General features: G+C 41.5%; 1 protein-coding gene across 2 annotated transcripts; it reads right to left on the bottom strand.

Annotated features, from left to right (window-relative positions):
* Window positions 1-28,624: 28,624 nt before the first annotated feature.
* On the bottom strand, window positions 28,625-119,991 carry CNKSR3 (CNKSR family member 3). 2 transcript variants are annotated; one of them, XM_004440697.3, is made up of 13 exons: window positions 119,350-119,988; window positions 64,738-64,901; window positions 57,493-57,695; window positions 56,864-56,951; window positions 49,946-49,987; window positions 47,314-47,433; window positions 45,264-45,323; window positions 41,158-41,226; window positions 40,746-40,892; window positions 35,966-36,090; window positions 32,409-32,617; window positions 31,832-31,921; window positions 28,625-29,975 (listed from the first exon to the last, which is right to left on the bottom strand). In XM_004440697.3, exons 1-13 carry the CDS (start codon window positions 119,399-119,401, stop codon window positions 29,677-29,679), a joined length of 1,668 nt encoding a protein of 555 aa, XP_004440754.1. In that variant the 5' UTR covers window positions 119,402-119,988; the 3' UTR covers window positions 28,625-29,676. The 2 variants fall into 2 exon arrangements, with proteins under 2 accessions (XP_004440754.1, XP_087281242.1); XM_087425116.1 differs by lacking the exon at window positions 31,832-31,921 and having other exon boundaries at window positions 119,350-119,991.
* Window positions 119,992-138,950: the final 18,959 nt, after the last annotated feature.

Below are 138,950 nucleotides of genomic sequence, written 5' to 3'. Positions count from 1 at the left end.
TAAATATGAATAGTAGATTTGTGTTAGCTACCTGAGTCTAGAAACAAAGTATGGTTTGCATGGCTTTAATATACATTAAAATATCATTACTTCCAAATTTATCTTGTAAATTTATTTTGTTTGGAAATTTGTGAAGAATTGCTCACCATTTCAGTAAGTCACAATAGCACTGGAAGCCATGTTTATGGAACAAGTCTTGTATCAACCTGTATTAGTAGCTGTCAGGTTCACAGTGATTTGACGTATGTGTGTGAATATGGTTAGTTAGGCGTTACTTCAAAAGCCAAATATTTTTTTAAGTATCAACAATATTTAGTTAGATATTATCTTACTTAGCTTAAATCAAAACTTATCCCTTATAAATAGGAGTAAGAGTCTGAAAATTTTTTTTATAAATACTTTATTTTTTTATTTTATTTTTTTTTTATAATTTTTTATTTATTTATTTTTCCCCCAAAGCCCCAGTAGATAGTTGTATGTCATAGCTGCACATCCTTCTAGTTGCTGTATGTGGGACGCGGCCTCAGCATGGCCAGACAAGCGGTGCGTCAGTGCGCGCCCGGGATCCGAACCTGGGCTGCCAGCAGTGGAGTCTGAAAATTTCATTTGTTTTTCTAGTGTGGTCATGCCTGAGCATTTATATATTAAAATCCGTGTGATTTTATTATTAACTACTTTTACTTCTCCTTTATATTTTATTTAGGACATTAAGAGTTAATAGAGAGCTTATCGTGTGCCAGATACATTCTAAGAATCATTCGATTTTCACAATAACTCCTTGAGGCAAGTATTATTGCTCCCATTTCAGAGATGAGGAAAACAAGGCACAGAGAGGTCAAGTAACTTGCCCAAGGCCCCATGGCTAGCAAATGGCAGAGCCTGGATTTGAACCTGGGCAAGCTGGCTGCGGGTCTCATGCCCTTAGCCAAATTACTGTATTGTATTACATATATTTTAAGTGTATATGTAGGTAGGTTATATTGTTTATGAATCTCATTTCAAGATTGTAAAAAGGGTATTTCAACAACTATTTTATAAAGAAAAGGGAAGCATTGAGTCTGATAAAGATGAGAATCATCAGAATAGCTGGAAATTGAAGCTAATGTGAAGGAAAAAAAATGAGAAAGAAGACTTAAAGGATGGCTGAGGGTTATATTGAGGCACATCTTGACTGTCAAGCTAAGAGCGTGGAATGAGTCATTTGGAAGGATCCAACCTCCTTGAATGAAAAGCATTCTGAATAGAATGTACTTTCCTAACCTTCTATCATTTTTCTACACATAAATCTTCTCCTTGTTAAAAGAAGCAAAGGCAGGGGCTTTTTTTTTTTTTTTTTTTAACTCTAAACCCCAAGTTACACCATCTGGCACATTATGGTCGAGTAATGTTGGTTGAATTAATTATGTTTTCCAGTATTAAAGACTAGAATGAAAAAGTTTGGTTTTTCTTCCTCTCTCTCTATGCCCCACGCCTCAGGTACTTAATTAGGAAAACCAACAGCTCCATTCTGATCCCTTTGGGGTCTTCCTCTTCACAAGCAAAGATCCCCATATTAGTCTCACCTAATGGGTTATTTTATCACCTTAAGATACCCCTATGCCTAAGAATTCCCAAGTTTACAAAAGCCATTCCCTGTTCCAGTAAATGAGATTGTAATGGGGCAGTCTTAGCCTGGATTGCTTCTTAATAGTGACCTACTGACAAACCCCGTGGAGTCTGCAACGTTGTCGGTTAAGAACCTTGTTTTAGTATCTCTGAATCAAGCTTTAATCAATAAGGACAGGAAGACCACCCCACATCAAGACACAAAATCTCAGCCATTTATCCCCCCAATTGGTCTTGAGGACAGCACAGCCAAGATTTCAGAAGTGAGGCGAGGGCCCAACCAAGGCATATGAGCCCCAGCCAGGCTGTAACTTGTTAGCGAAGCAGGCCTTTGACAAGTAGGGGTCTAGTCTCTCACCCATAAAGGCTTCTCCCATAGTACCCCTTCCAACCACATGTAGTCGAGTTCTGCTAAGCAGTCTTTCCCTGTCTCCTACATTTTCAAATATGATTGTGTCCACTGTCCTGGCCCCGGCAGAGGCTCAGCCTCACTGGATCTTCTAGACTGAGTGCCATCCATCAGCAGACACTCGGGGAACCCATAAAGATGAATCACAGTGGAGGTAAGATGAGAGACTCCCACAAAGTGGATGATCAAAGAATTGGAAACACAGGTAGTGGGGTAGGTGCTGGAAATATTTTAAAATATGTATCTGCAATAAAGTTTCCAGTATAAATTATTTGGTGAATTTTCAAGATATTACTAGCAACTTGGATTGGTATAGCGTGGAGTCAAAAATGCTGTAGAGCAAGATTTATCTAAAAGTAAGGAGTTGTTGAGAGTTTCTTCAACATCTACAGGTCCAGAAATTCACTGTATTATAAATTGAAGTACTTCTATGATTATAATTCCCTCTACGCTGTAAATTCTTGGAAGCCAGGGTCAGTATCTTGTTCATTGACATATCTCACAATGCTTAGCACATAGCAGGCCCCCCATAAATATTTGTTGAAACAGGGAAAGATGGAATAAGTGAAGAAATGATGTAAATGGGTGTACTGGTTTCCTATTGCTCTTGTAACCAATTACCACAGACTTGGTGGCTTAAAGCATCACAGATTTATTATCTCACAGTTCTGGAGGTCAAAAGTCCACAATGGGTTGGCAGGGCTGTGTTCCTTCTGGAAGCTCTAAGGGAGAATCCGTTTCCTTGCTTTTTCCAGCTTCTAGAGGCTGCCTGAGTTCTTTGGCCTGTCGGCCCACGTCACTCCAACCTCTGCTTCTGTTGTCACATCACCTTCTGTGACTCTGACCTTCCCGCCTCCCTCTTATACGGACTCTTGTGATCACACTGGGCCCATCAGGATAGTCTAAAATATTCTCCCCATCTCCAAATCCTTGACTTAATCACACTTGCAAAGTCCCTTAGCCATGTAAAGCAACATACACACAGGTTCTGGGGACTAGAACGCGGACAGATTTGGGGGGGCCATTATTCAGCTTACCAACAGTCTACCGGGGTAGACTTTTTTCCCCTCACATACTTCTGAGAGTTTGTAACAATACACACCTGCTTGTATATTCCGTAAGTAGCTAGATCTCATCTAGAATACGAGATATGATAATGTCCTCCAAATCCCTAGCTCAGTTAACGACACCAACAGAACCAACGCAGGGGAGACTTTAGATTTTTCCAGATCTCTATCTAACTCACAAGTAAATCACCAAATTTTATCACTTTAATCTTCTAATATTTCTCAAACCCATGCCCTTCTTCCAACTCTGCCGCCTCACTCCTCCTTCAGGCCTCATCCTCGGCAGAACTGCGATACCTTACCAGCCAGTCCCCTCACCTCCAAGCGGGTCTCCCCAGGCCATCCTCCATGGTGCAGAGCGATCTTGCCGACATGCAAATCTATCTCGCCCCAGGAGCTGCGCATAGCACCTCAAGAAATAGTGCTGAAATAATTAAAAATAGAAACACCATATGATCCAGCTATCCCACTACTGATTATTTACCCAAAGAACTTAAAATCAACATTCAAAGAGATTTATATACCCCTATGTTCATTGCAGTGTCATTCACAGTAGCCAAGACATGGAAGCAACCCAAGTGCCCATCAACTGATGAATGGATAAAGATGTGCTATATATAGAGAATGGAATACTATTCAGCCATAAAAAAAAAATAAAATCGTCCCATTGCAACAACATGGATGGACCTTGAGGGTATTATGTTAAGCAAAATAAGCCAGACAGACAAAGACAAACACCAAATGATTTCACTCGCATGTGGAAGATTAACACATGGATAAAGAGAACAGATTAGTGGTTACCAGAGGGGAAGGGAGCTGAGAGTGAGTGAAAAGGGTAAAGGGGCACATATATATGATGACAGATAAAAATTAGATTATAGGGGTGCCGGTCTGGTGGCATAGCAGTTAGGTGTGCGCCCTCTGCTGCAGCAGCCCGGTGTTTGGATCCCAGGCGCACACCGATGCACCACTTGTCAAGCCACGCTGTGGCGGCGTCCCATATAAAGCAGAGGAAGACGGGTATGGATGTTAGCCCAGGGCCAGTCTTCCTCAGCTAAAAGGGAGGGTTGGTGACAGATGTTAGCTCAGGGCTGGTCTTCCTCACACACATACACAAAAAACTAGACTGTTGGGGGGCCGGCCCAGCCCAGTGACATAGTGGTTAAGTTCACACACTCTGCTTCGGCAGCCTGGGGTTTGCCAGTTCGAATCCCAGGCGTGGACCTATGCACTGCTCATCAAGCCATGCTGTGGCAGGCATCCCACATATAAAGTAGAGGAAGATGGGCACAGATGTTAGCCCAGGGCCAATCTTCCTCAGCAAAAAGACGAGGATTGGCAACAGATATTAGCTCAGGGTTAATCTTCCTCACCAAAAAAAAAAAAAAAATTAGACCATTGGTGGTGAGCACGGTGCAGTCTATACAGAAACTGAAAAATAATAATGTACGCCTGAAATCACACAATGTTGTAAACCATTATGACCTCAACAAAATAACTTTTTAGAAAATAAAAATATTTTTTTTAAATTCTAAAAGTCAGAAAAAAAGAGCAGTGATAATAGATATTGGTTTGGAAAAAAAAAAATTCTTCAAGAAACGGATCCTATAATCTGGGATCTGCTGCTTCAGTCCTTATGCGTGAGGGATTACTCTGAGGATCTCACCTGTTTCTACCACGTGTTTCAGTTTTGGAAGGAGGCCCGTGACCCTGGTCAGCTAGTTCACGTATAATCCACGGGAGTCACATTTATAATACCAGATTTCTAAGATTCGGAAGGTAAATCACAGGAGGTTGTGACTGACTCCTCAGCCAGGACTAACTCATCACTGCCACCCAGTGGCAAATGTTGTCACTGGAATGACAAGCCCAGGGACACAGCAGCCTCTTTCATCCATTTTGTTATAGTCTTAGATATATAAGGAAGACCAAGAAATATCTCAAACCTTCATTGGCCCAGTGACAGCTGAGGTTTAAAACAGCAATTTGCAGAATTTTTATGTCGAAGCAGGAAAAAAGAAATAAAAATACTTGTAAGCGTTACCATAGAGATTAGTTATTTTTTCCTTCTACTTTGCATCCCATATTCAACTTTACAAAACACAATAATAGCTTGTTTATTGATATGAAATGGAATATGACAATGTGGACAGTTATTTTCAAGATAACTCAAGCTTAAGTCTTTAAGAATTAAAATTTAGTTTGACAATGTAACCATATGTAACGGGCGTGCATAGATGCCTCCTTGCAATAGAAATTAGAACAAAATGATGCACCTGTTTGTCTTAGAACAGCCATGGAAGGCCAGTGGCTGCTGAGAGGGCTGGCTCCTGCTGTGTCACAGTGTAAATTCACCACTGTCCAGGGTCAGGCCCATCCTTGCGGGAACAGAAACTCCATTTTGTCCCTATCTTGGGGTTTCTTTGACCACAGGGATTCTGCCTTCTCCTAACCACGTCGCACATGAAAACCAGAAAACAGATATATTCTTTTGAGATAAGAAATATAACACATTATATGTAGATAATAGCCTGACTACTTTTTTCTAGACCTGTATCAGGGGTTGGGGGCAGGGGCAGGAGGAAAGAGGAGGGGAAGACACAGATGTCTCCTGAGAGAAGCAAAGCTGGGTTCTGACGGTATTTCTGCTCCTGGTCTAGTTCATATAGCTTAGCAATAAGCCTCTTTTTTCTGAGGTAAATTACATGAGTCTCTGTTCCTGGAGAACAAAAGGATGGTGTTTTGCTTTGTTTTTTATTTTTGTTTTTAAGTTTGGCACAATTGAGCATTTTTTGTTATTGTTTAAGTTTTTGCTAATCATTTCTAGTTTTATTACAAAATAGTAAGAGAATGTCAACTGAATAATTTATGCTTTGCAAAATAGATTTACATATTCTTATTGTCCATGGTATACGATTAATTATTGTAAATGTTCAATGAGGACTTTAAAAAAGGTGAATTCTCTGTATTGTGAGTAATTTATATCTATTAATTCAACTTTCAAATTATTATCTTAACTAAATCCTTATTTCCTTGGTCTACTTGATCTGTCAAAGACTGAGGGAGGGAAGTATGTTAACTCCTATGTCATTTGGGTATTTGTCAATTTCTCTTTATATTTTCAATAGAAGTTGTTTTGCATGTTTTAAGTTCATGTACATGGGCTCATACAGGTTTTTGACTATTGCATCTTCCTGGTAGATTGCACCTTTTATCTAAAATGACACTCTGTCTTATCTAATGCTTTTGCCTTGAAATTAATATTGCCACTTCTTATTTTCTTTTGTTTGCACAACTAAACTTTGTCCATCTTTTTTTTTTTTTATACCTCTAAGTAATTTTATTTTTGATGTTTTTTTCTTGTTTGTAGTATACAGTTTGCTACTTTATAAAAATATACTTTCCAGCCGTGGTGGTCTAGTGGTTAAGATTTGGCGTTCTCACCGCCAGAACCCAGGTTTATTTCCCGGTCAGGGAACCACAGCATCCATCTATCGGTTGTTATACTGTGGCGGCTGCATGTTGCTCTGATTCTCAAAGCTTTGCCACTGATATTTCAAATACCAGCAGGGTCACCCATGGTGGACAGGTTTCAGTGGAGCTTCCAGACTAAGGCAGACTAGGAAGGAGGACCTGGCCACCCACATCCGAAAGAACTGGCCATGAAAACTCCATGAATAGCAGTGGAGCATTGTCTGATACAGCGCTGGAAGGTGAGAGGATGGCGCAAAAAGACCAGGCAGGGTTCCACTCTGCTGTATCCAGAGGCACTAGGAGTTCAAATCCACTAGACAGCACTAGCAAAAAAGAAACATACTTTAAGACTTTGTATCTGCCTGTGTTTGTTAAAACTGCTGTATTTGCTCTTCTGTCAACTTGTTTTATGCTGTCTGCTCATTTGAGCTCCATTGATGCTTCAGGCTCCCGAACTAGAGCATGTGACTAGGCCGAAGCCAATCAGAGAATTCCACGTGATCTGAGCTAATCCAATCAGCGTGATCCCAGCATGTGTACAGGAGCTCCTGGGAAGAGAATCTCTTTCATGATGAACTTAAACTTGTCAAGATGTGCCATTAGAGCTGCTATGGCCACCTTGCTGGACTGAGAATGGAACTAACACAATAGAAAAAATAGTTGAGAGGTAGAAAGAAAGAAGAGTCCCAGAGGCTTTGTTCAAACCCCTGAATTCAGCTATACTTGGAGGTAAGTCTACCTGTAGGCCCAGCACAGTCCAACAGAACTTCCTGCAATGATGGAGATGTTTTGTGATTTACACAGTCCAATATGGTAGCCACCAGCCACATTGTAACTAATGAAATGTGCCTAATGCAACTAAGGAATTGCATTATTAACAGATAGGGAAATGCAAACAAAGATTAAGCATCTTGACTAAATTTAGAATCAGTGGCAGAGCCAATACTAATAGCCGGGTCTCCTAGAATCTATTCCTGTGCTCTGAATATACAAGCTGAGATTTGCAGTAATTAGTTACAAGGTAGTAATGAGGAGCTAAAAATTAAAGTCTGCATTTGATGTGTGAATTTCTGACCATATCTTTTCTGTTTCTCATTGCTTATGTCCACTAGCATCAAATATAAATAACAGTCTTTGGAGCTAAATTGTCTCTAATTATGCCAAGTATAAACAAATTGCTGTTACTATGTTTCCATCTATAAAACTGATGTGCCAATTGTTGCGTAAGATATTCTTAAGGGTCTTGTTTAGAAAACTTTAAATGACTCTGATTCCACATTCTAATTCCTAATTTACATCAAATACTTACTCTGACATTTAAAATTACAGGATGGAAAATGTGATTCTTGAAGAAGCAGTTATGGAATAGCCTCTCTAAGCTCCTTGGAAGTATCTGACATAAAGAGTTGCTAATACACACTTTACATAATATTGACTGTACCAATGTGCATAGCGTCAGAATAGCAACCTGGTTCATTTTCCCTCTAACACAGGCTCTGTCCATTATCTTTCGCCTTTCTCTTGTTTGAGTCTATTTAGAAATTTTTTAAATATTTATAATAATATTGCATATATTTGGATTATAATTCTTGGTACACTGCTAGCTCTCAATTTTGTTTGAAACATAGCTAGTAACTCAGGAAATTTCTGAAGCTCACGATATTCACCTATGACCTCTTAGTGATTATGCTGTTACTGCCTCAAATGTGTCTTAAACGGCTTGCCAAGAAGCCAGGAAATCCAGGTAGCAACAAAAATTGACACGAGCTAAAATGTAGCTGCCTTTTTTTTTTTTTTTTTTGACATGACATTTCTGATTTAAATTTTTGCAGATCCAAGTAAAGTAGAGATTTTTACATGTTGATAATTGGGGGGAAAATTGAGAATCAGAACTAAACCAAAAAAAAAAAGAACTAAACCAGCCAGGTCTAGGGCCCATGCTGCATCAGTCAGAGAGCAGAGAAGCAGGAGAAACATACCTGAAAGAAACTGGAAGGCTGGAAGGACTGCACCCCTCTGCAAGTTGGTCAAAAAAACATTCAGGATTTGCAGTCATTCACTCTCAAGTTAATTGTCAGCAATTTCTATAATGAAATCTCCCTTAGAAAAATTTCCCTTTTTATCTTCAATGTCCTTGCCATGGGACAATCCAACCCTGTTTTTCCCACAGATCTGACTGTTGCTCTAAGTTCTGCATTTCAAGGAGAAAAAAATACCAGAGCATCTTCCTGAAGGCTCACTGCTCTTAGCCCTGCATGACCGCTGGGTTGTGCTGCTCTGACATCCTTCCAGACAGCACGAAGGGAGGGAGAGGGAACCAGACACATGGATAAACTCACAAAACCCACCCCAAACATCCCCACGGAGACGGAGGCTGAACTTCTGCTCCCATCAAAGGGTGCGTGAGCTCCCCGGATCTGTGCTGCCAACAGCAGATGGCCCTCTTGCAGGGTGGTCCAAGAATCTCTCTCTGGAATCTGCGTATGCTGCTCCTGACAGGAGTTTACAAAGAGACCCTCACAGGCTCTGGGAGAAGGAAAGCAAAGCCTAAAAACCCTGGCTCTGTTTGAAAGACTGAGTCCAAACAAAGATTATAAATAAAAGGCCATGACTGGTGGCAAAGAGCATTTAGGGACAAATTAATATAAAGTTGAATGTGGAATTCAAGATCACATCTCTAAGTTTCATCTCCGTTTTTGAAATTAGGGGTACAGGAAGAAAAATGCTTTGGGGATCATTTTTGACCCAGAGAAAGAAAAAGTTTGGGGAGAAATTGTGTCGGAGATTAATTAATCTAATAAAATTTTATCAGTAATGATAGCTTTTTGCCAATAAACTTAAAAAATGTACATTAGGCTGGTAATATGTAGATGGCTTGATTGTCTGATTGTCATTATAAAAGATTAGGAAATAAACCCCATCCAGATACTGCGATCTCATATACAGGTAATCCACACTTTGCATAGTTCAAATATGCATGAATTTCAGTCACCACGGTTTAAATGACACCAGTCCCACAACAATGCAGTGCAAATTGCAGTTACCAAAGTAGATTAACTGTGAGCAATTGCATAAAGTACAAACTTTGCTGCTAGCTCTTCAGTACCCAAATCACTACGTAAATAGCAGATGCACATCACGATCAGTGACCCATCACACTACTTCTCCCATAGTCTATTGGTGATGGCTCACTGCGCATCGTTACTTACTTCACAAACAGGCAGCAAAGTGTGTACAAAAATGGATAATCAAAAGCATGAAAATGAAATTGTAGCAAAGAGACAAAAAGTAATAAGGCTAGAAGTAAATTTCCAATCAAATGTAAATGGAATTATAGGAGAAACAGCTGACCGTGGGAAAGAGGACACTGCCTGGGTCCTGAGTCTGAAGATATGCAGCGTGAGGATTAGTGAAGGTGAAGTCAGCCACAGAAGTGAGGAATGTGGGTGTGACACAAAACGTGAAGATGTCCCAAAAAAAGTGATGTGGGGGAAAAAAATCACATTAAAGAACTCTCCGATATATTCCTCATTAAAGCAAAGAGGATAAAATGCTGAAAGCTGATTCAAACTCAGAAAGGAGTATGACAATTCTCCAAGACGTAGATAAGATACAGAGAGGGCGGGCCCTGTGGCTTAGCGGTTAAGTGCGCGCGCTCCACTACTGGTGGCCCGGGTTCGGATCCCAGGCGCGCACCGACGTACCCCTTCTCCGGCCATGCTGAGGCCACGTCCCACATACAGCAACTGGAAGGATGTGCAGCTGTGACATGCAACTATCCACTGGGGCTTTGGGGGAAACATAAATAAAATTATTAAAAAAAAAAAAAGATGCAGAGAAAGCAAGCACTGCACAAACTATCCTTGGTAAGTTTTTTACAAAGAAATAGAAGATTTTAATTCTCAATGTTTCTAACTTTTTAAATTACACGGTACTAAATTTTTATCGTTTTACTACTTTTTTTGCATTTCCCTATACATTTCTGACAGACAGAGAGCATTTGATGTTTTGACAAAAATTTTTAAAGTTCACAGAAGAATCAGAACTGTTCCCTTTGATTATTAAGATCACTTTGCAAAGTGTCAGCTCGCATTATGGTCCTGCACTGCCATCTCATTCTTTTCCCCCAAAAGCCTCTTCCGAAGAGAGCGTGTGTCTGCATTTGCTGAGAGTTAGGTGACTCCTTGGGCCACCTTTACCTCCTTTGAGTCCTAAGGGGTGAGACTTTGTGTTGTATGAGCAAGACTCAGGCTCCACATCCCAGGGCTGATGTAAGAATTTGCCCTCAGGACCACTTTCCTGTCCGTTTTTGACCCATCACTCTCGGCTCACTGCTGGAGGTCCCGTACATTCTTACAAACCATCCATACCTTATAAAATATCTTGGGGCCCGCCCGGTGGCGCAGGCGGTTGGGTGCCCACACTCCGCTGTGGCGGCCTGGGGTTCACCAGTTCGGATCCCGGTGTGGACCGACGCGCTGCTTGCCGGGCCATGCTGTGGCGGCGCCCCATATAAAGTGGAGGAAGATTGGCATGGATGTTAGCCCAGGGCCAGTCTTCCTCAGCAAAAAGAGGAGGATTGGCAGATGTTAGCTCAGGGCCGATCATCCTCACACACAAAAAAAATCTTCACTGTGATTAATGCAAGATTTAGTTGTAGTGTAGCAGGAGGGTGCTTCATAGTACTTAGTAACTCAAACTGCTGTGAGTGGAAATCCGTGGTTTCATAATTCTTGCCTCCTGTCTTGCGATAGTATCTCCCTTCCTTGCTATATTCTAAGGAGGGATTGCAACAAATCTAGTTTCAAGTGCTACTATCCCTTAAAAATGTTATTATCTATGACAGTTTCAAAATTCCATCTTGAAGAAGTTGAGATTTTTTTCCAAACTCTTCAGGAATGCATGCTCAATTTCTACCATGAGTGGGCATGCGATGAGTGACAGCATAACAAGAATTTAGCCTTCATAGGCTAAGGTCCAACCTCTGCATTTTTCAGATGAATGTATATTGCTTGGTATCTTACTCTTCAAAGATTAGCCCCTGATTACCTAGATCTACCTTCTGAGAGCTAGTCACTAATAAGACTGTAAGAATTTAAAAAAACAAGCATCTTCTCTCCTCCTATTTCTTATCCCATCCTTCACTCATTCGTGCCCTGCTGTAATTCATGCACGGCTTACAAATCAGCCTCCGCAAACACAAGCTCCTTGCATCATCTTGATTTCCCAAATCCTAGCAAAAATTATGCAGTGAAGAAATACTTTATTATTTCAGGTGCCTCATCTCAGGTCCTATTCTGATCATTCTTAATGACTAATTCTGATTCCTAGTTAATAATCATCACTTGGTATGTTAGCTATCTATTGCTGTGTAACAAATACTCTAAAATTTAGCAGTTTGGAAAAGGAATAAACATTTATTTTCTCATCCAGTTTTTGTTAGTCAGAAATTTGGGGATGATCAGTGGGTGGCTAGGGATCTCATATGAGGTTACTGTCAGGATGTTGGCTGGGGCTGCAGTCATCTGAAGACTTGACTGGGTCGAGGATCCACTTCCAAATTGGCTCACTCATATGGCTGGCAAGTCAGTGCTGAGTGCTGCAGTAAACCTCAATTTCTTGGCACGTGGTCCTCTCCACAGAACTGCTTGAGTGTCCTCACAACATGGCAGCTGGCTTCCCCCAAATTCAGTGATCCAAGAGAGAGCAAGATGGAAGCCTAGCATCTTCTATGACCTCAAAAGTCACACGCTGTCATTTCCACAATACCATTATTGGTATCGCAGGTCCTCTCTATTCAGTGTAGGACGAGCACTTGGTGATGGAGATCATTGAAGGTCTTCCTGTAGGCTGACGACTATGCCTGGCAAATATTTTTCCTTAGAAAGGGATGTAAAGGCAAAGATCCCCAAAGCCTGAAGCTTGATAGTTTGTAATTATTCCATCATGCTGAGTAAAGAACAGAAAGAAAACTTTTACATTTCCTGTGCAGAAGAAGATGATTTTGTATTTTTGTAAGAAATCTCATAGCTTTTGGGTTCACCACCTTACATCTTTTTTGAGATTCCAAAAATGAAATTACATTTCATAACTGTAGAGTGAGAAGCAGCAGAGTGGATAGAAACAATGGGGTCGGAACATAAACTTGTTGTTCAAAAGTTTCTAAGTGTTCCTCTTGGAAGTCTTTTGGTTTAGCTATTTTGCACAGAATAATAACCTCCATTCAATGAACGATCTTCTTGTCCTTCTACTTCTGACAGTAACTGTCATCATAGAATAATAGTAGACTATATTTTGTTTTGTTTTGCTTCGCCTTCTGGAATGCTTGATATGATGGCACCCACCAAGTTTCTGGAATTTCCTTACAATCTTCTAAGGAGGTGGAAAGCCATAAAGTCTAATTATAAAACAATGTTAGCCTTGTCACTGTTAGGCTTAGCAAGCCAGAACTCTGGCAAAGTTCAACAAGGCAGTGGTTTAAAAATATTTATATAAGACTTTGTTTAGTTGCCAAACCATTGAAGAACCAGTGGATTTTTTCACAAGGTGCATCAACATCACCAAATAATCTTCTCCAAGCCCTCTCCTCCCCGTGAATAATCAAATTCAAGAGATGTTTATGAGAGAATCTACCACCAGAATGTGCCAGACATTTTCCTATACGTCCAGAAGACATCAAGAAAGCTAAGATCCTGCCTTCCAGGAGCTGGCAGATCTCTGCTCAGTGTAGGAAATCTCTTAGGCCTAGTGGTGGGTTTTCATGATTATCTCCCCCCTTTATCAACCAGCAGTAAGATGTAAAATCCAGTGATACAGGAATTCAACTAGGAGGCCTCTTCCTTACTCTTTCCCTTCTACCTCTCCACACCCCCTATTTTCCTGGGAACAGCACACCGGGGGATGGCAAGCGCCTGGCTCTAGGAACGTTTCTCTCTCCAAATCGTATATGTTCAGAGTCTCATTCTGTCTAAATCTTCCCCAAATCCACTCATCGTGTATTGTGAGCCTGCTCAGGCATCACTTTCAGATTTTAGCCCCTTCATCCTGCTGGTATTGCAGTTTTATAACATAATAGCAACCGGAAGCAAATCTCAGCCCCCAGTAATTTACACAGGAGGGTTGTGTCCCCGACTCCACCACAGCCTGGAGAGCTGGGAACAACTGTCCTGGTGACAGAGAACATAACCTTCCGAGGAAAGGAGAGGAGGAGTGGCAGAAACAATGGCTTTTTCAAATGGATTCTCTGAGCTTACATAATCCTAGGGACTTTCTTCTTTTCTTGAGGAAGAAAAAAGTAATCCTATTCCATCCAAACTAAAGACTCACTCAATTTTTCATCCTATTTCTATGCATCGACTTGCCTTCTCCTTCTCTTATCTATCCCTCAAATCACTCCGAATTCTTTGAAAAGGACAAAGCACAATGCAAAAGCGGCTTGGGTTATGAAGTGGAGCACTTAGTCTATTCCGTCTTGAAATATCTAAATTTCTTAAAGACATCTTTTTTTAAATTGAGATATAGTTGACATATAACATTATGTTAGTTTCAGGTGTACAACGTGATGATTTGATACTTGTATACAGTGCAAAATCATCACCATAATAAGTCTAGTTAACATTCGTCACCATATGTAGTTACAAAATCTTTGTGTGATGAGAACTTTTAGGCTCTACTCTCTTAGCAACTTTCAAATATGTGATACAGTATTATTAACTATAGACACCATGCTGCATTTTACATCCCCAGATCTTACTTATTTTATAACTGGAAGTTTGTACCTTTTGACTCCCTTCATCAATTTTGCCCACTCCCCACTCCCTGCCACTAATCTCTTCTTTGTATCTATGAGCTTCTTTTTTTTTTTAGATTCCACATAGAAGTGAGATCATACAGTATTTGCTAAAGACATCTTTCTACATTATGGATTAACAATCCTAAAACCTTCTATGTAAAAACAATTTTAAAGCACTTACAGATTACATAAATGAAAAGATTCATACACTGTTATTAGCATTCCGCCCTCCTTTGTCCCCTTCCCTAACAAGGAGCACACATTTCCTATTCCATCCTTCCGCCTGTCAGTCCCTAGGATCAAAAATGACAACAGATGTCCCCCAGCATCCAAAGGCAAGTTTCCCCTGCGGAGTGCTTCACTTTTGAAATGGGACTCATTTATCAAAACCTAAAATTTTAAAAGAAAAAAATCTCCAAACAAATATGACAATTATCAAAACATGGGAGGTAAGGAAGTTTTTTCCATTTGAAAAAGAATTATTAAAAATGTGTTTACAGCTGTAGCAATTGCCCTGTGAGTGTGCCAGATTGTCTTCTGTTTGTACCTTCAAATCTACTCTTCCCGAACCCCCGAACTGCCCCTCTAACCGGACTCCTGCTTTGGGCCAGAAATCTGCCCTCCATGCACCACTCCATCAGTGGGGCTCTCCTGGCCTCTGGCTTCTGGTTGGGTCCTGCCAACAGCGGGTATTGACAGAAGGAAAGAAAGATCAGGACACATATAATCCCCTCTCTCTTGCGCTCTCCCCCCCCCCTTCCTCTTCTGAATTGGCAGTGATCTTCTACCAAAGTTCATGGCTCCTAGTGGGCATCCTCTCCCTTCTCCTACTGCAATGTTCTCTCTGGGTTCCAGGGACCTCTCTCTCTCTCCTAACCCTCAGTCCTTCTTGCTGGTCCTGGGATGCTTCATGGTCCCTTGTGGTATCTCTGCATCTGCCAACACTTTTGTAAATAACCCGTTCATGAGATTCTCATCAATAACCCCTTTTGAGAATGTCATCTGTTTCCTGCAATGACCATGACCAGTACTGTGCATGATTGACTTTTTTAGCCTTGATATCAATGCATCAAGCATTTCACAATTTTCCATATGAAAAGTAAATTACCAAAGAAAAGAATAAGCCAACCACAGGGTGCACGACTTTACATAACTAATAAAATAATTTAGGCATTGCTGCAAAGAAAATTAAAGAAAGATGTTTTATTGCGTACATTATTTAATCAAGGCAGTAAGAAAGGAATGTTAAGAAAAGCAGGAGTGTTTGTCAAGTTCAGGGTCCATGATAACCAAAGATTGCTGCACATTGTACCCACACGAGTAATTCACAGTGGACATGAACACGTATATATAACAATTCTACTTTTAATGAAACACAAGAAACTGGCAAGCTTTGGAAATTAGAAACATACATATTCAATTATTTTATTAGGTCTTATTTAAAAAGAAAAGCTTTCTATAATCAAATGTGTTGTACATTTTTTTTAACATCTAAAATAATAGCTTATGAATAAAAGTGGTCAGAGACTTAATGGTTGAATTTTTACAGGATTTGACTCTTTCTCTCCGCCAAATAGGTTTAAAGTAGCTTTACAGAATAACCAGCTCATTTCTTGGATGTAAGAAAAGAGTAAGGGGTTCTCAGAATTGAAAAGCAACTGTTATTCTCTTTTGTGCAGAAAAGCACTCAGAACACAGAATTGAAGTACCAGTAATTTAATCTTTGATTCTTTCTACACCATCATCATCATTAGTCCACGTGTCCTTCTTTTACTTTTTTATTTCATTTTAAAAATAATAAAATGAATACCTAGGTACCCACTCTCCTAACCAAGAACTAGAATATTCCTGACTGGTCATAAATCTTGCATACCTCTTCCCATCCCCTCAACACGATCCAGGTCTCAGATCCTCTCCTCTTTCTCTGCCTCAGCTCCTGCTCACACCTGATCAACTCACCTGGACTACCTGGTTCCCCTGTCTAGGGCTGATCAGGGCAGGGTGTCCCCTTGACCATCAACCACGCAGCCAGGTTGACCACCTGCACCTCCAGGTTTCTAGCTCCTCCTGCCCTTTGTGGACTCAGAGGAAAGGCCACACTACATGGCATGGGCTCTGGCATCTCGAGCAGCCACCAAAGAGGCTACATGACACAATGTGAAGTACGGGGACTTGAACTTCCTGTGGGCAAACCTGGACCAATGGGAGTCAGGAGATGGGAGGCACCCAGGAAATAATTTCCCTCTTCATCCTCCCTCCTTAAAGCTTTACAGAGAAGCCCCACTGAGTGAGACACAATTGCCTAGTGACCCACTGTGTCTCCTCATGTCTCATCTTGAAATAGTGGCCGAAAAGGCTGGGCATCACTTTGTGTATTAGTCTGCTCAGGCTGCCCTAACAAAGTACCACAGACTGGGTGGCTTAAACAGCAGAAATTTATTTTCTCACAGTTCTGGAGACCAAACATCTAAGATCAAGGTGGCAGCAGGGTTGGCGTATTCTGAGGCCTATTTCCTTGTCTTGTAGATGGCTGTCTTCTCCCTGTGCCTTCACGTGGTCCCTCCTCTGTGCGCACACATATCTATGTCCAAATTTCCTCTTCTAAGGACACTAGTCATATTGAATTAGGGCCCTTCCTAAAGACCTAATCACTTCTTTAAAGATCCTATCTCCAAATATAGTTACATTCAGAGGTACTGGGGGTTAGGACTCCAACATATGAATTTGGGGGCGACATACTTCAGCCCATAACACTTTGTATCACTTCACATCTTCTTTTGCCTCACTTCCCTTTTTTCTCACTCTAGTTGGCCTGGGTTTTTACGCTCCAAATAAAGCATCAATACTTTTATCCTTGACTCTGGCAAGAATTGCTCTAACACGACAATCCATTCCATACATCGTCCCGCGGGTTTGCTTTCATGGTCCCATCTGAGGTAACCAACATCCTGAACTCAGTGTTTATCATTCCCTTTCTTTGTACTTTTCCCTTGTGTTGTGTCTAAATAATATTTTCTTCAGTTTTACCTGTTTTAGAATGTTATAGAGTTTTATACTATATGTTGAACTCTGGCACTTACTTCTTCGACTCAACAGTACATTAATAAAATTCCTCTCTTTGACGTGAACAGCTATAATTCATTCACTTTCACTTGCTGCAGATTATTCCATTGTAAGAATACACCACAAGGTAAACATTATTCTGTTGATGGACATTAGGTGGTGTCGTGCAAACACAGGCAGATGGCCAAGCAGCACATATAACAGGCCTACAGGAGACCATTTGCTGGGGACTCTCAGAAAAAGAAGCAGTAGAAGGTTCCTTGTTGTCAATTTCATGTTGGGCAGTGGACAGAAATCTAAGAGAGCCCAAACTCCGACTCCAGGAGAAGGTCCCTAACCCTTGTGGGGCTTTTAAGCTGCATGAATAAGGAAGCACCAGGCCCTCCGCTGGCGTTATCAGGGGTTATGTTAGCAGCTGAGTGACACTGCCAACTAGCAGCAGGATTTGCTTCATTAGTATCCATGGTGGCGGAACAACCAGCCATTCCCTCCCCTGGTTGCACTGAAAAATAGGATTCAATCAGACTTTATTGACCTAAATAGGATCATTGCCAATTTCCAAGGAACCCTGCAGGAGTCCAATTCCTTTTCTGGGATTCCAGCTTGTAGGAGATCTGTCTTTGACATGTTAGCATCTACCTCTCAGGTAGTTACCATTTTATTCTCCAAAATATATACCCAGGAGTGAAATTGCTGGGTCTTATGGAATATGAATACTCAAAGCTAATTTAACCTCATACCAGCAATGCATATGAGGTCCCACCAATCCTCCTAGTATTTTCTACTTACTTCATTTTTGCCAATCAGGTGTAGAAGACTATCTCCCTGTGGTTTTGATTTAGATTTCCCTGATGACTAATGAGTATCTTTTCATGTGTATATGGGCCATTTGCATTTCCTTTTATGAAATGCTTTTTTGCCCATTTTTGTATTTATTTGTCTTTCTCTAACTAATTTGCAAGAATTATTTATATATTCTTGATGCTTACCCTTAGGATTTGTTGTCTCAATTTATAGCCTTTTTATTTTCTTTACCGTACCTTTTTTTTTTCTTTTTCTTATTTTTTTTTTTTTGTGAGGAAGATCAGCCCTGAGCTAACATCCATGATAATCCTCCTCTTTTTGCTGAGGAAGACCGGCTCTGAGCTAACATCTATTGCCAATCCTCCTCCTTTTTTTTTTTTTCCCCAAAGCCCAGTAGATAGTTGTATGTCATAGTTGCACATCCTTCTAGTTGCTGTATGTGAGACGCCGCCTCAGCATGGCCGGAGAAGCGGTGTGTCGGTGAGTGCCTGGGATCCGAACCCGGGCCGCCAGTAGCAGAGCGTGCACACTTAACCGCTAAGCCACGGGGCCAGCCCTACAGTACCTTTTAATGAACAGATGTTCTTAACTTTAATGTAGTTGAATTTATCAATTTTTTCTTTCATTATTGGCCTTTTTATTGTCTTATATAAGAAATCCTTCCCTAGCCAATGTCATAAAAATATATAAACTTCAAAATGATGCATAAGGGCTGGCCCCATGGCTTGGTGGTTAAGTGCGTGCGCTCCGCTGTTAGCAGCCCGGGTTCGGATCCCGGGCACTCACCAACGTACCGCTTCTCCAGCCATGCTGAGGTCTCATCCCACGTACAGCAACTAGAAGGATGTACATCTATGACGTACAACTATCTACTGGGGCTTTGGGGGAAAAAAATGATGCATAGATCAAAGAATAAATCATAATGGAAATTAAAAATTAGTTGGAATTGAATGAGAATGAAAACTCTACATAACCAACCTTGTAAAATACAACAAAAGTAATGTTTCAAGGGAAATTGATAGTCTTAAGTGTTAATATTAGAAAAGTTGTATGTTAATGAGCTAAGTATCCAACTTAAGACACATGGCAGAGCCCATTAGTCCTCACCAATATCTTTTCCCAACCTCCCTTGCAGTTAAGGTGGCTATGATCGTCATTTCTAGGCCAAGTTGTTTAACTATGCAGATTCACTTCCCTGTGTCCCACACCCCAATCTACCACATGGATAATACAGAGTAAGCTTGAAGCCCCAAGTTGGAGAAGTCATAAGATGGTCTAAGTTCCTGAGTCCCTAATTGGAGGAGGGCCATCAGAGAGTATTGCCCAACTTGGTACATCCACAGGGGACTTTGCATGAGGAAAATATAAACTCTTCATGTGTTAAGTCATGGAAATATTGGGGTTGTTACATCATGAGCCTAATATAAGAAGTTAAAAAAAAAAAAAGACAGAATAAACCCAAAGGAAATAGAAGGAAGGAGAAAATAAAAGAGCAGACATCAATGAAATGGAAAACAAAGCAGCAACAGACAGTCTCAACAAAGGGACAGCTGTTCTTTCCTGAATCTTAGAAAAGCCATCAGCTAAGAACCCAACTCGGTTCTTAGTCTCCTTGCCAAATGTGTTTTCATCTCCCCACGCTGCTCAAAAGAAGAACACACTGAGAGCCTACATATATGAAGCTGTATGGGCTGGATTATTTGTTGCTCATTCCTCCTATTGCCAAACAAATGTACTGCATTTTCTCCCATCACAGGAACCAAAGGCTGGGAGACAGACTGAGCATAGACAGCAAATCCGGGAACAGAGGTGACTGTGGTTTGAAGGGCATCAGGAAAGCACAAGGGCAAAAGAGCAGAGCAAGAGGTCAAAAGTCAGACAGCAAAGGTGAAAAAGGGCAAGAGGAAGAAAGGCAGGCAGAACAGGGGAGTAGGGTTTCCTGGGGAGCTCACAAGTGCTCCTCATGAAGGAGAAAAGACAAAAGCAGAGTATTATCATTTGTGTGCACCAAGTATTTTCCATTGCCAAGAATAGAATTCAATCCCATTTTCGTATAATAATGGTAGCCCACATTTCCAGTTAATTCCACAAGAGTGCTTTTGGTAAAAGTACACAGATGTACTCATCAGGGAAAACAACCATAAGGAGGTCCAATCATTATCATCATCATTAACTATGATTTGCAAAGAAGTTTCTTTAATTATTTGATATTTCTTCTTCTTAATCTTTTTTTCTTTGTTGAACCGCATCATAGTTGAATGCCTCCTGCTACTTGTCATCCTTTTGGAGTGCAGGGGTCCTGGCAGAGCAGAATTTCTGCTGGTTTTCGTACATCAACAAAGTAGACGCCCACAGACTCAGGTGAGCCCAATGTAACAATGAGCAAAGGACAACACTATTTTAGGACTAGACTTTCACTCACGTCTCTAATGATATCAGCATCATTGTTTGTTGTCTCCAAAACACAGCAACAATATTCTCAGTAGGTCCATCACTCAACCCCTTGGGATGAATGTTCTTAATAATATTTCACTCTCTAGTCAACAGCCTTAGTATTTATACATTTGGTTTTCTTGGGTCCAAATCTTGTTCAACCAAACGTCATACAACTGGCATGGTCTTCCATCTTGCCTGAATTTATAGGAACATTCCTTTGCCGCTATTCTCCACTATTAATTTTTCTTTTCCTAATTTGAAACCGCCTGTATGAGTCTTGAACGAGTCCTCTGTGGACTTCTGAAAGAGCTTCCATTCCCAGCAGTTACTGTACTCTTGTAACCAAAGAAGCTGTTGTTGACGGCCAAGGTTTATTCTTCCTACAAATATGATTGAGTTCTGACACCTGGTATAATGTTTTCTTTAGAATGAGAGCCAATGTAATGAAATTCTATAGGTAGTAGTCTGCAAAAAATGTTAATATAAAATCTTTTTTTCATGGAAAACTTTAATAATCTTTTCTAGTTTTTTTCTGACTGCACGGTCATTAATTTTGCCATGCAGTTACTTCCATAATATTTGCTCTACCTACCATGTGAGTTATACAGTCCCTGTTTTAGAAAGGCTCATAATCTAAGCTACAGAGCCAAACATCTAACTAACAGGATGAGTCAATGCTATAGCAGAACAGGGCAGACCAATTAATTCTGTCCAGAGTAGGGTCAAGGAGAGCCTCATAGGACGACCTTGGGACTCACTTTGGTGACTGGACTTGGAAGCATGAGTCCATCCTCAGGCTTTAAGAATCCAGAACTAAGTGCTAAGTCAGAGTTTAAGGAAGAGTATTAGCTAAAATTAACTAGTTGTTAATTAAAACTAACAAACAAACCAAATCTTACACCCTCGCATTTGTATTTTATGTTGTCTAAAGAGTATAATTGGGTGGCCCAGTGGCGTAGTGGTTAGGTTTGTGTGCCGTGCTTTGGCAGCCTGCGGTTCACAGCTTCAGATCCCGGGTTTGGACATACACACTGCTCATCAAGCCATGCTGTGGTGGTGTCCCATATACAAAAAATAGAGGAAGACTGGCACAGATGTTAGCTCAGGGCCAATCTTCCTCAGCAAAGAAAAAAAAAAGTGTAATTCAATTAACATCACTGAATATCCTCTAAGGGGGCTTCAGTGGCATTCCTTCATTGAGGAGAAATATGAAAAAGGCAGCACTTCCAAATAAAATATAAACAAGATTAGCTTATATGTCTTTCCATTTATTTAAATGCCCTAAGGGCAAAAGGAGAAGCAAACCCTGAGAGGTCTTGGTTTAATTCTTTTCTTCTCCAAAAATTGGGTTCTTGTTTGTTCGTTTTAATTCTCTCTGATGTGAACTCCCATAGCCAACCCTTGTCTATCCTTGGCATTGGCGTGAGCACAAATAAGGTAAAATGCCCAAGTTAGTCAATCCACTGTGGTTGTTTTCCCATTTCCCTATGAATTGAACAGATTATATCGTAGGAAATAAACAGATGAGTAGATCAAATTTGGGGGTCATCAGTAGGTGTTCAGGGTAGTGGGGGCTGAGAGATCCAGGGAGGCAGACAGTTAGTACAACATGCAACTGTGACACAGGGCACAGAACAGAATTGAGTTTTGCTAGAGAGAAAGGAAGAAAAAAATATGATCTCTGTCCTTAGGGCATTTGCAATTTACTAGGTTGAATTGTATGACTGCTGATGACGTATGCTTTTATTTTAATATGGCCGACTAACCACACATTCGTACGGTTCTGCCTAGGAAGACAAACACAAGAGCTCAAGCAGTGATGGGGCCAGGAAGTTCACCACAGAAAGTGTAGTCACTGTCCCCCCCCAGTCTCATGGCACAGATAAATAAATCTTTACTGATGGGCAATCAGAAATGAACTCTATTCATGCAAGTCCTTCCAGAAACAACATTTTCACAACTACTGTGTCTGTATTAGCTAAGCATCTGTTGGTCTGTGTGCTCAGTCTGGCTGATACACTGCACCTGCCCAGATGGTTGGAAGTCAGGCACGACTCAATAAACCAAGTGAAAGCTGAGCCTGACAACCATTTTCCAGTTCCCTTTGTCCCGCTTATAGTTTCTTTTTCCCTATTTCTCCCTGGACCTACCAAGCATCAGTTAGGGGAGGCACTTGAGGATGGTCATTTTCAGCTTCCGCAAAGGCAACACAATCTATTAGTTTTATATTCACGGAAGAGTTCCTTTTCATGAGAATTTTCAAAATAGGTGCCACTCTCCATGATTCTTTTTTTTCTAACCATATGAAACACAGAAATAAGTTTGGGAGTACCAGTTCAAGCCGGGGATGGGAGGCAGAAGTCCTTCAGCCAACAAGGAGATGGGGAAGATGCTCAGATTTCCTTTGTTTTCATACATCATTTTGTTGAAGAAAGTTGGGGGAATTAAAGAAAGAAGACGCTGATGGTAAATCAAGCCAATGTTAAAATAACACTCTATTATTCTGAATGTGTCCAATCATAGACAGACTTTTACGGTTTCTTGAGTTCTGACTCAGCCAAAACTTCTGAGTAATAGAGATGTGTGCCAGTAAAAACCACATTTCCAGGCCACAGACTACACAGCAGCCTTCTGACAGTGTGACAGTGGTATTATTTTGCTGGTTATGGACAAAAGAATGAGCAATTCTCTGTTGACTGGCTCTGAATGACTTACTCACTAGAGGTTAAGATGGTGTAAACACTACTACTAGAATATTCCAACAAAAGTCAACATCTATAAAGTGCTGTGTGCTAGACCATACTAAGGGCCTTACAAACATTATCTCCTTTAATCCCCATAAGCCTAGGACGTAGATTCTATTATTATCCTCATTTCATAGATAACGAGGGAGCAGAGAGATGAGTAACTTGCTTCAAGTCAAAGAGCTTATAAGTGGTAAATTGGAACAGCTGGATTATCTGACCTCAAAAGCTGAGTCCCTGTCTGCTTCTGACTGCTGGATACAACTTCCAAAAGTCAAAGACTTCTAAATTAGTACTAATTCCTGAAATCTCTCCCCTCTTATCCTGGCACAGCCTCAGTTGGAATGACAGACGAGTATACATGAGTAAGAAAACAGAACCCAACACTACAAAATTCAAAGGACAATTTCTTACTTCAGAGACAAATTACTTTCTATTAAACTTCATTTTTAAAGCTCTTTCATGTTTCTTTAAAATAATCAAAATGTTCAGACCAAGATATGTCAAAACGATGAAGGAGTATCTCAAAACCCAGTCTCATGACCCTAACAATAAAGTTAAACGTTAAATCTCTTTTAATGGATCTAGTCAGTGGAAGTACAAGGGAAAAAGGGTTTTTTTCCCGATGTTTTCTCTCCGTTTAGTCATTCCTTCACAAACATTTGAGTGCTTACGATACTCCAAGCAAGGGGAGAGAAAATGATGAGAATATCCCTATCCTTGGATCCCTGGATTTCAGGAGTGATGTATCCCCTCTTTTTTTAAATACCTTTGAAGATTATTTCTTAATTTTCTCTATAACTTCAGTTTCCAAACTTTTCAAAGAAACAAGAAGCTTGGTAAAGCAGAGCGTATGTAATATCTGGCTGCAAGCATGACGTGAATGTTCAGATTATGAACTGTCTTCCTCAGAACAGTGAATCCAGAGGGGGTTGGTGGGATCCAGAGAGAATGTAGGATTAAAACCCACCTTCTTCAGTTGCAGCCTCAGATGTTTCAAATCTCTAAGGTCCACTGTAAATTGGCAACACATGAACAGTTGATCGGCTCAGAAGATAAGCTTCATAAATGTTCCATAGAATTCTAGAACATGCCGAGGGATGATCAGGTTGCAACCACAATCTTGTCCTTAATAACCCAATACCACATGCATTTCCATGTAAGGCGAGAGGAGTAGGTGCCCCAAAGGTTCTGAAAGGCTGTGTGTGACAGCCTCCTTACTGAGTGACATTATTTTGTTGATTATGGACAAAATCTTATCTCTCTTCTTTCCAAATCAGTAGGTCATTATTGTAGAAAGACTTTTGTTGTAGGAAAAAATTCTCTTCTACACACACACACACACACACACACACACACACACACACACAGGGTTTGGGACAGACTTCATATCCCTAAAACTAGAGAAAAACATGGCCCTCTAGCAAATCTGAATTTGATGTAATCTCTTACTTTTATTTATGTTAAACCTCATGTTTGTCAAAACTTTGTCAAATCAGCACACTTCTAGCAATAATTCTGGCCCAAAATAAAACCCCTAAGGTAAAACTTAAAAGTTGAGAAATTTCCAGAAAATTATAAGGTAAATTTTACAATAAGATTAATGTTTTTCTTTTTTGTTTTTTGTGAGGAAGATTGGACCTGAGCTAACATCTGCCAATCCTCCTCTTTTTGCTGAGGAAGACTGGCCCTGGGCTAACATCCATGCCCATCTTCCTCTACCTTATATGGGACGCTGCCACAGCATGGCTTGACAAGCGGTGCATTGGTGCGCACCTGGGATCCGAACCGGCAAACCCCGGGCCACCACAGCAGAGCATGTGCACTTAACCACTTGTGCCACCAGGCCGGCCCCTATTTTTTCTAATCCTATATACTACAGGTCATAAAATCTTTTTTTTTTTTTTTCTGGTGAGGAAGATTCGCTCTGAGCTAACATCTGTTGCCAATCTTCCTCTTTTCTTGAGGAAGATTAACCCTGAGCCAACATCTGAGCCAATCTTCCTCTATCCCGTATGCGGGACACTGGCCTCAGCATGGCTTGACGAGTGGTGTAGGTCTGTGCCCAGGATACGAACCCAAGAACCTTGGCTGCTGAAGCAGAGCACTCCAAACTTAACCACTACACCACAGGGTTGGTCCCATAAAATCTATTTTTTAAGTCCCTTTAGGTGTCATCAAACATGTACTATGGTCTTGCAAGGCTTGATCCATCATGCAAGGTCTTCCACATATTTGAAGAAACATCAGAAGGGTCAGCTTTTGTGTAATCTTTAAGCCAGGTTTTAATCAACATATTTTTAAATACTCACCTTCCACGGGATTAGCATGAATGTATAAAAAAATACACAAGCAGAGTAACTCCAAAAATAAATAAAATCAAATGTCATGGGCCAAGTCAAAAAGTGGCCATACCAAAAGTAGTTTATTATTTTTCAAGATGTCTACCTTACAGATAACCTTCAAGGAAGTAGCTTGCAGTAGGCTCATCCCAAAGGAAATGATGCAGTGATTCTATTCACAAGGGTGGGAGTAAAATGCAAACCAATCGTCTGCAAAGACCAATCACAGATACATGGAAACATCGAAATGAGGCTGAAATGGCCATCCTATTGATGCCTATGGTGGCAAAAAAGCAACAGAATGTTTATTCTTTGCTGGTAATATTCAAATGTCAAAGGGAGAGATTTACTTACTCGAGCTCTTTAGGGGATGAAAAGTTATGTGTAAATACCTCTTAGGGTTTTCTGAGGGTCAACAAACTGAAACTTGAGACTATTCCTGGTCTTTGGGCCAGAGGAGCCAACAACTGCTTGGTCTTCAAGGGGAAAAAACAAAAACAACCCCCACAAAACAGATTCTAAAACTTCAGGTTTGGTGAGGAGAGAACTGAGGAGAGAGAAGCAGAGACAGACAAGGACAAATATATAACATGAAGACTGAAACACTACTCGATGAAACAGGATTTCTTTTAGATCCCTTGTTCTCAGAGAACAGAGGGATGGTACTGCCCCCTAGAGGCAGTTTTGGAAATGTGAGGGCTTCTGAGGTGCCAATGATGGGGAGGGCATATTTAACAGGTGGAGCTTGGATGCTACACAAACCCTAGGGACTAAGCTCCTCACCGTTAGGAACCATCCCCCATCAGCACAACTTTCAATTGCCCCACCAAATATTCAGGAAGATGGAAACTCAGTTTAGAATTATCTGAGTCTATACTTTTATTTTATATATAAACACACGGGGAATTTTTAGCCCAGTTTTAATATACATTGGCTTTTTCAGGTATGCAGTTAGAGTATTCTATAAATTGAGGGAAGCCTGTACAGCAAAGTTATTATGAGCAAGGATGCTAGAGCTAGATTGCTTCGATTTGAATCCCAGCCCTGCCGTTCTCAGCTGCATACCCTTGGATAACTCCCTCTTACGTGAAATGGGACTAACAGTGGTGCCCACCTCATAAAGTTGTTAGGTGACTACAGTGCCAGGAACCCGGGAGGCACTTTATGTGTGTAGCTATTACAGACCTCTGTTTTGTGTAGAACTTTATCAAGAACTGGCCACATTTTAGAAAATCATATTGCTGACATCAATTCTGTTCCTGGTCTTGAGTTGCCAACATAGCAGGCCTGCACTGGTCTGCATTCGTAGCTGCCATGTGCGTGGTGATTTTATATATAGATATAAGCATGTGCCTTCTTTCATTATTTCATTATATCTTGTAATATAATCATGCTAGAGTATTTACATATTAAAAAAAATTATTTCATTATGAAATATTTATATTTCACTTAGGACATTAAATTGATGTATGTGTATAGAGTTCAGTTATATTACCTATAAATTTCATTTTGGAACAATAAATGGGGGTGATGCTTTTACATATGAAGGTAGGTTTTATCATCCATGACTTTCATTTGATAACTGTAGTGATGTTATAAAATATTTTTTATAAAAAGGGGTGGGTGTTGAGTTGGGTTTGGTAGGGTTAAAAAAATCACTGTTTTCAAGTATCATGTCAAAAAGTGTCATTCTGCATCTTCATATGTTAACACATGTCCACCATTAAACCTGGATTACTATTGAGACAAGCAGTTTCCATTAATTTCTAAGAAATTAGTATGAAACTATTGTTTATATATCTCAACAGTAGAGATAGATACCAACTTTTTTAGCAGCAATCTATCTCTCAAACACAATTCAGGAGAAAACCCTCAGTAAAAATAAAAATGAAGCTGTGGAGGCTAACTAAAGATAGAGGACTCAGAAACTTCTCTGGCCTTCCCCTAGGGTTTCAGGGAACAGAGTCTGAAAAACACCCAGTGGGTACAGTAATTTAAGTTAGGCACTGCCTATAGTTAAGACTGGCTTCTGAAAATTCATTTTGAGGATGGTCATTTGATCACAAGTGGCATTTTCTCCACAGAAAAGGGGCTAACCTCCAGCTAAGACCTCCAAAGCTGTTTAACTCATTACTCAGCTGAACTACAGCATTAAGAGTCCTCCCCTAAACCCAAGGAGTGAGAGGAAGTGTTGCCACCCCATTTTCTGGGCATAAAGCCAGCTCACACTAACAGTAAAATGGGCCCAGCTGGTGCTCCTCCTTTCCCATAGCCCCCTCCCAGCCGCCAGGGCCCTATTACCAGCCCTCCCCGCCCCCACATTCTGCCCTTACATTGTGTTAAGCACCCAATGAATCACACATTCCAACCCTCTTCTACTCATTTGCCAAACTCCTTTCCATCCCCCATGAAACACCCATATCTTCGCTGTAGTTCCTTAGAGGCTGACAGGAAGACAGCCTGACTGAATTCTGTCACACTAATATGTGAGGGCTGCTGGTTCCCTTAACCCAACTACAGGCATTTTAAACGGAAGATGTGTACTAACTCCAGGGATCTCCAATTCGTTGAATTTCAAGTCAGTTCGGCAAAGTAAACAATTCCAGGGGTGTGGGGGAGAATATTTTTGAGTAGGGGACACCAGCGCTGCCTAGGAATATACCTCAGAAAATTCCCTGAATGTAATTTTACTTTCCATGTGCTTCCTCAATGCCCCTATTTCTAATTCATAAAATCCCAAAATGTTTGGGAGGGTTTATTTTGTTTCTTAATAGCATCCCTGGTGGCAACAGCCACGGTGGTCACTTGTGAATCTGAAAACACCTTGAATGCGCATTTCGTTAGCTTCGTGGGTGACGCAAAACAGAAATATTTCAATTACACGTGACTAGGAGTAAGAAAAATATACAACTATATTTAAAACACTTAAATTAACAAGATAGTACTTTTCCATTCTAACAAAATATCATACATTCAGTTTAAACAAGAGTTAATATCCTGACACACTTTTCCAAAATACCTGATGCTAGTTGAAAATTAGTGACCGTGAGACTTGCCAAGATATTTCTAATTAGCAAAATGTGTAAAATTTTGAAGAACTGTCCGTTCTTCTCTGGAAGATAGACATTGAACAGATCAAAATGCAAACTGATGTATCTCTCATAAACCTAAGTATTGTTGCTTCATTTTTCTGAATGACACTTTGGCTGTCAGCAAATCTTACAAATCTTTCTTTCCCCTTAAAGATAATAATATATAACAATAACAAAGACACCCCTCACAAATAACCATAAACTTCTTGGTGTGTAATAGGCCCTATCTAAACGTGTTCCTGTGTTTCTGTGTTAACTGACCTATACTGAGACTGTTATGCAAAGGGGATGAACCAAGTGTAACAGGTCTATACTTAAACCTTTGCTTTGAAAGAAAATCAGACACTTGCCCCATGTTACTTCAAAGTCAAAGCTGCTACACTTACAAATACGGTATACAGCTTGAAAAATCAAAACAAAAATGTTTTCTCCACTAGCTTTTCAGGTGAAGAAGTTGGACCACAAACCGACACATCTGTGCGACAACGACCACCAATGTTAGTCCCACCCCCAAAACAAACAATGCCCCAGTTCCTTCTAATGACCAAAACATTCCTGGCGAGGCTCCAGTTTACAGAGTGTGTCTCCATGTTCTGACTCTAAGGAAGCAAGAGAAGCAGACTCTATCCATTTCTCTCCTTTTGCCTCCACAAACCAGCATCTAAGATCCTCTGGATTTGTTCCCACCCAAACTTCAAAATTCCAAGAAGGGCAGTATGCAACTTGAAAAAGAATGAAATTGTATAAGGTCGCTACATAATACTGTGGATGAAATCAGAACAGGTTGTCAGCTGGAGAAGAAAGGCACTTGGTAGCAGAGCCAGTGAGGGGTCCGGGAAGGCTGGGGCTCAGTGAGTCAACAGTTTCAGGCGAGTAAACCAGCTGACCAGCAGGGACGGTTCCGTAGACGAGGACTTGGCTGCCGAGGAGACGGATTTCTTTTTGGTCCCTTCCTCCTGGAATGGAATCGTGGCGCTGCTATGGAGATCTGAATTGATGTAGCACCTGCTCCCTCGGATGTAGTCTGCGCCTCGGACCAGCTGCCTCTCCGTTGTGGGTCTTGAGAAACGGTAGGGAGGAGAGGAGCTTTCTTCGATGGTCGGAGGGATCCGTTCATTACTGAAATACCGGCAAAGGGCGTCCTCACCTGTTTTCAGACAAAGCCCACAAGTCCGTTAAAATAACCCATCCACTGCGCGGTGCTGTTCAGCAGGCCTGCAGCCTGCTCAGACCTCTGATGCCCTCTGAAAGGGGGCACCACACCCTGCCCTCCTCCCTGAGATGGGCTACAAGGCCTCGCTGACAGCCAGGCCCACCCCACTGGGTGTTAGAAAGCAGAAATACATCGATGACTGAATAAATAGATGCTATAGTTGTAAGATGGATGACTAATGCAGCTATTTAAAAAAAAACACACACACCCACATATTCCAGATAACAGTCACCTTACATAGTATTACTGAACATCTATTTCTTCCATTTTTCACATTTTTTCCAACTATATAATATGTAACTATAGCAAACTGGAAGATACACAAAAATTCAGAGTGATTATTTCTAGGTTAGGAAAGCAGATTAGAGTTGAGTTTTATTTTCTCATGTTATAGATGTTTTTCAATGTACTTGTTTTGCTTTTGTAATCAAAGGGGGGGGGCTTACTTTTAAAAAGTGCTCATTGTCAAAAAGCCACATATCGTATAAGTGTATCTATATGAAATGTCCAGAATAGGCAAATCCATAGAGACAGAAAGATTAGTGGTTGCAGGGGCCGAAGGAGGAAGGAATGAGCACTGACAGCTAATGGGTCTGGGGTTTCTTTTTGATGTGATAAAATGTTCTGGAATTAGATAGTGGTGATGGATGCACAACTCTATGCATATACCAAAAACTACTAAACTGTACACTTTAAAGGGTGAGGTTTATGGTATGTGAGTTATACCTGAATAAAGCTGTTATTTTTTTTAAGGGCCCATTGTGCAGAGATCTTTCATTCTAAAATGACCATACAAGAAAAACGTGGACAGTGATGTGGGGGTCCAGTACTTTTCCCAGTTCTCGATTTCACACACCCCCACCCCCATCTCTCAAGACAGAAAGGAAATAAAAGGCTACAAGGAGGCTTAAAAGGCTAAGGGAATGGCAATGAAGATATTGATGTTTCTAAATCTAAACAAAGGACAGCCCTGCCACCTGCTGACTGCTCCACAAATTTTCACACGTCAACTAAGGGTATCTTGGACGTTAGAGAGGTGTCTTCTTTCTTTTTCCTATTAGCATAATCCAAGTGGTAAGAGTACTTGGATGACAAAGTTTACCCAGTCCCGGGGAGATGTCAGGGGTTGATTGCTTTGAAGTCGGGCCTCCAGAATTTATTTCTTCTTCCTTGTACTATCTAAGGTCTACTATACTCTAACTTTTCACCTGTTATTTGTTTCGGCACTGCAAAAGCAATCTTATACTGTCCTGCCAGAGTTGATAATCAAATGTAACCTGGCAAAAAATAAGAATATTTATAAACATTTCCCTCAAGACTAGGGTAATAACCACTAACTTTAATTACAGGGTGAATTAAATTTCTTTTCCAACAGTAATTACTCTCAAACACAGGAAGGAATTGGGAGAAAAAAAACTCATGTCTGTTCATCAAAAATCAGACAGACTCCAATAATAATATAGAAAATTTAGGATGAGATTGTTTAACGAATAATGTATCTCTACTTGTTCAGAAATTGGACCATCAGTGTCTACAGCCTTCTTAAAGCACACAATACTGATTAGGAGATTTACGACCACTAGCTAGGACTATATAATTCTGCCATTCTAGAAAGAGGTGGGACCTTAGAGATATTCAGCACTCCTGATTTTATAGACGAGAAGATGGGACTCAGAAAGGCGAAGTCCTCTATCCAGTTATTACAACACATTTAGGAATAGGGCTGCAAGTAAAGCCTGGGTCTTTTGACTCCCTATAAATTTGGTGCTGTTTGCTTAACAGAAACTTACCTTTCCTCCCATGACCTCGAGGTCTGGCAAAAGGGTCTACAATCCCCATCCAGCCCCCATCGGCAGGCATGGACAACGGCCGGGGCTTGCCTTCAGAGGGATGGAAGGAAAGTGACAAGTTGACAGAGTCTCGAGACTTGAGAGAATCTTTCCCGTTATTTATAATTTAGACCCCACCACCACCTCCAAGATCACACTCATTTAAGTAGAAGCAATAACATATTTGAAAATTGGAGAAGTATTTTAAAGCATCGTATTTCCGTAGCAAGCAATTAGGACAGAGGCATGCTGTCCTACACAGCAGAGCAACTCCAAGCTCAAATCCAGGCACGGAAAGTTAAAACTGTAACATGATCTCACCCCGCTGGGCTTTGATGCCAGGCAGAGTAATGACTCAACAAGGCTTTGCTTCAGAGAGATGAAGAAAGGTCTCATACTTAGAATTTCATTGAGGTTTATGTTTTCCTCAGATTACCCTTAAAGTCTGCCAAATTCATCCAACAGTTCCAAATAAGGAAGGGGGTGGGAAGAGAAGAAAAAGCCAATCGCAGAACAAAACAAACGCTCAGAAACGTACCATAAGATGGTGTTTTCTCTCTCATTTTTGTGGGCAGAACGTTGGTTTCCAACGAATACCCAGGCAACTGATCCGAGTCAGCAATGGTAAATCTCCGTCTTCGGCTTTCCTGGTCCAAGAAGGAATTGGGGGACTCTGAACCCTTAGGACCAGGCATTGGTTGTTTACACTTACTGAATCCTCCATAAACAAAACTTCCGTTCTCATCCCTGGAAGATAATGGGCAATAATTAAGTTGCTCTTGAAGATCTTCTCATACTGAAGAAGTAAAGGAGACATGTTGCCTCCTGCACACATAAGAAAATTTAAATCCTCCTTTTCCACTGGAGGAAAAAGCATGATGTTTTCAATCCCAGTTGCCCCTCAAATACATAGAGATCCTATTACATAAGAGTAGATACCATGATCCTATTAAATAAGAGAAAATGAAATTTTTTATCTATGTTTAAATGGTACAAATATACCTTTGAAAAGATAGCTCTGTTTTCCCTGTACATCTGTCCTATAATTGAATCTCCTATTTACTACAGGAATCACAAGTTAAGGTAGGTTCTATCGAACCATTTTTCTCAAGCCAAGAGTAGTGTCTTTACAAAGATCTAGCCAAGAAGACACCTGATGTATAACGGAGTTGTTAGATTTGAAAGTTATGTCGAAATATACAAATGGGCCTTTATAGTACTCAATGGAGAGTATCTATTTTCTGAACTAGGTACAGAAACCAGCCAAAGTTGGATCACTGATTCCAACTTAATTCTACCTAAATGTCCACTCACAATAAAACTTAAAATTAATTTTAGTTGAGTCCAAGTTACTGGTTGGTTAAATGTTTTGCATTTAGTAAATTCCATTAGATAATCACTGCAAAAACTACAGAATCAACTCAGTCCAAAAACAATCTAAAAATCACCCCTGCCTCTTGGTATTTCCTGGAAGCCTGCTGTCTGCATACCCCTTCCCCCCATGAATCTAGCTCCTACATTTTAAGTCTGGCATATAACTTCCCCATTCACAAAGCTTTCATGACTCACAGCTCTTTCTCTGTAACCATTTGCATTTTTTTTTTTTTTTTTTTTTTTTTTTTTTTAAAGATTTTATTTATTTTATTTTTTCCCCCCAAAGCCCCAGTGGATAGTTGTGTGTCGTAGCTGCACATCCTTCTAGTTGCTGCATGTGGGACTCGGCCTCAGGATGAACGGAGAAGTGGTGCCTCGATGCGCACCCGGGATCCAAACCCGGGCCGCCAGCATCGCAGCGCGCGCACTTAACCACCAAGCCACAGGGCCGGCCCAACCATTTGCATTTTTGTTCCTCAGAAAATATTCATAGAGATTAGACTGGTGGTTACCAGAGGGGGAGGGGGGAGGAGGGAGGGCGAAAGGGGGAAAAGCGCACATGTGTGTGGTGATGGGTGGTAATTAGTCTTTAGGTGGTGAACATGATGTGGTCTACACAGAAATCAAAATATAATGATGTACACTTGAAATTGATATGTTATAAACCAATGTTACCTCAATAAAAAGAAGAAAATAGCCTTCATTAATGGTGGGTGTGTATGTGTGTGGGTGCACATGTGTCTCCCCCAAGGAGATTAAAAGCCCCAGTTTCCCTTCTCCCTCGCTACGTACAGACTCTTCCTCTTACCACTGCTCCTGTGACCCCTCACTGAGACCCACATGAGAATAATCAGGGTTTGTGAGGTTGGGAGGGTCCTCCCTACAATGTCTGATAGAATAATCCACACACTGGTCATCAGTGAAACTCATGTTCTTTATGTTTTAGAGGCAACGACTCCCTGCAGCTTTAGACACACCATCCCATGGCCACATGACTCTGGTCTGTGAATACAGAGAAGAGTCTTGTCTACCAACCAGAATGCCTCTGATCACCTAAGGTAACTGCTCTACAGGCTGTAATAAGTTCTGGGCAAACCAAGACTCAAGGAAGAGGAAAATGACTTTACTTCACCTTTCTGCCCAGGGAAGAAACACAACAGAAGCAAACAGCTCAGCTTAAAACAAAAACAACTCCAAAGTAAAACCACTGTTAAGTTCAGCTCATGAACTTGTCTTATGAAATGTTATAACATAATTACGTATTTCTCAGTTTATTCTTGAACAGTTGACTAAGAAATTGGCAGTTCTCTGCGGGCACGAAACACATCTGTTTTATGTAAGATGGTAACTCAGGCCAGAAGCTCAGTAAGTATGTTGAATAAATGAGCCAGATTCTCTAGTTTTACCAGCATATGTAAATATGTAAGATGATATAAATAAGCCTTTATTTCATACCTAAATCATCCCCTATATAGCATGTAGTATGACCATGCTCATTGTACCATATTACATTTAAGAGAGCCATTAAGAAAGCAACAATCTTTAAGAATTTATAATAGACACACACACACACATAAGCATACATGCACGTGCACATACAGTGTCCACACCTACATTGGCGTGGTTTTTTCTAAGTCCTACGAAGAACACATCTCTTTCAGCAAAATAAAGCTGTAACTTTAATTAACCTCACAGAAATATTTATTATCTTCCTCCCCAGAGATGAATTTGCCACACAGTTAATGAAACTTCAGCTTCAGGGACCCTCAAACAGCCCTTTCTGAGGCCCTGGGAAGAGCCAAAACAATGTGTTCCCAGAGCACATACTTTTCCAAAGAGCCTGCTTCCCGCCAAACTGTATAGCTTCAGGACCCATAAAACCTGAATCTGTCCCTACACTTCCTCCTAAAGGATCACAGTTCCCGATCCCTCCAGTTTTTTTGTTTTTTTGTTTTTTTTTGGTGAGGAAGATTCACCCTGAGCTGACATCTGTTGCCAGTCTTCCTCTCTTTCGTATGTGGGTCACCGCCACAGCATGGCTGACAAGCGGTGTAGGTCTGCACCAGGGATCCAAACCCATGAACCCAGGCTGCTGAAGCAGAGCGAACCAAATTCAACCACTACACCATGGGGCCAGTCCCTGCCCTAGTTTTATTGAGATATAATTAACATAACATTGTATTAGTTTCAGGTGTACAACATAATGATTTATGTATGTTCGGTCAGCCCTCTACATCCATTGTACTACGTACGCCATTTTATATAAGGGACCTCAGTGTCTGTGGATTTTGGTATGGAGGGGGTTCCCGGAACCAATCCCCCACAGATACTGAGGGATGACTGTATTGAGAAATGATCACCACAGTAAGTTTAGTTAACATCCATCACCACAGATAGTTACAAATTCTTTCTTCCTTGTGATGAGAACATTTAAGATCTACATTCTTAGCAACTTTTAAAATATACAATACAGTATTGTTAACAAAAATCACCACACTGTACATTACATCCCGAAGAGGAAGTTTGTAACTTTCGACCACCTCATCCATGCCCTCAACCCCCCACCCCCAGGATCACACTTCTTAACAGAAATTTCAAGACTGAGCCCTGTCACACTGGAGTTCAGCACTTCTCCTCTCAAGATCCTCGTGGTCTTCACACCACCACTTAGAATCTCCACACGCAGAAGAAATGCACACCACAGAAACGACACTGACATACCGGGGGGAGTAGGGAACTGCTGGTGGAGGAGGAATATACAGATCCAGGATGGCTGGTTTCTCCTTCTTCAGTGAGGTATCCATAGTGCTTTCAGGGGACTGGGTTGTCGTGGGGGGAGGCGAGGTCTGAAACACGCAAAAGAGCGGAGGTTAAATCAGAGATTACTCTTGGTACACGTCTCCTCCTCCCCAACACCAACACCAGCCCCTGTGTAAACAGAGGTGGAGGTCATTCATGTGGTTACAGCTATTAGCAACACTCAACTTGCATTCTTCTTTGAGACACAGAATTCACTGGGAGTTTTGAAATACTAGATGCACAGTGAGAAGCAGAAGTTCGAGAGCCAGCAGCCTGGCTTAGAATTCCAGCTCTGAGCAAATCACTTAAACACCGTGCCTCAGTTTTCTCCTCTGAAAAACAGCCACACCGACAGTACCTCTCACATAGGGGTACAGCGAGGATTAAATGAGTTAGTTCATACAAATCACTAACAAGGCTGCCATTGACTAGGAGTGTAGGCTCAGGACTCTGTCTGGGTGCAATCCTGGCTATAACTTTTATTACCTGCATATCTCTAGGTAAATCACTCAACTTCTCTGTGCCTCATCTATAAAATGGGAATAAATGGGAACAAGAAAAGTACCCACACAGGGCAGCTGAGAGAATTAAGTGACATAATACACATTACCGGCTTAGCATACTGCTTGTCACAAAGTAAGTGTACAACCTTATGCTGTTTAATTTAGTATTATAGACATATACACAGACCTACAAGTTGATTTTAAAAATTTAAAATCACACACAGCTTCATTTTAATTATTTGTCTCAAAGGACCTGTTTTTTAAAATCTTGTGTAAGAACTTCAATCTTATCTCTTTTACAATCTAACAATGATCAGCATTTTCTGGTTGGTACAGGAACAGCAAGGAAATCTCAGAGCTGACACATGGAGATGTCTGGTGAAGGCCAGTGGGAGGCACGGCACGAGACGGTGCTGGGCCTGGATGGACATAAAAAGGCACCTCAAATACCTATCTAGCCCGGACGGTGATGGAAGACCCCGAAGTCTCCCCGAAGTGAGACTGTGAACCAGATCTAAGGACCAGAAAGACTGGGATAGCCAGAGTGACAGCCCCGTTTTCAGGGGAGACACCAAGGCACAAAGAGACAGGGGCTTCGTCTTCAGTCTCCTGTAACATAATCCCCATATCCTGGACGTTGGCCACTAACGTAGAATCTGTCGACTCTACTCAATACGTAATAGATTAACATCTCAATCTGTCAATCTTGGACGGTGTCTGAAACACAGGCCAGGATCCAGGCCCTCAACAAGTAGAAGCAAAAGCAGACTGGAACATTTCCACAGAACAGGCACTCTCCAAAAACAACAGTGATGACTACTTCGGCATCAATAACCCTCATTTACCAGGATTGTGGCCCAAAAACAGAACGATGAACCCCTTTTCAGTGACAGGACAACACTAATGAAGGTGACAAGAATTAAAGAGGTTCCTTCCCAGGAGAGGGGGTTGCCCAGGCATAACGGGCCCTGAAGAATGAGACACAGAGCAACGCCCAGGCTGGGGGCTGAGAAAGTCTGCAGAGTACTGGTCGACGGGAGTTTACATTCTGAAAATATCCTGATGCATCGTGAGAACACTTGGTAGCTAAGCTATAACACAGCCTCTGCATTTTGATGGAGGTTCTCTCCCTGGGTCAGAAGCAAAGTTCAATGTCTCATCTTTCACCATCACCTCTTCCCCCAAACTGCAGTTGGTGAAACTTGGCAGGAAGGTAGACAAAATAGGAGAGGGGGAACGTGTGTCCCTTCCTAAGTGAATTTCCAGAGGTCAAAGGACTAACTCTAGCCTATTCTTTTTTTTTTTTTTTTTTAAAGATTTTATTTATTTTATTTTTTCCCCCCCAAAGCCCCAGTGGATATTTGTATGTCGTAGCTGCACATCCTTCTAGTTGCTGTATGCGGGACTCGGCCTCAGGATGAACGGAGAAGTGGTGCCTCAATGCGCACCCGGGATCCGAACCCGGGCCACCAGCATCGCAGCGCGCGCACTTAACCACCAAGCCACAGGGCCGGCCCAACTCTAGCCTATTCTTAAAAATAATTTTCACTCACCTTCTGAACACATCCACTTAAGCTTTCCTCTATCACTTCAAACTCAGTGATGCTCAAAAGACTTGTCATCTCTGCCTTCCAGATGGCTGTCTCCTGACTTTCTAATTTCTGTCACTGATATCACAACCATGTTCATGGTCACATTTCACACCTGCCTTGCCTGCCTTCCTCATCCCTTACCCCAAAGACTTTCTAATAGTCAACACTGATAATTAGGAGTGAGGTGTAGAAAGATTAAACACCTTGTCTAAGGTTCCATAGCTAATAAGCGGCAGAGCTGGGATTTGAACTCAAGGGGTTCAACTCCGGAGCCCCCTCCTAACCACTATGCTGTGCTGCTTTGCGAGTCTTTTTAATGCTTCTTCCAACTGGCCTCATGCATTAGTCTTTCACTGGAATCGCCCCGTCACCAGCCTTGCCCAGAACCACATGAACCATCATCTAGATATGCAACACCTCCCACCTGGTGTTTGTTGTGTTTAGATAGCGTCATGGGCTGAAATGTGCCCCCCTCAAAATTCATATATTCAAGTCCTAACCCCCAGGACCTCAGAATGTGACTGTATTTGGAGACAGAGTCTCTCAAGATGTAATTAAGTTAAAAGGAGGTCATTAGGGTGGGCCCTCATCCAATATGACTGATGTCCCTATACGAAGAGGAGATTACGACACAGACACACAGAAGAAAGACCATGTGGAGACACTGGGAAAAGGCAGCTGTCTATAAGCCAAGGAGAGAGGCCTCAGAAGAAGCCACACCTGCTAACACCTTGATCTCAGACTTCTAGCCTCCAGGACTGTGAGAAAATAAACTTGTTTTAGCCACCCAGTCTGTGGAACTTTGGTATGGCAGCCCTAGCAAACTAATGCAGATATTAATGTAAGAAACAACTACCAACATGTTACCTGTAGCATGAAGTCTATGCTCCTTAGTCTGGCACTCTGTGCCATCTCAGCCCACCAGCCCAGCTTTCTGTCCAGCCCTCTGCCCAGGGAATCTGATCTACTCATTCCTACAGTGGGCTGTAGTGCCTACCCAGGGCCCCTCTGCCAGCTAGCAAACCCAGCTGCCATAAGTGTCGGTTGCTGAAAGCTCACAGCTGCCCCCTTCTCCGGAGACTGGCCCTCAGCTGACAGCTGCCTCTCCCGAGTACTGGAGCCCATCCCTGTGTGGTTACACCTGTATAACAGGCCAAGGCTAGACTTTACCTGAGACAGCACCTTGCTGGCTTCCTCTCCTAATTCTGCCTCCCTCCCTCCCTCCCTTACAAGTTTTACCTAAAGCACACGCCTTCAAAAACCACTTTCACAAGAACCCCTGTCACACATTCTGCTTAGGAAATCTTGCCTAAGACACCATCTTTCGCTGATGGCAGCATATCGACGGTGTGTGGGTGTGTGTCTAAAGAAGAGCATTCATCTCCTCCGTGATATGGCCTCCCATCTGCCAAATCCCACCCAGCCTTCCAGACTCCTAAGGGCTCCCACCTCCTCAAGAAGAGGGGCCTTCACCTACCCGGTCCATACCTATCTCCCCTTCTTCAGAACCCAACATGTATCCCGTGCACCAAGCAGCTAGCAGAGCCAGCACGCTGCAGGCGCTCCATCAACTATTGATGATGAACTACGATCTCTACGATGTTAAGTAACACATTCTGAGAATGCCAAAAAAATTTAAAGATGGTACCCCTTATACAGAGTGACGCAAACAGAAGCAGCTAGGGGGTGATGGATATGCTCGGTTATTATTTAAGAAGTGATTTTAATTAAATGCCCCCCCTTGCTCTACTCTCCACAACCTATTATTTACTTTTAACCCTTATTTACCCTCCCCCATTAAGGTACACATGCAGGTGTAGTTCTTTGTATCACGAAGTATCCAAACGGATACCTTGAGACTACTACCGTTCCTTCTATTTGAGGATGTACAATAAAATCACAGTTACTTATAAATTGCAATCTCAGTTTTATAAAAGGGCATTAAAATGTTATTGCTTTTCATTCATAGTTTAAGAAATAAACACTAAGGACCGGCAGCATAACGAGGGGGTTGGCCAGGGAGCATGGTCCACCCAGGCGTAAGCAATAAAGGAGTGTATGTTTGAGAGAATTTAAATAATAAAATTCACTAAAAGTCGGTCTGCTTTGTATTATCACCCAAGACTGCCAATTCTAAACAATGGGGGGATACAGCTCTCCACCGGGTGGATTATTCCCACAGTCCCTACCCCTGCCGTGGCAAACCTCTGCTAAGGACTCAACCCCATGTGGTCGCTCTAAGGTGAGTGTTCAAACTGTACACATTTATCTAAGTGTGCGTTTCAATTGAGAGAGAAGAAAGACCAGAATGAATTTGCTGCAATGATCCTGACAGCCACTAGCCACACGTGGCCAGTGAAACCGAAGAACTGAACGTTTAATTTTAATTATTTAAATATTCACATACAGCTAGTGGCTAACATACTGTTCAGAGCAAATCCAGAATGTATATTTTCATATAAGTAGGATTATCGGATAATTGTGCATACACAAACTCCTGAAATCAATCATCTTCAAATTTTAATCTTTCTTTTTGGAGATAAATCAGATAGTTGACACCATTCACTTGCTGAGGCCACGTGAAGGTTTGCAACCAATAGGAGATACCTGCACAAGAGGCGGCTTCCACCGTAAGTTTTTCAGGGGAGCAGGAGTAAAGTTGAAAGTACCCGTGGGACGCTTCTTAAGCAGTAACACGACTCCTGTAGGATTCTCTCTCAATTTTTTCACCAGATTTTTTAGCTGCCATCCCACCTTCAAAGACAGAAAATGAGGAGAGGAGAGGAGACTCATGGATACTGAAAAGTCAAACCTATGACTTTATCTCAAGGAAATCAGTTGCGAGCAAACAGGTACATACAAATAGGCAGATACAAATATGTGCATCTTAGCACTACTTCAAATTATGGAAAACTAGATATAAATTGCAAATTTTAAAAATGCAAGCAAAATGGCTTTGGATTTAGTTACAGGTTCTAGATGGGAATATTAAGTCTTCAGTTTCAATGAACAAACTCACCACAGTTTGCTGATTCACCTGAATGACTTCATCACCAGCATGAATCTTCTGAGATCTGTCTGCAGGAGACTATTAGAAATAAACAGAGAGATCTGTCTTATTTTTTAAACCTTCCATTTCTTTCTGCTTCTATTTCTTCTTCCTTCTTCTTCTGTAGACAACGAGCAATGGAAATATAACTTTCTCAAGAAATATTACACAGTGTACTTGAGTTCCCTGAAATGACATACTCTGTACAATCTGGCACGAGAATACTTGTGTTATCTATTTTATTAGTGGTCTGTTACAATGGATAATCTGTCAGAACAGTTGGGTTCATCTAATCCATCAGGAAGAATGGGACACACTGTTGACATGACGAGCTGATGAAAGCCATTGGTTCATCTAAAAAATACCTTACATATATCCCTATCCAAATTAACCTTGTAAAAGCTGACCAACTGTTTAACATGCAAAGATCATCACTGTAACTCTGTCATCCCATTTCCTTTTAGGTAATTATTAAAACTAAATCTTATTTTTACTCAACCTTGTCTTCTACATGTTATCACAATGCTATTAAAATAGAAAGATGGTGACAATAGAAAATGTCTTTCTTTAGGGAAAATGAATTTAAATTTTTTTCACTTTCAGGTTGAATTCAAAATGAATGTGTTTTCAGTATGATTAAAAGTCCAGACTTTTTTTTCCCCTAAATAATGCTTTGCTACATATCTGCAAATAGATATACACATATATCCACGTGTGTGTATAGAGATATATAGATGTAATCTATTTGTCAGATGTTTTGCCCATAGTATTCTTGTTCATTTAATCAAACTAGAACTCTTTATGTTTAAGATATCTCATATGAGCAAAAGAGAAGGAAAGAAGAAACCTTGATTTCAAGTTATAATCAAATGTTATCTAGGTCAGAGTATTTTATTTGATAACTTATGTAACTACCTGAATCTTGAAACAATTTACAACTATCCTTAAAAATACAGCACCTTTGAACATGGTGAGGAGGCAGCTATAAAACCCAAGACACACCTGCTGAATTTTCTCCCTCAACTGTTGTGAGAGGTTCAGCAAGAAATGAGAAACGGCATTAAACTGTAGAAACATTCCCTGTGATTTATCTAGGTCCAAAGCAAAGCATAGGTTACTGTGACAGTTATTTTTAAAAACATTTAACCTGTCGCCCTAGCAACCAGCAGTGCCTCACCTCAGAGACTAGCTTCGTGGGTACCACAGGGAGACGGCCTATCTCAAATCTCTTCCTCTTGAGGCACTTAAAGAAAAATGAATGTATCAATGCTCCTTTTTGCCCTGGCATCAGATGCTTAACCCATGTATCTGCTTGGGTTACTGCTTGACCAACTTCAGTAAGTCTGAGCATAATCAGTGGGGTCCAGTTAATCTTCCTGGGCTAGGGAGTCACTTAAGGTAAGCTTCGCTCTATAAAAGATGGCCCCGAGGCCAGGAAGTCCCTGTTTATAGATGTGCTATCTTAAAAAACAAGCCTCAATGACCCGAATTGAGTTCCCTTCCTAAGGATCCTCATGCATTCATTTCTCAAATGTCCTATTAGTGATTAAGAGTTGAGATTGGCAGAATATGTATAGAGAGAGCTTGATACCAAAACTCTCCCTAGGGCAGTAGATCTTGCCTATCTTCACCATGAGCCGGACTCCTGAAAAACGACGCTTGTTCTGGCTTGCTGCAGAAGGGTGATGACCTGAAGAAGAATGCCTCCATTCTTCAGAGGCTAATTTAATTCCCCCTCATCTTGGGGGTGGGGAATAGGAGTATGGATGGGATCCTGTCAAAATTCCTTTCAAGATCTCTAACAACATCAAAAAAGAAGTCAGATAGAGAATCACCGGATACTGTTAGTCTGACCCTGGAATGATCGTGGCTTCTCAGGTAACCTCAAAAAAAAAAATGGACCGGAGACCCGAGATGGCCTGTTGGCACTGCTTCAGCTTCAAGTCCAAGACAGAGGAATCCGGAGACAATTCCCTTGGGAATGTAATGTGTGATTTCCATCCACTACCACCCACCGTACCAGGCTTCCATTAAAACATTATGACTCCAAAGTCATAACAACCTCAAGTGAGAGCTGGAAAGCTGTCCTGGAGCTGGCACTTCCTACTGATGTTTAAGTGTAAAATATCCAGATTAAGCCCTTGAGACGTGGGTTCTTACCCAACTTCCCACCCTCATGTATCAGACATAGCAAGTGTTTAGCCTACTCCGGTTACTCAGTGAACACAAGTTGAATGACTGAAAGAATGAATGACATTTTCAAATGGATTACCAGATGGAATAAGACAAGTTTTCCCTTTTTTGATCTTTAACAAAATGGAAACCAACTCCCTCTGGGATGACTTATGTACAGTCCAGTATGGGAGCACTGAGATTGACTATATCCAGGTAAACCCTGAAGCTCTCACCCAGTCTTATGAGTCTAGAAATTCTAGGAAATTTACCATTGTATTTTCCTATACAATAGAAAATATAGGAAATTTCATTTCATTTGATTCAAAAACAGCTTGTTTAGTCCTTCATTCAACCTCATCCTTAAAACAAAAGGGGGGAGAGTTCCAAGAAGAGAAATCTGTGTGCCTTCTGGTAGTAATATTACAGCGTTCTACACGTTTATCCAAGATTGAAATTGCTTCAAGAAGACCACAGAGAGAGGCTGGAACCACAGAGGGTCTGGTTGTTAAACAATGCAATCACCAAATTGCTAGATGCAAAACTTCAACTCTTTAAAAGCTGAAATGACATTTACCATCCTTCTGAACCCATCCAACCACAAAACAATGTGCTGACTGGGACACAAGTATGTTCTTGACACGGCTCAGCTGAAACAAAAGAAGTCTCTGACAAGGATAAGGGATGAGCCGTGTAATGCGTTATGCGTTTTTTTCTTTTGCACCATCTCCAGCCTAAAAGCAGAACTTCCTGTGCTGTTATTGCCTACTAATGACGTGTATAAAAATTCCTAGTGGTTCGTAGTGTATTTTCTGTAGCTCAACAGAGATGCAGAAAGACACTACCATCTTCCACTCGTTCATCTGCCAGAACCAAACAACTTACTTATAATTCATTGACTGCCTTAAGCAATGCCATTTTTTTCTTACTACAAAAATCAAGTGTGTCACAAACCCTCATCAACGATCATGCCATTTTATTTTATCAAAAGACCTAACAGCTGAAGCTCAAAGTTCGACACATATTTCTGCCAGATTAGAAAAGTAGTTACCAAATGTCCTCTATTTTTAGGAATTATTTCCTCTTGTCTTAGTTGATTAAATAGTAGATTAATACCACATATACATGCTTCTTTTACACAGATCCAGGAAGCTATGTAAACATTTTTAGCTTCATACCAGTGTCATTCAAGAGCTACCCATATTGTAGGTTGCAAAAAGAAAGTATTCAACTGGTTTACTTTTTACAAATTCAAAACGTTTTGAGGGGCTAAAGAAAAATCTTCCAAGTAGCAAAATTTCCAAAAGGAAGATAAGAGTGTACAAAGTCTCTTACAGTAGAAAAAGCCCAGATTTTTCTGTTCAAAGGATTAGGGGGAAAACAACTAAATTTCAGTATCGTGCCAAATATTATGAAATACAATTCTATAAAAAGACTCTGCGTCATGCAAAAATCCCAAAATAGTTGCTTTGGTGACACATACAAATTCCATTAAATAAACAAACAAAAAAATTGTATTTTACACATATGGCTACCATTCCATTCTTCTACCATTAGAAGAACCATTCCAGTTCTTCTAAGAGTGATTCTCAACAACAAAGAGATCATTGTTTTTGTATTTATGGGTTAACACTTCCAGGATGCAAAAGGAATAATTAACACAAGGGTGGGCATAAAAACTGGGCAAGGTGCGCGAACAAGAGCAATAAAGGACAATTTAAATAATAAATTGATAACAGCTGGTGATAAGCAGCATGCTAGCAACAGAAATAAACAAAACAGGCACCCACGCTCTTATTACAGACAATAAAACGGCACACACACATTTAAATCAAAAGTATAGGGACTCTGTCAAATTTGCTTAAATATACAATAGCTTTGACATTTAACAGATCCACACTTACATTTTCTGTGGTTCCAGTAATTACGTGCAATCCATCGTAGGTCGATTTGATGTACATGCCCTAGAGTAAGCCACAAATATATTAACTCATTACTCCAACATTTAGAAATACAGCCGCAAGTGAGATTTAAACTTACAAGACATTAAAGGCAGTCCCTTCAGAACAATAGTCATTTTTAAGCCTCCTGAAACATTGTGAAACAAGATCCAAAGAGCGGTGAAGGGGAACTAAAGAAGTCGAAATACTAGTGAAAGAAATCAGAAATGAGATCTCTTTGATATTATAATTTGCACACCAGGCACACAGAATTTTGCCATCACTCTAGGGACTCAGAAGGCATCTTGTCAGACCTGCTGAATGAATGAGGCATTTCAAACAAGGACTGTTCACTCCTGAGCATCTCTCTGTCTAGTGACACAATACATTCAGTTAAATTTGGTATCAGCAGTCACTGCAGGGTAACGTATTCAAGCCACTAACAGCGAAGACTGTGAAGTAACGACACAGGAAGTAAATTAGAAACAGCATCCCTCAATTTTAAGGGAATCATAAAGATAAATATGCTCCTTCCTAAAAAGCCTGAGAGCTAAACTCAGCGGTGAATGCCGTATCATCGAGGAAACACTTCTGCAGTTTGACACACCAAGCATAAAAAATTTTTATTAAACTTTTATAAGATGGGGAAAGAGAGCAAAAAGTAGATTGGGTAAAGGAGTTGGTCACCCTGGTATCTACGTGGCAATAACACAGAGCCTCCTTAGAAATCATTTGGACCCTGACCTTGCCCTGCTCAGCACCGACCCCATTCTATAATGAGAAACTCACCAAACACCAACACCTTCAAGGTTCTCCCCATTCCTGTGCTTGCCTATTAGTTTCATTCGCAGAGAAATCTCTACATACAATACTCCTCTTTCCAGACCATTGGCTTGTGCGACTTTACCATCGGAAATGACAACTCCATTTCTGCCCACTGGGGGCATTTCTCCACTTCAATACTTGACTGTAAACTCACTTCCAGGAAGTCTTCCTTGTCTAATCTATTATAATCCATCATTTACTTTGAAGCCTGAGCAGTCTCACTATGCATATTTCTTACTTAGAAACCCAGCTACTAAGAATGTGGGTTTGTCGATATTTGGTCTATTTTTGTTTTCCTATCTGAGAAAACAGAATGACTTGATATCTCCACACCCCTACCTACACCCTGGGCACTCCTCCTCGTCCTCATCATCATCTATACCAGCAACAGTAGCTGCAGCCACCAATTACTGCATATGTACTATGCATCCAGCATCCGACACTCAGCATTCATCATCTAATTTAATACTTTCAACAACTCTGTGAAGCAGGTATTATCATGATTAACTTTTGACAGACCAAGAAACTGATATGCAAAGAGGTTGTCACTTGAAAGCTGGGATTTAAGCCCAGCCTCTGACTCAAAGCCTCTAAGCTCATCCATGGGCCTCAGGGTTTCTTCACCTAAATTTCAGCACACTAATGACACCGTATGCATGCTAGGTACTGGGAGAGCTAGGGATCTAGGTAGTGATCTAGGTAGCTGGATATCTACCCGTACGTATTCTCAGGGCCTGTTATTATAGATCACATACATTACTGATGAAATATTTCTGAAGTTGAAGAATCATTTCTTTCATCCAGCCTCTTCTCACACTCATCCGAAGTGCTAATAGAGACTTTCAGAGCTGACGTTGTTTCATACCCTGAGACCATCTCTCCTTTGTAAATGTTTTATATCTCCTTGCATTGCTAAGTTCTAAAAATAAAACTGTTAAGACAATTCCTTCAAGATATGTGCATACAGTTTTAAAATTGTGTTTATTTTTATACTTTGAAAACACAGAACATATCAACAGTTCAAGATGGCAAATTCCTAACTACATGATGGAAGACAGTCTAATTTCATTCTCCTTTTCAGAATGACAGGGAAAGCAATAAGGAATTATTAAAAAAAAAAAAAAAAAACTTTAAAAAATGACAATGTGTCATTATTTGAAAATAAAACAAATGTTGGCAGAATTCTTACCAGGCCCTCCCCAGGTTTAATGTTGGGTAAGTGAACCTCCTCCAGACACGCGCACTGGCTCATAACAGGATCCGTAGTAGATCGCATTGTTTTGTCACAGATGCCATTTAAGACCTTGACCTAGAGTTGGAGAGGCAAATAGTCAGGAAAGGTTCAATCATTAACCAAGTTTATCTCAAGCTGAATTTTAAAGAAATGCACTTCACCTATAATCTTTAGCTCTGGCAGCAATCATTTTGATAATACTGCTCAATGAACGCATAGCATTTGGACTCCGCATTTGCAATCCGAGGGAATGGTGCCACGATCACAGCTTTGTTTAAAAATGCCGCTTTTATATTAACTCATTTACGACCACTGAAGAGCACAGGCTGGGCAGAAACCCCCTTTGGGTAGTTAAGGACAATCATCTATTTCCAGCCATTTGTATGGTTTTTCAGCGATCACTCACATTCTCTGCATACCAAATATTGACAAGGTCAAAAAAATATTTTTTACCTGCACCATGTTTTTATTTTTTAAAGCAGTTTTAGTTTTGCAGAAAAACTGAGCCAAAAGTGCAGAGTTCCTATATACTTCCTCCCCCACCTCAACAGTTTCCAACACAGTTATATTATTATAACATGGTTAATAATAACATGATACTGTTAACACCTTGCACTACATTTGCTACAATTGATGAACCAATGTTGATACATTATTATTAACAAAAGTCAGTAGTTTATGTTAGGACTCACCCTTTGTGGTGTACAGTTCTATGGGTTTTGACAAATGTATAATGTCATGTATCCACTTTTATAGTATCACACTGAATAGTTTCACCACCTAAAAGTCCCCTGTGTTACATCTATCCATCTCTCCCCCTGTCCCATTCCCTATGAACTCTTGGCAATCACTGATCTTTTTACTGTCTCCATGGTTTTGCCTTTTCCAGAATGTTAAATAGTTGGAATCATACAGTATGTAGCCTTTTCAGATTGGCTTCTTTCGCTTAGTAATATACATTTAAGGTTCCTCTTTTCATGGCCTGATAGTTCATTTCTTTTTATTGCTGAATAAGATTCCATGGCCTGGACATAACAATTTGTTTATCCAGTCACTACTAAGGACATCTTGGTTGCGTCCCAATTTTGGCAATTATAAATAAAGCTGCTATAACATTCTGTGCAGGTTTTTGTGGATATAAGTTTTTAATTCATCTGGATTTGCTGAATCGTAGGGTAAGAGTATATTTAGTGTTAGTATGTTTAGTTTTGTGTCTTCCAAAGTGGCTGTACCATTTTGCATTCCCATGAGCAATGAGTGAGAGTTTCTATTGCTCCGCATCCTGACCAGCATTTGGTGTTATCATGTTTTGGATTTTGTTATCATGTTATTCTAACAGGTGTACAGTGGTATCTCCTTGTTTTAACTCGCAATTCCCTAATAAAACATGATGTTGAATATCTTTCCATATACTTATTTGCCAGCTGTGTATCTTTTTTGGTGAGGTATCTGTTCAGATCTTTTGTCTGCTTTTTAATTGGTTTGTTTGTTTTCTCATTATTGAGTTTTAAGAGTTCTTTGTATATTTTCGATACAAGTCCTTTATCTGATATGTGTTTTGAAAATAGTTTCTCCCAGTCTGTGACTTGTCTTTTCATTCTCTTAACAGTGCATTTCATGGAGCCGAGTTTTTAATTTTAATGAAGTCTATCTTATCAACTTTTCTTTCATGAATCATGCTTTTATCGCTATACCTAAAAACTCATCGCCAAAGCCAAGGTCACCTAGATTTTCTCCTGTTATCTTCTAGGAGTTTTATAGTTTTGCATTTTACATTTAGGTCTAAGATCTTTTTAGTGACGGCTCATATTCCCTGAACACCGAACACTGACGAGGTAAAATTTTAGAGATGTGAGGATTCCCCTTAAGTGGCCTCCATTTTCACAGTGGTTACCTCTCCCAATCAGATTCATCTAACCTTTCAAAATTAAACAACCAAAGAAATCAGGAAATTCCAAAGAGCGTTTTTTTTTTCCAAGGGGGGACAATCCAAGAAGTGACACTTCTTACATTCCTCTAATTTGTTTAGCCTCTCTATTTATGGAAAATATATTTATAGCAGTTTCACTGCTCAATTCCTCAACATCAGTAGGAGGAAGGCCTTATCAAAAGAGCACAGGCTGGCTTATGTCAAAAGGAGGAAGCGATGATGAATAGTTACAAAATGCTCTTTAAACAGTCACAGTACATCCCCCCTCCATCCTAAGATTTTTGCCAAGAATTTTTTTTTTAATCAAAATGGTCCTAAAGTGAAATTTGCAGATCAGTTTAACCCTGATTAATAGGCCAGCTAACAATTTAAGTATAATCGTACCCTCGTGAAATGTTCAGAGGAAAAAAACACCCCAGCAAAAGAGAGACCCCAATATACCCAATTTAAGCACAGGAATTTTCATGGTAATTGGTCTTATTTTTAAATAACTTTTATTTTTCCCTTTCTACCTAAATTAATAGACTCCTACCCCAAAAGGCAATATTTCAAAGTACATCCTGAAATAATTAACCACACTGCATTGACTTTAATTAATGTGATTCCCACTGTTTTGGGCAAAGGAATTTTACAATAACTTTTAGAATGTGTACTTACTACGGTTAAAACTTTATCCTCCATTTCTGCTACAAGGCAATCCTAAGGAAGGAAAGAAGAAAATGAAAACTTTAAGAGCTAAGAATTTTCAAAAACTGTCGGCTTAGCTCTCTAGATGTTTCCTGGAGCCCAAGATGGTCCCTGACATGCCCCCCACCCTAGAGCCTGAGTAGTCCTGGATGGTCGGGAGGAGAGCCTTGGACTGGAGAAAGAGGGCAGAGTGGGGACGGAGCTGACAATCAATGACTCCTAAGGCTCTGCTCAATCCTGACCTAAGGAGCTTATCATCCAAGGAACCCATTTGACAGGTTATTTAATCCATCAGAAAACCTACAAAAATCATTGAACTGAAATCCACCTACTGTCCAGACTGTGCAGAGAGTAGTAAGTCAGAAGTCAAAGTCCAAGAAACCTGACAATGGCTCCCAAACGTGACCCTGGGCTCAGCCAGCACTGGGCCAACAGGCCAGGACTCTTTAGCTCTGGGCCTGCCTATAAGAACAGCTTTCAAATAAGAGCTTGAGCAAACTTAGCCACAAAAGTTTATTTTAAGCACCACTGAGATTAAATCAGATATTTCAGGCCTTAATAGAGGAAAAAGGTTCAACAAAACATTCATTAACACACTGCCAAAAAAGTGGTCTTGAGGTATGCTATTGATGACATTAAATAAAGGGCTGGAATGCAAAGCTTTATTTACTCAGCTTAAGAACAAAAGACTTGGAACCGTATGAACCAGTTAGCTGCTTATAGGAATCACCATTGTCCTGTCTAAAAGCAGCCAAAGTGAAACCGCCATTGTGAAACTCTCACAGTTAACCTTCCAGAACCTGTCAACAGAGGAGGATTTCAATCCACACGGCAGAGTGCATGAAGAAGAAAAGGGAGACCAACTGGATTCTTCAGAGTTTATTCAGCACCATTAAGTATAATCCCAAAAGGGGACATCCTAAGGAAAACACTAATTATTTTATGTACATGAAGGATATTAATCAACTCTGCTGGGATTGTCAGACAAAGATTTTCATTGCAATCAAAAAGTCATTTTAGGTCATTTTTTACTACATTTTTTACACTGGGAGGCAGGGGTGGAAATGGCTACCAATTGCTACTCCGTGTGGGTTTATAATCAGATTTTGCAGGGTCTTAAAAACTTTTTAAAATTTTCCCTGCTAGGTAAAAATGTGGGAAAAAATAGTTACTCTACTGCTCCCCAAATCTACACTGGCTCCCAGGCAAAGAGAAGCCAAATGAGAAAACACTTTAAAAAAGAAATTTAGAAATGTATTTTTACATGCATGAACCTGATATAAATTCAAACCAAAGGAGAAACTTCTGTAAAATATGGATAACTACAGCTCAAAAATATGCTTTTCCTCCTCCATCTTGTGTATGGAACTAAACCGTCGACTCCCATGATGGCTCATCCCCTATTAACGCCATCTGAAGGATCTGACATTATTAAATAAATGTCAACTTTAGCAAAATAGAATACTCATGTGGTCCTGTGCCAGAAATAAAACTAATAATTTATGTTTATGATTTTTCATTACAAATCCCAAAACGATATGAGTGCCATCACCCTCGTGAGATAATCACCCACAGGCAGAGAGCTCCTCTTCATAAGCCAGGGCCCCAGATTCAAGGTGGATGTTTGACCCCATGGTTTCTGATCCCTGATTCCTTGACAGATCTAAGAAGCCACCAAGAAAATGGGTTCCTTATGGTGATGGAGCCAATGGGCGAGGGGAGCTCTCCTTCCTCCTCGAATTGTTCAAGTCAGCGTGTGAAAGGGCTCACTTTCTACCTTCCGCCACCGTGAACGTGGGTTTCCACACCCATTCCTGCTGGGAGGAAGCAGCTGCAGGCATGACGTCATGATGTTTGGCGTGAAGGCAACAGAATGGAAAAAAAAAGTAGTGGAACCAAGTCACCCCCCCCCCCCGCCCACCATGAGCCAGACAGTGGGGCTGGGCTTCGCCACATTCCCTGGTCACCTGGATCAGCAGACTCAGGCCAGCCTACCTGGCAGAGACCCAGCCAGGGCAGCTAACAGGTGCCCCTTCCCTCTGCGGCTCTCCTTATTCTACCTTCTTACCAACTGAGAAGCCTTGGGCAACCTGTTTAACCTCTCCATGCTGCGTTTCCTTCTCCGTAAAGCGAGGATGCTAAAACCTACCTCAGAGAACTGTTGAGAATCAAATGTGATATCACATATCCAGCATGTAGTTCACACCAGACACACAACCCGTGCTCAATAAACGGCCTCGTGGCTTTCTCCTCCTCCGCTTCCACGGCTATCTTTCTTCCCGTTCAGTTCTCTTGGACTTTACATTGCTTACTCCCCCCATTTCTCTCCACAGTGGAACTCAGCACCTGCCACTGTCACTTCGTCTCTCAGCATCGAGATTCCAGTGTTCGTCTCACCACAACATTAGGAGGACAGACTGAAGATACAGCTCACAATCCCCTCCCACCTCGGTTTCCTTCGCCTGAAATTCTAGCCTGAAAACTGGATGGAAGATCTATCCGAGGACCTGGTGTGGGACTGTAACCGAAGCATGCTTAAAAGCAGGGTGCGGTTTCCTTACAGGGGAAGAAAAAAGGAGCAACTATTTATCCTTCAAATCAGGAGACGGATCATTAGAGGGAAGCACACAGAGAAAGTGACATGAAAGAGGAGGGGGAAATGGCAATATGTGGGATAGGAGAAAAAGGAGGAGCAAATGTCTCTCTTCGCAGACAGAGACACAAAGAATAAAGACGCGTGGAGAACACGTTCCTTCTCACTGGACAGAAAGACACAACTGTTATTCCTTCAGGTCCCCAGTTAAAAGGAACAAATGGAAAAGACAGGTTTCTTCCCAGTGAGTCAATAGATCCTCTGCCAAGAAATTTAGAGGAAAACTGTACTTCACCTAGTCGTAAGGGAGTGTGAAATCTCCCGGCTCATTCGGTCTTATTGGTGCCGTTACTCTGGACACTGAAAAAGACATTCAGCTCATTCATCAACTTTGTTATTTCCAATTTGTGTGCGCGTAAATATTAGCACTTGCCAAAGCACCTGCCTTCTTCAATTACTACAGAAAGCATATGTTCAGCAAGAGCTAAAGATGTTTTTTCAGTCTAAGTTCATAAAATGATATTCCCATATGTATTTATATATCGCCAGTCTTAATCCTTAAAAACTGTTCACATTTAAATAAACCCAAAAATACCAGAATATAAGAGCAACATATTTGTTAATTTCCTCTCCTTAAACAATCAAGTTTCGTTCCAGAAAACCAATACAAGGCAAGATTTTATATTTCCTATTACAGACTACTATTTCTTAGGTGGGCATAGTGCTTTACATATGTTATATCTCATTTAATCTTCCTAACAATCTTCTGAGCTAGATATTACTTTTAAAAGTTTATATTGTCCCCTTATTTTTGATTTTACATGAACACATAAATGTCATCCACATGCTTTTTGTATATTAAAAAAAAGAATTTTTTTTGGCTTGACTCCCATGTTCCCTCCCCACTTCTCTCCCTGTGAAGATAAACTCAATTTTTCTTCCAAATTGCCCACTGTACCTATATATTCCTTTGTATACAGGTTTTTGGATGTATGTGTATATTACAAATACATATATACACATATTTTAAATGTTTTTGGTCACTATTTGTCTTCATATTACACGTTTTCCTCCTTTTTTCTTCCTTTAACTTGTAGAAATCCCACCAAATCATCTGGTGAGGTAAATACCAGTATTCCCATTTTACAGATGAGAAAAATTGAAGTTAATAGTTTTAAGTGACCTGTCCCAGGTCCCAGAGCTAATTAATGGTAGAGGTAGGATTTGAACCTATGGCTGTCTATCTCTGAAACACACGCTCAATGAACACCAAAGGGAAACTAAGAACAAAAAATAAACCACAAAAAAAAAAAAAAACAATACCTCTTGTGTCCCTTAAGTTTGGGTTAAATTTCTCTTAAGACACAACTTCTCATTAGCTTATTTGTCAAAAGCATTATTTCATTCTTTTAAACACACATTTAAAAATCACCATGGGGGCCAGCCCCGTGGCTTAGCGGTTAAGTGCGCGCGCTCCGCTGCTGGCGGCCCTGGTTCGGATCCCGGGCGTGCACCGAGGCACTGCTTCTCCGGCCATGCTGAGGCCGCGTCCCACATACAGCAACTAGAAGGATGTGCAGCTATGACATACAACTATCTACTGGGGCTTTGGGGGGGGGGAAGTAAATAAATAAAATCTTTTAAAAAATATGTTTAAAAATCACCATGAATCATGTGCCAGGTGTCGTGAGGCCCCAGCAAACAGGGGCCAGCGTGATGAGGATGCTCGGTGGGCACCCTTCTCCTGATGTGACCAGATCAGAATCTGTAGCTCCCATGGGGAGACTTTCTTATCATCAGTTCATATCAACACCTCTACGACCACAAGAAAAAACACCACTTGAGACAATGCAATAAGCCCATTCCGTCCAGACAAGCACAGAATCAGACTGGTCGGATTACTCAAATGTCACCTTCTCAATGAGGGCTACTCTAGCCAGTATGTCAATCCCTCCCGTACTCCATTCTCCTTAGACATTTCTCCAACTTCATATAACTTGATGTATAGTTTGCTTATTTATCTTTTAATTTTCTCATTCCCCCAGAGACTGTAAGTTCCATGAGGTCAGGGATTCATTTTATCTGTTTATTCACTCTGGTATTCCCACTGCCTAGGAGAGCAGCAGACACATGGTAAGCGCTCAATAAATATTTATTGAAAGTACCTACAAAGTCAACATCAACTGCTCAGGCAAAGCAGCATCATCCTGTGAAAACAAACACTACCACCTCTGCCTTCGATCACATCACTTTCTCCTCCTCTCCCTACACTACAGCAGGAGCAGCCTGAACCACTCAGTCTAGGACCCTCTAAATAAGACACAGATGCACCTATGAGCAAAACTTTCCCATTTGCTAATTACAACGTTTAACTTTTACACTGTCATTTAATTGATCACAAGTAAATTCTTTTTTTATTTTGTGAGGAAGATCGGCCCTGAGCTAACATCTGCCAATCCTCCTCTTTTCTTTTTTTTTTTTTTTTTTTTTTTTGCTGAGGAAGACTGGCCCTGGGCTAACATCCATGCCCATCTTCCTTTACTTTATATGGGACGCCGCCACAGCATGGCTTGACAAGCGGTGCGTCAGTGCATGCCCAGGATCCGAACCGGCAAACTCCGGGCCGCCGCAGCCAAGGGCACACACTTAACCACTTGCGCCACCGGACCGGCCCCACAAGCAAATTCTTTTAAAAATCAAAATAGGTGGCAGAATATTGTGGCAAGCGGGAAGCAGAGGAAAAAAAGAAAGTTAAATGTATCAGAGAAATAAATGCCTTTCACCACCAATGCTGGGTGGGACTTGGTGGTATCACAATTGGTATCAGACTCTTTTTGTCAAAATTATTTTACACATCATAAAAAAAGAGCAGAAACTCAGAACCACTTCAGATGCTCCAAGCTCCTTTCTGAGAACACAGCCTCAGAAGCATATAATGACGTCACATGTGCCTTAAGTTCAATGGCTGCTCAGGTCTGGACCTCATACAGCTGTCACGTGCAAAGCCAACTGCACTCTTCATGTTCCAGAAACACACAGAAAGCACACAGCTTGTCAGAACTGCGTCTATTATATGGCATGGTTGGGACCGAGGAAAGGATATTCTTTACTTTTTGCCAAATCAGCAGTGGAATCATAGAATTTTAGAACCAAGTGAGATGGGAAAAAATAACAAGTTCTTTGTTACATTTTATAGCCTCAAATCAATTCAAAAATATTTTACAAGTCTCTGCCACATGCCACGTAATATGACAGGAAATGATCTTAAGAGCCAATGGTCTAATGAGAATTTTTTTTTTTTCCTGAGGAAGATTGGCCCTGGAGCTAACATCTGTTGACAATCCTCCTCTTTTTGCTTGAGAAAGATTGGCCCTGAGCTAACATCTGTGCCAATCTTCCTCTATTTTGGATGTAGGACACCTGTCACAGCATGGCTTGATGAGTGGTGTGTAGGTCTGCATCTGGGATCCAAATCTGTGAACCCCGGGTCGCCAAAGTGGAGCGTGTGAACTTAACCACTACACCACCAGGCCGGCCCCTAATAAGAAATTTTTTTAAAAGTTCAGGTCACAGAAGCCAGTTAAGTTACAGATTGACTGATATAAATCTTCCTGGCCCTTACTAAGATTCTTAGGTCTGGCCAATGAGCTGTGAGTGAAATGGACATGTGTCACTTCCAAACCAGTACATCTGTCAGTGTGAGAATCTCGAAGATTCTCTGTACCTCTGCCATGGGCACAAGCAATGTGAGATACTGGTTGTTCTGCCAAAACTGTTCTGAAGTGAGGAGAATTAAAGCAGACCCCCAGGCTGACCCATTTGGATGTAGATAATCAAGGAACAAACTGCTGAGGTTTGGGGGTAATTTGTTACTGCATCATAACCTAGCACACCCTGACTGGTAAACCTAACCACCAGAGGTCAAACTGAAAAGAAAATTAAGAAGCAGATACAGTGAGGTATTCAAAACAAAGATGATAGTGAAATTTAGTTACTCCAGGATTTCTATTAAAAAAATTAAGTGCTGTAACATTTTGGAAGAAGTATAAGACTCTTAGCTCAACTATTTTAAAACAAAAGAAGGTAATGTTTGATGGAAAGGCCACTGGTCATTTTTCAGAAACCATCTAAACAATACATCTGACTTAAAGCCTTTTATCTCTCCCCAATTCTGATGGAAAAAAAAAAAAATGGAGAGAAAGAGAAAGAATGGTACTTTATACCTACATGTAAATCCCTTGATGAAGAGAGAAAAGGGAGGAAAAAAGCTTAGAAAGTGACAATGATATACTGACCTTCTGGACTGTAGTGGTCAGATCCAAGCAAAGCTGAATGATTTTGTTCTTCGTTACTGAGAAATCAGTGATCCCTGTAAATGGAGCCCTAGAAAGCAACAACAACTCTTTTAGGAAAAAAAAAAAGCATGGGGGGTGGGAGAGGGGAATCCACTGAGATCCCACACTCTATGCTGACAAGCATGGCTACACAACAGGCTAGTCTAAATTATCTGTTGTGTAACTGTTCTCTCTCAGGTAACACACAAAATAGGAATTTGAATAGAAAAGAGACAGAGAACTGCTAGATAAAAACATCAAAAAATGAGCGAAGAGAATTAACATCCCTTCTGAAGTCAACTAACAGCCTTCATACCAACTGAATAATCATTAATGTTTAACTTCAATAAAACACAACTTGAGCACAGTTCCACTCTTCTCTAAGAGGAAGTTAATTTGTTCCTGCTGTTCACCTTTTCAGTAACTTCCAAAGGAACCGTACAATCTACCACTGACCCAGAACTGCTGGAGAGGTCCAGTGGCAAAGATATGAAAGGAGCAATGGTTCATTTTCTTGAGACAAAGCCTAGGCTATTCTATGCATCTCAGACCCTCCTTTTATAGGACAGTAAAGTACACCCACAACTTACCGGTCCAGCCAAGCTAACAAGGCCTTGGCAGCGCCTATGAGCTCCACCACAGAAGTCAGGAACTCATTGGGGGGCTTGTGGGAGGTGTTCCCATCATAAGCTGGACTTTTCCGACGGCTACTTATGTAATTCTGTAGGTTGTGGGAAGACGCTCGCAGTTTCAGAACCAAGTTCTTCATATTATCAGTTTCAAGGCCATAATTCTGTGGAAAACAAAATCAAAGGGAAAAATTCAAAACAATCAGCAATGTCCAAACTCTCAACAGCTCACTGAGGAACTTGAATAACTCCTACAATGGCCACAAAATCCTACATGATTTACCCACAGTGCTGATCTCACTCACTGGGGCCACACCAGCCTTCTCTCTGTTCCTCCCACAGCTTTACTCTTGCCTCAGGGACTTGGTTCTTGCTAGTTCCTCTTCCTGAAATGCTCCTCCCACAAATCTTGGCATGGACAGCTCTTTCTTACCACTTGCTTCCTAGCCCAAATGTCACCTCCTCTTCAAGGCTTCTCAGACGATGTAGAGCAGAGTTTCGCAACCTGGGCCCTACAGACATTTAGAGCCCAAGAATTCTTTGTTTGGGTTGTGGGGGAGGATTCCTGTACATTGCAGATGTTTAGATGGCCTCTGTCATTAGATATCAGTTATGACAACCAAAAATGTCTCTAGACATTGCCAAATACCTCCTGAGGTCACTCTCTAGCACGTCACTTATCTGTCATCTCTCTGAACCACCTTCTTCACTACTGTCTCCCTCACTGGGATGCAAGGTCTGCAACAGCAGAGCTCTTAGTATATTACTCACGACTATATACCCAGCACAGCGGACAATAAAGTAGTCATCCAATGGACGAATTTCCATCAGATGGACTCGCTTACACAGAAACAGAGCAGCACTGACTAAACATCAATTCACCTGATGTAATTTCCGTCTCGTGAGCTTCTAACCTGTGTTCTTTCTTAACAATGTTCAACTTACTTGGGTGCTTTAAAAAAATCAATTTCATGTGACAATATTGCCCTACACCCCCATTCAGATAAAGAACAAATCCCAGGAAGCTACACATAAATCTGAGATGACTGGGGCGCAGGGATGAATTTTTGTTTTCAATTGCATGTAACTCAGTTGGTCTTTCATCATTTTAACAAAAAGCGAAGATATTTCTGGGGTATATTAAACTGTGTCGATTGCATCCCAAAGCGGGAATGGGGTACCATTTAAAAATTGGGAAGAATGCAATGGCAGACATGAAGGAACACTTACTCTATGCCGGGAACCGGACTAGGTGTTTACAAGTTTTATATCAGGTAAACACAGCGTGTGAAGGTGGGAACGATATTATCTCTACTTTACAAGTGAGGAAAATGAGGCACAGAGACTTTAAATAAATTCTCCAAAGTTACACCGCTAATCAGCGGTAGGGGTGGGATTCTAATCGAGGCATCTGCATCGAGGGCACAAGCTTTTGATCACGAGGCTGTATATCCCGCCTTCCACACTCCCTGGCCAAGGAAGGGCAAAGTGATAAGACAGAGAACAGGATAAGTGCTAGAAAGAAGAAAAGTAAAAAGAAAAGTGGCCAGTGATGCTAGATCTAGCAAAACTAACCAGCGGCTTACTTCCCCCAAATTCTATCCCAACCTACTCCATCCCCTCTGAAGTGTTAGACACGTCTTTCAGCTGGTTTCAGCCATCAGGACCTCACTGTTCTGAGAGCAGGGGCACCTCGCTTGTCTCTTAGCCCCCTCCTCTCTTACAGCCCCATCACTAATGTCCCAGGGAAGGATGAGCCATGTCCCAAAATCAAGATATATAAAGCATAAATATACCAGGGAGTTTGTGAGAACTTTTTTTTTTGGCAAGATGAAAAATGGTAAGTAATAACAACAAAACACCTTAATCTTAATGAAAACAATTCTAACTTTAACTAGATTTTATTTGAAGTTTAAATTTATGTTGCTTCCTAGTCAAATAAAAAATATTTTTGAAAAAATTTAGACAGAAATTTTTTAAAAAGTAAGTATAAATATAAAAAAAACTTTCCAGATCTATTAAATGAAAACTGTCTCTTGCAAGCTTTAAAAAACACTAAATTTCATAATAAAAATGAGTGTTCTGTATTAATAGTAATGTTCTATCTAAACTTTATTTTCATTCATTTTTTTCTCGCTCCTTCTCAAGAGACTAAAATATGATATTGTCCTTCAATAGAGAAACAAAAATGGAAAGATGGATTTTCATCATGGCTTTTTAAAGTTAGAGAATCAGACTCAAAATTGAATGGATAAAGAGCCACATGACAGAGCTTGTTTTGAAGGACTGTGATTAAAGAGAAATGTCCCCTTATTCAGTCAATTACCCAGCCTGCCAACTTATATGAAGCGTTTTGAACTAAAAGCAGGAAAGTCAGCTCTCTACAGTCAATGTCACCATAAATTACTTGGAACTTTTATTACTTTACACAACATTTACTTCTTGAACTCAAAGAGGATTAATGCATTTTAGTGTTGCGAGAAGTTTTAAACTTCAATCGTCTACAAACCTACCACTTTTTTTTTTTTTGGTGAGGAAGATTAGCCCTGAGCTAACATCTGATGCCAATCCTCCTCTTTTCACTGAGGAAGATCGGCCCTGAGCTAACATCCATGCCCATCTTCCTCTACTTTATACGGGTCACCGCCACAGCATGGCTTGACAAGCGGTGCGTCAGTGCGCGCCCGGGATCCAAACCCGCGAACCCCAAGGCGCTGAAGCAGAGCACGCGCACTAGACCGCTACGCCACCAGGCCGGCCCCACAAACCCAGCACTTTTAATATTAAAATAAAGGAGGAGTATAGCTCCTTCTTAACTGGTTCTTTTCGTTTCCATTCAATTTGCTGATTCTTTCTTTTATCCCCCCGAAACAAATCATGAGGCTGAAGAGTGGCCAAATGTACTATAATAAAGTATAATTTTAAAAGAAGGAAGGAGCAAAGTAAGGAAGGAAAATTCCTTCCCCATCCACCCCATTCCACAATAAGCAGAGAACAAGAAACTGATTATATTAGCTCAAAAGAACCTCTCCTGTAGAAACATAATCAGGAAAGGATTATTGAATTAAGTGCCCTACAATGAAAGACAGAAAATGAATAATTTCCCAGAGCAGATTTGATTATTTTCACTAACCTTCTTCCCTCAAAATCTGTCTCCTTCAGAAATTGATATAAGATAAGGTATCAAGAAGATACAAACTAGGGAGAAGGTCAAATACCGTATGATTTCCTTCATTAAGTAGTAGATAATAACAACAATAAACAAACATAGGGACAGAGATTGGTGGTTACCAGAGGGGAAGGGGGGAGGGAGGAGGGTGAAAGGGATAATTCGGTACATGTGTGTGGTGATGGGTTGTAATTAGTATTTTGGTGGTGAACATGATGTAGTCCATGCAGAAATAGAAGTACAATGATGTACACCTGAAATTTTTACAATGTTATAAACCAATGTTACTGCAATAAACAAAAACAAACCAAAAAAAAAAAAAAAAAAGAAGATACAAACTAAATAAGAAAAGAAATGAGTCTCCGAAAATCTATATATATACTCAAAACCTTCCCCTGAGATCTCATTTCATTAGAAGTTAGCCATCGGAGTCATTTCTTGGTCTGGCTAGAGAAATGACACACGAGACAGAAGAAAAGGAAAGAGGCAAATGCTCATTCTTCTGGTGCCTTAAGATTATACACATTTTAACTAAGGACAAATCTTAACTTCTCCTCTACCTTCTTTTCCCATTCCTACTAGCTCTGTTCATGGTGGAACATAGGTGATTAAGGAGTATCAGAGACACGCAGTCAAAACTTTCTTATTGACTTGGGTCAATTGAGTTACAGCCTAAGAAACACACTTCACAGTTTCCTAAAGCATTAATAAGCTTAGAAGCAAAATCAAGTTAAATACAAATTGCTAGCAAAGATTCCTCTTCCTGCATGATTCCTACCCATAAAAAAGGATAACATTTTTTAATGGTTTGCTATGGACAGGTAAATGATGAAGATGAATCATCTCAGGGGTACGCAAGTGCGCAGCAGCACTCCTGGCAGGTGGACACATCACAGGTGTTTCATTTAAGTGGACATTTAGGTGACATCAATTAACACGTGTATTGATTCCAACTCTGTTCACTTTCTCAGCCTACTTCAACCTTAAAAACACATCTACCTGTCCCTGCCTTGGTCTTCAGGAAACTAGGATCTGATTGATTTGGCAAAGAAAATGGGTTACAAGTTACAATCATATTTTGCTACTCTCGACACCCTCTAGACCAATGCTATTCAGTAGAACTTTCTGCAACGATGAAAATATTCTCTATCTGCATTATCCAAATATGGCGGCCACCAGCCACACGTAGCTATTGAGCACTTGATATGTAGCTAGTGCAACTGAGGAACTGAATTTTAATTCATTTTCATTTAAATAGTCACACATGGCGAAAGCTATCCTATGGGAAAGAGGAGCTCTAGAGTCTATCCCAGTTACCCTGTGCCCCAGAAAGAGGGAGAAAAAGTTGGGATCAGACTCTGAATTCAATCCTGGGAAGTGGTCCCGGTTCTGCCTCATAATACAAGTCACTCTCTTACGCCACTCTAGCCAGCCAAGGTCAATGTTCACAGAAGGGGTTTCTCTCCCTGCTCTCTAACCATGACCAACTATTTGTGGTCTGTCTGCTCACTGGTTTTGGAATCTTCAATAGCTGTTCCCGCTTTTAGGCTCCTATCCATTCTATCTGCCCTTTTCTTTCCAAAACTTTCCAGTGCTTTTGTTTTTTCCTGCCCCTTTCCTTACTTCTAGTTCTGTTCGTTTCCTGTCCATCATAAAATCAACATCCACGAAACTGAGTTTACATAAAAACGTCTTTCATAACACCAGAGACAACTGCAAATACACATTAACTGTCCAGCGGATGGACTGTTCAAGGCAAAAAATTATCACCAGTTTGTATACATGAAGATCTATATGGTACAGATGGATTAAATAGATAGTATAATTAATGGATGCATTACAATAAGAATATTTTAAAAGGAGACTATATTGAGACTAAAGGTATTTTAGTACAACTCAAAACCCTCCCCAACCCAGACAAGGCACATCCATTTGAGAATCCTCCCGTGACCCTGCTGTCAAATGCGTTCACCAGCACTCTACTGCACAAAACATGTCCAGAATGAGTCTGAGGTCAAAACTTTGTCTACAAAGGAAATTAGAAGGAAATCGTAGGAGATAAAACACAGCTTTAGGTTCTGGCATTTGTCCAGCTTTGTTCCTTTTGGTGTAATATTCTAAGAGGTACGGAAGGGGAAAAGCACAGAGAGGCAGCTGTTATGTGTGTTACCCATGTGCACATGGGCCTCTAGTCCATCTTTCTTCCTCACCTCTCATACTGTGGCTTTCACAGGAATTCACCTGTCCTCAAAGTCCTACCACAAAGTGAAAGAGATGATTCAAAATAGCAGAAAAGACCAAAAAGCGATGCTTCCAGAAAGCATCATAAAAGTAAACTCAAACATGTTTTACCGTACGAAAAACATACAGTTTTAATAATAAATAGGACTCTTAGACACCTTCTGGGCAGTGCAAAACACTTACACGTTAGTACATGGCCACATCTAGGGAAATGATGGGGAAAACAGAACCACCGTTTCCCTGGAGGGCACAGAGTGAGGAGAGTGTAGCAGAGACAGGATTAGAATGCAAAAAGCCTGCCTCCCAGACCAACGCTCACACCACTTGGCCACAGCGTCTGCCTTGTGGCAGCTCATTTATCAACCACAAATAATTTCCCCATTACTTTCCTAAACAAGAGCAGCACATCTCAGAGCAGAAGACAAGGCTCTGTCCATTTTAAGAAGAAGAATACACACAATGCAGTAAGTGTTATATAATCAACAGAACGCAGACCAGCAATGGCAAAATAATTGGGAGCACATTCTTTCCCAGCATTCTCAGTGATGTAATTGTATATAGCCCTGGCTCAGGTTCATAGCATTACTAAGCCAGCCTGAATGCTGCCAAGTTTGTCCAAATCCTGACAGTTAGGGAAACTGCATCCTTAGCATGGCACCAGGACAGACAGACGTGGATCCTGCCCTATGCCAACCAGTTTATAAACACAATGCCCTTACAGGTGTTATTAGCCCACTCCTGAAAGAGCTACTCACGCAGCCACAGGTGTGATGCAAGAGTTAGAACGTGGAAAAATTTAACTCACTCACTTTCAAGGCCAAGCTCAGCCATCTATGAAATGTAACTAAGTTGACATTATTTCCCATCTCGCCACCACTTCATAGCTTGATTCTTTCAAGCACAAACATCACTTATTTAAATATCATAAATATCTGTGAAACATAAAAGTGATTTTTAATCGTTTTTTTTTTTTGGTGAGGAAGATCAGCCCTGAGCTAACATCCATGCTAATCCTCCTCTTTTTGCTGAGGAAGACTGGCCCTGAGCTAACATCTATTGCCAATCCTCCTCCATTTTTTTTTTCCCCTTTTTTCTCCCCAAAGCCCCAGTAGATAGTTGTATGTCATAGTTGCACATCCTTCTAGTTGCTGTGTGTGGGACACCACCTCAGTGTGGCTGGACAAGCGGTGCGTCAGTGCGCGCCAGGGATCCAAACCTGGGCCGCCAGTAGCAGAGCGCACGCACTTAACTGCTCAGCCACAGGGCCGGCCCCAAAAGTGACTTTTATAGTAAGAAAAACAGACATGAAAATCACAGCCCATTTCTCATTTCAGTTTAGAAGATGACATTCTCATTCAGGACTATCTCCATCTTTTTATTCTTTATAGAAGATAAGAAAATAAGACTAACAGAGACTTTTTCTGTAACAGGCAAGATAGTAAATATTTTAGGCTTTGGCGGACCACACAGCCCTTCATCACAACTACTCAACTTTACCATTGTAGCACAAAAGCAGACACCGACAACACATAAACGAATGGGCATGGCTGTGTCTCAATAAAACTTTATTTACAAAAATAGACAGTGGGCCAGATTTAACTCACAGGCCGTCGTCTGCCAACTCTTAATTTAGAAAATGATTTCCTTTCTTCCCTTCTTATATTATCTTCACCTCATGCTTCATTCCAATGGATCATTTAAGAAAATGATAAGTTAAATCGCAAACAATGAAGATTTAAGAGAATAAGGTTCTAAAGAATGTCATCACAGTACAGATCACCTTTTTCTGAACTAACCAGTGCACAGAGAAGGTCGACAGCCTCCAACACAAGTTCCTGGTGTCCAATTCGCGTGACACCCAGCTCCTCAAGATCCTGATGGGAAATCTGCAGCAGCTGCTCTCCATTTATCTTCTCCCGTTCAAACTTGTGGACATACTGCTGAAGGCAATCATCTAACCCTACCAAAAAAGCAAAAGAGTCCATTATTGTTATTTTGTTCTTTTACTCAAAAAATTGCCCACCTTTAAATCAACTTCAGGAATCATCAATTATGCTCCGCTATTTGATTGTCTGTACAACGTGTATCCCACCTGAGGGACATCCTTCAAGTGTGTCCTCATCTTCTTATCTCAAACAGATTTTAAACGGGCAGTTTAAAATTTCCAAATGAATCCAGCAAAGCTTTATGACGGTTACCTTCCCATTCTCTTTCAACTAAAAGCATAAACACTAACCCCTGCTGACTTGAAATGCTAGTTATCTGTCCCAGACAGAAGTTTGACTGTTTGTTAAGCAACAATTCCTTTGGGACACCATCCCTCTCCCAGCCCATGTGCTCCCAGTGGACCTGCCAATCAAGATGCTTTGCCACAGTGGTTGACCACGATACTCTATCTACCAGCCAATTATACGTTCAAGAATGAGTATGTGACTCAAGCAGAATCAACCAAAATCTTCCTTGATATTTGATATATGGACACAGGAAAACAGAGGCTCTTTCTTCCTTTCCAATTGGAAGTCATAGTATACAATCTTGGGGATATTGGCAGTCATTTTTCTGATCAGTTTTCTGAAAATAAATCCATTGACTAGAGGAAATGCCCCGATAATATCCTACATGCCCCTGGATTTAACATTGTTTAAAGATATTTCTACCCCTAGAATTTTTCACTTAAATTAGAATAGATTCCCTTTTTAGCTTAAGCTTGTTTGTGTTGAGTTTCTGTCCCTTGGAACTGAAAAAATCCTGATAAATACAGAATCCAAAGGAAAAGGTAGCAGCAGTGGTACCAGTAAAATGGGTTAGCCTACAGGAATTTTCCAGGTCAAACACTACCGCCAAGAGTGTTGTATTTTAATGCTCTGATATAATGATTAAAATAGGCAAGCCTAATAGAACTTGGGAATCTTTATTCCTACATAGAGAATTCTCTGTTCAACTCATTTTAACAGTTTTTTCTGGAGTAAAATTTTACACTGAATCAATTGATCTATTCATGCCTAATAAAAAAAGCCACCTTAGTGTTTTCAAAGACTAGATTTATATAAATTCAATCCCAACACAAAGGATGAAAACTCAATTTTACTAGAACAAAGTATGTGGAAGGCATGCTGCTGTCTCCTCCCCCCACAACACACATACACACAAACATCATTTACCCGTCACAAAAGCTCTGCTATGTGGGTACTCTGGACTAGGAAAAGTAGACACAAGTCCAGCACTGACTTTTGGCAATACTGAAGTCCATGGATCTTAAAATCTGATGTGCTAGGCTAAACAACATCTCTGTTCCACAAACTTTCACCACTTGCCTCTTGATAAGATATAGAAAGAGGAAGAACATCCTGATAACCATTTGGAGCTATCAAATACAGGAAGAGGAGTTAAGAAAAAATTAATTTTATGGTAACCAGTTGGAACCAACCCATTGTCCCCGAGGTGACGTCTGTCTAGCAGAAGGGCTCTGTCACATAGCAAGTGAGGCTGGGCACACTGATATAAGCCCTGTTCCACTTTGATGGCCTTGAGCCACAAGTGGCCTCCGTAGCACGTGAGTTGGGCAGGCAGTGCAGGCCACGGAAGTCAGCAGGTGTTGAGGGCATGGCGCCACTTGGGCGGCAGGGCTGGGTCTCAGCACCCTGATATCCAGGGCCATCTGCAGAGGGGTAGTATCTATCTGTGGCAGACAACAGTGACAAGGGCCAAGAGCCAAGGAGAGCTTCCTTACAGCTCTATTCCCATTTTATAGATGACTAAATTAGGGCTCGTGAGGCTGCATACCCCATCCACAGTCACCCAGCTGGTAAGATGCCAAGAGAAGGATTTTTGTAGTCACTTTCTTCAGCTTGATAAAGAAAAAAAGAACTTGAATTCAAATCAAGGTCTGTTTGACAGAAGCCCTGATCTTTTGCATGCTGGTAAACATGGGATTATAAAAATTCCTCTCCAACCAACTTCCTGAATCAGCAGCAAGGTCTAATTATAAAACAATTATTTTTTTTTTTTTAAGATTTTATTTATTTTATTTTTTGCCCCCAAAGCCCCAGTAGATAGTTGTATGTCATAGCTGCACACCCTTCTAGTTGCTGTATGTGGGACTCGGCCCCAGGACGGACAGAGAAGTGGTGCCTCAATGCGCACCCGGGATCCGAACCCGGGCTGCCAGCATCGCAGCGCGCGCACTTAACCACCAAGCCACAGGGCCGGCCCTAAAACAATTATTAAAATAGAATCGCAGAGTCTTTGAGGTACTTAGAAGGTACTTCCTGAGATCTCACTGAATCAAAATATTGGGAAAGTACAGACAAAAGACTAGTTACTGTGAATTTGACCCTAAATCACTCAGCCAGTTCTAAGCCAGATCACAACCAATATCCTACAATCTCCTCTCCTTCAGAATGTTCTCTTCTCTTGCCTCCTTTTAAACTTTACAAATAATTCTTATTTTAATTCGTCATAAAAGTTCAGCATAACTATACTATACATTTAAACCTTGTTATGGCTGAAATGTGTCTCCCCAAGACTCATACGTTGAAGTCCTAACCCCCAGGACCTCAGACCGTGACTGTATTTGGAGGCAGCAACTCTAAAGAGGTGATTAAGTTAAATGAGGTCATATGAGTGGGCCTGAATCCAATATGACTGGTGTCCTTATAAGAAGAAGAGACACACACAGAAGGAAGACCATGTGAAGACACAGGGAAAAGAGAGCCACCTACACGCCAAGGAGAGAGGCCTCGGAACAAACCAACCCTGCCAACACTATGATCCCGGACTTCGAGCCTCCAGAATTGCAAGAAAATAAATTTCTGTCATTTCAGCCACGCAGTCCGTGGTACCTTGTTATGACAGCCCTAGCAAAGCAACACAAAGCTAATAGCACTTTATTTCATATTCATCCACACGTGATAAACTCTTTCTTAAACAAAATAAGCAAGGCCCAATGACCAAAAGAATCGAAAGTCATATTTACTGCGACAAATTTGTTGCTCAAGATACAAGCATAAAACGAAGAGACTCATATTAGTTTTCAAGTGCAGAATAAACTATTCTATTAAAATTAAAGTGAAGAAATCATGCACAATGGATGTTCATTAAAATTCATCCTTGAATAAAAAGTAGAAATAAAGATGAGGCCAGATTTCTCTTTAACTAATTGGGGAAAGTTTCACTGAAGAAACAGGATTTCAAAAGTAGCTTTGGAGCAGGCCGGCCCCGTGGCTTAGCGGTTGGGTGCGCGAGCTCCGCTACTGGCGGCCCGGGTTCGGATCCCGGGCGCGCACCGACGCACCGCTTCATCGGCCATGCTGAGGCGGCGTCCCACATACAGCAACTAGAAGGATGTGCAACTATGACATACAGCTATTTACTGGGGCTTTGGGGAAAAAAAAAAAGTAGCTTTGGAGCATTAAGGAAATATTTTGGACACAGAGAAGAAGGTTGAGACAGGAGGTGTGAGGAGGGTTCTAGATAGGACGAAGGTTGCAAATGATTAGAGAATGAGAACTGAAGAATATAGAACATTTCCTTAAAAAGGGCCAGAATCTCCTTGAGGATTCTGAAGGAATAAAAATGATCTAAACTCAAATAATCAAAAGATCCCCAAGATGTAGGAGAATTATCAACTAGAAACATCATGTTGCTACCTAGCTAAAAACAGAATCTATAGTGGTTTAGACTTTCCCCTCAAGGGACACATATATTGAATACGCTAGGCTTTAAATAGTATTGCCCCCAGTTTTATTATTCCAATAAGTTATGGCCTATTGTTCAGTTATCCTATTGTTTAGAATACAATTAAACATTCATAAACAGCTAAATCAAACTATTATGCAGGTCCACAAAGGAGGAGAAAACTCCCAATTACAAGTAAACTGGTTTTAGAATTTGCAATAAACAATACATTTTAACGTATTTTTCAAATGTACCTATTTGCTAGTTCCTTGCTTCAACTAACTTACAGAAAGTCTAGCAGGACCAAGAGAAACACATAATTAAATAAAAATAAATTAAACTGATGCCATTTACACAAATTAAATTAAACACGTAATGCAATGTGAAAAGAATCATGCAGGAAAAGGAGAGGGAGCTCCCACAGAATGGAAGCCACAGTGAGAGACAGCCCAGACTTCCTCCACGGTCACTAAATCTGGCTGAAAATAATCCAAAACTTGCAAACAAATCCCAAATGCAAAAAGAAACAAAAGAAATGTTTTGTGATTTTAAAAAATACTATTTTATGATTTATATTGGAAAGTGGCAGGGCAGTGGTTAAGAGCCTGGTTTCCAAACCCAGCCCCACTTCTTGCTAACTAGGCCCCTGGGCAAGTTATTCAGTTCCCTCATTTGTAAAAACAGGGATAATAATACTATATAGTACATAGATCTGTAATGAAAATTAACTGTTGATATTTCTAAAGGGCTTAGAACACTATGAAGCCCATAATACTCTATATATTTTGTTAAATTTAAAAAATGTGATTTATTCAGGTCCTCAATTTCCTAAGTGTTCAGCATAAAAGTTGCTAGAGAGGCCCGCCTGGTGGCGTAGTGGTTAAGTTTGCACACTCTGCTTCGGCGGCCCGGGGTTTGCAGGTTCCGATTCCAGGAGCGGACCTGCACACCGCTCATTAAGCCATGCTGTGGCGGCGTCCCACATACAAAATGGAGGAAGATTGGCACAGATGTTAGCTCAGGAACAATCTTCCTCAAGCAAAAAGAGGAAGATTGGCAACAGATGTTAGCTCAGGGCCAATCTTCCTCAACAACAACAACAAAAAAGTTACTAGAGACACAGAAACTCCCAAATGCTTAGGTAGCTTCCTCTGAAACAGAGTAAATTGGAGATAAAACAAAATCTCAACAGCCCATGTTATTGCTTTTCCCAGAAAGTGTTCCAAAATTTGGGAACTTGCAACAATCATTGATCTCACCTAAAAATGTTTTAAGATTTATATCAGACTATAAGAACCACGAAAGTAGAGGCTTCTTTTTGTTCATTGTTTACTTCCCAGGACCTAGAACATTGCCAGTGCACAATCATATTTGTGAAATAAACAAATGAACGCATGAAAACAGACAAAGAACTTCACATAAATATTAATGTTACACCAATGAACGAGTCACCTGATTTTATTTTTCCATGCAAGTAAGTAACTAAAGATAACGGAACTCCTGTTGTGCTATCAGTTACAAGTATTTGCTACCAGTTTCAATGTTTCAAGATTACAGGAGGTCACTTATACATTAAGAGAAATATCATAAACAAAATAAAACTCTAATCTTTGACAAGATGGTTGCCCTGTTCAAAGAATCAGTTGTTACTAATTAATCTCTCTGAAATGTGGAAAGGATTGTGTGCATGAAGATTAAGAAGTTAGAGTAAATGCCCAATGAAAGGAATCTAGAGCTATTCTCTTACTTTCTATACAAGACTAAAATCAGATCATTGACTAGATCATCCTCTGTTCTGACAGGTGAGACCTATTGGAAGGACCTCACATAGCTATGCTTTTAGCCCATGGGCTCAAGTCAGCAAAAGCTCTAATTCTACAAAGACAGTGAGCCCAGCGTTGTTCTTACAGCATTTCACATCAAGTACTTTTGATCATTAAAACATGTTTTAACCAGAAGCTTTTGTTTTGTTTTGGTTTGGTTTTTTTAAAGAAATATTTTGATTCAGAAATTGGTTTAGCTAAAGCATGTAGACTCACACCTCATTCAGAACTTTTAAGGGCCTCCAGTGACCGATGATGCAAACAGGATTTGGGTATACTGTGTTCTTCGACTAGGAGAATCAATCACAGATCACACAAATGCAATTTAACTCAGCAAAATTTACAGAGCAACCACCATGTGCAAGGCACTGTATTGGGGACAGACCTCTACTATGAAGGCGATAAGGACTTAGGTCAGTTCTTGATGATCTGAACCAGAGAAAAGGAAACATGCTTACACCTAATTACAATATTCTCAGAATTCCCAACACTTTTAAAAACATTGAACAGTAAAGACCTGACATCAAAGCTCTTCAGCCTTCCCAACTTGCTGACACCCCTGATCCAATACATTATAACTTCTCCCAAACATAGCACCTAGCTAAGAATAAAAAAATCAGGTTTCAAACTGAAGGTCAATTAGTTTTGGCTTCTATACGGGCATGAGATTAATGGAGCAAAGCTGATTTCAGAGCATGCCAAAATGCAGAAGCCACCCAATGATATCCCTTTGGAATGACTTTCTTTGGCCATCCTTATTTTGTTGACGCCCGTAGGCCTTAATTATAAAACTAGCTGATAAAACTGGTTGAAGCATAGGAATCTGAGTTTATATTTATATATTTTGGCTATTTATATAATTTATATAATTTGGCTATATAATTTTAAAGGACTGAGGAATTCTTTTTGCATGGTCAGACAGGCCCCTGACTGGCTGACCTTTCTTAATAAGTCAAAACTACAACCAGGGGCTGGCCCCATGGCCTAGTGGTTAAGTTCGGCATGCTCCACTTCAACGGCCCGGGTTTGGTTCCTGGGCATGGACCTACACCACTCGTCAGCAGCCATGCTGTGGTGGTGACCCACATACAAAATATAGGAGAATTGGTACAGATGTTAGCTCAGGGTGAATCTTCCTCAGCAAAAAAAACAAAAAACAAAAAAACTACAACCAGCTTCTCTAGGAGGGGGTCGCAGCGGGGCAGGGCCAACTCTCAGGGGCAGCCTGAGACAAAAGGCACACAGCCAGCTGGGCCGCTGCCTTTGCACCTGCTGAGGCCTGGCATGGAAGCATAGTTCCTCCCTCTGAACACGGAAGGACCTAATTTCCTCGCATTCCCACCCTCTTTCTCCCGTCAGAATATCCCGTATCCACTCTGAGAGGAGAAACTGCAGCCTCCCTTCTTTGGCTCCGGATCCACTGTCTTCCCCAACAGGTCTCAGGAGGACGAGGAGGAACATGAAAAGCGATATGAAATGCACACTAAGAAGCACATGCTAACTATCAAAAATGGTAGAACTGAGGTTTCTAACCAACGAGGATCATATCTAATGAGAACTACTTGAAATATGGTGTCACGTCCCCTAATATTAATGAAGAATTACACTCTAAATATATATATATTTTAATATTTTTTAATCTTTATCTTACCTTTTGGAAATGTCTATTTCTTACGTTAGGTTTTATAATAGGTGTGCAAGTCCAGCAGATGGTATGTTACTTATAGATAAATGTCTACTTACTGTCAATGTGTGTCCACAAATTATTTACTTATGGGAAAGCATGATCAGAAATCTGGAGACTACAGATCTATACAATGATGCCTGACAGATTCTGCTCTTTAATCTAAAACTCAACACATCCAGACTTGAACCCCTCATCTTTCTCATCAAGTCTGCCTCTCTCTCATTTTCCTTATTTTGGGCAATGACCCCAAGGCTTAAAGAGTTGCCCAGGCCAGAATGTGGGAGTTGTCCCCTCCTTCTCCTCATTCTTTGTCCCCAAGGACTTCAAGTCTCCAAGTCTTTGAGTTCTCTTCATTTTATCTGCTGAGTATTCCTTCACCAGGTCCCCGCCATCCCATCTTTCTGTCACAGCTGAATTTATCTCCTGCTCAGGATTCTATGAGAATCTAGAAACTGATGCCATGTTCAATCCCTTCTTCCTCTTAATTCATCCTCTATAATTCCATCTGAGCAAAACCATCCTATCCTTTACAGATCCAAGTCCATGAGCTTAGCAGGGCATTCCAAGCCCTGTAGGGCCTGCCTCTTCCAAACTTCTCCACAGGCCCACTTTTCTCTAACATTCATCCTTCTCGTGAGGATATAGAAAACGCCCTTTTGCTGAGTTTCTCCAAAAGGAACAAAAGTGTAACTCACAGGTTGGCAAATGCAGCTCATGGGCCAAATGTGGTCCACTGTCTGCTTTGTAAGTAAAGTTTTATGGGAACACAGCCACATTCTCATTCACATATTGTCTCTGGCTGCCTTCATGCTACAATGACAGAACTGAGTAGTTGTGACAGAGACCGAATGGCCTACAAGGCCTAAAATATTCACTACCTGGCTGTCTAGAGAAAAAGTTTGCCAACTCTTGGTATGACTAACAGCAGCAATGAGTACAAAGTAATGATCAATCTGCTAACTGGAAAAATATACTAGATCAGGATTAAGTGAATCTGATTTTTTCTTTTCTTTTTATATTTTTGAAAGAGTCATTTTATATAATTACACTGCATTAAAAAGCAGAGAAAATGTTATCCCCCTCCATCCCCAAAAAAGTCCTGACCATGTTTTAGGAGACCCCTTACAACTTTTTATCCACTTTATTATTTTCTTTTGGTCAGGTTTTTTTGAGGTATAATAAAATTCGCCAGTTTTCAGTGTACATTTCGATGAGTTTTGACAAAAAGATACAGTCATGTAACCACACCACAATCACGATATAAACATTTCTATCACCCCAGAAAGTTTCCTTGTGCCCCTCTCCTGTGTCAGTTCCCTCCCCACAGTCCTGGCAGCCACTGATCTGCTTTCTAACAAAAGGAACTTGGTTTCTTATCCTGACTTTATTTCATGTCCTCCCTGTGGAACAGTGGCTAAACCACTTACTCCTGGTTCTTGGGCTCCTCATGTGTGAATGAACGGACTTCGATTAGAATCGTCAACTTAAAAAGCAAATTTGCCTGTTATTTTAACTCAAAATGAGTTTATTTGGGAATAGCCAAAAGAATTGCAATTTGGGAAGTGCATGCTATGGCAAACCATAGACAAATTCAGATAAGAAAGGAGAGGAGATGCTTTTACAGACAAAAAGAGGGAGTAGGGAGGGGCTGCTCTAAACGAAAGCCCATTGGGGGAAAGTAGCCGTTCAGGGCAGCAAGAGCTTCTCATTGGCTGAGCTGTGGCTTTTCTCATTGGCTGGACTGTTGCCAGGTGGGGAGAGCAATCTTCCTTCAGTAGTAAAGTAGTTTTACTTCCTGTGGATGCACGGTCTGTCTCTTCCTGTTTGATGTAATTGATGGTGTGTGATGGGGTATGAGAGCTCCCTCTACAGGCCTTCCTGACTCCAATTTAATTAAGGTTTATTTAGTTAATTTCCACCTAAATGACACCCACACACACTACTAGTGGCAGCTCTGATTTTCTCAGTCATCCTAATAGGCTTCTGGTTAAATCTAATTTGAAGAAACACATCTAAACACAATGTCTGACAACTGGATTAGAAAACCTCTTGGTTCCCTCCAGGTCTAAAAGTCCACGCTTCTACATTATGTCTGAGCCAGCATAAGTTACCTTTACTTACAATAACAGAGTATGAAGAAGGAAATAAACTGCCCTGAAACTTAAATCCCAAACATCCTCAGAGCTAAAAATAATTAGCAAATGAATCAACTTGGTCTTGAGGAAAACTGTCAGGTTTTCTGCCCTGAGTAGAGCTGTGAGCATACGAAACCATCGCTGAGGCCACTGCGCCCTTCAAAGCAGAAGCCACATGAAATCCAAACACATCACAAGATCCAGCCACAAGAACCCTGGAAGCCCAATTAAGAACCAACAAAGCTCTTTCACTGTATTTATGGGATGGAGCGACTGATTTTGAGGAGGAAGGACAAGCTACTGGCCGTTTTTTAGGGCACCAAGTTGAAGTAACAGTAATGCTGAAGACAAAATAAGTCTGTGCTTTTAACCATTTGGGAAAAGCTGGTCCACGCATCACTGAAGAGCTACAAATACGTAGCAACAAATCCACGGCTTCAATTTCTAACAAGAAGCAACAACAGGGAGAGCAGAAGAGCGAGCGGTATTCTGTTCCCAAAGCAAACTCAACTTTCTTGCTTAAGTAACCAATGTCTTCCAAGACTTAGGTCACTCCGAAGACATCCAAAGATGTACCCAAGAAACAACCCCACTTTGGGTTTCACTACATAAGTAGATGATCTATTACTGAAACAAAACTTGGAAATAGCAAACACGTCCATGCTAGGATAATTTAAGGAAGTAAAAATAGAAGGAGTACCTTAATTCAAGGATTCCAGTAACCCAGAAAACAACAATCAGATGGACTGCCGTCATTTGAGGTTTCTGAACTGGTAAGTAATGCGTCCCAGCTGACAATTTTAACCAGGAAACTCTGGCTTCCAAGTTGTAGGTCTCATCCAACCCTGCCCCAACCCCCACATATTCTGCACAATTTCCGATGCTGTGAAAGGGACCCATCCTGCCAGGATGCCCCCGGCATCCCGAGCAGCCATGAAGGGGGAGAAGTGCCCAGAGTGGGGACAGGGGAAAGGACAGATGTTAGTATTGTCTGAAATCATCTTTTTTGGTTGATATCAATGCTGATCTAAATCACTAAAAAGGAACTGACAAGTAATTCAGAATTAACCAAAGAACTGGTCTAAAGAGATAATCAGAATTCAGAATATAATGACAGCCCAGTCCTCTTCCCTTGCCCTCCCCAAAAAAAAGTAGGATGAACTTGAATGATAACACTGAGGGGAGCAGAGAAGAAATTCAACACTGACTTACATGTTTGAGGGTGCGTGCACCTGTGTACACGTATACGTACATATATACATATGTCATAGTAAGTGTTAAACGAAAATTGCAAAATAAGTTTTCAGATTCTAAAAACAAAAACCAAGTTGTGGGCATGCACACAAAGCATGCCACGATCCTGTAGTAGAAGAAATATACACTTTCCAAGGTTGGTTGTTGGAATTCAGCAACCAAACCATTGCATCCAATTCTGCAATACTTGGCCCAAAGTGTGGAAAGGGAGGAGAGACACGTGAAAGAGGAGAAAAGAATGTACTTTACCCAACAAGTAGTACTCCCCCACAGCACAGCTTATTTTGCCAAAACTATAAATTAGATTTGGTCTAAAAGCCAAACATTGGCTACAGATATTGTCACTGGCATGTTTACACTGAACGGAGGGAAGAATTAACTAGTTCCCTGCACACACTGCGAATTTAAGTTTATAGCACTGGGGAGAATCAACTCAGTGTGTGAACCATGCAATGGTCATGGCAGTGAGCCTGAAACCATTGCTGGGAACCAATACTGGCCACTGGAAAGTTCCACCTTGCAGAAGTGAATACACAGCACGTCAGTTACCTCCGTTCCACCTGGGCCCATCAGGATTTCCATGGAAAAACTGCCATTCATCCAACCCTCTACCAACTGCCACTGTCATCTCAAAGTGTACAGTCCAAACAGCCAGGCAGCATGTTAAATTAAGCCCCTGCATTCATAGGGGGCTGCACGGTTTACAGAGGACCTGCACGTATGCTGTCTCACTGATCCTTGCAATGACCCCAGGGAGGATGCTAGCCAGGTTGTTACTCTCTCTCCCGTGGCTTCTTTGGGACATCATACCAGTAAAAAGACAGAGCTACGGCAGAACCCAGACCTCAACTGGATACCCAAATCCTTGCAGGATCTGAGGTGGTCAATGAAGAAATGAGTAGAGGGAAGAGTGACTTAATTAAGTTCATTTGTTTACAGACTATGTTTCAGGCACCATGCTGAGCATTGCAGAAATGGTATAAGATATAGCTGTTGTTCAAGTAATTGAAGATCAAAGGATTATGAAGAAAGCAAAGAAGGGGCCCATTTACAGGCCAGGAAAGGCAGCACCGAGGTGAAGTGTTCAGAAGTAGGGCCTCTGGAGCCAGACTGCTGGATTCAGTTCTGCTACTTCCCAGCTGTGTGACCTTGTGCAAGTTACTTAACCTCTCTGTGCCTCAGTTTTTTCATCTACAAAACGGAGAGGATAACAGTATCTACTTCGTGGGGTTCTCTGGGTGATTAAATGTGTTAAAATTTGTAAATGAGTTAATATTCTTAAAGCACTTGTAAAGCTTAATGACAGGTCCATAGTAAGTGCCATTTAAGTGTTTGTGAAAATTAAAATTAAAAAAAAAAGGTGGGGGAGGCTGGCCCCATGGCCTAGTGGTTAAGTTTGGGGCATTCCACTTCAGCAGCCTGGGTTCGGTTCCCGGGTGCAGATATACACCATTCGTCGGCAGCCATGCTATGGCAGCACCCCATATACTAAATAGAGGAATACTGGCAGAGATGTTAGCTCCGGGCAAATCTTCCTCAGAAAAAAAATAAATAAATCAAAAATAAAACTGGGGCTCAGGGAAGCATCTTTTAAGCATCTGGTCTAAAGTCACACAACCAATAAGAAACAGAGTCAGGATTTAAAACCATTTCTGAGCATTGTGAAAGGACAGCCTAGAAGCCTGTATGGGATCGGGAGATTTGGAGGTTTGAGGGTGAGAAGCTGATGTTGTCAGCAGCTGAGGCCTTTTACTTTGTGAGGCAGCAGGAGAGGGGGGCAGAACGGATGCTCAGATACAAGGAGGGTGGAGAAAGGGCAAAACAGCTGCTAAATTGGGGACAGCTCCTAAGACAATGGGGCAGGTTCGTCAGGCAACATTAAAGTCTTTTTTGATTTTTTAGTAACAGCTTTATTGAGATATAATGTACATACCATATAATTCACCTGTTTAGAGTGTACAGTTCAATGAGTTTGGGTATATTCAGAGTCATGCAACCATAACCAACTTGCAGGAGTTGGTGTCCAAGTTTCTCAATAACCCTCTTCACGTAGTTCTTCTACGTGAGCCGCTGCCACAGCACAGCTACTGACGGACAAGTGGTGTGTTTCTGTGACCGGGAACCGAACCCGGGCCACCAAAGCAGAGCACACTGAACTTTAACCACTAGGCCATCAGGGCTGGCTCTGCTCTTTGATTTTTGAATGTGGCTCTAGAAACTGGCCCTTTAGGCAGTGGTGACCATAAGAGGGTAATGATACACCAATAAAACTGACTGCCTTTAAAGGATCAAATATCTGTGGAAATCACAAAACTCTCTACCTATATTTCCCAAAGTTGGTTTTCCAAAACTTGAATTTAGAAAAAGGCAAGTTATCTCTTTCTGGGACCAAATAAAAATTTGGAATTTTTTAGGCAGTGCATTTCAAGTTTTCTGTGGGCCATGAGCATCCTAGAAAAAAACAAAGGCAGAGAGAGACAATACTACAAAAAAAGGGACAATGAGAGGTAGCCAGCAGTGCACGTCAACACCTACTGTATATCCTGAGGGCTACAGCAAAAAAAAAAAAAAAGAAAAACAAACCCTGTCTGTGGTCTGCTCCCTACGCTGAGAACAGCCCAGTTCACCCAGCGCATGTCCTGACTTGCCTCCACCACACAAACAAAAACAAAAGAAGCACCTGCCCTATAGAAACACACACAAGCATAAGCAAGGATGCATAAAAATTGGGAAATATGGTAAAAGTGGAGGGTTGACTCCATCATAGTCTGGGACCCAAGCTTTGCCCTCAGGGAAAGAATTGAGAACTCCTTGAAAGAAAACTTATGGAGGAAGGGAGTGGAAGGGTGGGGAAGAGAGATGTATTGAGCTATTCGCCTCCACTTGTATTTTTTTATAGAGGGGAAGAAAATGTGGGAGTGGCGCTCTGTGAAAAAGAGTTAACCAAAGAGAGAACAAACAGAATAGGAATGCAGGGGGCAGGTATCCGGAAATCAAGGAGGGAGGTGAAGCTTTGAGAAAGAGGAAATGCAGATTAGATGGCTACTGTTTCCATTGAGAGCCCCAAAGAACCTTGACAATCATTACCAAGACCAGCCCTTAAGTGAAACAATAGCAACTCTTTCATGGAACCTCCCTACCCCATCCTCTCCAAACACCCCCCCCACTTCCCCCACCTCCCTACCCCCAAACTCACAGATATTTGCCTCAAATCACCACCATCCTGTCATTTGCCTGTTTCTTGTTTTGGAGAGGCATGGCACTACTGTTTACCACACCAGGTCCATTTTTGCCCACCACCCAGAAAGCCAATCACTGAGACGACGAGATTGCAGAGAGAGAGGGTTTATTAATCACAAGGCAGCCAAGTGAGGAAACGGGAGAATGAATCTCAAATCTGCTTCCCCGAAAATAGGGACTCGGATATCTACGGGGTAGGGGCAAGGTGGTCTGAAATGATTGGAGGTGAGGAGAGATGAGGGAATGGATGATCTGCGCAAGCGTAGTCAGGCTTCACGCCTCTTCCTAGGAGGCATGTTCACAGAATGGCGGCATTAGCATGCCCTGAGGGTGGAGTTCCAACCTCTTGCCGCCAAAGGTCGCTTACTGGACACTTGTCTGCGTGGGCCCAAGTTGATGGGTTTGTGGTCTCAATCTGGCCTCAAGTGGACAAGGGGCTCAGTTCCTGAGAAAAAATAGCTCAAACACCCATTACCATGGTGACCCCGGCTCCAGGGGGATGTTACCTATAGGAACCTAGTGGGAGTCAGATAGCATATTGCCTAAACAGCACAGTTAACAATGGGTACGTTTATCATGCAGATTTGAGCCCTCATCTTCCATTTTGATAAGTTTCTAGGTAAGGCCATTGCCCCCATATCTCTTCTTCCTGAAGATACCTTTATGAATGGAGATTTTCTTTACAAATGTAAATGTATTTTATAAAGGGCAACCAGAACTAAGAATGGGCTTAGCAGGGACCCACCCAAGACACTGGAGATGTCTATGGTAATGGCCTGTTCTAGGGGCAGGCCTCCCATCCCAAACTCCTTTGGTTAGTTAGTGGGGGTGGGGGCCAATTCTGATCCCCCATAGTTACTTAATCATCAATGGCTAACCGTTTGCCCGTTTCACTACCAACAAAACAAAAGCCTTCTGCTTGGGAGGTCTAAAGGAATGACATTTCCCCGGAACCAAGAGTTCATTCCATCTAAGCCAACTTAGATATATTTACGTAGCATCAACTAGACACTGCTCTACAGCACTCATGTGTGTAGGGCTCAAAAATGCCTTCCCGTGAAATGTATGGTCAAAAGGTGGTCCTGAGGAGGGCCAGCAATTGGAGATGCCACCTTCTTCTTCCGGTCATCACAGCAACTGTTTAGTCAGCCAAGCAAAACCATAGGTCATAGTCCTAAGGAGTAACCTCTTGAAGTGATTTTGCATGAGGCTTATGCCTGTTAGGAAAATCACACATCTAGAATGATATATTTCTACTGAAAATGAAGTATTTAATTTGAAATTTATTTTTATAATATATTTATTATTTATTTATACTATATATAATATAGTATAAGTATGTGTGTGTTTACATATACACACACACACACACATATACGTAGCCAAAAAGTAGAAAATAACAGATGTATATACAGAAGAAGACCAGAATAATGGTTTAAACTCTGGTCTCAGAATTTGATCCCAGAAGGAAGATAGGCAATGCTGAGGGTATGCGCTACACTAGATGTTCATCTTCCTCAAAAATCTTCTGCCAGCTCTTTGCCTGGCTTTCTCAGTTCCTTCTGGTCTCAACTCAAATGTCACCTTTAAGAGAGGCGCTCAAGTCCATCCATCTGTCACAGTCACTTCTATCACATCACCTTTTTATTTTCTTCTTAAGACATCACCATTCGAAATGACCTTGCTTATCAGGCTCATGGCCTCCTGTCTGTCTCCTCCCTCTAAAACTGCCTTCACCGTAAGAGTTAGGGTCCTCATCTACCTTATTCCCTGAGTATCTCCAGCTTCGAGAACAGGTTCTTGCTCACAGGAGGCACTCAGTAAGTAAGTGTGGAATGAATGAAGCATAAATGGATCCACACGCTCCAAAACAATGGGAGGCCATGATGAAAACACAGTGGACACAGAGTCAGACAACCTGGCTAAAGTTCCAGCTTGACTTTTTAATTTCCTACGATCTAGGGACAATTATTTAACTTCTAGACCTCAGTTTCCTTAGCTTTAAACTAACATGAAGTACTGTGTTTGAGAGTACTTTGTAAATTATGACATACTCTATTATTGGTTTTAAAGACATCTTGAGTCAATATTTATAGTGCCATCAATGAAAAGGTAATTAGAATCCATTCTTACATAAGTGAGTTATGGGCCGGCCCCGTGGCTTAACGGTTAAGTGCGTGCGCTCCGCTACTGGCGGCCCAGGTTCGGATCCCGGGCATGCACCGACGCACCGCTTCTCCAGCCATGCTGAGGCTGCGTCCCACATACAGCAACCAGAAGGATGTGCAACTATGACATACAACTATCTACTGGGGCTTTGGGGGAGAAAAGAAAAGGAGGAGGATTGGCAATAGATGTTAGCTCAGAGCCGGTCTTCCTCAGCAAAAAGAGGAGGATTAGCATGGATGTTAGCTCAGGGCTGACCTTCCTCACACACAAAAAAAGTGAGTTAATCTGGCAAGAGTTAGCTTTCTCATCTTCAACCCCATTTTGTAACTTTGACCCTGGCTGGCTACCTCTCAAGTATGTGACAATTTGTTTACAAATTATAGTAGAAAGTATAGTATAAAGACTCAGGTTCAAGACCATTCAACTTCTTTAAGTCTCAACCTCCCCAATAATATATGAGTATTATACACAAATAACCCACAGATCCTAGAGTTCTACTGTGATAATAAAAATGTAATGTCATGCTTTGCACAGCAGGTTAGAACTTACCCATGTCAGTCTATGTCAGGATTCTGGCTCCAAAGGCCACAGGGGCACCATTGGGAAAAGCACAATCCTAATAACAGAGGGGCAATGACAGGAGTCCCATTCCATGGGCAGTGGCAGACAACACCTCCACATAAAGCCTTCTAAGCCTAGTCACACATTTTTATGCTGCCAGATTTTTTTTATTAAGATACAGTATAATTCACGTACCATAAAATTCACCCTTTTAAATTTAAGTGTACAATTCAGTGATTTTTTAGTATATTCACAAGTTGTGTAATCATTATCTAATTTGAGAACATTTCCATCATCCCAAAAAGAACCCCATACCCATTAACAGTCACTCTCCATTCCCTCCTCCACCCAACCTCTGCAATCACTAATCTACCTTCTATCTCTTTGGATTTGCCTATTCTGGAATTTTCTATAAATAGAATCATACAATATGTGGCCTTTTATGTATGGCTTAATTCATTTAGCATAACGTTTTCAAGGTTTATCCATGTTATAGCATGTATCAGTACTTCATTCTTTTTTATGGCTAATATCCCATTGTACGGATATAAGATATTTTTTAATCCATTCATTAGTTGATGGACATTTGGGTGGTTTCTACTTTTTGGCTATTATGAATAATACTGTTATGAGCATTCATGTACAGGTTTTTATGTGAACGTACATTTTCAATTCTCTTGGGTATATACCTAGGAGTAGAATTGTTGAGTCATAAGGTATGTTTAACTCTTTGAGGAACTACTAAACTGTTTCCCAAAGGGACTGCACCATTTTTCATTCGCACTGGCAATTTATGAGGGTTCCAATTTCTCCAGATCTTCACCAATACTTGTTATTATCCATCTTTTTGATTAGCCATACTAGTGGGTGTGAAGTAATATTTTATTGTTATCAGATTTTAACACCCAAATTTTAAATAGGTCCTCAGAAATAGAAACCAAATGCCATATAGCAGGAAAAAAATCCAGATTACACGAAGGCAGCATTCCTAAATTTCAGTCACTCAAGAACCACCTTCATGATTTCGCCAAATCTGAGTGCCATTTCTACTATTATGTACTTAATTTTTTTTAAATCAATTCATTTTTAATATCATTTTTAAAAGGTCTTGAAATCTAACTGCTATAAGTTAGTACCACTTGCCAAAAATAGAAATATCATAAACATACATATAATAAAAATAAAGCAAAGTTAGCTGGATATAATTGTCTCCCAGGGCCTGCTTCGTCAAGTTAAAAGGGAAATTGCAAGTGACTGGTGTCGAAGAAATGCAGCTATATACACAGTCTTCCCTTGAAATGGTCAGACAATCTAAAACATCTCTAGAACTATCACAGCCTCCTCACTTTGGAAGACTCTGCTGTAATGTTTCAGGAAATACCTTTCCCGAAAGAGGAGATCAGAAAATGAGTTCCATATTGATGATTATACTGCGGGGTTTGAAAGGACAATGCGCTAAACAGCTGTCATATTTTGGAAGCCCATTATACTTGGCTGAGGGGTGTCCCTTCTTTGTGTCAGCGAACTTTGTTCAAATTTCCAATAAGTCCATACTCTAGCTGCAAGCACCTGGCTCTTCAAGTTTCAACAAAAACAACTTTCAGAGCAAATATATGTAATACAAATTAAAATAAAGAGCACCTGCCTTCGGCGAGGCAAGCCCAGACAATGTAACCTGTAATGTGACAAAGTGCCTGGATGGGCTTGACTGACAGCACTGGCTCCGAGAGTAGTAAAAAACACAATGCCTGGTTGTGCTCAAATACATTCAGCCTCCCTCTCCCAGCCTGAAACACACACTCTATTTATTTATACGCAAGTTAGATAAAAACAGTCAATGACAGCCTATTTGGGCACCTCCAGATTTGAAGACTAATTATCATCTGTCATCATCCAAGCTTAATAAAACACTAAATAGCATCTTCCATTAAAATAAAAAGAGTGAGTATTAAATTTGAAGGCATTCCATGGCCTCTTTACTTGGGCACTTCTACTCAGCCCTCAGATCTCAGCTCAAACATCCCTTTCAATGGAAACAAGTCCCTGGCCATCAACACTAACTCCCCCTTAGTATGTATCTCATGGTGCCTTTATTTTCCCTTCATAACACATCTCACTTTATAATTTAATATTTGCATGACTGGTGTTTGTCTCCCCAACACAGCAAGCTCCGTGAAGACAAGAACCATGTTGGTTTTGTCCATCACCACACCCTCAACAGTTAGGAGAGTTCTTGGCACAGAGTCGGTATTCAAGAATTGTCTGTTGAATGAACGAGTTCAAAGGATGTCCAATTTTGTCATACAGTATAAGGCTTGGCCATGTTTAGAAGGACCACCAGGAGCATATTTCCAAAAGGCAAAAGGGTACAGGGGAGGGCTCTTCAACATCTGAGTTTCCTGTTCCTGGACCATAATCCAGTCCATCCCATACAACAGAAGCCTCCCTTTCTTCCATGGAACTTCCAAACAACTAAGCTGGGTACTTGAGTCTATCTGATGAGCTTTTATGAAGAGCCTACTAGTCAGTGGAGGAGGAGTTGGTGACCAGGGAGGGAAAAAGGCAAGAAACAAAAGTTTACTGAGTGTTTACAATGTGTCACCTATTCCTTATTTAATCCACTATGATCCAACTGAGACTTGTAAAACTTAGTAACTTGCTCAAAGTCAAACGGCTAATAAATAGTCAAACAGGAACAAGTATCTGGTTCTTTGTGAGCTGGAGAAGTTACACAAGTGCCATAAGAACACACAAGTTGGAATTGGCCCAAAAGAACAGACAAAAGTGAGGTGAAAGAGGCAGGGAAGGCATTATAACACAATGATTGTAAGAGTTAATGTTTATTGACCGTTTTCCATGTGCTAGGCACAGAACTAAAGCATCTGACACAAATTATTTCATTTATTCTTCATACGAACTCTATGAGGTAATAATTATTATATCCTCATTTTACAGAGTAAAACTGACTTAAGAGAAGTGATCCAACCAAGGTCAGATCACTGGTAAGTGTCTGAGATCTGAACCCCAGGCTGTATGAGCTCATATCAGAGCACTTACCTGTTCCTCCACCTCCTGGCACAATGCTTGGGAGAGAATGGCATGAACTAGGTCTCAGAGGAGGACTGAGGAAGTTGTGCAGTGCATGCATTTAGTAAGCATCTACTGTATGCTAAGATGAAGCAGAAAGTGTGGTGAGCAGAGATGAATGACACAGCCTCTGCCCTCTAGGAGCATATATGGATGGAAGACAATGAAAACAGAACAGGTCTTAAAAACTTAGGATCTGGGGCCGGCCCCGTGGCTTAGCGGTTAAGTGCGCGCGCTCCGCTGCTGGCGGCCCAGGTTCGGATCCCGGACGCACACCGACACACGGCTACTCCGGCCATGCTGAGGCCGCGTCCCATATACAGCAACTAGAAGGCTGTGCAACTATGACATACAACTATCTACTGGGGCTTTGTGGGAAATAAATAAATAAATAAATAAATAAATAAATAAATAAAATCTAAAAAAAGAGAAAAAAAAAAACTTAGGATCTGGAGCCAGGTCACTTGGGTTCAAACAGTGATTAACTATGCAACCTTAAGCAATCAATTTCCCTGTGCCTCAGTTTCCTCCACTACAAAATGGCAATAATAATGTTACCTACCTCATGGGGGTATTATAAAGAAATTGTGCTAATATAAATAAAGTCCTTAACACATACTTGTCACACAACAGGCACAAATAAATGTTACCTATTATTATGCTCAGAACCAATGAAAAACAAGGTGAGACAGAGAAAGTATGCCCATCAAAGGACTACGGAAGGAGAGAGGAATTCAGTAGCATCTGAAGCATGTACGAGATGGATGGGGGCGAACTAAAGTCAGGGATTCCCTCAGAAGACCTTCCGAGCAATCCATGTGTGACGTGATGGAGCCCAGCACAGAGGGGGCCTATGGCATCACAAGAGACAGAAATGGACAGGATCTGATGACAGACTAGAAATGCCACATGAAAGGCAAACTTAATCAAAGACGATGCCAAGGGTGTAAACTAGGCTAACTATAAGAAGTCAAACTCTAATCCAACAGAAAATGGCAACATAAAAGGATGAACAGATCTGAAAAGGGAGAGAAGTGTAGGAAGAAGATGGCTGAGGTAATGTGTTTCCTCCTGCACCTGCTGAGTTGACTGTACCTATAAGTGAGTCAGTAAGTGGGCACAGCCTGTGGGCAACAGGAGGCTCCAGACCGGGGCCCTTAGGAAGGGCTTGCCCAAGGAAATTACAATTTACGGAGCATATATTAGTTTTATATAGCACATGGTCCAATATAAATTTCAATTATTCTGAAGGGTCCACAAACTCAGTCTTATCATCTCCCTTCCTTTTATGAGGAAGTTGAAGTTAGAGGGAGTAAGAAAACTGCTGAATATGACACAAATATAAAGTGGTAGAACTGGTCTTTAGATCCAGGTTCACCCAACTCCAGAACCCATCGTCTTTCCACTGGGAGGCTCAGACAGAAGCCAGGAGAATGAATAAGCTCCCCTGAGGACTGAGCAGATCAGAGTTACAACACACATCTGGCCATTTTCCACCACCCCCCATCCTGGGTATTATTCTCTTTTTGGCCAGCCTCCCCTCACTTTCTCCAATTCAGCAATTGTACTCATTAGCGAAGACCCAACAATAATCTTTCCCATTCCACACAGTTTCCATGAACTGCCCTCCTCCCCACATGGAAGAGATCACCTCCCCCTGACTCCTGTAGCCCTTGCTGTCCACCCCACCCACCTGGCATGTACAGACAAGCTTTAACCCAGGTATGCTAATCTGGCCACCATGTGCCACCCTACTGATGAACAGGGCTGATTTCGCAGCTGTGCCTTCCCTAGGGCCTCTTCCCCTCAGCTCCATCTGAGTCATCTTGGAAGCTATAACCAGTCAAAGGTCAACCTTCTGGAGAGAGGAAGACGCTTGTTCAGCCATGAGCATACCTAGGGCTGTGCTACTCTACTGCACCCTCTGACAAATTCCAAGTACCGCAGTTGTTTCTCCTCCCCTATTCCTCTTGCAAACTAGAATTTAAATTTCTAGGAAGAAGTCATTTCCCCGTGATGTTCACAGTGCCTTACATACGGTAGATGCCCAGTAAATGTTCATTGTTGTCAAAGATGATGAAAAACAACCTTTAGTATAATGACGCCTCCAGCGACCTCACTTCACGCACCGGGGAACGCAAAGTAAGTCAAGCAGCCTCTAGACAAACAGTACAAGAGGCTTGGGGATTTTTTTTTTCACTCTGCAAACCCAGCAGCATTGCCAGTAGAAGTAATAATATTATAATGTTTTTTTTTTCCAGATATAGATAAGTATAATGTTAGGAAGACTTGAAAATTATAAAATGAGTCCTCTTTCTTTGAAATGTTAAAGATATGATAAAGCCTATGCGATAAAGTACATTCTCTTGACTTAACACAGGACTTCTCAGATACAGCCTCAGCCAAAGCTTATTTACTCTAATTTTAGAAAGCAAATACGTTATTTTGTTTCCTAGCCTTCAAAGAGACGAGTTGAGTACGGTCATGCACCGCACAACAACGTTTTAGTCAACAATGGACTGCGTATATGACGGTGGTCCTGTAAGATTAGTACCATATAGCCTAGTGTGTAGCAGGCTGTACCATCTAGGTTCATGTGAATACACTCTACGATGTTCACACAACAATGAAATTGCCTAACAACGCATTTCACAGAAGGCATCCCCATGTTAAGTGACACATGACTGTAAATACACGAAAGGCACACATGGGTATGCTGCTAAAAGCATCCATTACCTAAAAAACAAAGGCAGTAACTTTGAAAACACAGCATTCTGGGGTCACAGCAAGACAATCACAAGTGTCAATACATTATCATTACGGTAATCACACACTTCAGTCATTATGCAAAATTTATTCTTTCCTAAGCAAGGAATGTTGAATGTAATCTGTTTATGAGCACAAGAAAGTAAATCATTTGTTTTAGAAAGATTTCCATCCAAAATCAAAGAGAAAAATAAAAAATATCCAGTTCTTAAAGTTCAGTTATCAGGAAAATTCTGTATGTGGAACAGTTCATTCCTTCATTAAGCCCAATAAACAGGATGATACATATTCTCAATTCTCTCAGAAGAAGTGCAAAAGGTCCACTTTCTTATCTTTTTTAACTTTGCAGACAACCTAACTGCAAGACACAAATGGCTATGAGGTCCGCTGTCTTGAAACCTATTAAAATCTATTTTTACATAAAGAATGCATTTTATATCAAAGCATTCAATGCATTTCAAAGAAAGATCATTCATTAAGATTTCTCAAATCTGGGGCCGGCACTGTGGCTTAGCGGTTAAGTGCGCGCGCTCCGCTGCTGGCGACCCGGGTTCGGATCCTGGGCGGGCACCGACGCACCACTTCTCTGGCCATGCTGAGGCCGCGTCCCACATACAGCAACTAGAAGGATGTGCAGCTATGACATACAACTATCTACTGGGGCTTTGGGGATAAAAATATAAATAAATAAAATTATAAAAAAAAAAAGATTTCTCAAATCTTTCTATCATTGAACTACCAATAAATGAAGAAAATGATTATAACAGAATAACAATAATAACAATAAATGAGTATAACAATAAGACGTCATGACTTCTATTGGGATGCCAGGCCAGCTACTGGCCTTGTAGAGTAGGAAAAAAAAAATTCTCAGAGCTTCTCTATAATTTTTAGTACAGTTTCAAACATCTCCAATAGAATGAGATTGATGCTAGCTATTGATAATAAACCAGGTCAGCAAAGCTTGGGCCCATCCAAGACTGCCCAAGATGTAGGATCACTAACATGCTTCCTTCCCTTGCCCTCCATGTGCATCAAGGAGCTCCCTTCCTAAAGACTTGTCATCAGCTCTGTGGGTCATTCACACTGCTCTTCCCGACACCCAAATACTCATGTGACACCCCACCCCCGATTCAGCCCCTTCAATGGTTCCCCAACACTCAGAGGATGAAGTCAAAACTCTATAACATCACTCAATGCCAGATGCTGTTTGAGGCACTGGGGATTCAGCCAAAACAGAAGACCGTCCATACTCTCATAGGACTTCCATCCAATGATGGAATACAGGCAACAAACGCACTAAGCTGTAACAGGTCAGACATAAGTGCTAGGAAGAAGGCTAAAGCAAGAAGAAAAAGTAAAGAATGATGCTAGTTAGCGAAGGCCTCAAAAAGGAGGGGAGCAAAGTTGTAAAGGAAAGAGCACGACCATATGGCATACAAAGGCCTCTGGAAGTTGGCAGGCGGCCTCCTGGCCCAGCTCCTCCCCTGCATTTCTCCCTCTTGCATTCTGCAACCCGAGCCTCTCTGAGTTAGGATTCGTGCTCCCAGCACACCTGGCTGGTTCCCACCTTCATGCCTTTGTATTTGCTCTTCTTCTGCCTGCAATGCCTCCCACACTCCTATCTGATCTGGCAAACTCCTTCTGATCCTCCGAGATTTACCTGAAGCTTCTCCCACTTTGAGATGAGGCCTTTCTGGACACCAGCCACACACCACCTCCCACTCTAGCAAGGGTCATCATCACCCCTCCTTTTTGCCACCTGGACTGTGTATTTTCATTCATGTTTCTGACTCCTCAGTAAAATGGAGCTATGTCAAGGCCGAAGCATGACACCCACCCCTGTGTCCCCAGCACCTGGTCCTTCAAGACAGCTGCACCTGTAGGGACTCAGTTAATGAATGAATGAAACACATGTCCTCTTTTTATAATGCCATCTTTGAAAAGATCTGCCCACGAGGAAAGTATAAACCCATGAACGCTCTTTTATTTAAAACTCTCTTGGTAAAACTGACATCTTTTTCCTGAAAGCTGCACATTTTAAAAGTCTTCTTGGGTTTTTTCCCCCTATAAAATTATCTTGACACCTAGCCATGTGTCATGGCACATGGAGCAGCTATAACTCTGCAGTTGGAAAAACATTATGCTGCAAAGGAAAAAACTCGGTCTGCCAAGACACTAAAAGGATTGCTAGCGATACAATGAGAATGTAGTGTTGGACGCAATGAAACCAGCTTATCCTGTCTTTTATAGCCTGGGATCATTTTCATAAAACTTTCTTTTTTAGGAGGATAAATTGTTTAAAAGGGGGGAGGAAACGCATCCTCTTTTTTTGGCTTTTCTTTTTCTGCAGCTAAACTCTGCACTGTTAACAACTCAGCCTACACCTTCCCCATCCTCCTGGTACCCAAGCAGGAGAGGAGTCGAAGGAGAAGAAAAAAAAAAAAGGCAGAGACCAAGACACAACACATATGGCTTTCGAAAATGGAGACAAGCCCAGGGTAAAAAATTCTTTCTTCGGTGCGGATTCCTCTGCCATTATATTAGTTTTCATTTTGTTTGCAATGTTGGGCAAATCAAAGTTTTAGAAGACATAGAGCCTCTCGTTCCAGCAAAAGGATACTGGATTCAGAGTCAGGTTTTAGCTGCAGAAATGCTAGCCAGATCCCACGAGGACCAGCCTGGGCCACGCTGCCAGCTGTCCCTCCTCAAGCCCGAACTAGAGTTCTGAAAAGACCCTTCAAATATAACAAAGGAAAAATTCAGCTGCTCCCTCCGAACTCAAGCACGAAAGAAAGGGGGGAAAAATCGTTTCCATATTTCACATAAACACAGATCTTACTGCGGCGGGGAGGAATGCATGAGTCAAACAAGGGCTGACAAGGATTAGCGCACAAATCGAGCCTCTGCTAAAAATTAATACGAGAATGTGCAACCGAGAACGACAACGATGGACACCCCTCCGGTGAAATGTTTGTGTTTACGTATTTCAAAATGGCTTTTTTTTAAAACAAAGTGTCCTTTTCCACGGGATTCTAACTTTTTTGGTTCAAGAGGAAGCACCTGGAAGAGACTTTCAAATGCAAAACTTGTGCCAAAGCAATTTGAGATTTTGTACTTGCAACTTACTGTAACTGTATATCGTTGGTTCTCCCAGCCCCCAACCTCCTTCCCACTGTGGTTAAGATTAGTTCTGCCCTTGAACAGATCTGGGGTTTACTGCACTGCAGGGGTCAGGGTGGGGGAGGAAGAGAGGCAAATAAATCACAGAATGGCTGCAACTCCAGAAGGGTAATTTTTGGAGAAGTAAACTTTCTCTTTGTGGCCTGTCAGCAACAGAAAGTTATCCCCACTGAACAGTGTTGAGAACCAAGCACCAGAATGTCTGGGGCTGAGGCCATCTCATTTCACGACAAAGCAATACAAAAGAAAAACAAAGAAAGAAGTCACAAGTACCATTTCCTGAGTTTTTCTGGATTCCATAACATGAGCACGGCCCTCACTCCCAGTGCTGCATTAATCCTCATAATAACCATACTATGTATTATTATCCCCATTTTGCAGATGGGGGAGCAAGCCCTGAAGGGCTAAGTGCTCAAGCTCACATCACCAGTAAGCACTGGACTGAGAATTCCATGCACGGTTTTCTACTCTGCCCCAGGCTGGCTCTGCACTCTCCCGACAGCAGGTGAAGATTCTGCCCTGGAGTGTGACTTCCCCAGGCAAGTAATGCCTCTGAGTATGGGAGGGGTCTCATGAGCAGGATGGACACAGGGAAACAGAGCTGTCTCCCTGATTTGTTCTCTATGTGATGGAATTGGCTGATGTTTAATCAATGAATGAATGCGGAACGTAAATCTAATGTCTGAAGAACCCATATTAACCATGGTGTGACCATGTCCCTGTGTCCGCTGTCAAAGAGGTGACACTACTGAACTGTACATAGCAATTTCCCATCCAACAGAAGATAGACCACATTCTTAACCTCTTTATGTCCCACAAACCCCAGCTTCCTGGAAAGCCAGATTAAAATAGTTAATTAAAATAGTTAACATAATAGTACGTGCCATCATATCTAGAGATTACAATTTCTTTATGAAGCTATGACACAGCCTCACATCTTCAAGAAATCTGAAGGTCTTTCTACTGCTTATTTGGTAACACTTAGTTGCTATAAAAGATATAAGAGACTGACCACGACAGTCCATCTCTCCTCTAGAACTTCCTTCTTGGAGGCAGCAAATGGGAATGTGAAATATAGATCTGATGCCTTCAAGAGTAGAGAATATCAGGAATATTGGCACATACTGCCTTGTGCCCTTCAGTATTACATCATCTTTTCAGACTTTATGATTTTATGCATGCTTGTGTTTTGTTGTTTTTTAAAGAGACCTACCGGATTCTGGTCACTCTCAGAGCACTGAAGAAAAAGAATGACAGCAGGTGGCCGGCAAATTGTCAAGCCAATAAGACATCTTCCCCCTTTGTCTAACCAACATGCACTGAGGTCACAATGACAACATTCCAACAGCACTTGCTGCTTCAGGGACAATTGCTGTTGCACCTCGGGGAGCAGCCACCAATGCCCACGGTCTGTCTGTCAGGGTTTGGCAAGCTCAGATGTAGAAGACAATTTTAGAAAGTTGTCATCAACTTTAGCAAGTTGTCATCAAAGCTTCCCTTGATGTCAGCAGCCCGTGAATGTATCACAACAATGACCTGCCCCATTTCCCCTTCCAGAGGGTTCCCCTTATCAATTCTGAGTCCCACTTCTCAGCGTTAAAATTCAAAGAAGTCACCTTGCCCTTAGGGTCAAAAACTGACCAATCTCTCTTAAACGGGCTTTGCAAAATTATGAAGCAAGCTTTGAAGAAAGATATAAGTCCCACATTCTCCCTAGGTCTTGGAGATCTTAAAGACTGTATACCAGGCTACCTCTCATTGTAACACAATCCTGCCATAAAAAAAAGACTAAATGTTTGTTTGGAGCAGAACTGGTGCCACGGTAATAAACTCTCATGGCAAGAGATCAGTTCTCCCTTGTCAGGCTAACCCAAGATATTTTGCCAGGTGCCAGCCAGCCTGCCATAAAACATCCTGAATCCAAAGTTCAGCACCCACGTGGGTGGCCATGACACCCTCCTGTTCCTAAGAAGCACCCAGATATTCATACAGACATTCCTAAATTACTGACGAAGTTCATTAAGTTTGTACAAAAATTACTTCTAAAATGTTTGAGGTTTATCTAAATAGAGTGATGTGGAAAGATCTTCAAGACAGTATATCAAATGTAAAAACAAACTGTGGGGGCCAGCCTGGTGGAGTAGTGGTTAAGTTCACGCCCTCCACTTTGGCAGCCCAGGGTTTGCGGGTTCGGATCCCAGATGTGGACCTACATACCGCTCATCAAGCCATGCTGTGGCAGCGTCCCACATACAAAATAGAGGAAGACTGGCACAGATGTTAGCTCAGGGCCAATCTTCCTCAAGCAAAAAGAGGAAGATTGGCAACAGATGTTAGCTCAGGGCCAATCTTCCTCACCAAAAAGAAAAAGAAACTGTGGATCAGATTCAAACTATGTGTGAATCCACTGATACAAAAGAAAATAATTATCTATGAATATGTTTAAACATTTATGCAAATGTCTAGGAAGGGTTCTGGAGGTGCTCACACCCAACTCTGGGAAAGGAGAAAGGTTTAGCAGAGAGGGAGACTGTCTTTTCTAATTATGTTTAAATTTTTTTTACAAGAAAGAATTTCTGTATTATTGGACAAACAAAAATAATATCTGCAGGCAACAGAAAGACAATGGAGGTTGGGGTAAATATGTGAAAACAAATCACATTCCATAGCTTTCAAATGTCTCATCAGAGAGGACTTTCCATTGATATTCTTGTGATGACCAAGTTGCTCCATGAGGCTGCAGCTCTGTCTGCCACGTGAGATGCAGCTGTTTCCTATCATTTGTTATCTGTTTCCTCCAAGGCCATGAAAACTGCAAGGCAGTTCTGTCTGGTTCCAGAAGCTGAATGTGGGAACCTGCATCCACACCTTCACCCCAATGGCATCTTGGAGGAAGGGCAGGAAGGTTCCGGACAGAACCTGCTGCCTTTATATTTCTGAGTCTGAGGCAAAGCATTATTCCTCAACCTTCTTCCCTAATCACACCTAAGCCATGGACCTGCCAGTCCACACGACCTCCACACAGTCATAGTCATACCAGCCCTCATATTCAAAGACAGTTAACATTCTTCAGCCTAAAAGAAAACAGAGGATCACTGATAACCTTCCACAACCTCTTTCCATTCTGAAACAGACGGGAGAAGGCGACAGTGGGAGTACAATCTATTGATTTCTGCAACTTGCCAGGATCCCACTGCCAACTTCACCTGCCACCACTGCCAACAGACTGTTTTTGGTTTTCTAAATCTCTTTACATAGAAGGTCCCACCCCCACTCACCACCTGGCTGGCAAACTCCCCTTTAGCCTTTAAAACCATCCTCAAGCAAGTGTCGCCAAACACACACACACACACACACACACACACACAGCGTTCTGTGCTCCTCTGAACGGCTCCTAGACCTGTAAACACATCCGTTACTGAATGTCCCAGACCATATTGTGTAGTTAGTGTTGACATCTCCCCTGCTAGATGGAAAGTTCCTCATCACTGGTGGTGAATAGAGGCTTATTGATCTGGACCGCAGTCCAGAAAGGAAAAGGGCTACGATGGTCCCCACTACAGCTGGCGGGTGGGACCTACAAGACCATAAATTTCATAGGATTGTAGGGGGAAGAGTGTGATTTGAATGAGGTTGGGAAAATAGTATAGTCAGAAACACCCTGGACTGGGAGTCTGGAGGATTCGGTTCTAGTCTAGGTCCTGTCACCACATCTTAGCCGTGTAACTCTCTGGGCCACAATTTCTTTAACTATAAAACGAAACAATTTATTCACTCAAAAGAACATGTATTTGGACTCCATGATCTAAGGTTATCACCAACCCTCAAAATTATAGTTAGTGATGGGAAAAAACATGGAAATCATAGTGCTGGAACCACAGTCCTAGGAAAAACACCCTTGCCTGTTATATTCCCAGTGGAAGTCAAGGCATAGCCCAATTTTCCTGAGACACAGGCTGCCTTCCAGTTCACAAACCTAAACAGGATTAATATCTTAGCACTGCCTAATGCCTAATATTTCTTCACTATAAGGATCCTCCTGGTCTCCCTCATTTCAAACCTAATATGATTCTCCCCTCCACCCTCCCCCAAAATAAAATGAATACAAATTTGAAAATAAAAATAAATTGCCATTATCTTAATTAAGAAAAAGGCGTGACAGCAAACCCTGGGTCTTTAAGGCTTGTAAACAGACAGTAGGTAAACTAGCCACACAGGGGGCTGGCCGGTGGCATAGTGGTTAAGTTCAGGGGCTCCGCTTTGGCGGCCTGGAGCTCGCAGGTTCGGATCCCGAGCACAGACCTATGCATTGTTTATCAAGCCATGCTGTGGCAGTGTCCCACATACAAAATAGAGGAAGATAGGCACAGATGTTAGCTCAGGGCCAATCTCCCTCACCAAAAAAAATTAATTAATTAATTAAAATACTAAAAAAAAAAAAAATTAGCCACGCAGGCCTAGTGGCTACTCCTGGCCTGTTTCAGGCCTTTGGAGAAGGGATTTTTAGCTTGACTCCTCCTCACTTCCGCTTTCTTAGAGAGCAAAACTGCCGCATCCAGTAAAGACAGTGCTACCAATTAGTATGGATTTTAACTCTCTCTTTATGGGATCTTCTGTGGACTTTTTCAACTTTTAAATTCAGTCTACAAGTTTGAAAATTGATAGCATCTAAAATATGCTGGGCATTAATCCATTAATAATGGATGATATTTCCCTCCACAGAGTTCTAAAGCTGTAATGTGGGGGGGGTGGGAGGTGGAGAGGGAGTGGCATAGATATCTTACAAATATATTTTTTAAAGTAATACATAAACATAAAATAATTAAGCAAATACACTAAGTTGAAAACTGATCTAGAAGAAATTATGTGGCAGCTTCTCAAGGGGGAAAGGGCGTTCTGTGGCTAATACAGATTTATCAAGATTTTTTTTTTTCTCCTCCCCAAAGCCCAAGTAAATAGTTGTATATTCTAGTTGTAGGTCTTTCTGGTTCTTCTGTGTGAGCTGCCGCCACAGCACAGCAACTGACAGACAAGCGGTGTGGTTCCACATCTGGGAAGTGAACACAGGCCACCAAAGCAAAGGGTGCCAAATTTTAACCACTAGGCCATCAGGGCTGGCTCTAGGTTTATTAAGTTTTAAGACAACTTTTCTACATTAACCACTGCTAAAATTCTGCTCCAGAAGCAGATACACATGGACTAAAATATAAGATCACTTTTTCCCTCAGCTCAAAAAGTCTTACAAAAAGTCTATAGTTAAGCTTTTCATTTAACACCCCACACCTTCCAAAACAAACATCAGGTCTGAGTCTTGCTCATAAGTCCGGGTCCACCTTTCGCACTGACAGTGTATTGCCCTACCTGCACAGGTAGGTGCCTCTCTGAGACCTGTGGGGATCATCCTTCCTCCCTTTTTCGCACATGTAACATAAAAGTTCTTCGAGAATTTTGCAACTTTCTATGATTTTGAAATTGAGGGAAGCAACTCTGGTGACAAGAACAGAAGCAATCACCATTCTGATGGCTATTCCCACAGTGCTTACAGGAGCAGATCTTACAAAATCACTTCTTGGCTCCCAAAAAGAAACCGGGCTGGTTTCCTTAATTGGGCTTGGCGAGACAGAGCGCCTTCCATGTGGGGCTGCAGAGCCAGAAGATGACAGAAGACGATTACTCAGTGGAATACGTACTACACCGTGGACACACCCAAGGATGACTGTTACACCCACAGTTATCAAAAGCCACAGCAAAGCAGGAAATGTAACAAGTCGTGGACATTAATTGTGCTACAAGAAATATAAATTTGAAGGGCCTGCCTTCGGCGACAGCCTTCCCTCTGACTTTTAATGACCGTAATCTATAGATCACCCTTAGTAGCTGTCAAATCTCAGAACACTATGTTAGTCGAATAACTAGGGAGATAAATTTAAGAAATCATCCACATCTTGTAGTTTAAGAGGTGCAATTGGCATCTCCTCTTTCCAATGCCATTTTATATCAACACACTCCCCAAAAGATATGGGATCCAATCTGCTCTTTACCATTCTTCTCACTGGGCTTGTAAAAGGCAGGGTATCTTTGTTTAACTTGAAATGATTTTGTTAGAAATGTGAAATTTTTTTCTCCAGGATATCCCTGTTGTCTGTACAACAAAACAACAGCTGGGGTTTTATTAGGTGCTTACTATATGCCATATAGTTTAGTTTACCATTTATTGTGGTAAATATTTCACCTGCATTATCTCACTTAACCCTCAACATAAACCTTGCAAGTTTAGTAACAGCATGACCTCAAATTGAAAAATAAGCTAGTCGACTAAAAATGTATGTAACTTGGCCAACATCACATGTCTAAGGGATGGTAAAGGACCCCGACGTAAGCAGTGAGCCCTGGCTCTTAACCACTATGTAAGACTGCAGCAGCCACAAAGGTTTTAGAATGAAGAATGGCCCACACACAAACACACAAACATACAACCAAAACAGAGAGAGAGAGACAGAAAAGGAGACTATGAATGGATGCATGAATACGTTTTCTCTCCAGGCAAAATCCTCAAGAGCAGAACAACTATTCCTCCATTGCAGGCAATTAACACAGACACACGCTCCAACCTTCACCCAAAGCAGACACATTCCAATGGGAGCCATGATTTTTAAAAGCTGATTCCAACTTTCTTAGAGAGACTTTCAGGTTTTACCTTCCTCCTTATCAAGTGTTTACCAAAGACCTTTATTGCCTGGCCCTAATTTGAGTAGAAAAACAGACATTATCCCTGACGGTCTCAAGTGCAAATGTTAATCCTATCATTTGGCTTTAGATGAAAATGATGCTTTTTAAAAGAGAAAAAGAATGTTATCTGTAGGGAACAAAAAAACCCCAAAACAACTCTTTTCCTTACATCTCATTGCAACAATATGTCACTTTCACTATAACTTTGGATCTGTAAAAAGCAAACAAAACCAACAATTACAATAATAAGATCTATACCATGTAATCTTCTTTTATAAGAAAAATAGTTTTATAATGTTTTTATAACATTATAGTTACATAGTTAACACCAAAAATGATAATTACCTACCTTAACCCACAAAATTGTTTTCAGATATTCTGATGACAATTCAGTCATTACAAAAGATTGATTTCACCTCATTTATCACTTCCAGGAAGTCTACCACAATTGCATTTAATAAGATAGATTTTTCTGGGATTTAGATTCTAGGAATTCTAGGCATTCTCCCTGAATTCCTAACCTTGCTTAAAGGCATTTATAATTTTTTTCTTCTGTTACGAGTTAGTTTTAGAAAATGTTCCTTTTCTCCTTGATTCATTAGACCATGATTTTAGGAGATGGAATTTCTACGGCAGAGCTGGAACAATACACACCATCTCAAGTTAAAGTTAATTTTAAAATCAGAAAATAGGAAAAAGGTGCCAATATGCATGCTACCACCTTTTTTTTTTTTTTTTTTTGGTGAGGAAGATCAGCCCTGAGCTAACATCCATGCTAATCCTCCTCTTTTTGCTGAGGAAGACCGGCTCTGAGCTAACATCTATTGCCAATCCTCCTCCTTTTTTTTTTATCCCCAAAGCCCCAGGAGATAGTTGTGTGTCATAGTTGCACATCCTTCCAGTTCTGTATGTGGGACACGGCCTCAGCATGGCCGGAGCAGCGGTGCGTCGGTGCGCGCCCGGGATCCGAACCCGGGCTGCCAGTAGCAGAGCGCGCGCACTCAACCACTAAGCCACAGGGCCAGCCCCTTGACCTTCATAACATATTTTTGCAATACCCATTCTAGGGCTTTTTAAAAAAAGATGAAGAAGAAACAAAAACACCCTCAAGATGTGAAACAAGCCCACTGATGCAAAAAGAAGTTACAAAAAATCAGAAAAATTGGCTGTTTTTTCTAAATAGTAACTATTAAAGACTAAAATTTTACCTTGTTAAGTTATTTTTAAACACGCATTCCACTGAATTATAATTGTCTACAGCTGAAGATGGACGCTTTCCCAGAACTGAGTATGTGTTTAACCCTGGGAATGATGTGGCAACATCAACCACCCACAGCAATCTGGGAAACAATGCAAAGCAACAGAAAGGGCAGCCACACCCTGAAGAGGTGGGTTCTTGTTTTGTTTTTTTTTCATCCTACCATAATCAAGCCCCATTAGTTTTAAGTATAATCTGTGTGTTCTTCCAGAGTTCAGGACCTCTGAAATGAATACCCACGTGGCTGCTTCTGGAGCTGGTATAGCAAGGATGAGTCACCTAGGCCTGGGACTGAAATGGTCATAGTATATATTTTCAAGATTTAGGTATATATGGCACCAAGCTAAAAGTGGAAATGGGGGAGAAGCATAGAGTATCTTACATGCTGGAACATCCTTCTCAGGGGGAGCCTTCCAAACCCTCGGATGATATTTCTAACCACTTGTAGGAATAAAGTCCTACAAATACTATGCTATGCTCTGGCACCCCACTATAGTGAAGACTGAATAATATAAAGACTACATTATATGCTGAGCTAGAAACAATTATTAATCATTAATCAGCCACAGGCAGGAGAGTACAGGTGATAGAACACCCACAGCTCAAGGTGTGACCTCCAGGTCACACCCCCCTGGCACTTACAACCTCTGTGCCCACCCCCACACCCCCCACCCTGGCTCCCAGGGTCTGTTCCTCCCCCTTCCTCACTGTCTGCCTTCCCTTTTCTCTCCCATTGCCTGGCAGTCCGACTCCTATCTCTTTTTTAACTCAAGTCAATGTTTTAGCAGTTCCTTCTTTTTTTTAATGAAGAGTTGTTATGTTTTATGTTTCCTTATGCTAAAAGTCTGATCAGTTTCACATTTCACAGATCAAAGGAAATAAATACCCAGGAAGTCAAGTTCATTTCTGCAGAGACCCTTTAACAGATATTTCTCCTTGAGATTCAGGGGCTCCCCTCACAGCAGAGTGACTAGTTCACTCTGGGTCTGATACCCAGTATAATGCTATGTTCCATAAAAGAGAGGCAGGTGCCTCCTTAATAGAATCCTGAATCAAATAACATACAGGAGCTTTAAAAATATATGTATACATATATGTATAGTCATATGTATGTGTGAGTATATATATAACTTACATATGTATTACATACGTATACACACACACACTTCCTCCACAAAGCAAGGCCTTTCAAAGACATCAAGTCCTTCATCGGTTTCCACCTGCTCAGAGACATAAACAGGGCCCTGGTGATCTGGCCCCCTCCCCACACACCACCTCTCCAGCCTCATCTCACCCGACTCCACCTCACAATAGATCCAGCACAATCAAGTTCTTTCAGTTACTAGCAAATGCCATGTTCTCTCTTCCCTCCTAGTTTTCTGCTTAATATTACCTCCCCTGCACTAGGCCTGGCTACCTCCTGCTCATCCTACAGGTCTCTATTTGGATGTCACTTCTTCCAGGAAGCCCTCCATGCTGCTCCCCTTCAAATCCTAGTTACATACTTCTTCTGCACCCTGCTAGGATGCCCTGTAGCTCAAATGCCTGTGGACTTGTCTGTGTACTCCACTTGATGGAAGGTGCCAAACACACAGGGACCCTGCCTTGTTCACTGCCCCTAGAAGAGAACACTCCAAATGACAGGTGCTCAATAAATATTGGATGACTTACACTTAAAGTTGGCTGGTTTACATCAACAAAACAAAAAGACAACCTAACAACTGGGAGAAGATATTTGCAAACCATACATCTGATGAGGGGTTAATCTCCAAAATATATAAAGAACTCATGCATCTCAACAACAAAAAAACTAACAACCCAATTAAAAAATGGGCTAAAGACCTGAACAGACATTTCTCCAAATAAGATACACAGATGGCCAACAGGCACATGAAAAGATGTTCAACATAATTAACTATCAGGGAAATGCAAATCAAAACTACAGTGAGATATCACCTCACGCCCGTCAGAATGGCTATAATTAATAAGACGGGAAACAACATGGGTTGGAGAGGATGTGGAGAGAAGGGAACTCTCATACACTGCTGGTGGGAGTGCAAACTGGTGCAGCCACTATGGAAAACAGTATGGAGATTCCTCAAAAAATCAATAGAACTACCATATGATCCAGCTATTCCACTGCTGGGTATTTATCCAAAGAACTTGAAAACACCAATGCCTAAAGATACATGCACCCCTGTGTTCATTGCAGCGTTATTCAAAATGGCCAAGACTTGGAAGCAACCTAAGTGCCCATCAAGGGACGACTGGATAAAGAAGATGTGGTATATATACACAATGGAATACTACTCAGCCATAAGAAATGAAGAAATCCAGCCATTTGTGACAACATGGATGGACACTGAGGGTATTATGCAAACTGAAATAAGTCAGAGGGAGAAGGTCAAATACCATATGATCTCACTCATTAAGTAGTAGATAATAACAACAACAAACAAACACATAGAGGCAGAGATTGGATTGGTGGTTACCAGAGGGGAAGGGGGGACAGAGGAGGGCGAAGGGGATAATTAGGCACATGTGTGCGGTGATGGATTGTAATTAGTATTTGGGTGGTGAACATGAGAACATGATGTAATCCATGCAGAAATAGAAGTATAATGATGTACACCTGAAATTTATACTAACAATGTTACCACAATAAACAAAAAAGTTAAAAAAAATAAAAATAATAAAATAAATAAAGTTGGCTGGTTTATCTCTATTTGCACCAATTTTCCCACCACCAACTGGCTTCCATGTATGGGCTGTAATAGACATTATTTATATATGATTTCATGGCATTCTGAATATTTCAGATAAATCTTACAATATATGAAGGTAAATTACCAGCCAAAAGGAATTCTTCCAAGGTTTTGGATCTGTCCATAACAAACCTTTTCTACCTAAATGGGTAAACTATGGAACAGAACTCAGGTAGAGAACTATTTACTCTCATTTCCAAGTAAATGTGAAAAAAAAGGAGAGAGAGAATTTCTGCTGATTAACTCTTCTCTATAGAAGCCACCAGTACACAGTTATTCTCTAAATGAATGGCTTTGTTCAGATTAGAATCAGAGATTGCATAAATCTGCAGTGTGCTGTTACCCAGTTCAGGGAGGGCATGATATATCCCCACTTATTAAATATCTAATTACCAAACAGTTGTCTATTCCAAAAGTCGATGACATATTTTTTTTTCCCCCAAAGCCCCAGTAGATAGTTGTATGTCATAGTTGCACATCCTTCTAGTTGCTGTATGTGGGACGCGGCCTCAGCATGGCCGGAGAAGTGGTGCGTCGGTGCGAGCCCGGGATCCGAACCGGGCCGCCAGCAGCGGAGCACGTGCACTTAACCGCTAAGCCACGGGGCCGGCCCCGATGACATATTTTAAAGAATTAAAATAAAATGCATTCAGTACTCAAGTCCTACTGAGAATAAAACCGTGCTGTGTTCATTCAGGAAGATGCTTTAACATTGGGTGGTCTCTTGGGACATCAATTCTTCTTCTTCTCCCATTTGCTCTTGAATTTACTCAGACTTCTGCCCCCTTCAACCCACCAAAGCTACCCTGTCAAGTTCACCAATGTCCTCCACACATCTAAATACACTGGTCAATTCTCAATCCTCCCTTTATTGGCCTCACGACACCACCCTCCCCTAGTTTTCCTTCTACTTACTGGTAACAACTTCATAGCAATCTTCCTGGTCGTTCGTTGCCCAGACTTCTAAAGGTTGGAACGCCCCAAATTTCTTCTCTTGTCTCCCTTTGCTCACTCAGTTCATGATATCATCCATCTCAAAGATTTAATACCATGTATACTCCGACGACCACCCAATTTCTGTCTAGTCCCAACCTCTCCCATTAATCCAGACACATATATCCAACTAGCTACTTCACTCTGTGGACTAACAGGCACTGCAAATTCAAAGTCTGAATAGCACTCCCTTAACCTTCTCCTCCCACATTCTTCCACCTCTCTGTAGATGGCAACTCTATCCTTCCAACTCCCCAGATCAAAAACTTGACGGGTATCCTCACACACCAGTATCCAATCTCTCGGTAGTCCTGTTGGCCTTTCGGAATGCCCAGAACATGGCCACCTCTCACAGTGGCCACAGCGACCACCTGGTCCAAGCGTCACCTTTCATAGGATTATGGCCAAAGCATCATAACTGGTTCCCTGATTCTACCCTTGCCCACTTCAGTCTTCTCAACACAGCAACCATTGTAATCTTAAAATGTGAATCTGATATCACTCCTTGGCTCAAAATCCTCCAATGGCTCCCCAAGACACCAAATTGAAGCCCAAACACACACAACGATCCCTAAGGCTCCGCGCCATCAGGCCTCCCCTCTCCTCTCTGCTCTCATCTCCCGCTGCTCTTCCCTTCGCTCGCTCGGCTCCAATCACACTGGCCTCCTTGCTCCTTCCCCATGTGGGGCCCTCTCCTGTCTCAGGGCACTTGCACTTGCTGTTCCCTCCGCCAAGAACATTCTTCCACCTGTTAGCTGTATTACTCACTGACATCTTTCCCTGGTCACCCTAGTTAAAACTACATCCCCCCTTCGTTCTTGCATCCACCTATGGCCCTTTCCCCAACACATACCACGTCTACGTGCTATGAATTTCATTTATTGTCTGCCTATCCCCACTAGAACAGCAGCTTCAGGAAGACAGGAACTATCATCTATTTTATTCACTGCTGTATTTTCAGCTCTTGGAACAGTGCTTGGCACTCAGTAGGTACTCAAATACTTGTTGAATGAATGCATGGCGACTAGGAACCCTCACCAGACTTGGTGGAAGCACCCGTTAACTGGGCACTCTAGCTAACAGACTAAGGGTGAGTTAAGTGTGAAGAGTGAGAGTTATATTTCTCCTAATGTGTCCCAGTGTCACAGAACTTCATCGAAAACATCATTCCCGAAGCTAGAATCAATGTGGAAGACAAGTGGCCTCACTTCAGAATACCAGGTAAATGGAGTCAGTAGTAATTTCAAAATCATAGATCAGAAATTAGGCAGTTTTCCTAGGAAGGTCAGCCATGCAGAATACCGGGGAAGATGTTATAAGAAAAATCAGCTATCATTTTATAGCTGATCCTATTAAGTCAAGAATCTGTTACCTTTAGGGCCGGCCCTGTGGCTTGGTGGTTGAGTGCGCGCGCTGCGATGCTGGTGGCCCGGGTTCGGATCCCGGGTGCGCATCGAGGCACCACTTCTCCGTTCATCCTGAGGCCGAGTCCCACATACAGCAACTAGAAGGATGTGCAGCTACGACACACAACTATCCACTGGGGCTTTGGGGGGAAAAAATAAAATAAACAAAAATCTTTAAAAAAAAAAAAAAAAAAGAATCTGTTACCTTTACCTGGGGGAAATCACATCTACTTCTAACGGTTGGTTGGGCCAAATAAGAAAATGGGCGACGCCATGCCTGTTCAGGAAGGACCTGCCACCCACTCCCTTTCGTGCCCGGCCCCTGAAGAGCTCTACACACTCGGCTCTCTTCCGGTTGGTCCTTCTTCTCACAGGTTTGCTTCAGCAACCCAAAGAAGGCACTAATCTCAGGGAACCTGCTCACCCACCCACATAGCAATTGCAGCCAGGCCTGTTAGCCAGAACCGCTCATCTCACGGGGCACCGGACAAGAATCAGGGATTCCTCCAAGACGCATTTTGCACTTATCAGCACTGATTTCCTATCTCCATTTACACGCTGTCCTGTAGACCTCTAATCCTTTCTATTTTATTCTGTGTTCCATGTCTTAGAATGCACTGTATAGAAATAATTCTGGGTGTCATATTCATGTATATTGCATCATTTCACACTCAAGTTAGAGGAGCTGAATTTCAGCTAACACTCTCCTATTTTAACACATCTCGTGTGCCAAGCTGCATGATATTTACACCTCATTAAAACATGACACAATTAGAGTGCTGCAATAAGAGACAGCTCTGTGTTTTCTTAAGTGTTTGAATCATGCAAGATGTTGGTACCATGCAAGATTTATTGTCTACAGAACAGAACAGCTTTTGAGGTTGGTATCTGTAAGGTGTGCTCAGTCTTGAACCCACAAAGCAGCTCCTCCCAAAATTCAACACATTTTTAATGGTGCTGTCATGCTAAGTCACTGAGGCACAAAACCTGGACATTAAAGTCCCCCTCCCACCACTCCCACATTCAGACCCTGCCAAGGCTTCCAGACTGCTCGTGGCCCTTGCCTGTCTTGGCATTTCTTCCCTCCTCTCCTTCCCAAGCCCACTGCTCTAGCTCAGGCCTTTTCAATTTCCTCCAAGAGACCGCCCCAAATGCCTCCTAGAGCTGGTCTCTCAGCCTCTAATCACTCCTCCCTCCAAAGCCCTTCCCACTTCCCACAGCTCTGTCAGCAATAAGTCTCCTTTCAACCCCCCGTATTATTTCCACATTATCCAGTGAATTAAGAACAAACTTCCTAAAAGTCAGTACCTCTCAAACCGTGGTTCACAGACCACCTGAAAAAGACATAGGGCTGCCTATTACACACACAGCTCCCAGGGACCCACCATGCACCTACGTTAGCAGACTCTCTGCGAGTCAGCCAAGAACCATTGGTCTTTATTAGTGAGCCACTCTTATGCCCACTTAAATCTGAGCAGCAACACTCTAAGTCTTGCACTCAAACAACGTGGCTGGATGAATCTGGCTATGCTGGATCAACATGTATCAAACTAACCCAGACAAGACTAAAAAAGAAATTTAAAAGACGGGCTAGAAGTTGGAAGGTAACAGAGAGTCACTAAGGCTGCCAGGACTTGAGGGATCAAGATCCCGGAGAGAAAGACAGGAAAGTGAGTCCAACATTCTCTCCCACGTTGCCTTTTGTGGCTTTTCTGACTCCCAAGCAGCTCAGGATGCGAGGCCAAGCAGAAAGCAGTCATGGCTCTAAATACAAGAGAATAACCGGGCCGGCCCCGTGGCTTAGCGGTTAAGTGCGCGCTCTGCTGCTGGCGCCCCGGGTTCGGATCCCGGGCGCGCACTGAGGAACCGCTTCTCCGGCCCTGCTGAGGCCGCGTCCCACATACAGCAACTAGAAGGATGTGCAACTATGACATGCAACTATCTACTGGGGCTTTGGAAGGAAAATAAATAAAAAAAAAAATTAAAAAAAAAAAAAAACAAGAGAATAACCATTTATCTTAGTATGTACAAACAAGAGAATAAAAGCCACCTCCAATTCTATCATCCACAGAAAACCAATGTTGGCATTGTAATGTATTTCCTCCTAGTCTTTTAAAATATATATTCAGGGCCAGCCCTGTGGCTTGGTGGTTAAGTGCGCGCGCTGCGATGCTGGTGGCCTGGGTTCGGATCCCGGGTGCGCATCGAGGCACCACTTCTCCGTTCATCCTGAGGCCGAGTCCCGCATACAGCAACTAGAAGGATGTGCAGCTACGACATACAACTATCCACTGGGGCTTTGGGGGGAAAAAATAAAAATAAATAAAATCTTTAAAAAAAAAAAAATAATAAAATAAAATATATATTCATACAATCTCAGAAATTTAACTTATGAGAAAACTAGAACCTAAAAACATTGTGACTATCCCCAAGTTACATAATCTCTATTAAATATATTTTAAAATCCATCTTTTCCCATTTACGGTAGCCCAATCAAATAGCGTAAAGAGAAAAAAAATAGATACGGTATTCTCTAGAATTTTTTTACTGAGTGGTGAAATTATAGGTTAAATTTAAATAGATCAATTCAAGTCATACTGTTAATAATGTAAATGTTTTTTCCTTGCCCTCGAAACTTTTTACCAGACCAAACTTACGTTAGTACCTACCAAAGAACAGCCAGGTGGGAGGCCAGGTTCTGGAATCAAACGTTTCTGATTCGAACCTTATTTACACAACCTTAGGGAGCTCAGGGCTCGGTTTTCTGAACTCTAAAATAAAGACAATAAAAGTGTCGCTGTCAAATAAGCATTATGAGGACTAACTGAGAGAAGTCACCAAAAGCCACAGCCTAGCACATAGGGAATCCCACTGTCACCTGCTAACTGCTGCCTCTCGACTGAACCACGAGCTTCTGGATGACAGGCTTCATTTACCTCTAACTCATCTTTTTGTTCCTGCCATGAAGCAAAGTAATTGGTACAAAAAAGGAAATCTATATATTTTTTTCATTTTAAGTTTGTTTTTTGTTTTTTTTGTTGTTGTTGAAGAAAATTGGCCGTGAGCTAACATCCATTGCCAATCTTTCTCTATTTTATATGTGGGACACCGCCACAGCATGGTTTCATGAGTGGTGTGTAGGTCCGTGCCCAGGATGTGAACCCGCAAATCCTAGGCTGCCAAAGCAGAGCGCGTGAACTTAACCACTACGTCACCAGGCCAGCCCCTCATTTTAAGTTTTAAAAGAGAATTAATGGTTGAAATAAAAACCTAATGAAGGTTTAACAAACGACCATCTATAATGAATATATATCTGTGTGTGTATATGTGTGTATGTATATAGTCTGTATATTTATATGTGTGTGTATGTGTACATGTGTATATATATTTAGACTGTCCATTTACAAAGCAAGTGAAAGGTTAAAATATTCCACGATTTTTGTTGAAAAGTTTTGTAGATTGTATTTTCGAGTTCTGCCCCAGTTTAAGTACTAAAGTTACTGCTTTTCTTGTTTGTTTTGCTGTGTTTCCCAATTGAGAGCACCATGAAGATAGAAAGACCTTGAGTCAACTGATACCTTCCTGGTTCAAACAGGACCCCACAAACCAGCACAGAAATCTGGAGCATATGCCCTATTTCAAGTTATAAATAAAATCTTTTTGTACAAACAGAAACAGTTCCTGTCAGGACCAATACCACACAGCCAACAGTGACGGAAACTCAATCAAGAGAAGCCAAATTCCTGTTTTTAGACTGAAGAGTAACTACCCAATGTTCTGTTGGGTTCATTAAGGCATCAGTATTTCTGGCTTAACAATACGTGCATGGAATTATATATCACAATTTTAGAAATAACAGAATTAGTTAAATGGCAAAATGAAATTATAGGTAACAAACAGATTTACTAAATAGTTGATTAATTACTATATAGCTAATTGCATTCACATCTTGTAGGTTTGTTTCTCACTAGGACAATTAACACCTGACCACAGCTGTCCACAGGGAGAATCACAAACTGGCCCACAGATATATTTTGTTTGGCCTATGCCAAAAACTGGGAACTGTCACATAGAAATCCAGATATCTAGCTTCTTTTGAAAATAACAATAACAGAAAACAAAAAGTAGAAGATCTGAAACTGTAGGTCCACAGTCAGCAGAAATTGAGCAATAAATGTGTCTTTGGGTTTGCTACAGTCTCCACCACTCCCTATGGTCTCACATGACCCCAATTTCAATTTCTGACATTGCCTACCCGGCTCCTATAGGCATCTGAGTTTGCAGCCCTTGTTGCAAGTCTCAGTGCCATTCCCAGTCTTCAGCGCATTCACTTCTGTAGTATCTTTTTTAGTTTGGACTCTCTTGGCCTTTGTCAACTGCGGGGGCTCTCCAACTCCATCTCCACTGATGCAATGTCCATGTACGAAGACCAGAGAGCTTTTCACCTTGAGCTGCGACATATTTGCCTCTCTATTTCCCTTTTCTGCTTTTTCTTTCCTCCCTTCTCTTTGTTGTTCAAAGCCAAAAGCTGAGTGCTCAGTGAGAGAGAATAACTAGCCGCTCTCTCAAAATGGAATGGGGGAGGGGATGCTACATTCTGCTCCTCTATTAGAGCAAGCTCTGGAAATTCTACACAAAACCTAAACAGGTCCCTTCAGACCGTCAAACTTTCCCCTCCTTCTGTGTTTTCCTGGGGCTGAGCACTCACAGAGGTACACAACAGAAGGATCCCCTGGGCCAGGGTGCAGCAGCTAGCTAGGAGCCCATGGGGGTGACAGCTTTAACTCTTCCCTGCCCACTCTGTGGAAGGGACACTTACAGACCTAGCTGCACGAACTCATCCACTGAAATACATAGCTTTCCCTTCTAGAAAAGTTCTCCTTCCTAATCAGTCATTATGTATTAGCTAAAAACCAACTGTACATAACAGTTATGGGGGATAGTCTAACTTAACATCATTTATTTTTGTATGCTCCACATGAGTGATATAGACCCGTGGTTCTCAAATTTCAGCTGGCACCAGAATCACCTGAGGGACACTGCTTCCTGGGTCCCGCCCCACCGGGTTTCTGATTCTGTGGGTCTGGGATGGGACCTGAGAATTTACATGTCTAAGTTCCCTGCTGATGCTGATGCTGAAAAAGTAAGTTCAATAGTGACAAGATGTTGAGAGGCACCACATACATGTGGCTGGGAGAGAGTTTCTTGAAAAATCTGTCTAAAAATGTCAGCAGTCAGGTCCATAGTCATGCATTTATAGGTGCTGATTAAGTGTCCTGATTAGACGGTACTGAACAAGAATGAAGAGCTTCTCCACCTCCAAAAAGGGTCTCTCTTTACAGATCAGCTTTATAGAAGGTTCTTCAGCTTGGCCTAAGGGGTGCTTAAAACCAACCATTTCATACCATACGTCTCTAGATGTCTTACTAGCAAGGAATCTTTGTGTTTTTTCAAAATGCTTATTACTAACAATTTTAGGCTTTGGTGTAGACAGTCATTTTCATAAATGCTACTCACAGTTGTGTCATCTGCTCACGGTTAGTTTAAGCCTCCAGTTGGAATCCTTGTTAAGACGGTGCTGACAACCCCAACAGGTGTTACATGAAGTCTAGACCAGTCTACACTCTAGCTCTCCTCTGTGTCAAAGATCATATTCCAGGTATGATTCTCTTTAACACATTGTCATATAAAATTACTCTGCAAACATGAAAGACTGTTCAAGAAACGGGTTAAAATGGAAGTCACAGAAGCACACCACACACACACACACACACACACACATCCAGTCCTAAACCCAAAAGCACTGAATTTCCCCTCTGCTGCAAATCTCTGAAAATAGGAAATAGAATGTTTCCTTTCACTAAAAGGTTTTCCTCAGGAAAGCATGATTCAGATGATCATAATCACCGCCTTTTCTGACAGATAACACGTAGGGGTTTTCCTCTAAGGGGGCTGAGATATTCTCCTTGGGGAGGGGAGGGTGACATTCGGTGTGTGTACTAAGCTTCCAGGTTATTCTAATATAAGCCTACCTCTCTTCAATTCTCTCCCACTCACTCCTACCCTGCTAAGCGATGCATTAAGTGTTAAAAAAATGCGTTCAACTCTTACCTGTTGAAAATTTCTCAAACTACCATCTATCTAACCAAAAGTATGGTGACTCTATTTTCTAAAGGAAAATTAGGATAGTCTGTCAGTGGAACAGAATATTTTAAATCACATTTATCTACCAGTTCTTTTGACTCAAATAATTTTAAAGTTTTCATATAGAAAGCTTTCTAATTTTTACAACCTACTGATGTGCATTTGAAGGAACTGTTTTGTTCTAATAAACACCACCGCGTTTGCCCTTCTGATCCCAGGTTAAAAACTGTTCAATCATCCATTTGATGTCAAAGAAAACAAACTAGGCTGAGTCCACTTTCACAAAAACCCTATTCATAGATGAATAAGCAGCTTCAGAAACTGTAGCTCCCGGCAAAATGTGCCAGAAAAGAACAATGATGAGAACAAAGCACGTGAACCCAAAAAGAGAGATTGCCTCTCTATCTTAAATGACAAGAGAGTAATCAGCATGAGGGGAGGGCAGGGAGCTCTCTTAACCCTGGTAAGGAAAGAAAAAATAAATAAATGAATATACATCTCCATTTCAAATATAATTTTAAAACTATCTGGATGTGAAGCTATCAATGAACCAACTGTACCTAGAACTTGGCTTCTCAAATGCTGATGCCACCAATACCTTAGTTCAAGACACCATCCTCTCCAGAACACTGCAATGCCTTCCAGCTGGACTCGCTACATTCATTTCTGCCCCAAGAATCCAAATCAGATCATGTCACTCCCCTGCTTTCTGAAAAAACTGAAAACTAGAAAAACTGCAAACACTTGACCAAGACTCACAAGACCCTACATGATCTGGAGTATTTCTTTCACCCCAGCTCCACCCACCACCACCCCACCCAGCATCCTTGTTCTTCATGACTCCATCACACTTCCTCTCCTCAGATACTCCAAGCTCATTCACACCTCAGGGCCTTTGCACTAGCTGTTCCTTCTGCCTACAGTGCTCTTCCCTCTAATTTTCCAATGGCTGTTTCCTTCTTGTCATTCATGTCTAAACGTCATCTTCTCAGAGAGGCATCCCTGATGACGCCATCCAAAGAAGTCCCCCACTCGGTCACTCTCCTTCACATCTCTGCTTCACTTTCTTCTTGGCACTTATCAATAGCGGATATTTCCTTGTTCAGCTGTCTCGTTGTGGTGGTGGTTGTTATTGTTGGTTGTCCTCCCCACATCTACCACATAAAGCATGGACCCAGCTGGACCCCTGCACCCTGAATACAGCTGGATTTCCAGTACCTAGAACAACACCTGGAACTCAGTACATCGTCAGTAATTATTTGTTGAATGAATGAAACTCTCTTTTTACCACAGGGTGGAATTTCTCATCGACCTAAGTATTCCTCCTAAGCCCATTCCAAGAGAGCTACTAATAAACCTGTGACACCACCTTCCTCTAAGACCTCCAGGGCCCTCAAAGGAAGTGAGGGAAGTGTCCAAGGAAACAATGAAGAGAAGACAGAAAATGGGGTTGGTTTAACTCAGCACCTATATACCAATAAAAAAGAGGATGGAATTGTCATAAATTATTAGTAAACATGTGGAAAGTGACTATCATTAAATATTTAAGCAAAAATAATCCAATTATGCTACGTATTAACTTAGCATCATTGTGAATTAAACAATAATGTGTGTGAACATTTATATGCCATGCATTGTGCAAAGTGCTTTCTCTATTATCTCTTTTAATTCTTTTTTTTTAATTTTATTTATTTATTTATTTTTCCTCCCAAAGCCCCAGTAGATAGTTGTATGTCATAGTTGCACATCCTTCTAGTTGCTGTACGTGGGACGTGGCCTCAGCATGGCCGGAGAAGCGGTGCGTCAGTGCGCGCCCGGGATCCGAACCCGGGCCATCAGCAGCAGAGCGGGCACACTTAACCCCTAAACCACGGGGCCGGCCCAATCTCTTTTAATTCTAACTAAAACCCTGTTTTTAGTTATTTGGTTATTATCAGTCCCATTTTACAGAAGAGAAACTAAGGCAGGCTTGGAGAAGATAAGTTACTTACCCAAGCTTTTGAACCAGTTAGTGTCAGATATGCAATTTGAATCCAGTTCTATTTTATTCCAAAGCCTATGTACTGTTCACTCTAGCTGCCTTTCTCTCCCAAAGCGGTTAAAATGAAGAAGCTGTGAAGAATCAGACAGGCAGAAAATGGGGCCAGAAAAACTGCAGGTGCTGTTTAAGAAAGTTAAATGTATTTATGTATGTGTGCGTGTGTATGACTCTACCAAATAAGAAGTGTTATTGTATCACATAGACCAAAAAATTGCAATATAACACTCCAAATAAAAATCAGAGAGTCAACAAAGAGAAATGATTCATTCCATTACTGAGTTGCATTGTGAAACAACAGAACAGAATCAACAAACTACAATAAAACACACAACTGGCAGTAAGTGTGTTGAAGGCTCAAAGATCAGGTTCAAATATGTAGGGTCCTGCTGAAGCTGTGTAACTAAGAAGAGAAAAGGAATGTGTCCCGCGAGTGTAAACTCTGAGGGGATAATCAGGAAGCACCAAAGTCCAAAGTTCTTCGAAGCTGTCCCTTCCCACACTTGTCGATTGAGAAAGAACTAGAAGCATCCACCTTGGCCAGAGGAGGATCCAGGAGCTGGACAGAACCACAGAACAGAAGCCTGGAGAGTCTGGTCCCCACTCCCGGCCTTTGACCTCGGGCAACTCATTTAACATCCACAGGCCAAAATGTCCTCATCTGCAAAGGAGATGCCTTCACTGGGCATCTCTCGGGCTTGTGAAAAGAATCAAATGAGAACAAATTAAATAAAACTTGCTTTATTCATTAAAAGCCTAGATAACGGCTAAGCCGGTGGTGAAAACTCCAGAAAGAGCACGTAATGAGAGTAAAGAGGGAAAGCCAGCTGAGAACAGGAATGTCCCAGAGCTGGACCACAACAGGCCAGGAAGGGTCCATCGACGCAGTGACACAGAAGTGGCAGGACAGAAAAGAAAGGCCCTCGCAGCTCTACGAAATGATGTGAACGCAGAAAAGGGAGGCACACGTGAGCATGCAGAGGTCACCTCCCAACCTCCACGGGTACAGAACTGAGGCCTCGGCACAACATATACTTTCAAATTTTGAGAACTGCCCTGGTTATTTATTCCTTAAATGACATTCAGTGTCTTTTTCAACAACGAAATGCCCACAAATCAGCTAAGTGTGGTGAACCCCAAGAAGTCACAGACTATAGGACAGTGTGACTGGCCAAAAGTCCACCTGAGCATCTGAGACAAATTACAGCCACCATGCCCACTGACCACCCCACAAGTCCCTTCTTACTGCTTCTCTTTAAAAAAAAAAAAAAAAGAGCTTGTTATGAGAACTCTTCAAGTCCCAAGAAATATGTAAGAAATCTCAGGGGAAATGTCTCATTTAGTTTGGAGAATTACCTGATGCTGCTGCTAGGTGGTGCTTATAAACAGAAGCACACACCCTAGGATTGCTTTTTTGCTTTAATTAGCTGCCAAGTCAAGCATCCTCTAAGTGTCATCACTGCAGAACTTAAATAAAATAGATTGAGCCCAGGTCAGATCAGACAGCAGGACCCACCATCGGGGTGTGAAATGCATTTGCAGCTGCACGCTGGAGCAGTGCTGCTCAAAGTACACGCCCCGGAGGATCTTGTTAAAATGCACATTCTGATTCAGCAGGCCCGCGCTTCTGCATCTCTAACAAGCTCCTGGGTGATGCGGATGCTGTTGGTCACGGACCGGGCGCCAGACAGGGGTCGGCAGTCCACAGCAAGAGCCAGTCCTAATGCCGTGCTCGCTGGAAGTCCAGTTATTACAAGAAAAAAGTTGAGAAAATATGGTTTGAATTGATTTACCCAAAGAAGGCTCATGACACTGGCAAAAGGCATCTATTACTCAGCGAACCAAGAACCTTCCTGACCAGATGCAAGTCCTGCCCGGGATCCTGTGAGTAGTTGGCAAATGGCAGAGAAATCTCTTCGGCACCAATTGGTGCCCCTGAATGGCAGGAATCAACCTTATGACAGACCTGACTGCTTGGAGAGAATGATTACGCCCTGGAGCTACAGGATAAAAGAGGAGAGGAAGCAATAAAAACAAGGAGTAGTAATTTATTGAGAACTTACAAGACCACAGTCAGGGGCAGAACTGGGATACAAACCCAGAGTCCGATCCCAGAGGCCACAGGCACCACTAAGTTCCAACGCCTGATACAAACCGTGGAAGAGAAGACGTCATGGAGGAGAGGAGAGCATTTAAGAGCACCACCCATAAATATGGGACCCTGAGCAAATACTTTCTCTCTACTTGAGTGTCTTCGTCTTTACTATGGGCTATTAATCGTTAGTACACCTCACTGCGTTTTCCGAGGATTAAATGAGAGAGTCTAAATAAAGCACTTAGCACAGTGTCTGACACAAAATAAATGCTTCAATGAATGTTTTTCTATTATTATGATTAAGAAAACTCTATGGCTGGAGTCCAGGAGATAGAACAGAACCAGGAAAAGAGCGGGATAAAGAGAAGAGTTGTTGACCCATGGCCAGATGGTAGACCTACAACTGCCAAAAGAAAGGACCTCCCTTTTTCAGTGACCAGAGAGGCTAAAGGAAAAAGTATAACCTAACTGGAATTAGGATCACAAAAAGAACTGGCATCCATGAGAAGGGCCTCACAGAGCTAGGTGGTACACTTCAGTTGACAACATACCAGATCTCTATAGTTAAGGTGGAAATTCCAACTCCTCCGTGACCATACTGCTGCTGTGCCACATACTAATGGACATTACAGGGAAAGAGCAGTGGCCATGGGCAGATTACAGAGAATTGGCAAATGCCCTGAATCCTACAGGCTCAGACCTCGAGCAAGAAAGCCCCCTTTACTCTTGGTTGGTGATGGGGAAATGTTACCCATGCCAGCAGTGTCAGAAGCTGGCCAGAGAGACTTCTGTTCTGGGACTAAACTGGTTTTATAGATGTGCTCACTCAACACCTATTGAGAGCCCGCCCATTGCAGACAGATCACTGACCAAGGGCAGGACGGACAGGGCTATTGGGACAAACCAATGGCCCTTCCTCCTTGTTGATGATACTCTCCGAAGGCCCGAAAGCAGAAACACAGCTCAGGTAGTTGCTTTTTACAATGCAACTTCTAATATTTAAGTCAAGCTTAGAGACAAAGACCTCATATAAGTTAAGGTTTTGACCTGAGAAAGCTTAACAGGAATGAAAATATAATACTATTTCTAAAACAGGGCTGGGCCCGCCCCGTGGCTTAGCGGTTAAGAGCGTGCGCTCCGCTGCTGGCGGCCCGGGTTCAGATTCCGCACGCGCACCGATGCACCGCTTCTCCAGCCATGCTGAGGCCACGTCCCACATACAGCAACTAGAAGGATATGCAGCTATGACACACAACTATCTACTGGGGCTTTAGGGAAAAAATAAATAAATAAATAAAATTATAAAAAAATAAATAAATAAAAAATAAAACAGGGCTGACCCATGGGCTGGATGAAAGTGGGAAATTGTGACGGGTCCTACTTTGAGAACTGATCTATGAAAATCAGTACATGTCAATGACTATGTGTCAGACACTCGTGGTTGCCTACCAATATCTAGTCTCCCCATCGTCCTTACTGAACAAACTCCAATTTTTTTGAGGGCCACAATGAATCCAACTTAACAAACACTAGGGTGACCAGCCTCCCTTGCAGCATAAGGCGGCCACCTGACAGGTCTGGCAACTAAGATGTAAGCCAAGTCACTTGATGGAGCTTCTAGGAGAGCTCTTTAAAGGGGAAGACTTGGCTACCACGAGTCTTTTCCCTTCTCTGGGTCTCCTTTCTCCTGTCTGGTATAGCAACGTGCTCCTGGAGGTGGAGCCACCATCTTGCATTGAGGCATTAAGTATGAAGATGAATGCCACATGCTAAGTCACATGCTAAGAATAGCTGAACAGGATGACAGAGGAGCCTGGGCCCCGGCCAGCACCACAGAGCCCCCATATGGTCCTGAATTCCCTATCTCCAGACTTCTTTTGCAGAAGAAAATCAACACTCCCATTTGGTTAATCCACTGTAAACTGGGTCTTCTGTTATGTGCAACTGACCTTCTTCTCATCTGACACACGTTGTAAAAGATCATTCGCTTTGCAAAAGCCTTTTCTGAGTCATCTGAAAGGCAAGGTGCCATGAAGTATGAATTAATTTGACTTACAAATAACTTCCCTGACATATACCCCGAATATGTAGAATAAGGCACACACATTGCCGGGTGCCTTTCCTCCACTAACGTATGATATTAGTATCTCACATCATGGGAACCCTAAAGGTCTATTCATCAATGAGTGAAGATTCTGAGTCCTCTAGGAGTGACCCTGGGAAGAACCTCCTGAGAAGATGGAATGGTGAAGCTATATCGCCTGGGGTCAAACGCTGCTGTCACTTCCCAGCTGTGTGACATTGGTCAAGGTACTTAGCCTTTCTGTGCCTCAGTTTCCTCAACTGCAAAATAATAGTTCCTGCCTCAAAGCATGGTTATGCATATTAAATAAGTTAATACTTGTAAATGCTTTGACCTGTGCTGACACACTGCTGACACTCACTGAGGATCTACTAGTATAATGATAAAATTGGTAACAGGATAGCTAAAGATTAACACAAATAAAAACTATTATAATAAAAAATAATAATAACAAAAGCCAGATGAATTAATTCATTCTGTAGACATCAGCCTTTTTCCTAATGCATGCACCTGCCTAATAACATCAACATGAGAGCAAGCTGTCGCTTGTGGACAGGGTTAGATAGTTTTAAACCCAAGCCTTTCTACAGCGTTCATAATCATCATACCCATACTCATGCAATACCAAGAGTGGCAAAGTCTACATGAAGAGCTGCTTATCAGTAGGATGTATTTATAAAATGGGAGTTGGGTAGAGAGGTTAGCAAAGACAGCTAAAAATAGTCCTATAAGCAAACAAGTTTGCATAAGTCAATAGTTAATTAAAAAGTCAATACTTTTACATCACTACTATAAAAAATATTCAAGTCATGTGTCACGCAATTTGGCAGAATGTAGCCTCTTGTCATCTAAGAGTTAGCCACACACTTGCTCCTTCTATCTTTTCTAGATTGTAACACAGAAAGTATCCAGGTCATCCTATGAGGCTGTACTTAAGGGTCCAAAAGGGCACAAGCATTCTGTATAAAGTTGCCACGTGCTAACCACAGGTATGTGACCTAATCAGTAACCAATGCTCCGGACACCAAGACACCGAAGCACCCACAATTGCCCTTTCAGGTCAGCAGGAAATTTTCCCTAGACGAAAGCACTCGCAGCTAAGTCTGAAGATCAAGGCAATGGGATACCAAAAACATTTTAATCTGCTCTTCCTTTTAAAAGCTAAACGAACATAACAGGATATAAATTTACACTTCTCCTCTCTCGATCCCACGAGAGACCCAAAAAAAAGACAAATCTTGTGGATGTGAAGATCTCACTCCATAATCTTCCTGTGTGCCTGTTTCCATTTTTCTGATTGTACATTATCAAGTAGGTTGGCAGAGGCTCAGGAAAGGCAAAGAGTGATAAGTTGTAACTCCTTCCTTACTCTGGAGCAGTACGGTCCAATAGAATATAATGCAAGCCACAAATGCGAGCCACAAGTGTAATTTTCAATTTTTTTGGTGCCACATTTAAGAAGGTAAAAATAAACAGGTGAAGTTAATTTTCATAATAAATTTTATTTAACCTCATATATCCAAAATACTGTCATTTCAACATGTAACAAGTATAAAAAATCAAGATAGTTTACTTTCTTTTTTCCCTGCCAAGTCTTCACACGCATGTGTATTTTAAACTTACAGCATATAGCAATTCTGACTAGCTGCATTTCAAGGACTTAAGACCCACGTGTGGCTACTGGCTACCATATTGGACAGAGCAGCTCTTGAGGTCAAAAATTGCTGAAATCGTCAGTATCTTAAGTTGCCTCTGTGATGGACATACAAGTAAAATAGATCAACCAATTCAGTCTCCGAAAGTCAGTAGTTGGGGAATCTGGTAGTATCTTAAATGGGGGAATACACCCCATTTCAAAATAAGGTCTGAATATTTATAGCTTTTAAGTTAATGTTTTGTGCCAACCACTAACAACGCTATTACTCTTTACCCAATATACCAGTGTTTGCTGTTTTCATCTTCATATTAAGAGCCCAGGAAATTTTGGTCCCTGGACAAACCTCTTCTCAGGAAAGAGTGTATCCCTTCCCCTGTCCCAGAGCAGCAGGAAATGGTCAGACATACCCCACTGACACATCCCATACATTTCATACATGTAGGACACCCCATTGCATGTGGTCTCTGTGTACTACACCGGCAGGAGAAATGAGATGTAAAGATGACCAGTGTTCACTATGCCGCAGCCACGGATGAGCGAGTTTGAAAGATGACCTGATCTTACCAGTATTACCTACCTCACAGGCTTACTGTGATGACCAAGGGCAATAACAGAGAGAGAGCTCTTAGCAAACTGTAAAGTGCTATACAATTCTAGTTATTATTATTGAGAAAGGACACCATTCCTCACCTGGAAGACCAGATAGAAGAAAGAAAAAAACAGTAACTTGAAATAAGAGATGCTGAGCTGGGAGAGGAGGGAGGAACCCATGAAAACATAGGTTGTTCTTGGTGGACTCGTTCTCTTGGAAGAGTACAGAGAGGTTTAAGGAACCTCTATCACCTTTCCCTGGAAATCTTGGGAGTTACCAAAAAGTAAGGGTGACAGCTCAGAGTACAAGCTTCCACCCCTGCTCGACCCCCCATGACCGCCACACCCCCGCTTTCCCTCACCCCAAATACAGCATAACTCAGGCGAGTGGTTCAAAACAGTTCGATTCCTTCTTCCCAGGGTTTAAATGTGGCCTAAAAATGCAGCGCCACCGGGGGTACTGGCGCCATCCCGGAGCAAAAGTCGCCGCGGCCCGGGGAGTCTGACTCAAGGTTTCTCGCCAGCGCGAACGCCTGTGTTGGCACTTGTGCTGCCCTCTCGCCTTCTCCAACAAAAACAGAGAGGCTCGGCGAGCCGCCGGAGTCTCCCTCTACCTGTCCAACACCCTCGTCCCGATGCGGACCGCTCTGGGCAGGCGGCATTTACGAGGTCCGCGGGGAGTCACCCACACAAAGGCGCCTTGTGCCTCTGCGCTCCGGGACGGGCAGCCGGGGCGCCGGGCACCGCACCCAGGCCGGGCAAGGAGGGCGCCCCTGCCTCGCAGAGCCCCCTACCCAGTCCCGAGATCGGCACCGCCAACCCTCACCCTCCCTAAGAGAGGCCATCCCTACTCCCCAGTTTAAAGACGGGGCTCCCCTCGGCTTGCCACAACCCGCACCCCCGAAAGGAGGCACAAGAGCTAGGGGTGCACAGGCCACTCCGAAGAAGTTTGCATTGTCACCACGCTGCGCTTTCTCGCCTGCAGGAGCGGCTGAGCACTCCCTACCCCAGCTCCCCGCCCGCCCCATCCCCGGGGCTGGAGACGCCGGGCCCCCCGGGTCCGCTCACCTCTGGTCCAGTCCACCACTTGCTGGGGGCTCCACTTGGTCACGGGTTCCATGGTAAATGGCTTCGCTCCCCGCTGGGCTCGAGTCGGCGGTGAAGTCCTGCTGCCTGCGCCCGCGGCCCCTTCCCGGGAGAGCGCGCCCTGCGGCTGGTCCCCGAGCGCCCCGTCAAGGCTGCATGGCCGCGGTCAGCGGCTCATCCCCGCGCGGCTCGGCCAGCGCGGCGCGGCCCTCTCCCCGGCACACGGGACAGCCGTGCGGCTCCTCCTCCAGCTGCCACCGTCCAGCGGCAGCTCCTCCTCCTCCCCCCGCCGCCGCCGGGAGCCCGGGCACAGCTGCTGCTCCTGGGCGATGGCAGCTGCGGGGACGCCGGGCTGCGACCCCAGCCCCCCTGGCCTCCGCTCGGCGCGGGACCCTCCCGGCCCGGCTGCTCCCCGCTGCTCCTCTGCAGCCACGGCCGGGATCACTTCCTCCGGTGCTCGGGCCGCGCGCTCCGCTCCCCGCCCAGCTCCTCCTCTTCGCGGCGAGCTCTCCCGGGGTCCCCGCTCCGCGTGCGCCGGCGTCCCCGAGCCTTCCCGCCCGCGCGTCCCACCTCCCGCGCCTCCCTCTCGGTCGCACCGGGGCAGGGTGCAGGCCAGGGCGTGCGCGCTCGGGTTACAAAGTTTCAGCTCCGCTCGCTGCTCTCGGCATAAAAGAGGGGGCGGGGCCCAGGGCCCAGCGAAACTCGTGGGAGGGGGCGGGGCCGCCCGAAACGGCCGCCTCTGGTTACTTTCCCTCTCTGAGCCCTTCCCGCACACTCCCGGAGTGTCCTGGGCCGTACTTTCCTTTTCAAGGGGCGGGCAGTAGCTCGGGCGTGCGTCCCGGAGAGCCCGTTGGCCAGGGTGAGGCCCGGGTCCTATTGGTAGAACAGTCTGTCTCGGTATGAGCAACAATATACACACACACACACACACAAAGTAGGATCTGCATGTTCTGTTCATTTTAAATGCTTTGTATCAATCTTGCTCTGCGATTAAGCTTTCCTTATTTTAAATTTCTTAAGGTAAAATTATTTCACTTTATATTTTGGATGACATAGTGACAATTTAACTCACTTCTCTTTGAATGCTGCTGCAATATTTTCAGCTTCGCAAGGAAAATGAATCATAATAAATTGGTAGCTTTTAGCGTTATATATTGCAGTATTATTCATATTTGCAAAGCGAGCTAATGCTCATCTGGATTAGTCATCAATGGCGAAGGGAAAGTTGTTAGCCAGCCAAAGAAAATATATCGTGTGCACAATTTCAGCCACTGACATGAAGAGAGCCCTTTCTTATTCACCGGACTCGGTCTGGGTCCGGATTTACCCTGCCCTGGGAGAAAATCCTACATTCAAATATCTAGCTCTCCTTCTTCAAGCCCCTCCTGCATCCCCTCTCCAGCCCCAGGGAGCTCTACCTCCCACTCATAGTTAGAGAGTCTTTTGGCGCTTAACGATTCTTACCTTCAATTATAGTTACTTATTTACATCTTCCCCTTGGAGACTGTTAACCCCTTGAGGGCAGAACCCACTCGATAGAGCTTTCTCTCTTCTCCCTCTTCCTACCACCTAGCTGGTAGCATCTAGCATAGAGTCAAAGGTGGGATCAGTATTTATTCATTAAATAAAGATCTGTGAATGCCTCCTATGTGCCAGCCGCTGCATTCGTTAAATAGCTGTTGAATTAGTGTGATATGTGCTATTTATACAGGTCTGTGTGGATGCATGGGTTGGAAAGATGGCTAGGAGCAGGCCTAAGCCTCTGCTGCAGTGTGATGAGCTGGAGTAACCAAGAAGAAACATATTTTTAAAAGTGAAACAACATCAGACCCACCTTTCTTGCAACTTCCATATAGGACTGAGTAACCACAACAGCACAGAGATATGCGGTTATCAAATACAATTTTTTTTTTTTTTGAGCAAGAGTGATTGGCAGACCTTTACATTTACGGTAAAGGCAATGACAAAATTCCTGGTAAACTGGTTGTCCTTCAAAAATAAATGATGACCTTTTAAACTTAACATCAATGGCTAGCCATCTTTATTGCAGTAAGTTGGGAGAAGGACCTTGATGTTTGTCATGGGATTCACTGGAAAAGGTAACCAATCTTACCTACACCTTTAGTTACAGCAATCACTGTATGTTGTGTCATCTTTGATTACAATTAGGGCGACCGCATAATTTATCTCCAAACCAAGATATTCCTGAGTATGAAAGAAGAGCTGTCAATAATTATGTTGGAATAACATGAATAAATTGGGCCATATGGTCTCTGTAATTATGAAGAAAAATCAAGTGTTAATGATTTTGCCATAGAATTTTACTTGATGTTTTCACAGTGTTTTCAAATTCATTTGCATTAGTCATTACTGGAGAATTAAAAGATAAAATTCTGGGAGTCAAGCAAGAGTTTGCAAAATTTCATCCCACTGAGTCAACACGCTGTCTATACTCGGAGCATAAATACATCATAGCTAAAGAGGAACGCGATGCTAACATCTATAACCCGGAAGATCAATTAACTATCTAAATGAATTAGCGTTCTGTTTACACTTCAAGTCCTGAAGGCTAATTACTATTTAAATAAGGCCTTCTACCTTAATTACAGCTGTTAGCATGTGAAAGTTTTAGCAAGTGAAAGTCTGCCTTCCTGTCTGAAATGCAAACTTGAAGACACCCCAGGTCACTAATGGTGTGCAATAAAGGCAGAATCTTAGGTAAATAGCTTTGGAAATCAAACTGGATACAAAATAATCATTTATAAATTTGCTAATTTTTCTTCTCTGCTAGTTATAATCTGTAGCTATGCTATTACATTGTGTATGTGTGCACATTACCTAACTGCAGCTATGCCATTTCTTCAGAAGCAGAATTGATTTGCACCTTGATTACTACAATTCCTGGCACATAATAAGGAGCTGAATAAATCCTTTTTTAAATTGAATTGAATTTGTAGAAGAACTGATATTAGAGCCTAGGTCTCCTAGATTTCTCTTTCTAGCTCCTTCATTTATCTGACTTTGGGTCTCCTAACATGTTTAGGTCATTTATTCCATCGATGAAATATTTATTCAGTACTTATAAGACACTAAATTGGGCACAAGGAAGATTCAGAAACACATGCCGAGCAGCCTTTACAGATCAAAGGCATCGTGTGATTTTCTGAGGGGGGATTTTCTTCTGCAGTCTTTAATCAGAGGAAAGTACTCTGGTAGACCCAGACAAGGGAGTTTTAAGGATCGATGTGATATTAGCATTTTGAGCCAGTCCATATTTTATTAATTTTTTTATTTGAGAACTAAGGATGGAGCATTTTGGACTAGTGGTTATTACCATAATGTATTTGATAAACACAAGAGGAGCAAAATAAAGAAACTTTTAAATAAATTATTAATCTGTAAAGACCCAGTCTCCTTCCCCAGTCCAAAACAATGTTTTTCAGAATGAAAGAAAAAAATGAATACATCAAGCAAGCTGCTCCAAATATTCAGCTTTATCCCACATTCTAAGGTCCTTCTCTTGAGTATCATTTTCTTCCCATCACATTGCTTTTTTACCATTTTCAGAACATTCAAAATTACTTAATATTTTCTTCGCATATAATGGTCTCATGTATGTCTCTTATGTTATCTTTTGTCCTGAGAATCCCAAACAATTCTGCAAAATACTGCCTGGGAAATCTCCTGCACTTAGAGCTAAGCATTCTTATCTATGACATTACCTCACTGCGAAGTCATGGGTTAACTAAATTATCCAGGCCGCTGATGATCTTGTCTTTCATTCAATTCCATTTGGTTTGAATTCTTCATGCTACAGTCATGTAGTTATCTTCCTAGAGATGGCCAGGTTCCCTATCAGATAATTCAGGTAGTAAAATCCTCCAACTTTTTTTGTTTTTTGAAGTCTTACAAGTGCTGCCCTACTTATTCGAATTCTTTTGATCACTCAGTTACAATAATTGTCATCCTACAGTAAAAAAGCTGATATTTGGCTTTCTTGTACTGAGCCCTCTCTGTAACTCGGAGATCAACATCAATTGGATCCATGTTCAAAAACCTCACCTGTTTTAAATCAGACTTGAAGATGTTGACTAAATTTTTCTAACAAAAAAGAGAAACAGTGACACTGTTAAATCCTATTTTCCAGGACTTATAGCTGTATTTTTTGAAGAGTTGTTATATGAGGCAATACCCACAAAAGAGTTAAGTTTCCAGAAAGTGCTAAAGAAGCTAACAAAGAAACAGGCTATAGATAAAGATGGAACAATGGATCCTGCATTTTCCCCCAGGGACTTAACGCTACTTTTTGTTGCAGCTATCACATTGCAGAGTGTCCAAAAAGACCAGAATGCCATTTGCACCAGTGGTTCTCACAGTTTTCATTTAACTTGGTGGGATTCATAATCTCTGAACAAGTAAATATAACACCGGGAGTTTCAGACTCAGTGATTTTTGTTTCAAACATAAATTCCATGTTGATAATAACGGACAAAAAGTTCAGGGTGAAAGAAGATGAATGTAAGTCATTCTAAACCTAAAAATAAAACTAGAATTAAGTTAGGCCAAGGAAACTTTGAACATTAGAAATAAAACAGAGATTTGAGAATCATAAACACGCTAAGAATTTTACAAAAGTATCTAAAGTGTTAACAAGCAGAACATAAAAATAATTGTTTATTTACTATTTTGTATTTTTCTAATTTGAGTTTGGCATACCAGAAATATTCTATAATACCATTTCAAATCAAATGGAAATATATATCCAAAGGCTCCAGACTATAATTAAGCAGCTTTAATGAACTTTGAGTTCAGTCTAAAAGATGTTTGCTCTTTGATTAGTTAGCTACAATTGCATACAAAAGAGGAAAATTTCTTCTAGTTTTAACCCTGTTAAGGATATTTAAATTCTGCAGCCCACTGCTAATCAACGCATCTAGACTTTCACTAAGAGCACATTTATGCCTCCCATTTGGGATCCTTAGATATTTGAGCCTGTACCAGGACTCTTCCTTCATTTTCCACCACTAGCTCCTTGTATTTGGAAATTCCATAATCATTTGCGATGGGGGAAAGGCAGAAAGAAAAAGAACATATTAGAAAAGCAGGAAGTTTTCAGTCTACTTCAACATCAAAAAGGAAAGGATGAAAATTAATACCAATCAGTGTTTTCCGGTGGGGAGACAGATGATTCCATGGGATTTTAAGAGGACTCCCAAAGGTCTAATTGAATAGGAAAACTCTCACTTGCTGCCAAAAAGTCAGCAAAATGGTTGTTAAAACCCACAACCAGCTCACAAACGATGACGACAGTAATTGTTCTACAGTATGCATTCCACTCTGGAAAAAACTCCCAGATCGAATCTCTTTTTCCATTTGAGTTCCGTGTAAGTTTTGCTTTTAGTTACAGAGGAATGGGGTCACGTCCATTCCTTTTCCACTTTTTTCTCCTTCTACTGAGCTTAGGCCCAGAGAAACAGCTGTGGCGTGGGGGTGGGGGAAATTCCAGGAGCTGGAGGAACCTCAGTTTAGGGGCCGACAGAAAGCCCTTTGGTGGCTAAGCTCTGATACCTGAGTCCCAGGAAAACCCTGAAGCTGGGTGGAATGAAACAAAGGCGGTACCTTCATAATGCCAGGGAGGTAAGCCAGCAGGCCTCACTTCCATCCTGCTCCAAATATTGTCCCCTGTGGATGCCACACAGTAGCCAGACAGGTGGAGCAGGGAATAAGAACAGGAGAAATATAATTACGATGCAGGCCTCATCTGCGGGGACCCAGGCAACAGAAAGGGGGCCAGGTTTGCCTTCTGTATCACCTCCTCTCCCAGGACCACCCCCTCCCCCTCTGTCCCGTGCCCTGTGGTTAGATACCTTCATCTCCGCTAGGGTGCTGGCCTAACTAAGATGGTCCTTTTCTCAGAGAATTCATGCTTTGAAGGGAAACTCTTTGAGGTCCCAACAAACTTTATCATCCCAATCTCTTACCCAGTGTATAAACAGTCTGTATCTTTGAGCAAGTCAGCTTCTTTGGGCCTAAATATTGAAGATTTAGGTCCAAAGGAACTTTAAGCATCCTTCTAGCTTCAAAATTCTCCTAATAGTGAGATATCACTTGCTGAGGGCAGATGAGGGGGAAGGCAGTTTTGCATGAGGAACTTGACAAATTCCTTCCTGTCTACTGTAAGTCTGCAGGGCTCCCATGGTCGTATAACCTCAGGTGCTGACGTTGGCTTTAAAAAGAGGAAATGAATTGTGATAAAGGGGAGAAAAACGAGATTCAGGATTCTATATATTGTTTACAGACTTTAACATAGAATGAAGATATGCAACTTGTCAGAAGCTATCTTATTGTATGTAATGATAGCAAATCATACTTTGATTGTCAACCTGAGGGTTCACTTCTGTCAGTATTAAAATAAAATAAATTGGAGCCGGCCCAGTGGCGTAGTGGTTAAGTTCATGTGCTCCACTTCGGTGGCCCAGGGTTCACGGGTTCAGATCCCGGGCTCTGACCTACACACCATTCATCAAGCCATGCCGTGGCAGCGTCCCATACAAAACAGAGGAAGAGTGGCACAGATGTTAGCTCAGGGCCAATCTTCCTCAGCAAAAATAAATAAATAAATAAAAACATTAAATGCCCAGAGAAGTACTTATTACTACTACTAATCACCAGATGCCAACTCTGGCTCCTCCTTGAGGGTCTGGCTCCCCGAGAAACAAATGTCACCTGATATGAAGTCAGGTACCTCAGTTTCATTTAGGACCCAAACTGTTGTCTTACTTCCAGCCCCCTTCCCCTTGCCTTCATCCCACCCAGGAGGTCTCACAGGCAAATACTGTTTGAATTTTAATGTCACTAGATTTTTTTTTTCACAATTTATATTCTATTTAGTTCTGTGGCTCTGCTCTTTTTTTGCCTCAGACAAAAATGTATCCACAAAAGGACCTCTAATTAAATTACTATTTTACAAAGAGTGAAAATACAAAATCAGTGGTTTCGTTTTTCCAGAAAAAATGTACTGGAAGGTTCTAGCGCTAGGTCTGCCCACATACATACACCAAGTAATGATTCGCCAAATCATTCCATCTCTCTGGGGTCAGAACCAAACCATCTACAAAATTTCTCCCAGCTCCATGTCACTGTAAATTTAACCATTGCAACACTGCTTAACATTGTTTAAAATTCGTCTGAGGTTTGTCCCCTCCCACCCAAAAGAATTCCCAGATACAAGTACGGCTTTAATTAGCACTTGATTTTTTTTTTTTTTTCGTTTTGCACTCACGCTGTAAAATATTATGTCTGTCTGAGACAATGGGCTTGCATCCTCCTCAGTCTGTGTCTCTGTACAACTAGAAATATCTCAGATATTCAAGAAGCTAAACTCCCACCAATGCAATGGAAGAAAAAGTGTCTCTCCTCTTTCCCCTTTTCTCTTTAACATCTGACTCCATCAATAGCTTCTTCTATTTAGGATCTAGGAGTGGGGTTGAAATCTCCACATAACTGACAAGATCCGAAATTTATCTTTTATATGATTTTGTTTCTTATTTCTTCTTCTGATAGCACTTGTTTCTGCAGTTATTTATTGTGAAAGTCGAACAATTCAAAGAATGGTGTTATCTGCAGTTACTAATTAATCCACTAAGAACCTTAAAAGCATTCCCTTCTGGAAAAATGGGACCTTATATAGTTGACAAGAGTTCTTTATCTTCAAAGGTCCAGAGGCTAAATCATTGTCAACCTTCAGTAGAGCTGCCATACTTTTAAAAAGACTCCTTAAAGGCTTCCATGGAAGACTGCCCAAAGGGGAAGTCCAGTCAGGGAGAAAAGTAGAGCTTGATGAATTCTAAATTTACCATTTCAGTCATTAAGAGAAAAGCCCTGGAGCTGTCCTCACACACGGGCCACGAAGGGGAACCTCTCATGAGTTCCAGTCCAATATGGAAATATGATAGCCAAGTAGCCAAAGAATTACTCCTTCACCCACATTTCTCTATATGCTATTTATGCCTTCTGAACAACCATACACAATCTCTCACCACATTTCTGGGCTAAAATGTAGCTGACCACAATTTTACATTTTCATCCCATCGTACAGCATTTACGTACTGACAAACCTAAGTGGGTTCCACGCAGGAGCTGTTTCTGTAGACAATAGAGGCCTCATCAAAGTTAACTTATTTGACAACCAGAGGGGGTTTTATTTTACCCTTGAGCCATATATTTTCAGTCTCCAGTCACTTAGACAAATCGTGTTCAATGCAAATGTGAAGTAATAATAAGTGATCTTAAATTTATCAACTAATCCCAGAAATGAAAAAAAAAAAAAACCCTCAAATGTTTTCATTAATGGAACCCCAAACAGTGTTGACAGCATGGTAGCAAAGCAACCAAAACAGTAAAAAAAAGAGTGAAGCTCAAGAAACCTAAATTTTCAACGATTCTTTGTCAAAAATAATACTAATAAACAATAAAAAAAACAAAGCTATAAAATAAGGCATAACAAGGTATAATATACTAACAAACAACGTGTATAAAACAATGCATAAGTAATTTTGAATCTCTCTGAAACATATCACTTAATTTGTTCTTAAATGTATCAGAGTAAATATGGTGGTTTTAAAATACATCTGCAAATTCTTCAATATCTCCTCTGTAAGAAGTAGAGCCTAACTTCCCTCCCCTTGAGTGAGTGACTCGCTTCTAACAGAATATGGCAGAAGTGAAGACAGTGACTTAGAGACTCTTTCTTAAGGCACGTGTGGCTTCTGCCTATCATTCTCTCTGATCACTCCCCATTGGAGGAGCCAGCCTCCATGTTGTGAGGACCCCCAACTAGCCCTGTGGAGAGGTCCCCATGGTGAGGAATTGAGGCCTCCTGACACCGCCCAGCACTAACTTGCCAGCCTTGGGAGTCAGCTACCTCGGAAACAATCCTTCAACCCCAGTCAGCCTTCAGATAACTGCAGCCTTGGCCAACATCTTGATTGCAACTTCACGAGAGACCCGGAGCTGAACCATTGGTTAAGCTGATCCTGGATCCCTGACTCACGGAAAGTGAGTGAGACAATAGACGTTTATTGCTTTAACATGCTAAATTGGGGGGATAAGTTCTGTAGCAACAGATAAAAAGCAGAATATTTACACCATTTCTACATTAAGATTTCTATCACATTAATACATATGTCACTATCACAAACTTTATTAACTTATCCATTGTTGGTCCCATTCCATTAGAAAGTAAACTGCGTGAAAGCAGAAAATTCATCTGCTTTGTTCAGTGCTGTGCACTTAGAGTAAAAAACAATGCTTGGCACAGAGTAGGTAGGTGCTCAATAAACATTTCTTGAGTGTATGAATCATTTGACGAATTTGTCATAATCTCTATCACATAAAGAGCCGAGGATAAAAAACACTTTCAACTATGCATTGTTTCATCAGCAGTAAACTAAATAAACCTCAGTAAAGGGGCCAAATGGTAATAATATTTATAGTGAGAGTAGAATAACCTTTCTAATGTTAAGATAATTTTATTAGGGGCTGGCCCGGTGGCGCAAGCGGTTAAGTGCGCACGCTCTGCTGTGGCAGCCCGGGGTTCGCCAGTTCATATCCTGGGCACACACCGACGCACTGCTCATCAAGCCATGCTGTGGCGGCGTCCCATATAAAGTGGAGGAAGATGGGCACAGATGTTAGCCCAGGGCCAGTCTTCCTCAGCAAAAATAGGAGGATTGGCAGATGTTAGCTCAGGGCTGATCTTCCTCACAAAAAAAAAAAAAAAAAGATAATTTTATTAGATAGATATGGTACCTGCTAAATCTATTTGTTGACAAAAGGAAAAGGCTCAACCGGAGATAAAATTCCATAATCTCTCCACATAGTGTTAACCAACAAACAAGTATGAGAAGAGAGTTCTATAGAAAAACAAACAAAAATCAGAACAATAACCAAAAACACAGAAACACACCACACACACACACAACACCCCAGAATCTAGAGTGGGAGAATGGCCCAAAAGGTCTCTAATGTGTGTAATTAACTCTACTGATAACTTGAAAATGCTGAGGGATGTAATATGAGCACAATGTGGTTAGTCTTCTAAGAGCCAAAATACATAATACAGTGTTCATTTTCAACATTTACAAAGCTGTTGCTTTCCTGTATATACTACAGAGCCAGATAGGTCAGTTGGTTTTCTCTATCTCAGTTGTTTCTCTATTTGCATCTAAAGACCCATCTAATCAACCTAACTATTTTCCACTTGAGTCCAACTAAATCCTTCAGTAATAAATTGACTATTCAAGTTATACAATTCCACCTGTGTGCTTCCATGGCAGTCATTGTGTCATTTTACTTTCCTTGTAGTTATTGGACTTTAAAGAAATGTTTAGGGCTGGCCCCGTGGCTTAGGGTTAAGTGCACGCGCTCCACTACTGGCAGCCCGGGTTCGGATCCCGGGCGCGCGCCGACGCACCGCTTCTCTGGCCATGCTGAGGCCGCATCCCACATACAGCAACTAGAAGGATGTGCAGCTATGACATACAACTATCTACTGGGGCTTTGGGGGAAAAAAATAAATAAATAAAATCATGAAAAAGAAAGAAAGAAAGAAAGAAATGTTTAGTAAATGACTGTTGTACTTCACCATTCAAGTCTAAGACAGCTTTAAAAAGTCTGTGATTATCTTGTTATCAATTCAACAAGGAGCTGAGTATCTACTGCCAGCTCCTACTGTTCTAGGTGATGTAAATGAAATGTTTTTAAAAATTAGATAATCTTTTCTAAAAGAAAATATCACCCATCCCAAAAAATGTCACTGTAGTAAACAAGATCATCATACTAGTTTTATATTAGGCAGTTGGGGGAATTGTATATTAATTCAACTTCCAGGTTGAATAGTATCACAGAAATGATGGAAATTGTGGAAGTTCAGTGAAATCAGAAATAGGTAAACATTTCAGAAGAAGAAAAGTTTAGTGCCAGGTCTTGTATGGGTTGTTTGAGCTAAAACTAAATTGACTTACATGTCCTGAAGAAAACAAATCCTAGAAAATAAAAAGAAAAAAAGAGAATGAATAGAGAAAAATGATAGTGTACAAATCAGAGACATAAAACCTGACTTAATATTGGAGTTCCACCCTTAATAGAAAAATGACAATTGGTTCTTGATGAATTATTGGTGCCTGGGGAAAGAATTAGAATTACTGGATGATCTTCAAAGGAAACTTGAGAAAGAAGAACAAAGTTGGAGGAATGACGCTCCCTGATTTCAAACTATGTTACAAAGCTATAGTAATCGAAACAGTATGGTATTGGCACAAAAACAGACACATAGATCAATGGAACAGAGTAGAAACCCGAGGAATAAACCCATGCATACATGGGCAATTAATTTACGATAAAGGAGCCAAGAATATACAATGGGGAAATCACAGTCTTTTCAATAAATGGTGTTGGGAAAATCGGACAGCCACATGTGAAAAAATGAAAGTGGGGCCAGCCCCGTGGTGTACTGGTTAAATCTGGTGCACTTCACTTTGGCGGCCCGAGTTCACAGGTTTGGATCTTGGTCATGGACCTACACAACTTGTCAAGCCATGCTGTGGTGGCATCCCACATGCAAAATAGAGGAAGACTGGCACAGATGTTAGCTCAGGCCTAATCTTCCTCAAACAAAAAAAAAGAGGAAGATTGGCAACAGATGTTAGCTGAGAGCAAAACTTCCTCACCAAAAAAAAAAAAATGAAAGTGGACCATTATCTTATACCATACACAAAAATTAACTCAAAATGGATTCAAGGGCCGGCCCCGTGGCTTAGCGGTTGGGTGCGCGCGCTCTGCTGCTGGCGGTCGGGGTTCGGATCCCGGGCGCGCACCGACGCACCGCTTCTCTGGCCATGCTGAGGCCGCGTCCCACGTGCAGCAGCTAGAAGGATGTGCAGCTATGACATACAGCTATCTACTGGGGCTTTGGGGGGGAAAAATAAAAAAATAAAAATCTTAAAAAAAAAAAAATGGATTCAAGACTTGAATGTGAGACTTCAAACGATAAAACTCCTAGAAGACATAGGCAGTAAGCTCCTTGATGTCTTGGCAATCCTTGATGCCTAAGCAATGATTTTTTTGGAGCTAACATCAAAAGCAAAGACAACAAAAGCAAAAATAAATAAGTGGGACTACATCAAACTAAAAAGATTCTGCACAGCAACAGAAGCCATCAACAAAATGAATAGGCAACCTACGGAATGGGAGAAAATATTTGCAAATGATATGTCTGATAACGGGTTACTATCCAAAATATATAAAGAACTCATACAACTCAATAGCCAAAAAAACAAAGAATCTAATTAAAAAGTGAGCAGAAGAGCTGAATAGATATTTTTCCAAAAAGACATACAGATGGCCAACAAGTATATGAAGATGCTTAACATCACTAATCATCAGGGAAATACAAACCAAAACCACAATGAGATATCACCTTACACCTGTTAGAATGACTATTATCAAAAAGACAAAAAATAATAAGTTTTGGCAAGGATGTGGAGAAAAGGGAACACTTGTGCATTGTTGGTGGGAATGTTAATTGGTGCAGCCACCACAAAAACCAGCAATTTCACCTCTGGGTATTTATCCGAAGAAAACAAAAACACTAACTTGAAAAGATATCAGTACCCCCATGTTCATTGCAGCATTATTTACAATAGCCAATACATGGAAAAAACCTGTGTCCATCAATGAATGAATGGATAAAGAAAATGTGGTACATATGTAAAATGGAACATTATTCAGCCATAAAAGAATGAAATCTTGCCATTTGTGACAGCATGGAAGGACCTTGAGGGCATTATGCTAAGTCAAATTAATTCAGACAGAGAAAGACAAATACCATATGATCTCACTTATATGTGGAATTGAAAAAAGAAAAAAAAACAAGCTCATAGAGACAGAGAACAGATTGGTGGTTGCCAGAGGTGGGAGGTGGGGGTGGGTGAAATGGGTGAAGGGAGTCAAAAAGTACAAACTTCCAGTTATAAAATAAATAAGTCCTGGGTGTAACATACAGCATGGTGACTATAGTTAATAATACTGTGTTGTATATTTGAAAGTTGCTAAGAGAGTATGTAAATTTTAAAAGCTCCCATTACAAGAAAAAAAAATTGGGGGCCGGCCCCATCGCTTAGCGGTTAAGTGCGCGCGCTCTGCTACTGGCGACCCGGGTTCGGATTCCGGGCGTGCACAGATGCACCGCTTGTCCGGCCATGGTGAGACCGCATCCCACATACAGCAACTAGAAGGATGTGCAACTATGACATACAACTATCTACTGGGGCTTTGGGGGAAAAAAGGAGGAGGATTGGCAATAGATGTTAGCTCAGAGCCGGTCTTCCTCAGCAAAAAGAGGAGGATTAGCATGGATGTGAGCTCAGGGCTGATCTTCCTCACAAAAAAAAAAAAATTTGTAACTCGATGATGACAGAGGTTAACTAGACTTATTGTGATGATTATTTTGCAATATATACAAATATTGAATCATTATGTTGCACGCCTAAAGCTAATATAATGTTATATGTCAATTATACCTCAATAAAAAAAAAAGAATTGTTGGATGATCTTATGTTTGGAAGAGGAGACAGCAGGGAGGAGGTTGAGGTGTGTGTTCATAGCCAGAGTGGTTACTATGATGGGCCCAGTCAGGTAACAACCCCATTTCTCCCCTAATCAATTATCTTGAAAATTTAAATACAGATAAACATCTTGATCCCAGTACAAACAGCTCCGAAAAAATCATAGTATTGGGGGTAAGGAAAATCATGGTAAAAACAAAATAAGATGATGAAATGTAGCATTATAAGTAATCTGAACTTTGCCTTCTGACTTCCCTCCCCCGCCCCATGAGTGTTGCCACTCTCTGCTCTCCTACAGTGCACACCCCCAACAGCATTGCTCATGTGCTCATGTGCCAGGCGCTGTGTTGGCTTGGACATACAGCACTCAACCACATAGACAAAGATCCCTGTGTTCTTGGAGCTTGCTTTTTAATGTGGAAGAGACAGACAACAAATAAAATACATAAGGAAAAAATATATACACATGACAATTCAATGTTAATATCTTTAAATGAAATTTTTAAACGAGAAGAGAAATCTTTGATATTGACCCACATATTTACCCTTTCCTCAGAATCATCCCTCCCATGGAGCAAGAGAGCTGGGGCATGTCCCAACTCTCCTCAGTCATGGGTTGAGGGTTGCTCCCAGGTGAGTGTTAATTCCCTGACATAGAGCAGGCTCCTTGGGCCAGAGAAAACCTTCAGGCAAGGGGATGTAGATGCTGCCACTAGGTCATAGGCCCAGCTTGCTCTGAAATGGTAAGGCTGAGGGAAAAGGGTGGGGCACAGTTTGCTACGGTTGATAATTACATATGCTACATTATAGAGTACATTACTAACAGACACACTACCAACTAGAGCCCTATGGCCCTCCTCTGGCTATGGCCCTCCCTACAGGGGAAGGTGTCTATGGAGCTAAGAGGACATGGCCACCTGGAACCCATGGAATGGCTTCCAGACCATGCTCCATGGAATCCCAGAATTTCTGCCTGGTAATGATAGAATTGTGTCCGCCATCTAAAAATATATTGGAATCCCAACCCCCGGTACTTCAGAATGTGACCTCATTTGGAGATTGAGTCTGCATATAGATAATCTAGTTTAATGATGTCATTAGAGGGGGCCCTACTTCGATATGATTGGTGTCCTTATAAAAAGGGGAAGTTTGGACACAGAGGCAGACACAGTTAGAGGGAAGATGATGTGAAGAGACTCAAGAAGAAGATGGCCATCTACAAGCCAAGAGGAATGGCCTCACGTTCCTCAGAAGGAACCAACCCTGCTCACATCTTGATTTGGACTTCCAGCCTCCAGAACAGTGAGGTATTAAAATTGTGTTGATTAAGCCATCTCATTATGGTACTTTGTCATGGGAGCCGTTAGTTTAGGAAACTGATACGCTGCCCTAATAGCTTCAAGTCTGCAGTCAGTGCCTGTGCAGGGTTCATCCTCAAGTCCATCTTCCCAAGTGTGGACAGGCTGCTAGTGTGCCCTCCCTAGTTCTAACGTGGGGCTATTTGTAGGGGAGTGTAGATGAAGCTTGGGTGTCCACATGCTTGCATGAAAGCCTTTCAAGTATGAGGTGGATCTAGGAGTGAGAGAGAAGTGGCATAAACCATAGGCCAGGGCCAACTTTCCAAGATCACACTGCTTCAGAATGGAACTCTGAGGAGTCTGGGACTTCTACCTCCAAACCTGGACTGCCGGTTGGTAGAATGATATTTCCATGTTGGACAGGCATTTAACCTTTTATTTTAACATAAAACAGCTACAAGAAACCACTCTAAACAAATGTGAAGCTTAGTGAAGTTTTATAAGACAACAGTCTTGAAACCACCCAACTCAAGAAACAGAACTTTGCCAGCTGCCCTAGAAGCCCCTTGTTGTGCCCTACCTACCCTAGTAGCCCCCTCTCTCCAAAAGTAAGCACTGTCTTGACTTGTAGAGTAATCACTGCCTTCACGGTTTTATCATCCAAGCATTCATCCCTAGATACTGTAGTTTGGTCTTGCCCATTATTTTTAACCTAATAAATCTTTAAATCTACAATCTAGTTTTCCCGTCTTTCAATTCCTTTTCCTTACAATTTGTTCAGTATCCAGCTTATTTGACGTGGAGTTTCCCACAGTCTAAATGTTAGCGATAGCATTTTCATGGTTCAGTTCAATGCATCCCTCTGTCCTCTGCATTTCCTACATTGGCAGCTAGATCCAGAAACTTAATTAAACTCAGATTCAGATAAGATCTCTTTGGAAAGTCTGTAAATGTTCTTGTGTTTTTTCATGAGGACGAATATCTAGTTTTCACTCATTTTTATGTTAGCAGCTGCTGATGCCAATGCCCAGATCTATTCAATAATTGGGATTACAAGATTGTGCTGTTTTAGTTCTACCATTTTTCTTTTATTTATTAAATGAAATAATTTTATAAGATGATTCTTTCTCTCATTTATTATTCGGTTACCCAGTGGTATAGTTCATATGGGAAAGACAGAATAAATGCTTAATTTTTTTCCCCTTTTGCAGCTTTCAAGATAATAAATCGGATTTTCTTGTCATCCTTAGAAGGTGACTAATTTATTATTTTTTATTTTTATTATATCCATTCTCAAAATCATGGATTAAATATATTTGATAGATTTCAATCCATTACAGTTCTTTTCTTCATTGAAGCTCAAGTTTTTCCACCTTTGGCCAGTGAGAGCTTCTTCAAATTGGGTCAGTGAGTCCTTTGACATCATGTCCATGTCATTTAATCCTGTGATGTAGATAATATTTATTATCCCTATTTTACAGGTGGACTTAGTGCAGTTAAATAATTTGCCAAGGCGAGATGGTAAATGACGAAGTTGGAATTCAAATCCAGGCAATCTGTTTACAAAGCTTGACCTCTTAACCACTATGACAACTCTCTATTGACTAGAATATATCTAACTTTAACTTTACCATTCTTTTTTTTTGTGTGAGGAAGACTGGCTCTGAGCTAACATCTATTGCCAATCCTCCCCCTCCCCAAAGCCCCAGTAGATAGTTGTATGTCATAGTTGCACATCCTTCTAGTTGCTGTATGTGGGACACCACCTCAGCATGGCCAGAGAAGTGGTGCGTCTGTGCACACCCAGGATCCGAACCTGGGCCACCAGTATCGGAGTGCGCGCACTTAACCGCTAAGCCACAGGGCCGGCCCTAACTTTACCATTCTTAACCATGTCAGATAACACTTTTCTGTAATGTATTTTTAAGTGAATTTGTTGCAGACTATAGTGCAGTGAGGCAATGAGCACAGAATGGCTATTGGCCAGTGTCACTGTTAGATGAGGTTTTATTGATGAGCGTGGTTTGATGCTGGCCACGGACAGAGGCAAAGCAGTGTGGTGTGTTCAGCATTATCGTGTAGATGACAGTAAAGTCGATCCCCAAAGATTCCTCTAGCACCATTAGATTTCAGCCATTTCTTTCAAAGGGGCCTAAATAGTAAACTGGATTCAAATTATAATTCTGTTCTCAATATTGATTGTGATCTATAATTTAAGAGCAATGGCTAAAGGCAGAAACCATAATCACAACATTCAGACTAAATGGGATCTGTTATGGATTGAATTGTGTCCCACTCAAAAACATGTTGAGGTCCTAACCCCCGAACTAGGGCCTATGACCTTAATTGGGAATAGGATCTTTACAGATGTAACTAAGTTAAGATGACGTCATTAGGTTGGGTCCTAATCCAATTCGACTAGTGTTCTTATAAGACAAGAAGAGACACAGAGACAGAGACACACATGGAAGAAGACCATGTGACAATGGAGGCAGAAATTGGAGTGATGCATCTAGAAGCTAAGGAACGCCAAGGATTGCTGTGAACTGTCAGAAGTTTGGAAGAGGCAAGGAAGGATTCTCCCCTACAGGTTTCAGAGAGAGCATAGCCCTGCAGACAGATTTCAGACTTCCAGCCTAAGATCAAAGTAAGACAACAAACTTCTGTTTTAAGGCACTCAGTACTTGGTACTTTGTTATGGCAGCCCTAGGAAACTAATAGAAGATCTTTCACCGGTCATCATTTTATCAATGAGGAAATCAAATGCTAGTGAAATAAGATTTGCCAAAGATCCCACAGTGTAACCAAGACTAGACTCTCCATTTTCTGACTCATTGTAGTTCTCCATGAACACACTGCCTCTCAATTCAAGCATAAGAATTCATTCATTCATTCACTCCAGAAATATTTATTAAGCACCTACCAGTTGACAGCCATTAATATAGACAAGGACATACACTGGTCCAGAAAAAGGTTTTTCCTCATGGTGCTTAGAATCTACTGGGGAAAACAGATAATGATTAATAATTATGATAAAACAATTTCACAAGAATATGTAACAAATATAACAATTTAATATTCTGGTAAGGGGAACAAAAAATAAAAGAATAAAAACAAAAAGTTACAATAATAAAGTATTTTCACAAAAGTGAAAAAATTAAAGAAGGAAATTAAGTCCAATATTCTTGCAACTGTTTTACCAATAAAACAAAAGTTAGATTACATTGTTATAAATTTATAAAGACTAGACCAGGAGGTGATTTTGCCCTTCAGAGGACATTTGGCAGAGCCTGGAGACATTTGTGATTACTATGACTAAGGGGGTGCTACTAGCATCTAGCAGTTTGGACCAACGATGCTGCTAACCATGCACAGGACAGCCCCCAACAATATAGAAGTATCCACTCAAAATGTCAAATGTCCAAGCTGAGAAACTGAACTAGACTAAAAAAGAGGCTATTTTCTTAGCTATACTCCTTAAGTTTGTCACCAATTCCTTATTGAAAAGGACCTGAGGATTGATTTCTGCACCCACTGTAAATCCGTTAGAGTTTGCTTATGATAGATCTATAGAAAAATGCATACATTTCTCATTTTATGCTCAATAAATCCCTCTGTTTTTCTAATTTCGTAGCTATCATTTTATACAGATGTCCAGACCAGGTGAACTCATGACAATTGCTATCAAGATTCTGGCAAAATCCTAAAAACAGCACCGTTTATAGAATGCTGTCTCAACCAGATCCATCTCTGCTAGAGTACACTATGTATTTTACATATATCAGAGAATGATATTTCTATGTTCTCCACTGTTCATCAAGCCAAGTAATTTGCTTCTCATATAAACCTATACATTATTGAGATAGGAGTGTTTAGATTTATTAGGCAGCAAGACTTAGCAGTTGAGGCTTAGACAGACCGTTGTGATGATCCTTTGATGATGGATCCTTGTGATAACCTTTGTGATGATCCTCTGACCACCAAGGATCAAAACCAAACGATGGGATGGAAAGCATGCAGTAAATAATCGTATGATATTAAGTTAAGTAGGAAGTGAGTAATGCATTCAGTACAAGAACATACACAGAATCAAAACTAGAGGAGTCAGAACTTACAAATTTACCCTAGCTGAGCAGGATAATCAGGAAATAAGAAGTTTACTAAAAATAGATGATTCCAAATCCAATATATGAGTGACAGGGCAGAATGAAACACATTCAAGCATAAAAAGAGCAAAAGGGCATTTCAGACTGGCTGGCCTAGAGCTAGGGGTTCTGCCTTAGGGTAAAGGAACTATGGACCTATGAGTCAGGCCCCGATTAAGGTTGACCAAGGACAGGTGTGAGGCATAGAAGTGTGATTATGGAAATCTAGCATGAACGATGTTAGGCAGAAAGATACAAAGATGCAGTCAAACGTTGACAGAATAATCTAGACTTTCTAACGACCCCTCAATAAGCAGATCATGACTGTAATTACATTACCATAGTCATCTAATGAAACTTCAGAATCACCTAATAAAAGGAAAATTAAAGAATAATTATTGACTTTCAAAATAAGCTTTAGATTTATAAAGTGATGATAATTATGATTAGCAATAATAATAAATAAAACATATGCTTTTATAGGCCAAGAATAAGATATTATTTTATTTTCTCAT

Source organism: Ceratotherium simum, chromosome 38, assembly GCF_057802395.1.
Source record: "Ceratotherium simum simum isolate JZ-2026a chromosome 38, ASM5780239v1, whole genome shotgun sequence".
Lineage (NCBI taxonomy): Eukaryota > Metazoa > Chordata > Mammalia > Perissodactyla > Rhinocerotidae > Ceratotherium > Ceratotherium simum.
This window is presented reverse-complemented; position numbering and strand designations above follow the sequence as displayed.

Excerpts from the sequence above, each read along its gene's own strand:
- CNKSR3 (XM_004440697.3), bottom strand. The coding sequence starts at position 119,401 with ATGGAACCCGTGACCAAGTGGAGCCCCCAGCAAGTGGTGGACTGGACC. Across the intron at positions 57,696-64,737 it reads TCGACCTTCTCTGTGCACTG|AATTATGGCCTTGAAACTGA; the intron begins GTTAGTTCAGAA and ends TGTTTTCCACAG. Across the intron at positions 47,434-49,945 it reads AGGATAAAGTTTTAACCGTA|GTCAAGGTCTTAAATGGCAT; the intron begins GTAAGTACACAT and ends CTCCAACTCTAG.